Raw genomic sequence first — 121896 nt, 5'->3', positions numbered from 1 at the left:
GTTTTCCAGGCTGCTCCTCCAGTCACATGTCCAGGGCACAATGCGAAGGCAAAGTTTCCAGAGAGACGCCCACGGGACCTCAACATCTGCTGCCCTGTGCTTCTTTAAGTGTCTGCTCCCCACACCTTCGTGCAGCACTCCTCGGCTGTCCCAGCCATAGTTCAAGGCGGTGGGGGGGGGGGGGGCCGTGTGCTGAACAGGCTGCCGGTCTGGAAGGCTCAAGCAGTGGACCTTGGCGGCATCCAAATGGTGCTAATTCTGCAGGTGCACAGTGTTGACGAGCTGTGGGTCTGTGATGGCCTCCACCTAGATTTCGCAGAATGCTGCAGACAGCCTGAGGACCCATGTAGAGACCTGCCACAGGGGCAGAGCTGCCAGAGAGAGTCCCCACCAGGCCGGTACCTGGTGGGGCTGTGGGAACAAGTCAGTTGCAGAGAGTCCCAATTTGGGTAATGTCTAGTAGAGGTGTGGGAGCTGGACTGCTACTAAGATCCCAGAATTTCAGAGCTACTGGCATTTAATGTTACCCTGGGAGAGCTGGAGGAATAAGACTCCAACCTGTGAGAGCTGCTGGGTGGACTGAGCCTAGCAAAGCCATCGAGGCATGGCTGCCTGAGAATCTGGCGGCCCAATCCCTGCCTCAGTGTGCCCAGAAGGCAGAACTTGAACATTATTCTCAAGCCTCAAAATTTAATGTTGTTTGTTCTGACGGGTTTCGGACTTTCTTAGGATCAATTATGCCTTTTCTCTTGCCTCTCTCTCCCTCTTGGAATGAGAATGTCTATCCTACGCCTGTCCCACCATTTTATTTTGGGAATAGACGACTTGTTTTGATTTCACAGACTCACAGCTAGAGGAAATTTGCCTCAGTCTGGATCCTGCCTTGAGTCTCACCCATCTCTAATTTAGATGAGACTCTGGACTTTGGGTGCTGGAGTGAGTTAAGACTTTGGGGCTACTGGGATGGAATTAATGTATTTTGCATGTAAGAAGGACATAAATTTGGGGGGCCAGGGACAGAATGCAATGGTTGGTTTGAATGTGTCCCCAAAAGAGCATGTGTTGGAAACTTAGTCCCCAGTGCAACACCTAATGGGAGGTGTTTAGGTCATGAGGGTTGCACCTTCATGAATGGATTAATACCAATTATAAAAGCGCTTGAGTCTATGAGTTTGATCTCTTGCTTTCTCTCACTTGTGCACTCTAGCCCTCCCACCTTCTGCCATTGGATGACACAGAAAGAAGGCTCTCATCAGATGCAAGCCCCCCCACCTTGGACTTCCCAGCCTCCAGAACTGTAAGATATAAATTGCTGTTCTTTATAAATCACCCAGTGATACAGTTTGGCTCTGTGTCCCCACCCAAGTCTCATCTTGAATTGCAATCCTCACGTGTGGAGGGAGGGACCTGGTGGGAGGTGACTGGATCATGGGGGCGGTTTTCCCCATGCTGTTCTCATGATAGTGAAGGAGTTCTCACGAGAGCTGATGGTTTTAAAGTGCGGCACTTCCTTGCTCTCTCTCTTGCCTGTCACCATGTAAGACATGCCTTGCTTCCCCTTCGCCTTCTCCCATGATTGTAAGTTTCCTGAGGCCTCCCCAGCTATGCAGAACTGTGAGTCAATTGAACCTTTTCTGTTTATAAATTACCCAGTCTCAGGTAGTATTTTTATAGCAGTGTGAGAACAGACTAACATACCGTACAGTGTTGGGTGTTCTCTTATAGCAGCACAAAATGGACTAAGACAGGTATCCCAGGGTTCACTTTGCCCTCATCCTCAGGACAATGGAAAGCACTCAGCCTGGGCCCTTGCCACCTACTACCTCTAACTGAAAGTGAGTCTGCTGGGTGTCCTGTGGGTTGGAGTGGGAGAGGGGGCCCAGAACCCTTCATGCCCTGTGAGATCCTGAGGCCAAGGATTGGCACTGACCAATTCACCCATGGTGTGGCATGTGGGAAGTGACCTGTCACCACTGTCTTCACACGGTGTTTGTGAGGAGAATCTGTGAGATCTGGAGCTGGGGTTCAGAGAAAATTGAGGGGATCTGTCAAACAAGGCAAGAGTAGGCCTCAGACCATTTTGTCAGGGTCACATGAGCAAGGTGGAGTTTTCAAAATAAGTCATTTCCTGAAGGGCATAGTGAGGAGAGCCCTGGGAGCCAGAAGAGACTCTACTTCCTGTTCTTAGTGCCCCCTGAGTTTGCTACCAACACCCAGGGAGCTGTTTCCAATTGAGTCACCCCTGCAGAGCAAGCTAACTATAGTCAGGAGACCTGGAACCCAGGTACTTGTAGCTACGGACATGGGGGAACTCTGAGGGCCTGCTGCATGCCAGGTTCTGTGCTTGCTGCATTACATTACATTTTCTTCCTCCATGTACTCCTCATAACAGGATTCTGACAGGCAGAATTACCAGCTTCTTGGCCTGTCTTAGGTTGCTGAAACTTAATGAGTTGCAGAAGCTTGTCAGGGTTCAGTCAGATGCTACGTGAAATTGCCAGCATTAGAACTGAGCTCTATTGGATGGGCGTGATTTCACCATACATAGTTTTAATAAACTCTTGCTTATCACATATTCTTAAGGAAGGACAAAGTTACAAAAATATCTGAAAATAGCTGAATGACAGAAAAAAAAAAGTTCAGTCCATCTCAGAGAAGGCATATTAGAGACAGACATGGAAAGTATAAAGGACATAGGAAAGATAATTTAGTGGCCACTGGAATGAGAGTAGAAAAAAAGAATCACACCTTTTCCTTTTAAAGTACTGAATGTACACAGATGCTATCTGTTTGTCAGAATCAGACTTATAACCCCAAAAGTCTCCGGACAGATCAGTTTGCAAGGGGAAGGGAGTGATAAAAGGGACTGATATGCAGTGCATCAACCAGAAATTTCTATAATTGTCCATCCCTTAAGAGCAATCCCTTCTTGTGTCTCTATGCCCCGAGAGAGGACACCCAACCCCTGAGAGAGCAGAAGATAAGTCCGCACATGAGAGTTTTAACATTCTGAATGATGGAATTGTAATATACAAATCACACACCTACACAGGTAGGGGTAACTCCCAAGTCAAGAGTTATAATCTTTCTTTAAAAAAAAAAAAAAGCATAGCATGAACACTTCTTAAAACAAAAATATATGGGTTTTTTTGTTGTTAATTTGCTATTACGTATTTTCAAGTGTTTCTCTCAAGAAATTTTCCTAATTAAAAAATGCTAAACATTATAAATGTATATTTAGAAGATGAAATCATTCTACATCTTCCCATCACTGCGACCCATACATATTCAATGTAAAAAGATTGGTGTATATTTTTCAGATGTGTTTCTCTTTGGGTAAGATGTCTACCTACCTGTCGTAGTCTGTTTTCTACTGCTATAATCAGAACACACAGGCTAGGCAATTTATAAAGAAGACAATTTTATTTGGCTCACTGTTCTGGTGGCTGGGAGGTCTCAAGAGCGTGGCACCAGTATCTGGCAGGGGACACTGAAGGTGTCACACGGTGATAGAGTGTGTGAGACAAGAGAAAATGGGGTTCGGACTTAGCCTTTTATCAGGAGCCCACTGTCATGATAACTAATGCACTCTCACAATAACGACATTAATCCATTCATGAGGGCTCTGAACCTAATCTGTTCTGAAAGGTCCTACCTCTCAACATGGTTACAACAGCAATTAAGTTTCCAACACATGAACTTTGAAGGACATATTCAAAGCATAGCAGTACCTTAAATATATTTTTAAGTATTCGTTTGTAGGTTCTTTTTAAAATTTGCAATCACATAAATAATTTTCTTCAAATTGGCTTCATTACTTATTTGGACATCAGATTTTCATTTCTTCAATTAGTGTGGTTTTGTGGCAGGCCAAGTCTCACTAACACCGGCCTCCGTATCAACTGTTTCAGTTCTGACTCAGTGGTGAAGTTAAATATTAAAAGCTGAAAGAGCCAGTGCCCTCGTCCAAAGGCTGGAATGTAACAAAAGCCCACCAAGAGTTTTGCCTAGGCCTTTCCTGGGCCTTAAAGCATGACAAGATAATGAAGGAATTCTTAACAGGAACCATTCAGGATTAAATGACTTTCACTGGGGATCTGAAGAAACTCCCCAGGTCTCCACAAACAAGCTTTACTGGGGACTCCAGGAGACAAGATAAGGGTATTCACCCCAGCACAGGGACCCATTTAGATTAAGTAAATGTTCTGAGGCTCCAGAAGAAGGTCTTCAGGACTCAGATCTTAGTCATAGATTAGGAGAAGCTAATCACTTGTGTCTTTCGATGAATGCACACTTACACATAGACATAGAGCTTATAAGGTATATAAGCTCTGGAAAACTTTGTAATTCTGCGTTGGTCTGGCGATAATTTCCAGGCCTTCTCCCTGTAACCGGTCACAGAAATAAAAACTCCCTTCTCTCCTAGTTCATCGGCATCTTGTTATTGGGAATCAAGAAAAAGCAGCCCGACCCTCGGTTTGATTCAGGGACAGTCTGACATGTGTCCATAGGTTTACTGGAAAATCATTTTGCTTTTTAGGCAAAGTATCTGTTGACATCTTTTGCCCCATTCTCTACTGATTAGCAAAAGTCCTTTGTGGTCAAGCATATTAGGATCAAAGTCTGTAATATTGTTCACAAATATTTACTCACGGCTTTTCACACTTCTGGCGGTGCAAAAAATGTTTTAATTTATTCATTGATTTTTTAAATATAAAAATAATGCAACCCATGGTGGAAAACATAAAACTGAGCAATTGTGTTGTATCAACTACTCAACCACTGGAGATGCCAGCCTTCAAAGGCTTGAAGGCTTCAGAACACAATGGAAAAAAGCTTTAGACCTAATTCTATATTTGTGAGCAATGGGAATAATTGAATGCGTGTTTGGCTTAAAAGTGATACCATGTATAGTGCCTCTGGCTTAAAGTAATTCTGTAAATATTAATTTCCTTCCCTCCCTGGAGGTCTTTTTCCTGTGCTTCTGCCTGAACTCCACACACCACCAATCCATGCGTCCCTATATCCAAGCCTCTAGAACTGAGGGGCAGGATTTCATCTCCACCATCATCTTCGCCGTCAAGTGAGGGGGATGTTTGTGTACCTTGTGGGCATGACGTAGACACCAGGGTACTTAAAACTAGACCTGTGACCCTGGAAAAGCTTTTAGTTATATTACAAATTTATTTAGATAAATTAAGGCAAAATTTAAAAAGACATCCATCCACACCTCACCCCCCCCTCCCCCGAGAAAGTCACATATAAAAATGTGAATTATTGAAAAAAATATTTGGAGCATATTTTGTAAGCAAATGCTTGGTATGTAAATACATCTGACTGCCTGAAAAAGTATTGTTCAAGCTCTACAGTGAAATAATTCAGAGAAGAAGTATACATCATGATCAAATGTAAAGATAAAAGTAAAAAAAGCAATGAGATATATAAATATAAAGGCAAATTAAAGATTAGTGTGTGCATATATAGTGAACCAGACTTTGAAGAGTATATATGCCCCTATAAAACTAGCTTTACAATATTATACACATGGAAATATATCTAGAAAATAAAACCTAAATTACCAAGAGCAGACATCTTGTTGTGCAAAATGATTGTTAAAAGAAAAGCTTCAGGCAAATTACGTTTAACAAAGTTTGAGCAAAGAACAATTTACACATCAGGGATCAGTCAGTGCCAGAAGTGGTTCCGTGAGTTCTGCTCCCCAACTTGAGCAGTATTTACAGACAGAACATAGAAGCAAAGTACAGAAATAACTTGATTGGTTACAGCTAGGCATCTGCTTTATTTGGACGTGGTCTAATCAGTTGGCAGCCTGTGATGAGCTGAAGCTGAGCCTCCTGTGATTGGCTAAGATTCTGTTGTTCGTTATACTCCTAGTTCGGTTTTCAATTTGTTTACAAACTAAGTTAGGTTGCAGTTTGTTACCTAGGAAGTCAAAGTAGGAAAACAGACTCCGGCCAGTGAATACCTGCTTATTAAATTTAACAGGGTGAAAGGAAGATACAAGAAAATTTATCTAATAAGGACGTATTTTTCCATTTCATTTACGTTTAGAACAAATGTATTAATTTTGAAATCATCCAGAGTAACTGACATACAATTTTTGTAATTTTGTGATACATTCTGGGATACGAATTTCATCACAAAAATGTTGTGTAAATATATTTCTGGATATGAAAAGATAACACACACACAGAGTATTTATGTCCCACCACACACATATGTGTGTGTGTGTGTGTGTGTGTGTGTGTGTGTGTGTACGCATACACCACACCCCATGTAGCTTTCTTGACATCAGTGGTCAGTGACCTCCGATTTCTAAGTTTTCTTCAGTGAAAATTATTTGGAAAAATAAAACAATACTTACTAAATGTTTTTTTCATTCACAAATGCTGAAAGAAAGTAAAATGCAATCATGATGAAATCTCCTTACTCAGCAATTCTCTTCTTTATTGTGACACACACGACTATCATAGTGACCCTCCTCTGCACTCGCTGAAACTAAAGCCCCTGTCACTGCACTAAGACACTCAGTTTATGCCTCCCCTCCCTTACACACTCGGCTGAGGGAGCTAGTGGCTATTACAGGGTTGGGGTCACAGCAAAGATGGCAGAAATGTGATTTTTATTGAGATAGTGAAATATTTTCTGCAGTCTGGAAATAAATGAATTATACATAAGAAAAGAAAAGTCATGATCAACACCCTACTCAGCAATAATCACCACGTGGCTGGTTCCCGAGAAGCTGTAGTGTGCAGGGACAAGCCCAAGTTTGGGCTTGTGGAAGAGCCAAGAGACATATATAAAGTCACCAATCTGCTTCTTTGTGGATAAAACTTGTTACGTGATCTCCTTCAATCGTCGTGAAACCTTTCACAATAGGTATTACCACTGTCCTACCTACAAGGAGGGGAAAAGTTAGAGCTGATTAATAACTTGCCTGCTGGGGCTGCTCTTTAACACTGATCAATCCAGAGGCTGAAGTTCTAAGACCTCCAGGTATTCTTCATTAACTTTTTAAACACGAAACCCATATTACTTCTTTAATCATAAAAATCTATTATAATTAAAAAATAAACTACTTGCAAAAAAAGTAAAAGATATATGAAATAATTGGGAAGACAACTTGGCAAATATATCTCAGATGAGACATTAACATCCTTGATACAGAAATAACTTTATAGAGGAATAAGAAAATGATGTCAACCTAGAATTATCATGAAGAGCAACAAATATGCCAAATAAAATGCCATGAAAATGTTCCCAGTTACAGTAACTACAGAAGTTGTAATGCAAAACTTGAGATAATGTACTAAATGAAAAGACAAATTTTCAGAAGTGCGAAGGCTGGGACATCGAATAGACTTTCTTTTTTCCCGATGGGAAGGGTGTCAGGAAACAGGCTCTTCTTATGTACTGTGGGTTTTCATGTCAAAATTTTAAGTTTCACTTGGCAGAATCCATTGAAATTTAAGATGTTCATACTATTTGCATGAAATTTAAAATGTTTATGCCCTTGGTGTAGAGAGAGCCCCAGGGAGCTGATGAGGAGCCAGCATAACATGGGGCCCCTTTTGAATTTCTCCTTATGGTCAATATCCCTGCTCCCTATTGACCCTGCTGCTAAGGGTTAGGGGTTAAAAATTTTCCCAGTGTGCTGATGAGAAATTCTGTGTGGAAGGCCCCATAGAGAAGCTCATCCTCAGACATGCAGACACGGCTCCATACTTGTGTATTCCTTTACACCAGAGCCTCTAGCCTCACAAACCTCTTCCCTGGTGACGTTTCTGAATTTGCAGTTTACTCCATACTTAGGGCCCAGTGGAGTTTGTAGTCAGTAATGGCCACAGCTTTATCTCCTTGCGTGCAAACTGACCCTGCTCTGCACTCGCTGAAACTAAAGCTCCTGTCACTGCACGAAGATACTTAGTTTGTGCCTCCCCTGCAGACACACAAAGTCACAGATGGACAGGCAGACATGAGAGACAAGGGAGTTCATGCTCAGTGAAGGTGGAGGTGTATTCATAGGGGTCCAGATATGTGTTGGAGGGCCCTAGTTGTCATACATTTTACAGATCACAGCCTGCATGAGGTGGTGGGTACTACCACTCACCCTGTGCCACACGAAGCTGTAAATAAGAGTTTGGGGGCTCAGGAGAGAAGAGTGGGCTGGGAAATTAGACTAGTGCTGGCACTTTAGACTAGGGCCTGGCACTTAGATGATGAGGTTTGTTAAAGCTGTTAACATTTCCACATGCTCTACCTTGAATTCTGGAAAATGAGCCACTGGCTCTTCTGCCTGAAGATGCAGGTGCCATTTAATTGTGAAAAACTGAAGACGATTGTTGCTCTATAGGCCTCTTTAGCTGACGGAGTTATAATTAAACCTTTCAGGCAAAGATCTGTCTGAATATTTAGGGAATTGAAACAAACAACTAACAAACACTGTTCAGACTTGCTCTGACTTCGACATATGTGACCTATGTTCTTTGCCACGTAGGCCGCGCCAAAAACTGCTTGAATGTCCTCACAACACGGCAGCTAAAGCCTCCAGAAGAGGGGATGAGCGAGAGTGAGTGCGGCGGGCCGTGGCCAGTCTCTTAAGTTGCACCCTGTCATTTCTCCTCGTTTTTCTAGATTTATCCCCACTTCCTAAGAGCAATCCAATCCAGAGCAAATCTTGACTTCCTTAAGCCCCCGACAAAAGTCAATAAACACAAGCCCAAATCCTAAAATAAGTCATCCCTAACACCCTCTTATTGGGAGATCCCCCATGGGTCTCCCTGGTTCTCCCTCACTGCAATGAGTCAAAAGCCCACGTTTGTTTGGCTCCAGGTATGCTCCTGGTGATCTTTTGGCCAGAGAACACTGCCAGAGGCATGGTCCTGAATTGGCTAGCCACCCAGGGGTGGTGATGCAGAGTTTCTTAAGCCTCATCACTCCTTGTTTCCACAGTATCTGGGCTCCACGCTGGTCAAAACAATCTGTGGGGGACAGCGTCCACTGCAGATGCCTGTACCAAGCTGCGGGTAGATTATCTGTGGTATGGTGAGGAGTGTGAGGTATAAGTAAGGGCTGATTAGGATGGAGGGCAGCAAACGGCAGCCACAGCCAGGAGGGTCCAGCTACAGCTGCTCTGCTCGTGTCGCCGGGCCCTGGAGCACTCTGCTTAGGGATATGGTGGCAGGGAGGCCTGGATTATGGAGTTCATGAGGGCTTAGCTCTGAGAGGAGGCATTATTCCCCATATGTTGCTTCTCTTCCTGCCCATCACGTACGAAGGCATCAAGTTCCTAAACACCTCCAACAAGGGGTGCTTCTCACAGGGAGCCTCCGTGAGGAATGAGCCCAGAAGCAGCAGTAGAAACTCCTGAGGAGAGTAGCCTTCAGGCCCTTTTCCATCCCTTATCTCCAACTAACTTGTGTGCCTTCCCTCAGAATACCTCTGGCTCCTGTTATTACTCTGCACTCCTAAGAGTCTGTCCCAGAACTTGCCTCTGAACTGATATCCTTACCCTTGGAGTCCCTGCTTATAGCACCTGCCCTCAGCCCTAGTGCATAATTGCTGCTGATCTTTGCAAATATGGATTCCATTAGTCCTAGTTGTCTGCTCATGAGACTTTAATGGCATCATTCCCTTAATGATCTCAGAATTCCCCTCCATGCAGCACTTCTTGAGATCCCAACCTCCTGTAACCCCCCTGCTAAAGAAAGCCAGTGGTTGGATGTAAACCCTTCACCACTTCAATGGCCATATCCAAGAGCAGAAACCTCAAACCTAGATCACTGTTCCTCACCCACACCAAAATAAAATAAAATGGGGAGAAGCAGTGTCTGGGTGTTTCAGCACCCTAACCTGCATGAAGGAAAGCTGGTGATGTAGTGGTGAGAGGGCGCACTTTCTAGGGGTTGAGGAGGGAGGTGATATAGGCACGCCCTGAGGGAAACCAGTAGTCAGGGAATCCCAGGACACTGCTTGCCCCCCAGGAGAATGTCACTGTTGAGCAGGAGATCTGTAGGCTGGACTCATCAACAGCGCTCTGCCAGTACCTTCTTCGTACTTAGCAATTGCTTGATGTGTACATGAAGTCTTCGCTATCACTCAGTCTAATTCCTCTGTATTCAGTGGTGTATTAGTTTGCTAGGGGTACCATAACAAAATAGCACAGACTAGGTGGCTTAAACAACAGAAACTAATTATTTCACAGTTCCAGAAACCAGAAGTCCAAGATCAAGGTATTGGTAGGCTTGGTTTCTTCTGAGGCCTCCCACCTTCATTTGCAGATGGCTGCCGCTTTGCTGCCTCTTCGCATGGTAGTCCCTCTGTGTGAGTGCATCCCTAGTATCTCTAATACTATATGTCCTAACCGCCACATTTTACAAGGACACCCGTTAGATTGGATGAAAGCACACACCAGTGGCCTCGATTTAACAGAAATACCTTGTTAGAGGTCCTGCCTTCAAATACAATCACATCGTGAGGCACTGGGGGTTAAGCTTTCAACGTGTGATTTTTGGGGGACCATAATTCCGTACATAACAATTGGTGACATTAAAGCACAGAGGAAGGAAGGGGCTTGCCCAACACTTCAGTGACAGGTTCTCCTAGGTCAGGCAAGGTCTGCATTTTGCCCAGCCTTCCTCCTTTGTCGACATGGAGGCCCTATTTACCAAACCTTCGGTCTAATACTTTATGTGACATTCTCCCAATTTTCTTCTTTGGGGCGCCTATGCTCTCCTGGGCAACAGATTTTAAGATGAGGTCATACTGGCGTCCTTATAAAAGGGGGTAAATTTGTACAAGACATGCACAAAGTGAAAATAATGTGAACAGACATAGGGAGAACACAGCCATCTCTAAGTCAAGAAGAGAGGCCTGGAACAGATCCTTCCCTCTTAGCTCTCAGAAGGAACCACCGTCGCTGACACAGATGTCTAGCCTCCACAACTGTGAGAAAATGCATGTTTGTTGTTTAAGCCACCCAGTTTGTATACTTTATTATGGCAGCTCCAGCAAGCTAATCCACCTTTTACAGAGCTCCCTGTTGCCCTCTCAGTACCAGGGTGGATGTTGCTGTTAAGTGTCAAGAGAAAATGATGTTTTCCAAAATATGTGTGGCTCTGGATCCCAGACAACTCTTGGCACTCCCAACGTCATTGGAATCTTATGTGTGTCCCAAATCTTACCACCTGCCTGGTGGCAGTGGGGTGTTTAGGAGCAGAGGCTCTGGTAACAGACTGCCTCCGTTTGATTCTGGGCTCAGACACTCACTAGCTGTATGATCTTGTACAACTTTCACTGTGCCTAGTTCCTCAGCTGTAAAAACTGGGATATAGTGCAACCAATCTCAGAGGCTTCTTTTGAAGACTAAATGGGGCAACTTAGTTACAGACTGTGTAACTGTAGCTCACATTGCCAGTATAATAATCTCTCTGGTCCAGATTATGCCTGTGCTGGTGCTCTGCGTAGGGGCATGGTGACACAGGACAGGCATTAGAAAGAGAAGAAACAGCCCCTAAACCCCCAAATTATTTCGGTTGTAATCTGTTTCCTCCCAGGATCTCACACAGGAGACCATCCTGACTTTGGGGCGGGCATTTAAGGTGGCCGATCAGCTACCCTAAAGGCCCAGAAGTCCAGGCCGATGGAAGATTTTGCAGCTGGGAAACTGAAACAAAATCTTCCAAACCAGTCTTTAAGCTTCAAGTTGGCATAAGGAAATTGGAAATACATAGATTCCAGTCCCCAAGGCTCTCTACCTCCTCTCTAGCCTTGGGATTTGAGGTCTTTACATGGGACTGCATGCAGAGGGGGTCTTCCCATACTTCTAGAGACTTTGCCCCTCCAAAAAAAAAAAAACTTCCTTCTTAACTACTTTCTCTGCTGCCAAGGTCTTTGCCTTGGGGGGGCAGCCACCACTCTGGCACCAGGTAGACAGTGGTCAGCCACAGTGCATTGCTTTGCTCCCCTCCCTTGCTGGACTTATCCCAGGACTAAGCCACTGTGAGGCCACAAGGAATACCGCTCACAGAGGAGCCCCTGATAATGTAGATTAGTAACTACTGGGGGTTAGGGCAGGGATCTGCTAATAGGTACAGGATTTCTTTTTAGGATGATGGGAATGTTATCAAAATAGATTATGGGAATGATCGCACACAACACAGTGAGCACACTGAAAAAAAAAACTGAATTGTATCTTCTAAAATAGGAAACTTTTGTTGTGTGAATTATATCCCAATAAAGAATGTAGCACAAGGGAGTGACTCGTGCAGCAAAGAAAGCCTATATTGTCTTAGAGAATACCTAAATTATCACAGAACTGTTGGTAGAAATATGGATGATAAAAGGCACTGCTGTTGAGGGCTCAGAAAGAAGAAACATGTTTTTGGAAACTGGGAGACAGGGTATTCTTGTCACATCGGGGCAGAAAGCTCAGCTCAATTGTGCCTTACATTTGTGTGGAAAGCAGAACTTAAAAGGGATGAACCCGAATATTTATTTGAGTAGATTTCCCAGTAACATGTTGAAGCTGTGGTCTTGTTTCTTAGTGGTGCTTATAGCATAATACAAGAATAAAAGGAGAAATTGAGGGATGAGAGCTGTTAAGCAAAAAGGAACCAAGACTTTAAGATGTGGGAAATTCTCAGCCTATTCAGACTGCACAAAATGCTAAAATTGGGAGATTGACTCTCAGGAAAACATGCAGTAAGAAGAAAGCCAAGGATATGGCTGGAAAATCTTTTGCTAAAGCATTGAAAGGATGAAAAGATCAGAATATTCGCAGGGCTCAATTAAATCATGCATGTGACTCGTGGGTCCCCTCGATCTTCTCAGCAGAATCCAGGAATAGAGATAAGATTATCCAGGAAAGATCTGTCAAGTAACCTCTTGTCCAGTGGAGAGAATCCTCAACACATAGAGTAGACCCATGAGGTTTTCAAAGAATGCCATGCCAGCAGAAACACTGCCAACTTGAACTGAAAGTGACAGAGAGAGGATGAAATAAAAGAAGGCTGTTGGACTTCCAAAATTCTACAGGCAAGAAACAGGCAGATAAAAGTATTCTGCTGCAAACATGTATTACTCTTCAAAACAAAAACAAAAACAAAAACAAAAAAAGATGACTCTGAGGACAGAGCCTGGCTCTGTTCACTTAAAGGATGGAACCTCAGGCATAGAGGGCAGAACCTCGAAGAGACAAATGTGGGGGCGGAGCAAGATGGCCGAATAGGAGCAGCTCCAGTCTCCAACTCCCAGCGCGAGCGACACAGAAGACCGGTGATTTCTGCATTTTCAACTGAGGTACTGGGTTCATCTCACTGGGGAGTGCCAGACGATGGGTGCTGGTCAGCTGCTGCAGCCCGACCAGCGAGAGCTGAAGCAGGGCGAGGCATTGCCTCACCTGGGAAGCGCAAGGGGGAAGGGAGTCCCTTTTCCTAGCCAGGGGAACTGAGACACACAACACCTGGAAAATCGGGTAACTCCCACCCCAATACTGCGCTTTAAGCAAACAGGCACACCAGGAGATCATATCCCACACCTGGCCGGGAGGGTCCCACACCCACGGAGCCTCCCTCATTGCTAGCACAGCAGTCTGTGATCTACCGGCAAGGCAGCAGCGAGGCTGGGGGAGGGGCGCCCGCCATTGCTGAGGCTTAAGTAGGTAAACAAAGCTGCTGGGAAGCTCGAACTGGGTGGAGCTCACAGCAGCTCAAGGAAACCTGCCTGTCTCTGTAGACTCCACCTCTGGGGACAGGGCACAGTAAACTAAACAAACGCAGCAGACACCTCTGCAGACGCAAACGACTCTGTCTGACAGCTTTGAAGAGAGCAGTGGATCTCCCAACACGGAGGTTGAGATCTGAGAAGGGACAGACTCCCTGCTCAAGTGGGTCCCTGACCCCTGAGTAGCCTAACTGGGAGACATCCCCCACTAGGGGCAGTCTGACACCCCACACCTCACAGGGAGGAGTACACCCCTGAGAGGAAGCTTCCAAAGCAAGAAGCAGACAGGTACACTCGCTGTTCAGAAATATTCTATCTTCTGCAGCCTCTGCTGCTGATACCCAGGCAAACAGGGTCTGGAGTGGACCTCAAGCAATCTCCAACAGACCTACAGCTGAGGGTCCTGACTGTTAGAAGGAAAACTATCAAACAGGAAGGACACCTACACCAAAACCCCATCAGTACATCACCATCATCAAAGACCAGAGGCAGATAAAACCACAAAGATGGGGAAAAAGCAGGGCAGAAAAGCTGGAAATTCAAAAATAAGAGCACATCTCCCCCGGCAAAGGAGCGCAGCTCATCGCCAGCAACGGATCAAAGCTGGACGGAGAATGACTTTGACGAGATGAGAGAAGAAGGCTTCAGTCCATCAAATTTCTCAGAGCTAAAGGAGGAATTACGTACCCAGCGCAAAGAAACTAAAAATCTTGAAAAAAAAAGTGGAAGAATTGATGGCTAGAGTAATTAATGCAGAGAAGGTCCTAAACGAAATGAAAGAGATGAAAACCATGACACGAGAAATACGTGACAAATGCACAAGCTTCAGTAACCGACTCGATCAACTGGAAGAAAGAGTATCAGCGATTGAGGATCAAATGAATGAAATGAAGTGAGAAGAGAAACCAAAAGAAAAAAGAAGAAAAAGAAATGAACAAAGCCTGCAAGAAGTATGGGATTATGTAAAAAGACCAAATCTACGTCTGATTGGGGTGCCTGAAAGTGAGGGGGAAAATGGAACCAAGTTGGAAAACACTCTTCAGGATATCATCCAGGAGAACTTCCCCAACCTAGTAGGGCAGGCCAACATTCAAATCCAGGAAATACAGAGAACGCCACAAAGATACTCCTCGAGAAGAGCAACTCCAAGACACATAATTGCCAGATTCACCAAAGTTGAAATGAAGGAAAAAATCTTAAGGGCAGCCAGAGAGAAAGGTCGGGTTACCCACAAAGGGAAGCCCATCAGACTAACAGCAGATCTCTCAGCAGAAACTCTACAAGCCAGAAGAGAGTGGGGGCCAATATTCAACATTCTTAAAGAAAAGAATTTTAAACCCAGAATTTCATATCCAGCCAAACTAAGTTTCATAAGTGAAGGAGAAATAAAATCCTTTACAGATAAGCAAATGCTTAGAGATTTTGTCACCACTAGGCCTGCCTTACAAGAGACCCTGAAGGAAGCACTCAACATGGAAAGGAACAACCGGTACCAGCCATTGCAAAAATATGCCAAAATGTAAAGACCATTGAGGCTAGGAAGAAACTGCATCAACTAACGAGCAAAATAACCAGTTAATATCATAATGGCAGGATCAAGTTCACACATAACAATCTTAACCTTAAATGTAAATGGACTAAATGCTCCAATTAAAAGACACAGACTGGCAAACTGGATAAAGAGTCAAGACCCATCAGTCTGCTGTATTCAGGAGACCCATCTCACACGCAGAGACATACATAGGCTCAAAATAAAGGGATGGAGGAAGATTTACCAAGCAAATGGAGAACAAAAAAAAGCAGGGGTTGCAATACTAGTCTCTGATAAAACAGACTTTAAACCATCAAAGATCAAAAGAGACAAAGAAGGCCATTACATAATGGTAAAGGGATCAATTCAACAGGAAGAGCTAACTATCCTAAATATATATGCACCCAATACAGGAGCACCCAGATTCATAAAGCAAGTCCTTAGAGACTTACAAAGAGACTTAGACTCCCATACAATAATAATGGGAGACTTCAACACTCCACTGTCAACATTAGACAGATCAACGAGACAGAAAGTTAACAAGGATATCCAGGAATTGAACTCATCTCTGCAGCAAGCAGACCTAATAGACATCTATAGAACTCTCGACCCCAAATCAACAGAATATACATTCTTCTCAGCACCACATCATACTTACTCCAAAATTGACCACGTAATTGGAAGTAAAGCACTCCTCAGCAAATGTACAAGAACAGAAATTATAACAAACTGTCTCTCAGACCACAGTGCAATCAAACTAGAACTCAGGACTAAGAAACTCAATCAAAACCGCTCAACTACATGGAAACTGAACAACCTGCTCCTGAATGACTACTGGGTACATAACGAAATGAAGGCAGAAATAAAGATGTTCTTTGAAACCAATGAGAACAAAGATACAACATACCAGAATCTCTGGGACACATTTAAAGCAGTGTGTAGAGGGAAATTTATAGCACTAAATGCCCACAAGAGAAAGCAGGAAAGATCTAAAATTGACACTCTAACATCGCAATTAAAAGAACTAGAGAAGCAAGAGCAAACACATTCGAAAGCTAGCAGAAGGCAAGAAATAACTAAGATCAGAGCAGAACTGAAGGAGATAGAGACACAAAAAACCCTCCAAAAAATCAACGAATCCAGGAGTTGGTTTTTTGAAAAGATCAACAAAATTGACAGACCACTAGCAAGACTAATAAAGAAGAAAAGAGAGAAGAATCAAATCGACGCAATTAAAAATGATAAAGGGGATATCACCACCGACCCCACAGAAATACAAACTACCATCAGAGAATACTATAAACACCTCTACGCAAATAAACTGGAAAATCTAGAAGAAATGGATAATTTCCTGGACACTTACACTCTTCCAAGACTAAACCAGGAAGAAGTTGAATCCCTGAATAGACCAATAGCAGGCTCTGAAATTGAGGCAACAATTAATAGCCTACCAACCAAAAAAAGTCCAGGACCAGATGGATTCACAGCTGAATTCTACCAGAGGTACAAGGAGGAGTTGGTACCATTCCTTCTGAAACTATTCCAATCAATAGAAAAAGAGGGAATCCTCCCTAACTCATTTTATGAGGCCAACATCATCCTGATACCAAAGCCTGGCAGAGACACAACAAAAAAAGAGAATTTTAGACCAATATCCCTGATGAACATCGATGCAAAAATCTTCAATAAAGTACTGGCAAACCGGATTCAGCAACACATCAAAAAGCTTATCCACCATGATCAAGTGGGCTTCATCCCTGGGATGCAAGGCTGGTTCAACATTTGCAAATCAATAAACATAATCCAGCATATAAACAGAACCAAAGACAAGAACCACATGATTATCTCAATTGATGCAGAAAAGGCTTTTGACAAAATTCAACAGCCCTTCATGCTACAAACGCTCAATAAATTCGGTATTGATGGAACGTACCTCAAAATAATAAGAGCTATTTATGACAAACCCACAGCCAATATCATACTGAATGGGCAAAAACTGGAAAAATTCCCTTTGAAAACTGGCACAAGACAGGGATGCCCTCTCTCACCACTCCTATTCAACATAGTGTTGGAAGTTCTGGCTAGGGCAATCAGGCAAGAGAAAGAAATCAAAGGTATTCAGTTAGGAAAAGAAGAAGTCAAATTGTCCCTGTTTGCAGATGACATGATTGTATATTTAGAAAACCCCATTGTCTCAGCCCAAAATCTCCTTAAGCTGATAAGCAACTTCAGCAAAGTCTCAGGATACAAAATTAATGTGCAAGAATCACAAGCATTCTTATACACCAGTAACAGACAAACAGAGAGCCAAATCAGGAATGAACTTCCATTCACAATTGCTTCAAAGAGAATAAAATACCTAGGAATCCAACTGACAAGGGATGTAAAGGACCTCTTCAAGGAGAACTACAAACCACTGCTCAGTGAAATAAAAGAGGACACAAACAAATGGAAGAACATACCATGCTCACGGATAGGAAGAATCAATATCGTGAAAATGGCCATACTGCCCAAGGTAATTTATAGATTCAGTGCCATCCCCATCAAGCTACCAACGAGTTTCTTCACAGAATTGGAAAAAACTGCTTTAAAGTTCATATGGAACCAAAAAAGAGCCCGCATCTCCAAGACAATCCTAAGTCAAAAGAACAAAGCTGGAGGCATCACGCTACCTGACTTCAAACTATACTACAAGGCTACAGTAACCAAAACAGCATGGTACTGGTACCAAAACAGAGATATAGACCAATGGAACAGAACAGAGTCCTCAGAAATAATACCACACATCTACGGCCATTTGATTTTGACAAACCTGAGAGAAACAAGAAATGGGGAAAGGATTCCCTATTTAATAAATGGTGCTGGGAAAATTGGCTAGCCGTAAGTAGAAAGCTGAAACTGGATCCTTTCCTTACTCCTTATACGAAAATTAATTCAAGATGGATTAGAGACTTAAATGTTAGACCTAATACCATAAAAATCCTAGAGGAAAACCTAGGTAGTACCATTCAGGACATAGGCATGGTCAAAGACTTCATGTCTAAAACACCAAAAGCAACGACAGCAAAAGCCAAAATTGACAAATGGGATCTCATTAAACTAAAGAGCTTCTGCACAGCAAAAGAAACTACCATCAGAGTGAACAGGCAACCTACAGAATGGGAGAAAATTTTTGCAATCTACTCATCTGACAAAGGGCTAATATCCAGAACCTACAAAGAACTCAAACAAATTTACAAGAAAAAAACAAACAACCCCATCAAAAAGTGGGCAAAGGATATGAACAGACATTTCTCAAAAGAAGACATTCATACAGCCAACAGACACATGAAAAAATGCTCATCATCACTGGCCATCAGAGAAATGCAAATCAAAACCACAATGAGATACCATCTCACACCAGTTAGAATGGCAATCATTAAAAAGTCAGGAAACAACAGGTGCTGGAGAGGATGTGGAGAAATAGGAACACTTTTACACTGTTGGTGGGATTGTAAACTAGTTCAACCATTATGGAAAACAGTATGGCGATTCCTCAAGGATCTAGAACTAGATGTACCATATGACCCAGCCATCCCATTACTGGGTATATACCCAAAGGATTATAAATTATGCTGCTATAAAGACACATGCACACGTATGTTTATTGCAGCACTATTCACAATAGCAAAGACTTGGAATCAACCCAAATGTCCATCAGTGACAGATTGGATTAAGAAAATGTGGCACATATACACCATGGAATACTATGCAGCCATAAAAAAGGATGAGTTTGAGTCCTTTGTAGGGACTTGGATGCAGCTGGAATCCATCATTCTTAGCAAACTATCACAAGAACAGAAAACCAAACACCGCATGTTCTCACTCATAGGTGGGAACTGAACAATGAGATCACTCGGACTCAGGAAGGGGAACATCACACACCGGGGCCTATCATGGGGAGGGGGGAGGGGGGAGGGATTGCATTGGGAGTTATACCTGATGTAAATGACGAGTTGATGGGTGCAGCACAGCAACATGGCACAAGTATACATATGTAGCAAACCTGCACGTTATGCACATGTACCCTACAACTTAAAGTATAATAATAATAAATAAATTTAAAAAAAAAAAAAAAAAAAGAGGGCAGAACCTCTAGCCACGGAGGAATATTCCCAGGCCTTGAAACCTAAACGAGTTTACCTGATTGGATTTCAAGTTGGTTTGGAGCTCGTAACTTTTTGCTTGCTTTCATTTTTTTCCCGTTGGGAGGGGAAATGTCTATAACTATTATCCTATGTCCGTGTCACCACTGTAATAAAAAAGAGGTAACCTTTTTTCTAGCTCGCAGGGCCACTGATGAAAAGAAATTTTGCCTCAAGAAGGATCATGCCCAGAGTCTGTCTCATACCTGGTTTAGATGATTTACAGATGAGATTTTCAACTCTAGTTGGAGTCAAGACTTTTGGGGATATTGAGGTGAGGCAAATATATTTTGCATGTAGAATGAACATGAATTTTGGGAAGTTAGAGGGTAGGCTGTGGTAAGCTAAATAATGGCCTCCAAAGATATCCATGTTGTAGTCTCTGGAACCCTTGACTGTCACCTCATATGGCAAAAGGGACTTTACAAATGTGACTAAGGATCTTGAGGTGGGGAGATTATCCTGCCTGGCGCTAAATGTAAGAACGTTTCCTTATTAAGAAGGAAGGAGAGGGACATTTCACATAGAAGGACGCAATGTGGTGACTGACACAAGACGCTATGATGCTGGCTTGGATGGTAAAGGAATGGGAGCTCTGGAAGCTCCAGGGAAGAATCCATTGCCTTGCCAAGGAATAAAGAATACAGCTTCAGAAGCTAAAAATGGCAAGGCAATGGATTCTCCGTTAGAGCTACCAGAGGGAGCCTGGTCCTGCTGACTTCCTGATTTTGACCCACTGAAACTGATTTTGGTCTTCTGACACTCAGGATGATAAAAGAATAAATGTATGTTATTTTAAGCCACAAAGTTCAGGGGGTAGTTTGTTACAACAGCCATAAGAAAAGAAGAAAATAATACAGGAACCTCTACAGATGATCTAGTCCAGTGGTTTTGAAACAGTCCTCAAAACTCCTTCTTCCAGCTCTACTTCAACTCAAGCTGCCTAGCTTTGATCTCTCTTATTCGTGGTCTTTCTGGAAAGATTTCATTTTTCGACAAATAACTCTATAGAATTGAACAACAAAATCAGTAATTTAGTCAAGTATTGAATTTTATAGATGAAGACAAAGAAAAAGCCCAAGAAAGTGAAATGATTTTCCCTTACTCACTCAAAGAAGACCAGATAAATAAATAAATATATAAACAAACAAACACAGGTTCTCACCCTCAATTAGAGCTTTCTGTACCACATTGTTCTAAAATTGGAAAAGTAGATTGGAGATAAATTGTTAAAGAATAATTGAAATAATATATGTAGAGTGCTTAAAAGAGTGCCTGGCGCATACACACTCACAAATATTAGTTGTAATTATAATATATACTTGCATATGCACAGAATATCTTTAGAAGTATACACAAAAACCTGGAAATAGTTTTCTCTAAGTAGGACAAATGAGATACAGGGGTGGGAAAGAAACCAAATTTTCTCTGTACTGCATGTCATTTTTAACCATGTGCATGTTCCACCTATCTAACTGTGCATCCATCCATCCCTAAATGGTGAACAGAATTGAGTGGAGCTATCTTTCCTTGTTTAGGATCAGGATTCCCATTTCCTCCATGTGGAAGCACAAGAGAACCAATAAACTCAAAATCTCCAAGAAATCAAAATAAGTCAGATTTTAATTATAAAGTATAAAGCAAAGTTTCACTGCAGCCGAAAGTCAGTATCCATCAACTACTCAGTCATCTTCACAGGGATCGCTTCAGAACACACTTGTCTGTAAGATAATCTGGCTCCCAAAATTAATATATTTTTTAAAAATTGTACTAGTATTGTCTAATCAGATTAGATAATTTAACTAGGCCGGGCTCACTGCCTATTTATTAATTATAAAACATTCATCTGCCGTGGTCTCTGTCCTGAGATTATCTAGTCACAAGATTAGAACACTTGAGTGATCCATTCCACAGCTTTTCTGTGTGCCTTATCTCCAGCCAAAGTAAAAGTAGCACTCTGTTTACCCAGCTATGTCACCCATCTGGTATCCACCCTCTAGGGAAATCAATCAGGTGGTTCCCCTGGGACTAACGGAACTCCAATCTCATCTGTTACTTTTCTTGGGCTGAGTAAATTGTACTCAGCTCCTTCCATCTGCCAAAATAATGAGGATATGATTTTTTTTTTCACCCAGTTTGGGTCTATCCCACAAGTAAGTTTCTATTTTTCCCTGTCCCTTCTAAATCCAAACCTAGTCCAAATCCAAACCTAATTTTTTACCTAATTTTCTAGATTGCTGCTTGTCTGCTGCAGTTGGCCTGGGAATGATGGGATGAACCTCTGCAGTCTTTAAAAACAAGCCCAAGTCCTTGTGGACCAAGAACATTTATCATTTGTGTTGCCAAGTCAGCTCATATTCATAACTTGGCAGTTGGAGTCCCAGACTAGGAGTGGGAAAAAGCATGGCAGCGGCCCCACGCTTGAATACGCACATCGATTCTGTCAAGAAGAATGAGATGTTCTAAGCCTAGAGATGTGGAAAGATAAGATTAATTCAGCTATAGAAATAGGATCGGAGTGAACTTGATACGACACTCACTGACCTAATTGCTTCGGTTTACTGTCATTATCAGAGATTCCAAGCCTGACCCCTAGAATCACTTGAAAGAAACAGAAATCCCATGGAAGCTGAGACCTGTCCTTAGCTGAATGCTTGTTGGCACAAAGTTGATATTCACAATATCAACTTTCAACCAATCCCCAGTTTTCATACTGTTTAAAACCGGACATTGGAACAGGAGCTGGGAACTCTTACTATTGCTGTATCCTTGAAAATTATAAGGAAATGTGGTGCTAGAAATGGAGTTCTATGACTTCTCTTCATCTGCAATTCAGTGAATTTCTGACTTCCAGAAGCCCTTATATTCATTCTCTGGATAATCTCACAAAGAGTTTTCAAAGCCCTCAAGGAAATGAGCTTTCACTGGAGAAAATAATGCTAGTGACTGCAGGTTAATGAGTTTCCCCCTCCCCCACCAGATTACTTAAGGCTGTATGTCTGCTGCCTGAACCCTGAAGGCCAGGTGGTGATCCAAGGCCATGCATGGTGCCCAGCTTAGGAGCCGAGGTGTCCGTGAGAACCAAAACATCCCAGGGCGTACTGGGAAACATACCAAGAAAAAGAGTCTCATTGCATATGGAAGGCAAAGAGCCAGAAAATTAGCTTAAAATCAGCTTGCAGATGAGTGTCAGGGCAGATCCCCAGAGCTGTCCTGCTGCCACCCAGGAATGCCCCATACGTAAGTCCCAATAAATTCATCTACTTATCAAGTTGAACTTGTCCGGGTCATTCTTTGGTCTCTTAGCTCCTTCCCAGTTTTGAGGGGGCGTTATTCTATACAGTCCCAGGATTTTCCCTTACCAGTACCTGATGCCCAGATTCCAGCTCAGGCAAGCATACTGAAGAATGATCAGCCAGTGAAGGGAAAACGGAGGGCCCACTGGATTCTCACTCAGCTAGTTAGGGGATGAGGGTGCAGAACCTGACTTTAGCTAGAACACAGGAGGAACTGAAATTTTCTTGCAGCTCAGAAGTTTATTAGTGAAGGGGATTGGGCCATTTGGTGTTTACATGCTTGACCCCTGCATCCCTGTGTCCTGGCTGTAGCAAGGAAGAGGGCTGAGTGTTCGACTGACCACAGGTGATGTCCTCCCAGAAACATGCTGACCTCTCTCTCCTGGATCCCTGTTGCCATGGCTGGGGTCCAGCACTATCAGTTATGCTCCACATCTGTTTCTTGTGCTTGAGCTGGATGGATGATGTTTTTTAGGATCTCAGCATAGTATGGGCCAAATACCTGCTGATTATGATGCATCAGATTGAGAAACTTCCAGCCCAGTTCTGCCAACTCCCTTTCAATGAGAATGAGGCCTCCAGGAAAGTGTAGCAGAGACTCCTGCATGCCATGAAGCAAACAGCATTTGAGAAACAAACGGATCCGCTGATCTGGGAGCAGGGGAAAACAATGAAAAGAGGAACAAACAGGGTTCAGAAGAAATTCACAATGCCTTTGCTCTATCTGCTCACCAAAGTTTTGCGTTAACAGAGTTATTCACTGACCTCTCCGCTCATTCGGGTAAACTGTATACATGTGATTTTTGTTTGTTTGGGGGAGTGGAATGCCATCAAGCTCCCAAAGGACAGTGCATGATCAAAAGATGCTGAGGTAGTAAATTTCTAGGGAGTTCATAAGATTATGTAGCTGGACGTGAGATCCTAGTGCACATTTAACTTAATAAGAGGACTGTAGACCCGGTACCTGAAAGTAACAACACATGTTGCAACCAGTGCACCACGTTCAGGCCCATACACCCAATCCAGGCTACGATCCGATGCTAAAGTTCAAAGCAAGCTGGCCAAGTGTGCTGCTTCCATTCCAGCATGGAACATACCCTACAGCCTAACTCAACAGCACTTCCATGGAGAGGCATAGGGGCCCAAATGGTAGCTTAAAGCAGAGGATAGAGAAAGGGTTTCTCCATATATCTTGACCGACATTTAGAATATGCCCTGGAACGGGCTGGGTGCGGTGGCTCACGTATGTAATCCCAGCACTTTGGGAGTGCGAGGCAGGCGTATCACGAGGTCAGGAGTTCGAGACCAACCTGGCCAACATGGTGAACCCCCATCTCTACTAAAAATACAAAAAAATTAGCCAGGCATGGTGGCACCTGCCTGTAGTCCCAACTACTCGGGAGGCTGAGGCAGTAGAATCGCTTGAACTCGGAAGTTTGAGGTTACAGTGAGCCTAGATCGTGCCACTTCACTCCAGCTTGGGCAACAGAGTGAGATTTTGTCTCAAAAAAAAAAAAAAAAAAAAAAAAGAAAAGAAAAGAAAAGAAGAGAAAAAAGAAAATACCAGGAATGATTCGTAGGGTTACTGTGACAGTATCCAACACCTGTGAATGACATATCTTGGGTGCAGAGCTGCCTTCAAACCATACATGCATTCTCCAAATTGAAAAAGATCTATTTGAACCATGCACATTATAGAAGAGGAAACTAAAGCGAACAACTTTCCAAATGATCATGCCTTTTCATTTTTAAATGGTTAGGTAACTCACTTTCAGGGTAAGGTCTACCCACCCCCGCACCCCCCACATTCTTGCCACTTTTCTGCACGACGACCATGGGGATTCTTACCAACAATGCTCCGAATGCAGTTTTCTTTCTTGGTGATGTTCTGGAGTTGGCCTAGGAGAGATGCTGTGTTTTCACTGCTCAGAGTAGTGAGGCCCATGTCCTTAAGGCCTTGATGGATTTCCTGAGACACCTGTTCACTCACACTCAGCATAGTCTCTTCAGGCCTAGATAATGAGGGATAGAATGCAGAGTGGGCCTGGCAGAGGGACAAAGTCCGGAGAGCCTCATACCACAAACCAGGCCTATTCCAGGAAGAATTCCGGCTCTCTGCCACCAGAAGACAGCATTAGCCACCGGGCAGATGACATACACTCATTGTTACCCACAAGGCACCACTTGATCCAAACATACAGCACCATACGCCACTTCGATGAAAACAAAGTAAATTGGGCAAGGGCTCGGTTCCATCCTTGGATCTACTCAGCATTCTCCAGTCCCATCAACTGTATTTAAATATTGTTTTAAGACTCTATTGGATATTTTTCACGGTTTTTCTCCTACCCCACCAATTAAATTGCAAATAAATTAAGAGGCCTGGACTTCCAACTCCTCCTTTTACTTTGGTATAATATCCCTGCCCCCACATGCAGTGAATGGTCACTATCACTGACCAACTGATCAACTTCTGGATACACATAGCACAAATCCACTGTCATTCAATCAAGTATATAATGATGCATTTTTAGCAAGCACATAAGGCATATTTGCAGCAAACTGGCTTCCACACTCTCCTCTTTGGAAAATAAGTTTTATTTTCTGTATCCCAAACCTCAATACAACTTATCAAAGATACCAAAATCTTTGCAGATCGTTTCCAAGGGCCTTTGTGTGGTTTGTGATGAAGAATAAGCAATAATAGTATTGATATTACCTATGTCCCAAATACCACACATTTTCCCCTCTAACAGAGATCTACGAATCTTACCTGGAGATAAATTCCTCAGTTAGGGCCTTGGTGATGCATTTCAGTCTATCCACAAATTCAGATGAGCTGAATAAAATTTCACCAGAGAAGCTTCTGGCCACTAGCAAGACTGAGGCCAGGACAGTTAACTGGTGCAACTGGAACGCCATTTCCTGGAGCCGGGTTCTGTCCATCAGCAGAGTCTGGTGAGGGAGCGAAGGACAGCCCATCAGAAGAGGAGGGTTTCAATGGAGGCACTGAATAGCATAGAACAAGGCAATGCCCCAACACACATCCCTACCTCAGGGAATTCTTCGTTTTCAGGATCCCAGAGGAGGAGGTTCAGGTAGCCTTGGTATAGCACCATTGTTGGACTCGGGGGCTCTGAGTTGTTACCTGCCCCGTTTGGAAGTGAACACGCCACGCTGCGAGAGGAGCTAGGTGACTCAGGAGAACTCGGACATGGTGTAGTGATGTCTGTGGCTGCTTTGGTTAGCCATTTTGTGGTATAATCGAGGAGACCTATGACGAGAAGGAAATACGCATCGTAAAATTCCAAGGCTTAAAGAGGACAGCTTTGAGACATACTCCTGGTCTATAAAGAAGTGATTTTGTAGATCTTTCGATCTTAGAGAAACACTCCCTCTCCCTACCCCTTGCCCAAGGAAGAATCTTCCTTTTCAAGAAATAGAAAATAGCCTCTATTGCTATAAGAAGGCAGACCTGAGGTCGAATTTCCCCTCTCTTGCCCTTAAATTTTAAACATACTGGGCTGTTTATCAAGGAGTTCCTGGAATTTAGCTTGTTCATACTGGATGGAATGCTCCTGCAGATAGGGTCGAAAGCTCTGGATGGTATAGTTCACCATGTCCACTTTCATTAGGCCCAGAACACGGAAGATGCCCCTGCCATAGGGAGAAACAGAACATTTACACTATTAAAGGAAATCTAGTGTGGAAGGGTGGAATCCAAGCAAGGAGCCATAAAAGCAGAGTATCTGAGAGTTAGAAAAAGCCTTAAAAACAAATAGTCCTACTTCAACTTATGAATAACGGTATTGTGACCAGTGACCCAAGGCCATAGAGTGATTTGATGGCAAAACTAAGGACAGTTATACCTCCTGACACTTTAACTACCATATTAGAGGTCTTTCGCCTGTAATCATTTTGTCACCTTAAAAAAAAAAAGGGTAGTCAGTGAAAGGAAAATCACCAAGGTGTTAACAATTATATGTGGGTAGCTGGGATGTGGGTGACTGAATTTCTAACTCATTGAGCAGATCATTTTACTATTCCAGGTCCTGGTTCTTCTAGCTGTGAAACACGGATAATCCTCTTTCCTGTCCCCTCACAAGGTTTGAGTTGGGACAAACAGGACAACATCTGGGAAAAGGCAATTTGCAATCTATAGGAGAAAGAATTACTGTACCTTAATGTCTTAACAGTATCATGACATAAAGGAGACCCAACTGATCTAAAGATCATCAAAGGAACCCTGGGAGACTGTCCTTGGAAAATAAAAGCCAATAATCCAGAAAGGAGAAAAGGTGTGTTAGTCAGGTCGTCAGTACACAAGAGCTAGATAAGACAGGGGCTATATCACAGCATCTGGCTCAGAGTTCTCCAGCACAGTGTCAAGAGCTAGATAAGACAGGGGCTATATCACAGCATCTGGCTCAGAGTTCTCCAGCACAGGGTCTAAGGCAGATTTGGGGGACAGCACATCTAGACTCTCACCTCAGTAACTGTACTGGATCTGTTATGGCCTCTAGTTTCTGTATCGCTTCATCTCGAACTGGTGCACATAGCAGAGTCATCAAATTGAGAATGTAGTTAGAAAGATGAGGGACATCCAGGGCTCCATGTTCTGCTTCCTGCTTGAGGAGATCTGTGTCCAGAGCTTCTTCTATCTCATTTCTTAGGCGGTTCTGCCATGGTAATAGCAGTGATAGCAAGGTCTGCCCAACAAAGGAAATCAAAGGAGCCAAGTTCTGTTTAGAACCTCAAACTTTCTCCAATGAACTATACTCTTAGGCCAAAGGCATCCCAGATTATGTCTTCTGGGCGGGGGGGGGGTGGGGGGGTGGGCAGAAAACTGAGTGTCTAAGTTTCTTAGAGTGTATTGTTTCTTTCTGTTTAGAGGACAATTACCATTTAAGGTTTAATTGGGATCAGTTGTAGTAGTAGTCATTATTATTTTTTAGGTAGAATGAGGTAAAAATATGAATAAAAACAAGAATGTGATTTTAAATGTGTGGGATATAAGAAATATGATTACACACCACCACAAGGAGATGAGGTAGTCAGTGGCAAAAAGGGCAGTTAATGGAAGGAAAATAAGATTATTTATTTATTTACTTGCTTATTTTTTGATGGAGTCTCACTCTGTCACCAAGGCTGGAGTTCAGTGGCTATATCTCGGCTCACTGCACTCTCTGCCTCCTGGTTCACACCATTCTCCTGCTTCAGCCTCCCGAGTAGCTGGGACTACAGACGCCTGCCACCATGCCTGGCTAATTTTTTGTATTCTTTTTTTAGTAGAGATGGGGTTTTACTGTGTTGGCTAGGATGGTCTTGATCTCTGGACCTTGTGATCCACCTGTCTCGGCCTCCCAAAGTGCTGGGGTTACAAGCGTGAGCCACCGGCAATAAAGGAAATAAGATTATTTATTCTTAATAAAGGTTAAGGACATTTTTAGATAGTTTTACTCCAAAGTCTGAGGATAAAATAGCAAATTTGGAATCTTCATGGGTCACTTGAAATAGCCTTTTGACTCAAACATGTAAGTTCCTTGTGGGCAAGGGATGTCCTATTCATCTTTGGGCTTCTGAAACACACAGACCATAGTGGGGTTTCAGTAAGAATTAGTTTAATTGAATTATATATTTTTATAGTAATCACCCAACTGTCAAGTTTCATCTTACATAAATAAAATGGAAGCTGCCCCATTCTATCTATTTAAGTAGCAGGCCATGTTAAAAAAAAAAGTATGCTACATAAGATATTAATATCCATTGATGATCCAAGGTTCTGAGATGCCCAGGGACTTCCCATCCACAAATGGGAGGTTGGTTACTCACCTCCTTAACTTCTTTTAGAAGTTCAAGGGCACAAGTGAAGTCAGGAGGAGTACTCAATAGCTGTTCTTTCAGATGGTTCCCAAAAGCATTGTACATTGCCCCTGTGAAACTGCCTTCCACACTATAAAAAGGGTTAAATGAGGGCAGGCGCGGTGGCTCATGCCTGTAATCCCAGCACTTTGGCAGGCCGAGGTGGGTGGATCACGAGGTCAGGAGTTCAAGACCAGCCTGGCCAAGATGGTGAAACCCCGTCTCTACTAAAAATACAGAAATTGGCCAGGTATGGTGGCAGGTGCTTGTAATCCCAGCTACTCAGGAGGCTAAGGCAGAGAACTGATTGAACCCGGGAGGCAGAGGTTGCAGTGAGTAAAGATTGCACCACTGAACTCCAGCCTGGGTGACAGACTTGAGACTCCGTCAAAACATAAAAAATAAAATAAAAAAGGTTAAATGAGTAGATTGCTTTTTACCTAGATAATTGATACAGGATCATAATCTCCCAAACAGCATTTAAAATCATGAAAGACCATTACATTGACAGGCTAAGAGAACCTATGTTTAGACTTGAGAAGGGCTGAATAAACTGAAGTTAGTCTCAGATGAAAAAGCGTTGGCTAAATTCTCTTAGAAAGCTAACTCATGGTTCCAGAGATGCTCTCTTCTTGCAGCAGGAAGAACCATAAACTAGGAGTACAGCCCGACTTCTAACCCTAGTTCTGCATCTAGTCTGGATATGTGACTTAGTTTCCACTGCCATAGACTTAAACCTTTGAACCAGATGCTATTTTTCTTTTAGGCCTGAAATCTAGGAAAGGATTTTACCTCTTGGTAATACTTGAAGGTCTTTTGAGATGCTTTGAGTTCAGCAAGCTCAAAACTGTCTCCTTCAGACAGAACAGACTTTAAACCAATGAAGATAAAAACAAAACAAAACAAAACAAAGAAGCGTATTACATAATGACAAAGAGTTCAATTAAACAGGAAGATCTAACTACCCTAAATATATATACACGCAACATGGGAGCACACAGATTCATAAATCAAGTTCTTAGAGACCTTCAAAGGGCCTTAGATGCCTACACAATAATAGTTGGAGGCTTTAACACTACACTGACATCATTAGATAGAGTAGCGAATGAGAAAATTAGCAAGAGTATTCAGGACCTGAACTCAGCACTGGATCAAATGGACTTGATAGACATTACAGAACTCTCCATACAGAACCAACAGAATATACACTCTTCTCATCTCTACATGGCACATACTCTAAAATCAATCACATAATTGGAAGTAAAACACTTAGCAAATACAAAATAACTGAAATTATAACAAACAATCTCGTGAACCACAGTGCAATCAAAATAGAAATTAAGACTAAGAAATTCACTCAAAACCATACAATTACATGGAAATCGAATGACCTGCTCTTGAATGACTTTTGGGTAAATAACAAAATTAAGGTAGGCATCAGAAGTTCTTTGAAACTAGTGAGAACAAAGATATGACATACTAGAATCTCTGGGACACAGCTAAGGTAGTGTTAATTTATGGCACTAAATGTCCACCTCAAAAAGATAGAAACACCTCAAGTTAACAACCTAACATCATAACTAAGATAACTAGATACTCAAAAGCATACCAATCCCAAAGTTAACAGAAGAAAAAAAATAACCAGAATTAGAGCTGAACTGAAGGAGACTGAGACACAAAAATGCATTCAAGAGATCAACCAATCCAGGAGCTGTTTTTGAAAAACATTAATAAAATATATAGGCCACTAGCTAGACTAATAAAGAAGAAAAGAGAGAAGATTCAAATAAACACAATCAGAAACAACAAGGAGGATATTACTACTGACCCCACAGAAACATAAATAACCATTAGAGAATATTATGAACACCCCTGTGCACATTATGAACTAGAAAATCTGGAAGATATGAATAAATTCCCGGACACATACACATCCCAGGACTGAACCAGGAAGAAATTAAATTCCTGAACAGACCAATAACAAGCTCCAAAATTGAGTTAGTAAAAAAAATAGCCTACCAACCAAAAGAAGCCCAGGATCAGAGAGATTCATAGCTGAATTCTATCAGATATAAAAGAAGAGTTTGTACCTTTCCTGCTGAAACTATTTCAAAAAATAAAGGTGGAGGGACTCCTCCCTAGCTCATTCTATGAGGCCAGCATCATCCTGATACCAAAACCTGGCAGAAACACAATGACAACACAGAAAACCTTAGCCTTATATCCTTGATGAACATTGATGCAAAAATTCCCAACAAAATACTGGCAAATCAAATCCAGCAGCACATCAAAAAACTCATCTACCACGATCAAACAGGCTTCTTCCCGGGGATACAAGGTTGGTTCAACATACACAAGTCAATAATTGTGGTAAATCACATAAACAGAACTGAAGACAAAAACCACATGATCATCTCAATAGCTGCAGAAAAGACTTTCAATAAAATTCAACACCTCTTCATGTTAAAAACTTTCAATAAACTAGGCATTGAAGGAACATACCTCAAAATAATAAGTGCCATCTATGACAAACGCACAGCCTACATCATACTGAATGGGCAAAAGCTGGAAACATTCCCCTTGAAAACCAGCACAAGACAAGAATGCCCTCTCTCACCACTCATATTCAACATAGTATTGGAAGTCTTGGCCAGGCAATTAAGTAAGAGAAAGAAATAAAGAGCATCTAACTAGGAAGACAAGACGTCAAACTACCCTGTTTGCAGATGACATGATCCTATATCCAGAAAACCCCATAGTCTCAGTCCCAAAGTTCTTACACTGATATACAACTTCGGCAAATTCTCAGGATACAAAATCACTGTGCAGAAATCACTAACTTTCCTATACACAAACAACAGTCAAGCTGAAATCCAAATCAGGAATGCAATCCCATTCACAATTGTCAGAAAAAATTAAAGTACCTAGGAATAGAACTAAACAGGGAGGTGAAAGACCTCTACATGTAGAACTGCAAAACACTGTTCAAAGAAATCAGAGATGACACAAGCAAATGAAAAAAAAAATCCATGCTCACGGATAGGAAGAATCAGTGTCATTAAAATGGCCATACTGCTGAAAGCAATTTATAAAGTAAATGCTATTCCTATTAAAGTACCATTGACATTGTGCACAGAACTAGAAAAAACTAAGTTAAAATTCATATGGAACCAAAAAACAGCCCGAATAGCCAATGCAATCCTAAGCAAAAAGAACAAAGCTGGAGACATCACGGTACCCGATTTCAAATTGTACTGCAGGACTACAATAAACAAAACAGCATGGTACTGATACAAAAACAGACACACAGAACAATGGAACAGAATAGAGAACCCAGAAATAAGGCTACACACCTACAACTATCTGAACTTCTACAAAGCTGACAAGAACAAGCAATGTGAAAAGGATTTCCTGTTTAATAAATGATGCTGGGAAAACTGGCTAGTCACATGCAGAAGACTGAAACTGGATCCCTTATTTACATTGTATGCAAAAATCAACTCAAGATGGATTAAAGACTTAAATGTAAAACCCAAAATTATAAAAACCCTTGAAGATAACCTAGGCAATAGCATTCCGGATATAGGAACAGGCAAAGATTTCACCATGATGACACCAAAAGCAATTGCAACAAAAACAAAAATTGACAAATGAGATGTAATTAAACTAAAGAACTTCTGCACAACAAAGAAAACTATCAACAGAATGAACAGACAACCTACAGAATGGGAGAAAGTTTCTGCAAACTGTACATCTGACAGAGTTCTAATATCCAGCATCTACAAGGAACTTAAATTTACAAGAAAAAACAAACGACCTGTTAAAAAGTGGGCAAAGTGCATGAACAGACACTTTTCAAAAGAAGACATACATGCAGACCAACAATCATAAAAAAAAAATCTCAACATCACTGATCATTAGACAAGTGCACATCAAAACCACAATGAGATAGCATCTCACACTAGTCAGGATGGCCATTATTAAAAAACCGAAAAATAACAGATGGCAGTGAGGCTTGGGGGTGGGTGCAGGTAGGGGGGGAAGGAAAACTTACACACTGCTGCTGAGGAGTGTAAGTTACTTCAAGCATTGTGGAAGGCAGTGTGGTGATTCCTCAAAGACCTAAAAACAGAACTACCATTCGTCCCAGCAATCTCACTACTTGGTACACACCCAAAGGAATATAAATTGTTCTATCATAGAGACACATGCACACATATGTTTACTGCAGCACTATTCACAAAAGCAAAGGCATGGAATCAACCTAAATACTCATCAGTAATAGACTGGATAAAGAAAATGTACATATACACCATGGAATACTATGCAGCCATAAAAAGAACACAATCATGTCATTTGCAGAAACTTAGATGGAGCTGGAGGCCATTAGCTTTAGCCAAACTAATGCAGGAACAGAAAATCAAATACCACATGTTCTGACTTATAATTGGGAGCTAAATGATGAGAACACATGGACACATAGAGGGAAACAACACATACTGGGGCCTACTAGAGGGTGGAGGTTGGCAGGAGGGAGAGGATCAGGAAAATAATTAATAGACACTAGGTTTAATATCTAGGTGAGGAAATAATGTGTACCACAAACTCCCATGAAACAAGTTTAACTGTATAACAAACCTGCACATGTACCCCTGAACTTAGAATAAAACATAAATTAAAAAAGGAAAATGAAAAGAGAAAAAATTATTCAGTAACCGTGTTTTTTTTGTTTTTTTTTTTGTTTGTTTGTTTGTCTTTTCTGAGACAGGGTCTCACTCTGTTGCCCATTCTGGACTGCAGTGGCGTGTTATTTGTTCACTGCAGCCTTGACCTCCCAGGCTGAGGTGACCCTCCCACCTCAGTCTTCTGAGTAGCTGGGACTATAGGTACACACCACCATGCCAGGCTAATTTTTGTATTTTTTTGTAGAGACATGGTTTCACCATGCTGCCCAGGCTGGTCTTGAACTCCTGGGCTCAAGCAATTCGCCAGGTTTGGCCTCCTAAAGTGCTGGACTTACAGTCACAAGCAACTGTGCCTGGCCTACATTCAGTAAGCTTTTAAATAAAATAAACAACTCTAACTGCTTTATTTTTAATATAGCCATGATATTTGGTGGATTTTCTTTGGATGCTATGCTTCTCGATTTATAATCATGTGATTCGAAATAATACTTTTATTAGTACCTATGTTAGTTCAGGTTCCGTGAGAAGCAGACACCAAGATAAGATTCCTGTGAAAGAGATTAATTATGGGAAAAGGGGATAAAGGGGAGAGAGCAGAATAAATCAGGAAGAGCCTTTGGATCATAATGCAGAAATGATGTCTGTGAAAGGAGAAGGGGAAGCAAAATTAAAGATAGGTAGGAATACTTTCAGACTGCCTCACAGTTCTAAGGTTTCTGACAGGTTGATAGGGATACCATGAGTCAAAGTTGCCTGTTAGAGGTGTTCCTCATCTCTGAGGAATTGACCCGCACTACTATTTCCCACTCAGTGATTATCTAGGAGAAGTCTGGGGGAAGCATGGCTTTGGTGCAAATGCAATAGTTGGTCCTGAGGGGCAGCAGCTGGGGCCATCAAGTAAGTATGCTCCCTATAGCCAGCGATCTGAGCAGCACATTTTCATAGTCACCACAGTCCACCTTTGTACTCCACAGATCTATTTCTCCATGCAGCTTCATGGAACAGTTCCTTACTTATTCCTTTGGGCTTTTCTTTATGAAAGCAAACTTTGAAGAGGGAGGATAGTGGGACACACTACAGTCCCCCTTGCTGCATTTAGTTTCTGGGCCAGAACTGGTAATTATTATCTTCCTTTTCCACTACCTACTTGAAATTTCCCTCACACACAGTTATTATTTTGACAAGTCTTGAAAGCTTACTTAGTCACGTGAACCAAACTTTCATTGTGGAGGTGTCCAAACTCTTTTCAATTATCCATTCACAGTTAAACAAAGCAAGAGAATACCAGGAGGCACTCAAGTAGATCACCTGGATTCATATGTATTCCTTTCTGACTCATTTTACTAAAGCAGCCCTACTCCTCCTACAGATCATCGTCAATTACTCCTGCCACATGTGGATTCCCCTTCTTGCATGGCAGTTCCTGGATATCAGTAGTCCAATGCTTGTTCAAACCACTGCTGTGATCCTTGTGGGCCACTATGATGGGGAGTAGGCACACTCCTGCTTTCACCCCTTATTCCTAATCCCATTCTTCCAATTAGATCTAAAGCCTAACATATAGGTCTGTGATTTAATGTATATACTGCATCCTGGACGATGGCACCCAATTTTTTCAGGGTTTACTTTTATTGGTGCTTTATCTTTGCCTTTAGAAGTGCTCTATGAGGTCAGCTCCTTCTGGATGGTGCCGTATTTGATATGATAAGTGGATCCTCTTGTTCTGGACGCATTTGTGCCCCTTCTTTACTATGAAGTGACTATCCTGTTCAGATGCTGTGTTGTGTGGGATTCCAAGACTATCGATCAAGAACCTCCAAATCCCCCAGACGCTTATTGAGGCTGTGCAGGCAGAAAAGGCAAATCCACACCCAGAATAGGCACATATTTCTGTGAGCATGAACCAGTGACTGTTCCAGGATTAAAAAGCATCCAATATAATAAATTCACTGCTAAGTGGTCTTTATAAATAGTGTCGTATTTGAGATAGAACGTTGGTCGCTGTTGCTGCAGGTTGGATATTCACACAGGGAATCAGCTAAATTGTCTTGGTACACAGGAGTCTGTGATATTGGGCCCATGTATTACCTCCATTTCTTCTGCCACGGCTAGTTCTTTGAGATGCCCATTGGACCAGTCCTGAGAAGGCCAAAATGAATGCTGGTTAATGTCAGTGGTCAAAGTTGCTTTGTCTACTTAGTTCTTCAGTTACTCTTTCACAATTGATGCTTTCTTGTGAACATTAAAATAGGATTGATACAAAAATCTTCCTTTTTCATGTCACTCCCAATATGTCTATCCACATTCCTCTACTCCAGACTTCCCTTTCTCTGATCTTTTCCTTTCAAGCTCCTGACCAGCTCACCAGACCTTTGGCTACTGTCAAATAATGCATATATATTACCATCTTGAACCACTTCTTTTTCTACAAAAAGTGGATAATCAGGTGCACTGCTTGCAGTCCTACCCACTGGGAAAACATTTTCCCTCCCTGCTGCCTTTCAGAACCACCTCTAAATGTGACTGTAACACCACATATTTTGACTTACGTTCACATACCAAGCTGATCCTGTAAACCAAGCTTGAGCTTTCCTTCAACTGGTTATATGGGACCACATACTTTCATATGGCTATAGGTTTAAATGAAGGGAGAGGCACTGGTGCAACTGTGGTGGATAGCAGGGAGATCTGGGCTATCTGCTCGTATACCTAACCTGTGCCATCTGGTTTTCCTTGGACTTAATCTAGGATATTCTGTTTCCACCGTATTATGGGCTACTGCTGGGTTCATCTTACTTTATGACTTAGAGGGTATAAAATGTGTTGCTTCAAAAACCCAAAGAGGCCTGCCATATGCTGTGCTTCCTTCTTTGTGGGAGATGATGCAAGATGCAGTAACTTGTCTTTTACTTTGGAGGAGATATCCTGGCATTCTTACAACCACTGAACCTATTATAATTTCTGTAAAGTAATGGGCTTATCTTCCACAATATAGAGCCCATGTGTCTTACAAAGACCTCTAGTGTAATAACCACATCTTGCTCTTCCTGTCCAATCAGCATATCACGGATATAATGGGTCAATGTGAAGCCCTGTGGGAGTATATATTTTGTTTACCCTGAGGCAAAACTATAAATGAATGTTATCTCCATGTGAAAGTAAATGTTCTGATCCTTTTTTTAAGTAAATGCAAAAGAATACATTCACCACATCAAAAGCTACATACCACATACTTAGGTTTTGTTAATCTACTCTGGCAATGCTACCACATCAAGTACAGCAGCTTTTGTCAAGGATACTGCATGACTGGACTTGTGGTAGTATGCTATTATTCTCTAGGATTCAATTAGTTTCTGCAAAAGCAAGATTGGCAAAGCAAGTGAAAATATGATAGAGACCACAGCTCCTGTATCTATGAGGTCTTTAACAGTGACAGTGATTTCTTTCTCCACCTTGAGAATGCTGTATTATTTATGATTTACTGCCTTGCCCAGAAGTAAGGGTATCACCATAAGTTTCCACTTAACCTTTCCCACTATGAGAGTTCACAGGACAATGACTCAATACAGTAGTTTTCCAAATGCCATTTATATAAATCCTAATTGTAAAATCAGGATGTGAGGGAAAAGAATATAGAAGCTGTAGATCCATAGACAGCCAGACTTTACACAGAAATTTCTTTATTACCTGGCCCCTGTAAACTCCCACTATAATAGTGAGGCCATGATGATGCCTTTGGTATCTAGATATCAATGTCAGACTCAGGCACTGTGTTCAATAGTCGTTGAAATGTCTGGGTATTCTTATTCCCCTTGTATACTGTCATCTAATTAATGGCTATAATTCCCTTTGTGGAAGGACTGAAATAATTATTGTAATGCAAACTTATTGAGATGCAACAAGGTTATTTTTTCAAGAGATCTGGCTCCTACTTTAATAAATGTGTTCTAGATCTAAAAATTAGCTTGGATTCAGCAACTGAACAAGGGTCATGACTTCTTATTGAGGAAACCTCTTTCAGCCTCCTAGTCTTACACTCTTGTATTTTTCAGCTTGTAAATGTTGAGCAACACCCATGTTGGCTGACCATCAAGGGCTGGTGATTGCTTGTGAAGCACTATCCTTGGCTGGGTTTTCTGGTCTTGCATAATATAGTCATTCTAGCTTGCCCTGGAACTTTGTATTTCTTCCCCTCTGGGATGCCAGGATACCTCAGTCATTTCTACTTCACTCAGCAGGGGCCATTGCTTTCTCCAGGCTTTGAAGAACCACACTAGCAGAACGTTTACTTTACTTCCTAGGGTCCTTGCTAGAGTGTTAAATCCCATGTTCCCAGAAAGTGCTTTCAACTCAATGACTATTGCTTATCCAGTATATTCTGGTTACCTTGATCAAGGATCATTAAAACCCAGTATCAAGGCTTCCCCAACTCCTACCAGTACATGCTATGTAATTCTTGCATACAACAACTTCAATATATAATCTAATTCCTTCCTTATCAGGCTCAGAATGCCCTTGGCTGCATCATGCTGTCACTTAGCCCTAATTAATGGTCTGGTAACCTTTTCAAGGAAGTAGGGGCAGTTTCTGAGGATGGCACCTGTTGCATTGCTGGGTGAGGCCTCTGTAACATGAGGAAAGTGTTTATTCTTATGAGACAATCATGGGCCATCTCTGCAGCTTCTGAGGGTTCAGAGTAATCTGCAGAACCAACATTCTCAGGACCATCTATCCAGAATGTCCACACCTGCTATGGTTTGGATATTTTGTCCCCTTCAAATCTCAGGTTGAAATATTATCCCCAAAGTTGGAGTTGGGGTTTGGTGGGAGACGTTTGAATCATGGAGTGAATCTCTCATGAATGGCTTTGTGCCATCCTTGTGATAATGAGTGAATTCTCCTTCTATGAGTTAACATAAGATCTAGTTGTTTAAAAGAGCCTGGAACTCTCTCCTCTCTCTCTTCCTCCCACTTTCATCATGTTATATGCCTGCTTGCCCTTCACCTTCCACTATGATTGTAAGCTTCCTGAGGCCCTCACCAGAAGCAGATGCCAGCACCCTGCTTCCTGTACAGTCAGTGGAATTGTGAACCAAAGTAAACCTCTTTTTAAATAAATTACTCAGTTTCAGGTATTCCTTTACAGCAACATAAATGGCCCAATACAGAAAATCGGTACTGTGGAGTAGAGCATTGCTATAAAGATACCTGAAAATGTGGAAGTCGCCTTGGAAATATGTAACAGGCAGGGGTTGGAAGAGTTTGGAGGACTTAGAAGAAGATGGGAAGATGAGGGAAAGTTTGGAAATTCTTAGAGACTAGTTAACTGGTTGTGACCAAAATGCTGATAGAAATATGGACAGTGAAGGCCAGGCTGATAAGGTCTGAGATGAAAATGAGGAAGTTATTGAGTACTGGAGCAAAGATCACCCTTGTTACATGGTAGCAAAAACTTGGCTGCATTGTGCTTACGCCATAGGGATTGGAGGGAAGGTTGAACTTAAGAGTGATGACTTATGGTATCTGATGGAAGAAATTTCTAAGCAGCAAAGTGTTCAAGATGTGGCGTGGCTGCTTCTAACAGCCTGTGATTTGATTCTGGAGCAAATAAATGACTTAAAGTTGGAACTTATATTTAAAAGGAATGCAGAGTGTAAAAATTTGGAAAATTTGCAACCTGGATATGTGGTAGAGAAGAAAGAGTATACTCAGGAGAGGAATCCAAGCAGGCTGCTAAGGAGCAACCACTTTCTAGAGAGATTTACATGACTAAAAGGGAGCCAGGTGCTAATACTGGGGAAAAGGGCTAAAAGCCATTTCAGAAGTTTTTGGGACAGTCCCTCCAATCACAAACCCAGAGGCCTAGGATGAAAGAATGTTTTCAGGGGCCGAGCCCAGTGCGCAACTGCCCCACATAGCCTCAGGACATTGCTCCCTGCATCCAGACCCGTCTGGCTCCAGCCTTGGCTCAAAAGGCTCCAGGTACAGCTCAGCCCATTGCTCCAGAGGGCAAAAGTCATAAGCCTTGGTGATTCCTATGTGGTGTTTACCATACAGGTGCATAGAATGTGAGCGTGAAGGAGGCTTTGGAGCTTCTACCTAGATTTCAGAGGATGTATAGGAAAGCCTGAGTGCCCAGGCAGAAGTCTGCTGCAACAATGAAGCCCCTGCAGAGAGACTCTACTAGGGCAACGCAGAGGGGAAATGTGGGATTGGAGCTCCAACACAGAGTCTCCACCTAGGAATTGGCTACAGGAGCTTTAGGAAGGGGGCTGCCACCCTCCATACCTGAGAATGATAGAGCCACTGGCAGCATGCACCTTGAGCCTAGAAAAGCTATAGGCACTCAACTTCAAACCAAAAGAACAGCCATGGAGGCTACACCCTGCAAAGCCAGGGGAAGGGTTGCACAAGCCCTTGAGAGCTCACCCCTTGCACCAGTGTGCCCAGGATGTGGGACATGGAGTCAAGGATTATTTTTGGAAATCTGAGGTTAAATGTCCCCTGCTGGGTTTCAGACTTACATGGGACCTGTTGCTCCTTTCTTTTGGCCAATTTCTCCCTTTGGGAGTGGGAATGTCTACTCAATACCTGTACCACCATTGTACCTTGGGAATAAATAACTTCTATTGATTTCACAGGCTCATAGGCTAAAGGAACTTGCCTCAAGTTTCAGATGAGAGTTTGGACTTTGGACTTTGAGTTAATGCTAGAATGAGCTAAGACATTTGGGGATTATTGGAAAGGAGTGATTGTATTTTGCAATGTGAAAAGGACATGGTATTTGGGGGGCCAGGGGTGGAACGATATGGTTTGGATGTTTTCTCCCCTCCAAATCTCATGTTGAAATGTGATCCCAATATTAGAGTTTGGGAGATGTTTGAATAATGGGGATGGATCGCTCATGAATGACTTTGTACCATTCTTCCAGCAATGTGTGAGTTTTCAGTCTATTACTTAATGCAAGATTTAGTTTTTTAAAAGAGCCTGGAACTTCCTCCTCCTTCTCTTTCTCCTACTCTCATCATGTGATATGCCTGCTCCCCCTTTGCCTTCCACTATGCATGTAAGCTTCCTGAGGCCCTTGCCAGAAGCAGATGCCAGCACCATGTTTCCTGTACAAACTGCAGAATTGTGAGCCAAAATAAGCCTCTTTTCTTTATAAATTAAGGAGTCTCAGGTATTCCTTTATAGTAATGCAAATGGACTAACACACCATCTCATGTTTGTCCAGATCCCAGATTTTTTCAATCTAGGTCATAACATGAATATAACATACCTGTCTTGACTCAGTATTTAAATATCTCTGAAGCTCTGCAACTGTCCCAAGTCTGCTGTTCAACTGTTTCTGCTCTTCCACTGCAGGAAGTACGAACCTCTTTATAAGTTACCAGAAAGTCTCTTAGATTTTAATACTTAGCTTTAGTTGCTTGGTGATGAGCCTCAGTTTTTTGGTTTTCTTTTTGTTTGAGACAAAGTCTCACTGTGTTGTCCAGGCTGAAGTGCAGTTGTGCAATCTTGGATCACTGCAACCTCTGCCTCCCGGGTTCAAGTGATTCTCCTGCCTCAGCCTCCCAAGTAGCTGGGACTACTGGTGCCTGCCACCACAGCCGGCTTATTATTATTAATTAATTAATTTATTTATATTTTTAGTAGACACAGGTTTTCACTATGTTAGCCAGGTTGGTCTTCAACTCCTGACCTCGTGATCTGCCCACCTGAGCCTCCCGCAGTGCTGGGATTACAGACGTGAGCCACTGCACCAGCCTGACCCTCAGTTTTTCATTATATCTCTTCAGAGTAGCAATGAAAATTACCCAACTATTAGCTAGCTTACTTGGCTGCCTGACAGGCATCATTTCTCTCTTATTTTTCAAATGCCTGAATGCTAGCAAGGGTGTTCTCCATCTACAGGATATGTTTCCAGGTCAGGACTGGTGAAATTTTTAGCTATTTGATCACCATCTTGTGCCAGGAACTCTCTATGCTCGCATACCACTCAAGATGTTGTTTTATTTGCCCATTGGGTAGCAAGTGAGTCGGATCCCAAACTCCACTGTATCATAATTTTTCTTGGACAGCTCCTGTCACCACTTATGTTAGCTCTTGTCCTCTTAGAAGTAACAACCCAAATGGGAATAGATGAGCAAGAGGTTAATTGGGAACGACACCTGTGAAGGATAAAGGAGAAGGAGTGGGAGAAGGTGGAGTGTTCAGATGGTAATGAAGATCTGACATTGGTGAAGGAGCGCAGGGAAAGGAGGAAGATTTGACAGGAAGAGCCCTAGACTGTCACATAATCCTAAGGTTTCAGCTAGGCTGAAGGGGAGATATGGAGCCAAAGACTTCAATTAGAGAAGCCCTGTAACTTACAGAAATGCAACTGAATAGTGCCAGTTATTGGCAAGGATCGACCCATGGGATTCATGACCTCGGCATGAATGTGCTGGTGGATTCAGAGGGTCAGCAACTAGAAACATCAATCAACAATACTCCCCACAGCAGGAGATCGAAGTGGTGCATTTTCATGGCTGCCATATTATCTTATAAATTTTTAACTGAGTTAAAAATTTCTGTTATATGGCTGCTCCACCATTTGTGATTCCTTTAGTTTTTTCAGTTTATATTAATTAATGATATAATAATATGGAATCAATTGCACTAAATATTTTTAAATGATCATTTAGTCTTCAATTGAAATTTAAATGGTTCAGAAAAAAATAATAATGTGTTCTTCTATATGAAGGGAGAATGAGAAAGCAAATGTAGCAAAACTCTGAGAACTGGGAAATGCAGTGAAGGGCATGTGGGGTTTTTCTCAAAAGTATTTTATAAGTTTGAAATTATTTCATGATAATTTTTTTAAAAAATCACTTATATAATGATGGGAGACTTTTTTCCTTTGTTTCATTTTCGTTTTTGCCTGTAACAGGGTTTCCCAACTCTATCTGATATAAAAATTATGTCAAAGGAGCTTCTTAAATGCAGATTTTCACACCTGACTCCAAACTATTAAACTAGGATCTTTAGAGAAGGAGCCTAAAAATCTTAACCCCAAGTGCCTCTTATGATCTGTCAAGTTTAGAAAACATTACCTGGTGACCTTGAGAAGTGTATTTAAATAAAAAATAAAACAAAAGAAAAAATAAAATACAATAATAGTTAAAAAAAAAACACAGGTGATATAGTTTGGCTGTGTCCCACCCAAATCTCATCTTGAATTGTAACTCCCACAGTTCCCACGTGGAACCCAGTGGGAGGTGATTGAATTACGGGGTGGGTCTGCGCTGTTCTCATGATAGGGGATGAGACTCATGAGATCTGACGGTTTTAAAAACGAGAGTTCTCTGCACAAGCTCTCTCTTTGCTTGCCACCATCCATGTAAGACGTGACTTACTTCTCCTTGCCTTTCACCTTCCACCATGATTGCAAGGCCTCCCCAGTGCCATGAAACTGTAAGTCCAATAAATCTCTTTCTTTTGTAAATTGACCAGTTTCAGATATGTCTTTATCAGTACTGTGAAAATGATTAATACATCAGGCAATACTAAGCATTGGCAGACATGAGAAAGCAGGAATGCTCATACATTATAGATACCAAATTTGGACATTTTTCAGGAGTGACTTCTATGACAATGAAAAATATCCACACATATATAGAAACGACAGTTCTAGAAACTTCAAAATCTGATATTAGTATGAAAATTTTATGTACACAGAAGTTCAATCAACATCATCTATGATAATGATCACTACAAACAACCCAAACATCTATAAATGTGAAAATGAATGTGTATGTACAATAGCAAAGACTTGGGACCAACACAAATGACCATCAATGATAGACTGGATAAAGAAAATGTGGCACATATACACCATAGAAAACTATGCAGCCATATAAAAGAATGAGTTCATGTCCTTTGCAGGGACATGGATGAAGCTGGAAACCATCATTCTCAAACTAACATAGGAACAGAAAACCAAACACCGCATGTTCTCACTCATAAGTGGGAGTTGAACAATGAGAACATATGGGCACAGGGAGGGCCCATCACACACTGGGGCCTGTCTGGGGGTGGGCAGCAAGGGAAGGGATAGCATTAGGAGAAATACTTAATGTGGATGATGAGTTGATGGGTGCAGCAAACCACTCCATGGCACATGTATACCTATGTAACAAACCTGCATGTTCCACACATGTATCCCAGAACTTAAAGTGTAATAATCATAATAATAAGAAGAAAATGAATATGTGTGTATTATCTTTGCTTTTGAAGGGAGATATTTGGACAGATTTAGAGTAAAATGTGAATAGTATATTTCCTGGAGTGGGAATAAAACTGATATTATCCTTCTACCTTACCTGTGTTTTCTAATTCTGCTGAGGGCTTTTTCTGGTACCTTGGGAACCTGCTCAGCCCAGGTGTAGGACAACCTAGAAGTACCATAGATTTTAACATCCTCTGGGTGACATCCACCAATAAAGGGCCAAGTCTGTAGAAAAATATCCCAACTTCTCATCATTAGTTAGGATAATTCTGAGGAGCACTCTAAGTCATTTCTGAGACTCGGAGGGTTCCCAGCAGATTTGAGCCAATTGCCTTTTGGTCTTGTCAGTATCTGGTGCTATATTTTAAAATAACTTTTCCATCCTAAGATTATATAAAAAATAACATGCTAAGTTCTATTTTTAATGGTTTAATGTCTTTTTATGCAAACATTTAGTGTCTATTTTTAAGTGTATGAGAATGATAAGGAACTTCATTGTTTTTCAAAATAGTCAATTATCCCAGCACAATTTCTTCAATCTAACCTTTCCCCACTGATTCAAAGTATTTCAATGCATTTACTAGCATTTTTCCATATTTGGGTTTGATAATCGAATTTCTTTTCTGGTTCATTTGTTCTAAATTTATTCTGGTACACTATTATCTTAACATTGCAATTTCACAATACTTTTTAAACTTTTATTTTAAGTTCAGGAATACATGTGCAGCTTTGTTATATAGGTAAACTGATCCTCTCCCTACTCCCACCCTCCATCCTCCTGTAGGCCCCAGTGTTGTTCCCCTCTATGTGTCTATCACAATACATTTTCATCTGTCAGGGTAGCTTCCCCAAATTATTGCCCTGAATCGTCGGGGCCAGGTGCTATTCTAAATTGTGGTTACACTAATACAATTTAGAGGAGATCATCAGTTTGTCACAGGTTCTCAAAACATGAAAATCCACCAGGGAGGCTCTATTAGACTCAATGCATCACTTCATGGAAAGACATGAAGATAGAGCTCCTTCACAAGAAAACTCACCCTTTTTCCTTCCTTCCTTCCTTCCTTCCTTCCTTCCTTCCTTCCTTCCTTCCTTCCTTCCTTCCTTCCTTCCTTCCTTCTGTCTTTCTTCTTTCTTTTTCTGACGGAGTCTCACTCTATCACCCAGGCTTGGAGTGCAATGGCGCTATCTCCGCTCACTGCAACTTCTGCCACCCAGGTTCAAGCAATTCTCCTGCCTCAGCCTCCCGAGTAGCTGGGATTACAGGCGCCTGCCACCACGCCCAGCTAATTTTTGTATTTTTAGAAGAGTCGGGGTTTCACCATCTTGGCCAGGCTGATCTTGAACTCCTGAAAATAATTGTATTGTCTAGTTATGAAAACAACAACAAAATGAATGCATGCTGATGAAAAACAAAATAACAAACAAATAAGCAAACAAAAAGGAAAGTAGTTTAAGTGAAAAAAATTTTGAATACCACTTCCTGCCTATTTTCCAGACTTCCTAGCTTCTCGCTCCCCACCCCTACTCCAGGGTCCAATCTGGGACCAAGACTTACAATACTGTTAGGGCTTTACTTGCTGGACGTGAAGGGGAGAGAAGTGTGCGTTTAGGGGTATAGAAGAGGAAGAAGCGATTCTTTAAAACCTCCAGCAGAAACCACAGCAAGTCAAATACAAAGTATTATGACCCGTTTGGTCTTGGGGATCGCTACATTAAAAAAAATGGAGGGTTGGGTAGTAGCCTGCGGTAGTGGTGGAGAAAGCAGGAATGCAGAGAAAGGTGACCCCACCTACAGTCCCGCCCCCACCCTCCTGCCGTACTGCGGGTGTGAATGGTATTTGGAAATCTGAGCTCACAGTGACGTGGGCCTTAGGAGACCCAGAGCCAATGCGTGGATTAGTTTCTCCTAGTTGCAGTTTGGTAGTCATCGCTGGCCGTGCGACGGCTAGCTGTTGCCCTGAAGGCAAGCGAGCCAGCTGCCCTGGAAAGGAGGAAAGTGGTAGAAGCCGACCCCTGCGCCCTGACAGGTTGGTGGGCGCTGAACGGTGTGAGAGCTGCAGAAGGCAAAGACCAGAGCGGGTCTAGGACTGGATTATCTACCCCTTTCCAGATACACACCCGTTTAGTGTGAGAAATGGAGCGACTGGGGAGAGGATCTCCCGAGGGGGCCGGATTGAGAATGGGTACCATTTGAGATCTCCTAGGAGGCCGGCCATTGGGCAATGTCTGATGGAGTCCGGCCGGTGGAGGAGACTGAAAGGAAATAGCCTGCTTCCTGCTGGGCCGCGGGAGGGAGGTGCAGCCGGTGACCAAGTTGTGGGGAGGGCGGACCCTACCAAAGTTTTAGGCCTGCCTTCTAGATATCTTTTCTTCACCTTCTACCCATTTAGAGCTGGAAATGATAGGCTGCGGGGGCCGAGGAGAGGAATTGCTGCAGAGGAGGGGGACAGAGATCAGGTCTGGAAAGCAGGTCCCTATTGCGGCAGTTGAGCGGGCGAGCTTCTGACTGCGGGACAGAGGCGAGGAGCGAGAAACTGTTTTGGTCCCAGCAGGTGGGTCGGTGTAAGCCTGGGCGCTACTTGTAGATCCTGGAGTGAGAATGACAAAGCGCAGAGACCGCAGCAGGTCCTAGTTTGCAATGCCCACATACCTCTTCACTCATCGTCCATCTTGATGCATAAAATGGTGGGCATGGGAGTGGGGATCGGGTGGAGAGAAGGCCTGATGGATACCTAGATTGAAATTCTTTGTGAATAAACTACGTATCCATTCAGCAAGCTCTTCTAACTCCCCCGCCAGGCAAGTTGTCTGCAGTCCAGAAATGGTAACTAGATGACAGTAGGAGGAAACAGTAGAGATGGGAGCCTAAAGAAGAGGTTAAAACGTTTTGGAAATAATCATCTTTGATGCCTATTTCTGGAAGGTGGGATAGCCTGTCACAGGGTAGGAAAAGAAGTCGTGAGACAGGATGGAGGAGAAACAGAAGGTACTAATACTAGGAGAACCCTAAATCAACTCTCATTACTGGTCCTTTGATTAAAAGATCAGTCCTGGTAATTGTCACATTTGTCTGCAGGTCTTTAAGTGCGTTTTCAAGGCTAAGAGAGAAAGATTGCCTCTGATCCCTGAAGGCAGGAGGTTGCCTGGGGCCCTCTGGTGTAGGGGTATCAAGGATCAGAGCAGAATCTGGGTGACTCACAGCCCTTCCTGCCAGAGTTGAGTGCAGGAGAAACTTAGGAGAGTCTTCATAAAATGACAGCCCTGTGTCTGATGAGGGAAGAAGGGAGTAGAGGGGCGAGGTCTGGGGCGCTCCTGGAGAGCTTATTAGGATCCCAGGGAGGTGAAGTCTGGTCTCTCTATGATTGTCCCCCTCCCCCAACTCGTCCTGCATTTTGGTGGTAGGAGTGGCCTGGGGAAGGGATTTTCAGGGAAAATGGAGGGCCTTGCAGCAGCGTTGGGTCTGGGGCTTCCCCTACAGGGTTCACAGTTTCTCAGGTGGGAAAACCTTTGCCAAACAGAACTCTGAATCCTATCAAGCATCCACTCCCTCTTCTTGTTTTTTATCTTCTAGGAAGAAAAAAAAAAAAAAAAAAAAGGAAAAAAACTCAACATGGAAAATGTCCCCAAGGAAAACAAAGTTGTGGAGAAGGCCCCAGTGCAGAATGAAGCTCCCTCTTTAGGAGGTGGTGAAGACCAAGAGCCAGAAGGAAATGTTAGAGGGGTTTGGGCTCCACCTGCCCAGGATTTTGGAGAAGATGTGCCCAATAGGCTTGTCGATAACATTGATATGATAGATGGAGATGGAGATGATATGGAACGGTTCATGGAGGAGATGAGAGAGCTAAGGAGGAAAATTAGGGAACTTCAGTTGAGGTACAGTCTGCGCATTCTTATAGGGGACCCCCTCCCCATGATCATCATGATGAGTTTTGCCTTATGCCTTGAATCTGGAGGTTAATAATCATAAAATCCCTGCTTTCTAAATTCACATTTTTCCTGGTGTACCATTAATGTGGACCTTTTGGCATTCTTCTGCAATTTTCTGATTGGAGATTGCATTTTGACCTAGTCTGTAAGTTTTTCTGTCAGAAGAGGACTTTCATCAACTGTCGTGGAAAGATGTTTATTGCATACTGTAATGTTAACAAAGCAATTTAAAAGCAGTCTATAAATAGACTATTTCATTTAGATGTGTACGTATGCACACTATATATAAAATATATAATATATATGAAATACACACACACACACATATATATATATATATATATGAATGAGTGAAAACCAGAATGTGCTTTATCTATGTTGTATAGTTACTGGTACTTTTTAATTTCTTTATTTTTTTCTTGCTTATCTGTTTTTTCTCACTTTTCCAAAATGAATACATGTGTTTCATATGTTCCAGGAAAAAGAAAAGGTAACAAGCAAGGGACTTGCCAATCAGCTTATATAGGAAATGGGGGCAATTAATAAACACTTGAAACACAGTTTAAAGACATGTAAATCTTATATTATCTATGGATCTCTCATTTAGAAACATGTACCTGATAATTACAGATACATTACATTATAAATGCCTTGGAGGGCCGCTGTGGGAATCAAATGAGGTAATGACTGAGCTCTGTGTCTTGCTCTGTTTATACATGCAAGGCTCCAGCCCTCCAGGTGCCCTTCATTTTTAGGGAAGATTCCAAGGAGAGTGCCTATCAGCAAGTCCAATTGATTTCCAGGTGAGTACAGGTTCAAAATCCATTATCCAAAATGCTTGGGACTAGAAGTATTTCAGATTTCTGTTTTTTTTTTTTAAGTTTTTGGAATATTTGCATGTACATAATGAGCTATCTTGAGGATGAAACCCAACTCTAAACATGAAATTCATTTAATTTTATATACACCTCAAACACATAGCCTGAAGGTAATTTTTTTTTTTTTTTTTTGAGACGGAGTCTTGCTCTGTGGCCCAGGCTAGAGTGCAGTGGCGCCATCTCAGCTCACTGCAAACTCCGCCTCCCAGGTTCACTCCATTCTCCTGCCTCAACCTCACGAGTAGCTGGGACTACAGGCGCCTGCAACCACGTCCGGCTAATTTTTTTTTTCTTGTATTTTTAGTAGAGACGGGTTTCACCATGTTAGTCAGGATGGTCTCAATCTCCTGACCTCGTGATCCGCCTGCCTCAGCCTCCCAAAGTGCTGGGATTACAGGCGTGAGCCACTGCGCCAGGCCTGAAGGTAATTTTATACAATACTTTTAATAATTTTGCGTGTGAAACAAAGTTTGTGGATATGAAGTCAGGTGTGAAATTTTCCATTAGTAGCATCATGTCATGTTCAAAAAGCCTTGGATTTTGGAGCACTTCGATTTTGGATTTTTGGATTAGGGATGCTCAATTTTAAATGCTTTTCTATTCATCTGCTGCTCTGCCTTTCTTTTCTGCATAATGCCATAACTATTAGGCACATCTTCCTCTTCACTTGCATTTTGCTCCCTCCACTGGCTTCTACCACTGCAGATGTACTGGACTCCTGAACATGACAAAGACCCACTGATTTCTCTGGAACCTTCAGTAGTCTGATTCCCCATTTTGCCTTTTCAAAAATGTATAGAGTGTCCCTCCCTGCTTTAGAGTTATACTTAAACCAGGTGGATACTTCACCAACACTGCTTGTAAATGCAAACAGCCCTTTATGGTTTTCTCATACTTCTTTCCTCTTCCCCTTCTCCCAGACAAATTTGAGTGACGCTCATGATAGTGTGCTCGGAATTGGATTATCTCTTCCATCCTCTGATGAAAATAGCCAAGTCTCGTTGACTATCAATTTTCTGTGCAGACATTGCTACAGGTTTCATTCTGCACATACACAGGAGTTGTAGGGATAATTTTATGTTCCCAAGACTACTCTGGTTCACACCACCCTGACTTCAGGAGTCCCCAGTAGTCTACACTAACTTACACGGATCCAGATAAGTTTCCCTCTTCCTTTGCTTTGAGATTTGCTGTGCCAAATAAACCTCTAATTACAGATTGATGAGAAATAATGGCAGGAACTGGGGATCTGGTAGATGAATCCCAATTTTAAAACATTGTTCACAGTCATCACTGTTTCCTACTAAACTGTGCCCTTCTCACAGTAAATATTTTGTCTCATTTATGCTGGTATCCTTAGTGTTTAGTATAGGGCCTGATAAGTTGTAGGGCACAATGGTTAGTTATAACTGAGTTGAATCCTGCGATCTGGACCCGGGGTAGCTTCTGATGATTTATGGGCAAGGACTTCTTTTCCCTACAGACTGTAGCTTGCAATTTAAAAGGAACACAGAAGAAGAAGCATTATATGCCAATTTCCAAAAAAATGCACTTATCTTAACATATATGTCAGTGTTTATCAACATGTCCTATATAGACCAGTTGCATCAAAATTGCCTGAAGAACTGGCTAGAAATTCAGAAAAAAATGTGTTTCACTCCATACTCACTGTACCCTAGTTAATCAGACATCTCTGGACTTACATGAATTAAAGTGGAGGCCCCAGCTTTAGTCAATCCCAGACACCCCTCTCCCCACCTTATATTATACAGAAATGGATAGTTGGTTGATTGGTAGATCTGAGACCTGTGAAAACACTACGTAGAATTTAATTAATCTATATACATCAGGCATTATTTCCCTATTAGACGGTGCCCTTCTTAAAGAGACAACTACTTTTTATTTTTTTAATGCTATTGTCTTTAGTGCATAAGTTCTCAATCCTTGCTTCAGATTTGAAATACCTGAGGATACTTTAAAGTGGAGCTCAGGACCCAACTCCAACCAGTTGAGTCAGACTCATTAAAAGTGGGACCAACAGATCCTTAGTGTGAAAGATCCCATGGTGATTCCAATGTAGAGTTGAGAGGTGAGTGAAATTTGTGGCTAAAATATCTTTGGCTTATTTTCGCTGTACTACCCCTGATTGTGTTACCCTAACCAGGTTAATTTGTTTATAAAGAATTTATATCTTATGAAAGAAATACCCTAGGGGAGGAATTATACCCCCAAATCACAACAACATCTTTTTAAGAAAATATTTGCCAGTGTTCGTCCAACTTTGTTAGCCGATCAAATACTTCAGAGTTCCGCTTGGAGCGTGTTTAAAATACATAATTCTGGCCCCATCCAAAATCCACTCTTTGGTAATGGTGCTGAGATAGCTACATTGTCAACAGTCTTTAGGTGATTTTGATGCACATTAGAGTTTGCGGATCACTTGTGCATACATTTTTATCCAGATTATGTTAAAAACAAACCAATAAAATAACTAAAATAAAATATAAATGTTCGCCTAAATTCAGGGAAAGGAGCAGTAAGGAGAAGATGTATATGGACACAAAAAATAATTTTAAAAACTAAAATAAAAATTTTAAAACATTAAATCATAAAGGGAAAGACTGACATTCACCATGTAAAAAACAAATTAAATCTTCTGCAAAGTAAAGTAAGACTGTAAATAAAGTTCAAGGAACTTCAAGGAATTTCAGTTAGAAAGGAATATGTTCACTAATCAATTATACCATGGTGACTATAGTTAATAACATAATATTGTCTACTTGAAAATTGCTAGGACTTTAAGTGTTCTCACCACAAAAATTGATTGGTATGTGAGTTAATGTATGTGTTATATTGTTTGATTCAGTACTTCCACAATGTATAAAGATATCAAAACATAATTTTGTGCACCATAAATATATACAATTTTTAATTCTCAACTAAAAACATAAATTAAAATAGAATATGAGACTTGAAGAGCAAAGGCAGCCATCAGCAAGCCAAAAAGAAAGGCCTCAGGAGAAACCAAGCCTGCTGACACCATGATCTTGAACTTTCAGCCTCCAGAACTGTGAAAAATAAATTTATACTATTTAAACCACCCAGTCTGTGGCATTTTGTTATAGCAGTCCTAGTAGATTGATAGAAGATATAACACATACTGGTGGTTATCAAGGACTAAGGGAGACAGTAACGATCAAAAACTGCTTTGTGGGTGACGGATTTTACTTTGGGGTGATGGAAATGGTTTGGAACTAGACAGAGGTGGTAGTTGCACAATATTGTGAATGTACTAAATGTCATTGCATTGTTCACTTTAAAATAGTTAAGTTTTTGGATATTTTTAATTGTGGAAAAATGTACATAATATAAAGTTTACACCGTAGCCATTTGTAAATGTACAATTTATTTCTGTTTTAGAATCATCACCGGCATTCATCTCCAGGAATTTTGTGTCATTACAAACTGAAACTCTGTACGCATAAACAATAGCTTCCTAGTCCCCATTTTCCTCTCCCTATATCCCCTGGTAACCACTATTCTACTTTCTGTCTATATGAATTTGACTTTTCTAGGTATCTCACATAAGTGGAATCATACCGTATGCGCCCTTTGATGTCTGGCTTCTTTCACCTAGTATAATGTTTTTAAGGTTCACTAATTTTTTAGCATGTAGCAGAATTTTGTTCCTTTATAAAGCTGACTAATATTCTTTTGTATGTACATATAACATATTGGTAATCCATTCATCTCTTGATGTACATTTGACTTGCTTCCACCTTTTAGCTACTGTTGATAATACTGCTAGGAACACGGGTGTATAAATACCTGTTCCAGAGCCTGTTTTCAATTATTTTTGGCATATACCCAGAAATGAAATATAGTGATTTTATGTTAAGTTTTTGAAGAAAGGCCATAATGTTTTCCCTAGTGGCTGTATAATTTTAGATTCCCACCAGCAGTGTGCAAGCATTCTAATTTCTCCATATCCTACTTGCCTTAGTCCATTTTGTGTTGTTAAAACAGAATACCTGAAGATGGGTAATTTATAAAGAAAAGAGGTTTATTTAGCTCATGGTTCTGTGGGCTGGGAAATACAAGAAGCATGGCACCCAGATCTGCTTTTCCTCTATTGCAAGCCATGTATTAGGTCAAAACATTGCAGAGAAGTTCAAAGGGAAAGCAGAGATGTGCAAAGAGATAAAACATAAGGGGTGTCCTGGCTTTACAACAACCCACTTTCTGGGGAACTAACCCATTCCAGTGATAACTAATCCAGTCTCATCAGAGTGTGAACTCACTAACTACCTCCAGAGTACCACCAAGCCATTCATGAGTGATCCATCCCCATGATCCACACATCTACCACCAGACCTCATGTCCCAACACCACCACTAGGGGGATGAAATATCAACATATATTTTGGTGGGAACAAATTTAGACCATAGCACTCACCAACACTTATTATTTTTTTGATAACAATGATCCTAATGGGCATGAAGTGGTATCTCACTGTGCTTTTGATTTACATTTCCTTAATGATTAGTGATGTTGGGCATATTTTCATGTGCTTATTGGCCATTTGCATATCTTTGGAGAAATGTTGATTCAATTTATTTGCCCATTTTTAAATTGGGTTCTATGTGGATTTTTGGTGTTGTCACTGACTTATGAAAATTTTAAAATATGTTCTGGATTTTAATCCCTCATCAGATATAGACCTGCAAATATTTTCTTTTGTCCTGTAAGCTGCATTTTCATTCTCTTGACACTGTCCTGTGATGCACAAAAGTATTAAATATTGATCAATTTGTACCTTTTTGTTGCTGATACTTTGTGTGTCATATTGAAGAAGCAACAGCCAAGACCAATGTCATCAAGCTTTCTCCTATTTTTCTTCTAAGGTTTTCATAGTTTTATATTTTACATTAAGTATTTGATTAACTTTTAGTTAATTTTTATAAATGATATGAGATAATAGTACAACTTCTTTCTTTTGCATGAGAATATCCAACTTTTCCAGTACCATTTGTGGAAAAGACTACCTTTTCTCCATTGAATGGAAAATAACTGGAATGAAAAACTTGCTAGAGCAGCTCAGTAATGGGTTTGAAGTGAATGAAGAAAGAATCAGTGAACTTGAGGATAGGTAAATGAAGATCATGAGTATAAGGAACAAGAAAATAAAGAAAAATGGAGAAAAATATAGAGACATTAAAGAACCATGGTACACCATCAAGCATACAAGCATAGGCACAAAGGGAATTCCATAAAGAGAGGAAAAAGAAAAGGTGGAGGAAAATATATTTGAAGAAACAGTGACAAAATACTTTTTGAACTTGATGGAAAACACAAATATACAGCTGACTTTTTATCAGAAATCACGGAGGCCAGAAGACAGTAAGATGACATTTTCAGAAAGTTGAAGGAAAAAGACTTAACTAACACTTCTTTGGAAACTCTACTTAAAACTTTGAGGAAAAATTAAGGCACTCCCAAATAACAAACAGTGAGTAATTTTAACTAGCAGCACTGTCCAACAAGAAATATCAAGGAGTCCTTCATGCTGAAATTAGAAAACACTAGATAGTAACATTAATCCACGTGAAGAAATAAAGAACACTAGTAAGGTAACTAAATAGGTAAATATAAAAGACTGTGTGGTAGACAGAATAGTGGGTTTCCAAAAGTTATGCCTGTCCAAACCCCTGGAACCTATGAATGTTACCTTTTATGCCAAAAAGAGACTTTGAAGATGTTATTATGTATCTTGAGATGTTATTAAGTATCTTAATTATCCTGAATTATCTAGGTGGGCCCTAAATGCAATCACAAGTGTTCCTATACGGAGACACATGGAAATTTGACACAAAAGAGAAAGAAAGGTATGTGATGATGGAAGCAGATAGACATTTGAAGATATCATGCTGCTGGCTTTTAAGATGAATGAAGGGATATTGGTCTAAAATTCTCTTTTTTTGTTGTGTCTCTGCCAGGCTTTGGTATCAGGATGATGTTGGCCTCATAAAATGAGTTAGGGAGGATTCCCTCTTTTTCTATTGATTGGAATAGTTTCAGAAGGAATGGTACCAGCTCCTCCTTGTACCTCTGGTAGAATTCAGCTGTGAATCCATCTGGTCCTGGACGTTTTTTGGTTGGTAGGCTATTAATTATTGCCTCAATTTCAGAGCCTGCTATTGGTCTATTCAGGAATTCAGCTTCTTCCTGGTTTAGTCTTGGGAGAGTGTAAGTGTCCAGGAAATTATCCATTTCTTCATGTCTAAAACACCAAAAGCAACGGCAACAAAAGCCAATATTGACAAATGGGATCTAATTAAACTAAAGAGCTTGTGCACAGCAAAAGAAACTACCATCAGAGTGAACAGGCAACCTACAGAATGGGAGAAAATTTTTGCAATCTACTCATCTGACAAAGGGCTAATATCCAGAACCTACAAAGAACTCAAACAAATTTACAAGAAAAAACAAACAACCCCATCGAAAAGTGGGCAAAGGATATGACCAGACAGTTCTCAAAAGAAGACATTCATACAGCCAACAGAGACATGAAAAAATGCTCATCATCACTGGCCATCAGAGAAATGCAAATCAAAACCACAATGAGATACCATCTCACACCAGTTAGAATGGCAATCATTAAAAAGTCAGGACACAACAGATGCTGGAGAGGATGTGGAGAAATAGGAACACTTTTACACTGTTGGTGGGATTGTAAACTAGTTCAACCATTATGGAAAACAGTATGGCGATTCCTCAAGGATCTAGAACTAGAAGTACCATATGACCCAGCCATCCCATTACTGGGTATATACCCAAAGGATTATAAATCATGCTGCTATAAAGACACATGCACACGTATGTTTATTGCAGCACTATTCACAATAGCAAAGACTTGGAATCAACCCAAATGTCCATCAGTGACAGACTGCATTAAGAAAATGTGGCACATATACACCATGGAATACTATGCAGCCATAAAAAAGGATGAGTTTGTGTCCTTTGTAGGGACATGGATGCAGCTGGAAACCATCATTCTCAGCAAACTATCGCAAGAACAGAAAACCAAACACCACATGTTCTCACTCATAGGTGGGAACTGAACAATGAGATCACTTGGACTCGGGAAGGGGAACATCACACACCGGGGCCTATCAAGGGGAGAGGGGAGGGAGGAGGGATTGCATTGGGAGTTATACCTGATGTAAATGACGAGTTGATGGGTGCTGACGAGTTGATGGGTGCAGCACGCCAACATGGCACAGGTATACATATGTAACAAACCTGCACATTATCCACATGTACCCTAGAACTTAAAAAAAAAAAAAAAAAAAAGATGAATGAAGGGGACATAAGCCAAGGACTACAAGAAATTCAGCTCCAGAAGTTGAAAAAAACAAAGAAGTGGATATCTGCTGACTCTGGTCAAAACCCCATGAAGGCATTTTAATTTCTTACTTCTAGTATTGTAAGGGAATAAGTTTTTCCTATTTAAAACCACTAAGTTTGTGGTAATTGTTACAGCAACAATAGGAAATTAATACAAATAGTTATAAACGTATATTTGTCTGTAACTCATTTTTCTCTTATTAGATTAGAAAGAAAACTTTATAAAACAATAAATACAAAACAGATATAATGGCTAAGATGTAATTTCTATGACACTCCTCCTAGATCACAAAGGAGGAAAGAGGAAATGGAGATAAAGTTTTGCATCCCATTAAAATTAAGTTAGAATTGATACAAATTCAGTTGTTTTAAATTAATACACTAATTATAATCCCTAGGCCAACTACACTAAGAAAATTATTCAAAAACATTGTACAAGAAAAAGGAGAATTAAAATGGTACGTCAAAAATATCCTTTTAAAAGTAATTCAATAGTGGAGAAATAAAGGAACAAAAATACACAACAAATAGAAAACAAATAACAAAACAGCAGATGTAAATATTACCTTATTCATTATTGCATTAAATATAAGTTGATTAAGCATTTCATTCAAAAGGCAGAAAGTAGCAGAATGGGTAAAAAAAAAAAAAAAAGCATGATCCAACTATATACTATCTAAAAGAGAATATATTTAAATAAGCAAATAAAATTAATGTGAAAGGATGGAAAATATATAATATGAAAAGAATAGCCAAAAGAGCCAGATGAAAAAGACATTAAGACAAAAAATGTTATCATAGAATAAAAATGTGTTATATAACAAGTCTGATCCATCAGGACTATACAAAAATTATAAACATATATAAACATAAAACAGATTTCCAAAATACATAAAGCAAAAACTTACAAAATAGAAGGAAAAAATTAGGAGAAAATAAAGACAATTTAACAATCGTAATTGGAGACTTCAAAACCACACATTCAAAAATAAAAGAAACAAATAAGAATATCAACAAGGAAATAGAAGACTTAAACAAAACTACAAAACCAACTGGAATAACAGACATGTAAAGAACACTCCAAACAGCATAAGCATACACATTCTTGTCAAGCACCCATGGAACATTCTCCTGGAAAGACTACATAACAAATAATAAAATCCCATATACACTTAAAAGTATTGAAATTATAAAAATAATATTCCCTGATCATAATGGAATTAAATTTGTAATGAACAACATAAGGAAATTCAAAAATCCTGCAAATATGTGGAAATCAACCAATATACTTCAACCTGAAGGAATCATGAGAGAAATTGAAAAATACTTAAAAAAAAACACACATAAAAAGTTATCGGATATAGGTAAGCAGTATTTAGATGGAAATGTGTAACTGTAAATGTCTACTTTGAAAAAATAAAAATCCCATATCAGTAAACTTCCATCTTAAAAAGCAACAGAAAGAAGAGCAACTTAAATCAAAGAAATCAGAAGGAAGGGAATAGTAATCACTACAGTGGAAATAAATGAATTACAGAATAGAATATCAACGAAACTAAAAGTTTGTTCTTTGAAAATATAGATTAAAAAAAAACCTGACAAAACTTTAGTGACACTCACCAAGAAAAAAAAATGATGAAGACTGAAACTATTAAAATCAGGAATAAAAAAGGGGTCATCATTAGCAACTCTACAGATGTAAAAAAAAGATTATAAGGTAATACTATTAACAACTGCATGACAAAAAAATGAGACAAGGTAGATGAATGGGACGAATTCCAAAAAAGACACAGCCTACCCAATTGACTTAAAAAGAAATAGAAATACAAGTAACATCATTAAAAATGGTAGCGTATGGAACTCTGGAACTCCATAATGAGCAATTAGTGAGCTGGCAAAAACTGTTACCATCAACTTTCTCAGAACTCTGGAATCCAGTCAAAAAATTATAACAATGAAAGGGAAACGTGGTGAAGAATAAACGCTGCCAATTTGTGGTAAGAAAAAATTTTCAATTGCCTATCTACCACTCTCTATGCCCCAGATCAGCATTGATCTGTTGATGACAGCCCACTATCCTGGTTTAGATAGCTAGTACCAGTGGAAGGAATTTGGACCGTATTCTCGAAGAAGTGTGGTATGGCGATCAGCCTGCCTGGCAGCACTTTCATCACTAAGGCTTCCTTCATTACACCAGACTGGGAGGACTCCCAGGGCTTGGGCTGCATTGGCTCTCCAGTTGGCTTTTGCCAGAAGCATTTAAAATCACAGGTGTTGGCCAAAGAAGTCTGGAGCAAAGGACAACACTCAGAACAAGCAATGGACAGACCGAGAAGCCTGAGAAGGAAGAGTTTGGGAAACAAGATATGTGGAAGAACAAGCATTTTAAAAAAAACTTTTATATATACTGGAAAATCAAAAAGACCATGTGTATGCTGAGGGTGGGACACATATTCAGAAAAGACCAGAGAAAATGCAAGCATTCAACTTAGGTGAAGCTTCAGGCTCTGCATAAGGAAAATGTAAAGCATTAAAAAAGTACTCCAACTCAGAGTTCATTTGCAAAGACTGGGAAAGATTTTTTTTTTTTTTTTTTTTTTTTGAGATGGAGCCTCATTCTGTAGCCCAAGCTGTAGTACAGTGGCGCGATCTTGGCTCACTGCAATCTTTGCCTCTGGGGCTTAAGTGATTCTCCTGCCTCAGCCTCCCAAGTAGCTGGGACTAGAGGCATGCGCCACCACACCTGGTTAATTTTTTTGTATTTTTAGTAGAGACGGGGTTTCACCATGTTGCCCTGGGTGGTCTTGAACTCCTGAGCTCAGGTGATCCACCTGCCTTGGCCTCCCAAAGTGCTGGGATTACAGGCGTGAGCCACCGCGCCAGGCCAAGAAAATATTTTTTATTCATCAATTTTCTTTTGTTGACTTTAGGCACTTAAAGTAACAGCATCCACACACCAGCTGGTTAATAAGCAATAAAACACAGACTTTAGTGGCCACACAAGACAAAGAGTACATAATTTGCTAAAATGGTTTAAAAAGTCACTAAATAAGTAAACAATAACCCACAAGAGAGCAACAACAAAACCCAAGGAAGAGGGAGAATCTAATTTCCAGAGTTAACATATTAGAATCAAAATACACAGATTTCAACAAAACTTTGTGAGGCATATAAGGAAATAAGAAAGCATAGCCCATACACAGGAAAGAAATAATTAAATACTATCATGAAGAAGTCCATGTATTAGAATAACAAGAAAATATTTTTAATCAACTGTCTTATATATGCTCAAAGAACTAAAGGAAATCATAAACAAAGGACTGAAGAAAAAGAGAAGAATGTCTCAGCAAATACAGAATATCAGCAAAGATGTGAAAATAAAAAGAGATATAGAAATTATAAAATAAATAGAAATTCTGTATTTGAAAAGTACAATAACTATAATTCACTACAGGGGCACAACGGTAGATTTGAGCAGGCAAAAGAATCAGTGAACTTAAAATAGGTGAATTGAGATTATTCAGTTTGAGGAGCAGAAAAATAAAAATAATGTGAAAAATGAAGAGAGCACACCTATGCATGATGGGTGTTCAACAAGAAGAGAAATAGAATAGGGCAGAAAGAATTTTCAAAGGAAGAATGACTGCAAATTACTCAAACTTGAGGAAAGACACTAGTCTATGTACCCAAGAAGTTCAATACACTCCAAACAGGATAATCTGAAAGAGATCCAAACAAAAACATGTTATAAACATCTTGTCAAAACCCAAATATATGACAGGACACTGTAGTGACAAGAATATTAGCAATTTTCTAGTTCTTTGGGTTCAGTGGTGGTTTCACAAATGTGAAAGAGAAAGACAATGGAAGGAAAGTAAACAGTTATTAGCAATTTTCTAGTTCTTTGGGTTTAGTGGTGGTTTCACAAATGTGAAGGAGAAAAACAATGGAAGGAAAGTAAACAGTGGGGAGGAGAGGAGAGGGGAAAGGTGGGGAGGAGCAGTAGGCAGTGAGAAGAGCATGTTGTGAACCAAGGGCTGTGATGAATTTATGGATCTGAAGTTCATATTAAAAACGTTTGAATGCTTTCTTTTCTAGCTGTCTGACATTCTCTTTCTATGAAAACTGGTCAGCTGTTGGAAGGTAACTTTCAAGTGTGGAGAAAGGCCAATGGAGATGACAAGAAGGAAGTTGGTGAAATCAGTTTGGGGTACACAGGCTTTTGAAATCAATTTGTGTTACAGGGCTTTGACGCACCGTGTCCCTCAGAGGCGGTGATATCCAATAAACAACTGGAAAAACTGATATGAGACACGGAGAAGGGAATAGCCTGGAGATGTAGATCTGGGAGTCATCGGTGCTTTCTGGAAATGAATGAGATCACACAGGGAGAGACAACTTGAGGACTGAGAGAGGAGGCCCAGGACAGAACCCCAGGAACACCGCCACTCAAGGTGGCAGCTCAGCTTCCTGGCAGGCACCACTACCCCGGGCTCTGGAGTCAGGCAAAGCCGGTATTGAAAGTGAGCTGTGGAGTTCTCGGGCTGAGCGCTCTTGGCAAAGTCGAGTACCCTCTCTGATCAGCTGACACACCTGGCGATAATGGGCATCAGAGAGAGATGCCCTGTGAGGATGCTGTGAGCTGCGTCAGGTAAAGCACCTGGGGTCAGAGAGCCACCCCTCCTCTTCTTCCTGATGACTCCCATTCCTTTGTTACACACACACTCTCCCACCTTCTGCAACTTCCCAGTCCCTCGGGATGGATGGTGAGGTGGGCGGGAAGGGGGTGGTGGTGGCCTAGCTCTGGTGACGCGGTGCTCACGTGAGTGACCAGGCGCCTACGTGGGCACCAGCCCCCGCGCCCGCCCGCCCGCCCTGCGGTCCGGTCCAGGCGCCCGCGCAGAATCAGCTGTCTGAGCTGCCCAGGCGGCGGGGGAGCAGCGAGCGGGCTTCCGCGAGCCCGAGGAGGCACAAGCCTGTCCTGGGTACCCGCAGGTCAGTGTGAAGGCAGGCGCTGCCGGCGGACCCTGAGATAGGGGTGGAGGGAGCCGGTAGTAGGATTGGGGAGGGGGCGGAGAAGGGATCCTGTAGATTGGTGAGAAGGGGGATGAGGAGCGGGCCGGGGCGGGGGCAGGGAAGGGAGAACCCCCGAAGCGAGCCTGGCCCATCTTCTCGACGCCCCCTTGCACTGAGCCCTCCATCCATTTTAGTGCTGGAAAGGGGGGGGGGTAGCGACCCCGCAGTGCGACAGTGAAACGTAGACATATTCTGGAAATAACCCCCTCTCACAATCCTCTCCCATGTAAACATCTGACCTCGCAAAAACCGGGTGGCGCTGAGACAGGTTGCCTCCGGGGGAAGGGCACTAAGAGACAAACGCAGTTTGGAAAGCATCCTGGTTTGGTGCCCGAGGCCTGGAAAGAAATGGCGGTTGGGGTGCGGGGGAGGTAGGGGAGAAAAACATTGGGTGAGCAGGGCCTGGACTCAGGAAAGGGAACCGAGTCCCCTGTGAGCCCGCTGAGCGCGCAGTCCCTGCGCCTGTCTCCTGTCTGTCCGCAGGTCTGCGCGTCTGTTGTTCCCAGCGCTCTGAGAGGCCTGAAAAGGAGGAGCAACCTGTCCAGAATCCCCGCAGGTCGGTGAAAGCAGGGGGCTGCATGGACGGGGGCTCACAAGGGTTGAGAGTGTGGAGGGCCCGGCCAAGGCCGAATTGGGACCCCTGCCCATCCCCCTACCCACGTGAACACACACCTTTCCAGGCTGAATCCGTTCAGAGAAGGAGGCAAGGCGTGCCAGGGAATGACTGGCTCACGTGTGTGGGAGGAGTGATGGGCTACCTGGCGGGCAGAAGGCCCTCTTGGAGGCCCGGCCAGCTTAGGGGAACCCTCACCAGGGGTGAGATGCAATTACTATTCAGACCTGCATTCCACCCCAGGCCCTCAGTCTCCCGTGTCTCCTCTTTGTCTCCTCTTCCCTTCACTGTCATCCCCCAGGACAGGAAAAAGAGAAATCTCGACATGGAAAAACCCTACAATAAAAATGAAAGAAACCTGGAAAACGAGGGAAAGCCAGAAGATGAAGTAGAGCCTGATGATGAAGGAAAGTCAGACGAGGAAGAAAAGCCGGACATGGAGGGGAAGACAGAATGCGAGGGAAAGAGAGAGGATGAGGGAGAGCCAGGTGATGAGGGACAACCGGAAGATAAGGGAAGCCAGGAAAAGCAGGGCAAGTCCGAAGGTGAGGGCAAGCCACAAGGCGAGGACAAGCCAGCCTCCCAGGCAAAGACAGAGAGCCAGCCACGGGCCGCCGAAAAGCGCCCGGCTGGAGATTATGTGCCCCGGAAAGCAAAAAGAAAAACGGACAGGGGGACAGACGATTCCCCCAAGGACTTTCAGGAGGACTTACAGGAAAGGCATCTGAGCAGTGAGGAGATGATGAGAGAAAGTGGAGATGTGTCAAGGGCTCAGGAGGAGCTAAGGAAAAAACAGAAAATGGGTGGTTTTCATTGGATGCAAAGAGATGTACAGGATCCATTCTCCCCAAGGGGACAACGGGGTGTCAGGGGAGTGAGGGGTGGAGGTAGGGGCCAAAGAGGCTTACACGATATCCCATACCTTTAATGCCTTTGGCCTTCCACTCTGACTTCTCTGATGAGATTATTGCCAATCCTGCTTTCCCTGGTAGATATTTGCCAGGCCCAATGCTTTAACCTTAAGCTGATATTTTTGCTTTAGATGTCAATCTCATTACCAGCAGCCTTTTGACCCAACTACAGCGCTCTATATTTTAGTAGAGGATTTTCACCCATGTGCATGGAAAAGATGTTCATGACACATTGTAAAAAAATAAATAAATAAAGAACAGTTTGCAGAACCGCATATACAGTATCAGGCAATTTTTATAAAAATGTAAATGTTTGTATAATGCATTTCTGCACAAAGAAAACTTTTAAAGCGTGTACACTAAAAAGTAGGCAATGGTTATTCCTGAAGGGCAGCCAAGAATAGGTCTCACCTGTGTTCAAAAATGAGTCCTACCACCTCTTTTATGTACCTCCATGACATTCCTCTGCTGCTGTGCACATCCCTGTGTCTTCCCTAGGTGTAGCCAGGTCAGTGGGCACTGTTGCTGGGTCCTCTATCATGTTCCTGGGTCCTCTAACATGAGTGCTGGGTCTGCACACATGTTCCTGGGTCCTCTGTCATGCTATGGCACCCCAATGTGTGACTCTTTTACTTTGCTCACTCATCTCTATCTTTTCTTTACTAAAGGATATGGATTATATTTGTCATACTAAAAAATAAATAAAAGCTGAAAACATTACATAATAAGAAATTGAACTGTTTGGTGAACTTACAAAGGCAATAAAGACACAATTCCTGTTATCAGAACATAAGATGACAGGTAAAATTCATATTATGTCTGGGACTAAAAACTAAATGAATCAACCTGGAAATTCTAACAGATCTATTGCTGTAAGAGTCAATCTTGTCATTTGTAAAATAAGGATAATACTTGCCTCACAGGACTACCTGGTGGATAAGATGAGGTATTGAGGATGTGAGCCGTGTTGTGGCCTGGTTTCCACCAGGTACTCAGGGGAGAAATGGCTCCTAAACTATTCCCCTACAGTGGTAGGAAAGTCAATGGAATCAGACACATTGGAGGAGGGCTGAGGGAGTTCTCACCATGTCTAGGAATATTTCCAGGCAGCTAAGAAGTAGATGCCACTATCTCCTAGATACTGCCACGTCTGCTGGGCACTATGCCCTTTTTCCCAGGTCCTGCACCCTTTACTGATAGAGGATTTATGGTGTCAAAGCCCTGTCATTTTCTCTGGAATCACTGGTAAGCAACGTCCACCAACTCATGACCCCCATAGAAATGGGTAAAGCCCTCTCTCCACTTTATAGTTATAGTAACCAGGTACACATGGATATCACCTTGGTGCTGCTTGGGCCTCTCATTAATATCTTCCAAATTCTTTTTATGCCAAAACGATCATTTGTGTGTATTCCTGATTTGTTTGTTTTGCATACATAAATATTCTCCTCACAAAACTCAGATATTGCAGGCTAGGCCAGGAAAACATAACTGCATGATAGTGGTTGTGCTGTTCTCATGGGTTAATATCTTGTCTGCAGATGCTCTTTTCTCTGTTGAGTTCACTCTCAGGAAACTTGTCAGGTAACACTTTAGCAGTTGAGCAGACCCATCAATACATTTGAGTTTTAGATCCTTTGTAATGAACATGTTGTGGTCCATGAACCAGCTGCATAATCATCACCTGGGGAAGTAATTAAAAATGCAGAATCTCAGGTCTTGCCTCAGACCTACTGAGTTAGAATCTTCATTTTAACAATATCCCAAGAAGATTCCTATGCACACTGAAGTTTGAGAAGCACCGGCTTAGAAAGAGACCCTTCAGGTTCCCCACTCCCACCTTTACATAAAATATGTGCCTAAAAATATAAATATGTGTGCTATATAAGACACACATCACAGATTATTAAATAAGCCCATGTTTTTCAAATTGAAGTTGTCCTTCCCCCATGAGAAGTAGATCTTGAAATCAATTCAATGGGTCAAGATAGGTAATTTTTAAAAAATGAAATAGGATAGAATAGAATTGAATACAGCCAAACAGAAAATATCAAATATCAAATAGCATTCTAACTAGAGTGAATATTTTTTGTGAACTTTGTTTCAGTTATGTATGTATGTATGTGTGTGCACCATGAGTTATGACGAAAATCAGTTTCTGACTGTGGGCTGCAGTAAAAAAAAATGAGAAAGACTGCACTGGATTCTGCATCTCAAAACATGGCATGTCCATTTTATATTTGTATTTCTAGTGCCCAACACAAGTAACTGACAAGTAGTAAGCACTTAATAAAAATGTAAATAATAATGACTGAGTCTCCAAGTTTAGCCCCTGTCTACCTAAATAACTTTGGACAAATAAATTGTCTAACAGGGTTTACTTACACTCTCCAAAGTACTGAGGAGTAATGGGCTTTACAGGCTGTATAGGACGTACTATATATAGCAGAATATCAGCAGAGATATTAGTTCACTATATACAGTTAACAGTAAAAGCTTCCCTTACTAAAGAACACATATTCAGCAGCACCAAGGAGAGTTCCCGCACTGTAAGGGGTAAAACTTCTCAGTCCCTGGAAGACAGGCACTGCAAAGTGAAACTGAACAACTGTGGAATCTGTGTTATAAAAAGACCCAGGGTTGGGAAAGTGGCTCATGCCTGTAATCCCAGCACCTTCAAAGGCTGAGGTGGGTGGATCACCTGAGGTCAGGAGTTTGAGACCAGCTTGACCAACATGGTGAAACCCCGTCTCTATTAAAACTATGAAAAAAAAATTAGCTGGGCGTGGTGGTGGGTGCCTGTAATCTCAGCTACTTTGGAGACTGAGGCAGGAGAATTGCTTGAACCCTGGAGGTGGAGGTTGCAGTGAGCCGAGATCGTGCCATTAAAACAAAACAAAACAAAACAAAACAAACAAACAAACAAACAAAAAACCCAGTGGAGGGTTCTGTATATGCCACAGGAGCACAGCCTCACAAAGGAACAGAAGAAATGCCAGAGTGGGAAATCATGGGTGGTAAACTGCCCTAGATGGGTAGCAGTTAAGTACATACCTGCAGATGATCTTACTACACTTAGCTTGAAGGAATTAAGACCTTAGATTTTAGAGACAATATGTATTATACTGATTTTGTTCTTGGACTCCATATGGTTTCCTGTTTTAAGTGGTACCCAGAGCAAGAAAAAGATCTACAGTAGTTCCAGACTGTAGTGTGACCTTCTCTGATACTTCAACCTCATGACCCTGCAGATCCAATTGTATTGTGTCCATGCTAGAAAGTGAGGCTCCATGGAGTTTTAGAAAGCCCCAATAGTAGAATTCAAGTATATGCCTCTAGGGTTTTTTGAGCAAAATCATTCCCTCTTGGCAACTAGTCTACATTTGAGAATCTGCTCCTGGCGTGCTATCAAACCCAGTAGAGACATAACAGCTGACCATGAAGTATTAATTTTCCATACTAACAAGCTACTCTTAATGAACGCATTGCTGTCTACTCTGTTGAATAATAAAGTTTTGTGTGGACATCAGCTTTCAACCATTAATTGCAAATGGCTTTAAAAGATCAGACCAGAGTAAACCAAGAAGGCACAAGTAAATTTCATGTGCAGCTTGATCAGACTCATTGCCTCTCTCTCAACCAACATATATCATATATGGCATCTTGGTGAATTCTTCATCCTTGTGACCAGTTAGAAAAAGAGATATGGAACAATGTATCAATTCCTGGTTGTATCTTCTTGGTATATTGATAGTAGGTGCAAGTGGATGGCTGCCTCACTGTAGTCCCACTCGGGGATAACCCAGAATAGTAGAAAAAAGACCCTAGGATTTGACGTACGATTTTGGGTGAATCATATGGTTGTCCATTTTGTACAGAACGCTTAATGGTTGGAGGTATGAATCTACCCTGCCTCATGAGCAATGACTAAAAGATTGGTTGGTCAAGTACTTGAAGAGAATTAGTTGGACAATTAATGATGAGGAGGATTTTAGATGTCCTAGATATCTTGAGGAGGATTCAAAATTTCAGCCAGACTGAGTTCTCATTGGAAGTTCTGGGAGGAAATCTATGTCCAAGTTCTTTCATGTTGCTTTCAGAAGTTGCTTCCTTGCAACTGTAGGAATGTGGTCCCCAATTTTTTTTTCTGGCTGTCAGCCAAGCCATTTTCAGCTCCTAGAGGCCATTTGCATTCCTTATGATGTGAACCCCTCCAATCTTCACTGTGTACCTGCACATTGATTCTTTCTAAAGCTTCTAATCTCTGATTTTTCTGTCTCTGACTCTAGACCCTCATCTAAAGGGATGATGTGATTAGGTTAGGCTCACCCAGATTGTCTCTGGATGTTATGATCAACTGATCTGGGAACCTAATTATATCTGTGAAATCTGTTTACAGTAACACATAGATTAGTATTGGATTGAGTAACTGGAGGAAGATATATATAACACACTGTGGGCTGGTAACTTGTGGAAACCATCTTAGAATTCTGCCTACCATAGTCTGCCTTCAGGTCCCCAAAATTTATTTCCCTACCAAATGTAAAAATACAGTCAACTTCTCCCAAGATTCGCCAAAATCTCATCCCATTACAGCATGAGCTCAAAAGTAAACATGTCATCATCTAAATTATATAAACCAGATGTGGATGAGGATCTTGGGCATAATCCATTAAGTAAAGCTCCTGAAGACATTTCATCCCATCTGCGGGTCTGTAAAACTGAGGAGACAAATTATTTGCCCATAAAATTCCCAACCTATGATGATGTGACAAGCACAGGATAACAGTTATAGACAAAAGCGGGTAAAAAAATGGAAGATAAAAAGAGATCACTGGCTCAAAAACTTCTTTGTTAGGTTTTAAGGCCTGGAAAAATCCTTTGTGGCACTCAGCTTCACTCTCTGTTCACTTGGATGTGTCCTCTGGACTGTCAGGTCTGTGCTCTGAGCTCTTGGCTCTGCGATCTGAGTAATCCTTCCTTTTTCATTAGATGCAGCATGTGTTCTCAGCCGAGTAGTTTTATCAGATCATTTCTTATCAAGAGAAGTTTGGGGATCTCACAACCTTCTCCCATGTTGTACTCTATCACTTTCATTTAGAGTTGGCAGTGTTTATACTGATATAATTTTCTTTAAAATCTTGTGAGGTGAGCCTTGCATAAATTACACTAGGTTTTACTCCATTGAAGAAAATTCACATTGATAGATATTTTTGAGATCATCTTTCTCTATTTTTTTCTCTTGCTGAGGTAGCTGAGTGTGGCTGGTTTTAGGTCCTAAAGGCTATGCGCATTCCTTGCCACATTGTACCCTCCAGCTTTAAGGCAGCAGCAGCACATTGAAACCTTCTTAAGCTTTGAATCTCTGATTTCTCTGTCTCTGACCTCTAGACTCAGCCTCTCTAGTTTGATTGAGAGCATATTTGAGTCATACTTTCAATCTCTTGAAAATGATCTTTGTGTGACTAAGTGCTCTGACTTTCTTATTTTTCTAACGTTTCAGAGAAAGACTGTAACAACTACATCCTCAGCTTTTTCTCTGTGTCATATTATCAGAAGGAATCTCTTAATTTTGTGTATTTTTCCATTTGGATAGGATGGGTATTTCCCCGTCCTCAAGTTTTAGTTCCTTTTTGTTTAACAGCTATTCTCTCAATATATCTCTCTCGTCACCTTTTGCTATAAGCAGCAGGAAGAAACCAGACTACACTTCAAAACATTGCTTGGAAATCATCACAACTAAATGTCCCAATGCATCACTTGCAAGTTCGGCTTTCCACATAACTGTTGGAGACTATTTCTCTAATTTTCATGCCACTAAATATAAGGATATTTTCCCTCCAATTTCTAGTAACTTGCTCCTCGCATACTACCAGCCCCTCGCCAGCAGAATCTTTAAGGTATATATTTTTACTTACAGTTGGATAAACATCATCATGTTCCTCAAAATTCTCCCAGCCTCCATCAACTGCCAGTTTCCCCAGCCACTCTCATATATTTAGGCATTCACTACTTTCAGTACTAAAATTTTTATTAATATTCTGTTACTGTGTAACATATCACTTCAAATGTAGCAGCTTAAAACAATACCTACTTATTATCTGACAGTTCTATAGGTCAGAACTTTGGAATTCACGACTGAATTCCTTGATCAGGGTCTCACAAAGCTAAAATCAAGCTGTCAGCTAAACTGAGTTCATATTTGGGGGTCTTGACAAAAAATAAGGTACTACCAAGCTAATTCCTCCTGGCAAAGTTTAGTTTCTTGCACTTGTAAACTAAAAATAAAATCTCAATTCCCCCATTGACTGAACAGACCACTTCTTGGCCAAGGGGACTCCAGAGAAACCTTAAAAACTGAGTTCCTGGCTTTGAGAGGATGCTAGGTCAGACAAGTCTCATTATACCCCCTCCCTTTTACAGTTTAGACAAAACAACTGACCACCATTAATGTAAAAATATATATCATTAATGCTAATAGAACGGACTCTTTGTGGCAATAAGATACAAAATTATAAACAGGACCTAAGGCCATGGCAGGTAAGGGTTAAGTCATGCATTCCTGGACTTAAAGAATAAACTATGTTTTAACTGCTACAAAGTTTTTCTTTTTGTCTAACAGCTACACAAGCACTGACCTTGAGATAAGCAATATTAACACAATTGTAGCTCACTACCAGACACTGACTAACTGACAACCTGTTTCACAAGCCATAACTACAGCTTTAATTGGACAAGAGACTGATTTCAGTAACTTTCTCCTGTTAGGAAGACCACTGACCATGGACTGGTTCTGGGCCAGTTTACAGAGGCCAGAACTTGAGTGCCTTCATGTCCCTGCTTTACCTTTCGACTTATAGAGACTAATTGTAATACATTTACATGTTAAGTTTCCACCCCAACATGAATGGGGTTCATATATAACATGCATGTTTATTCAATAGGCATGCATTAGGACTCACTGAATTATATTCATATCTCCTATAACCTGTTGAATATGTATGCTTAGCCAACCTATCCAGCGTAAATTCCTGTCTTACCCCTTCCTCCCTCAAAGTGCCTGTTTCCAGGTTCTGCCAGAGGCTATGCTTCCCAGATTGTCAGAATGGCCACCTTGAAGACTGTAACTCTTTATAAAAAATAAAATCTCCTTTCCAAATTTACAAATTCTGTCATTTTTAAGTCAGCATACTGTAGGTCTGAGGTCCCCAGTTAAGACAGAAATGGATCATCTTAATTCAAGTTGGGACTGACCTTATTTAAAGCTAGGCTTTAGATATTGTGAAAATAAGTTTATTTTCCATTCATCTTTATTTCTAGAGCATAACGTTACCTGGTACCAATGGAAATTCAAGGATGTATACCAGGAACCTTCCTCCCTTGGAACCTGAACTTCAGTTTCTGTGTCCCAGCCTTTTAAAACTGCTGAAAACTTCACTGCTTCTCAGCCTAATATCCTCAACTTTCCTATCAACAAATGTCTCAAAGAAAAAAGTTATACCAAGTCTAGGTTTCATATATGTGGAATTATTTTGTCTTTAAAATTTTGGTCACACAAGTCTTCAATACTTTGTTAGCTCCCCAATGTCTTCAAACAGATTGTTTGAAACTGTTCAGCTTTCCTAGTAGATCTTCATGGGAGGGTTTGCTCTGAAACAAGGTGATCTACCATTGCTAAAAATGTTATTTTTCTTGTTCTCCTAATTATTAAGAACTTCTTCCATAGTAGATGCCCTCTGGTAATTATTTAATTGAGAAACAAATATTTTGGCACTCAGTCTACCTTGTGAACAGTTCACGCACATACCTCTCCCCTAAACCTCCTCATCACTAATTTTCCAAGTTTGTTCTTTCCAAGTCCCTGAAAAGCCAGCCAACTCACATGCTATTGCTCATGAATCAGGCTGTCTCTCTTTCCATGCCAAGTGAACAAGTTATATCATTGAAATTTCTGCCCATTAGTAAGATTTCCCGCTGCTGCTGTCTTTCCTGAGTGAGATTGTAGTACAGCAGCCTTTCTCTTCCAGTGGGTTCCAGCATGCCATGCACATTCATCTATAAAACAGACCCATACTTTTGTATTCTCTAGTTACAGGGAATGTTCCATTAGGCCACAAATGTAGGTTGATAGGGAGGTGGCCAAGCAGTAGGAGACAGTACCTTGCGAGTCTGAACTTCTTGCTTATGTAGTTTTCTTGTGCCTTTTAGTCATGTTTAAATTCAGTCAGTTACGTATAATTCTCATCTTAAAATAGAATTCTGCTGTGCATATCTAGTTATGTAGTTTGATGAACTAAACAGTGGTTAGTTCATGATAATATTTCTAGATGCATAGTTACTTGGAATAACATAGTCAGATGTTGGGTACCAGCCAGCACCCAGGAGTTACTTTCCAAATATAGAGCAGTTATTGGCTTATTTCCTCTACACAGCATCTCACAAGCTCCCCAATCTGATTATTTGTTATGATACAGTTTGAGGTCTCCAGAAATTAGCCTCAGTTCTGAGCCTTTAGCTAATAACTCCCAGAAGATTTTGGTATTTTATTTTCCTTAGTGCACAGTCACTCTGAAAAGTGTCTGTAGGTCCCACTGGGAAAGGTTTGATGTAAGATTCACAGTATACACCAGTGGCTGCAAGATCATTCCTTAGAGGTACCCTTTCTTCCCCTCAGTTGAGTAAGAAGTTTAGAAAACATACTACAGCATCTTGAGTTAGACTTTCTTGCAGACCTAGAGATTTTTTTCTGCCTGAATATGTCAAGCAGTATCCAATAGGTGGCCCAATTATTTCATTTTAAAGAATGCTCTGATTAGCTATCACCACAAATCCCTGTGGGCCAAAAATTCACTAATGACCATTCAAATCCTGTGGTTATTGTGGTAGGTCCACTCACCTTGTCTTAGATAATTAAGCCCTGTCACCTGACTTCCACTGCTCTGGGATTCCATAATTCACATTAAGATGAGGTAGGACAATTCTCTTGCAGCATTCTCCACCATCGTCTCCAGCCTACAAAGCACAGGCCCACAGAAATCTTCAAAGATGCTCTTGACCCTCTCACGAATGCATTTCTTAATGCCTCGGAGTATGTCTTCACAAATGCTGCTATCCCATATATCACAGTTCTATTCCTTCTCTACTAGTGTCCTTACTTTATTGTAAAAGCGACTGCATTTGGAGCATTTAATTGGCAGCAGAACTGCAACACCACGAAGACCTAGCCTTGGTTCACAGCTATATCTACCCTAAGATGAGGGATTCCTTCAACCCTGCCTTAGAGGCTTTCTGGTGCTGTATATATGTTCTCTGTTGTATTTTTGTAACTTCCAATGTCCTCTTTTTTCCATACATACTCTCTAGGGTTGTCAGATGAACACAGATGACTCCAGAAACATTTTGGTAATTATTTTTGTTTTAGTACTTAAGTAGCATAACCATTTGATTTCTCAAAGATTTGGATTTCACTTGCACTTCATTTCATGCCACCAGTGGTGTATGAGTTATCATCATACTACTACATACCACGTACTTGTGAACCTCTCCTATCGCCTTCTCCCTACTGTTCTCAACCCTGTTGTCAGTAGGTTATTTTTTTCCCTCAAATTTACAAGGAACCCAATTCCTGGGGTGACTTTCTGTATCTGTTACTGTACCTGAAAAGTACATTGCAGGAAACAGGGGGTATATTTGCAGTGGAAAATTTGAGGGCAGTTCTTAATAAAGGAGAATAGACAAAGGTATGGGAAGGGTATTAGAGAACAAAAGTGAGTAGTGCAATACACCATGGCTACTAAAGGTGAGATTACCAGAAGTAGGCCTGAGGCACAGAGGGAAAGAGGGGTAATTAAAAGTTGGAGGTGCAGAGCCTAGGAATATTGGGAGAAGGGACTCCACCAGCATCTGACAACACTGCAGGGAACAAGTTGGGAAACAAATTTCCTGACTGCACTCACCACTGCTGGCTCCCGGAGGATGAGGGAGCCCTTTGATGTGGTCCATATAGGTCAGAGTCCCTTGGGAGACAGAGCAGGGTAAAGAAGAATGGAGAGTGAATTGGGATAGGAAGATGAGGAGATATCCACAAATGAGTGAGGGCCATGTTAACAGCACTTATTAGGAATTGTGCCTGCAGCTTTATGCATATGGTAAGGAGGAGGATAAAAAGCATATTATTTTGTGAGGGTGAACTCCAGCAGGGCTGAGATTTGCCTGAGCTTTCTATCAAAATAAGAAATGTGCCTGCGTGGCATTGACCCATGGTAAAGGCATAAAACATATTGATTAAGAGTGCTGTTTGATAATCATGGGTCTGAGGAATTTGGGATGATTTTTACCAGCCTGTTAGTTTTATTTATGATAGTGAGATTGATCATTTAAATATAGTCTCAGTGAACCACATTGCCAAAGGCTCTGCCGTTGAGACTGGCTACATAGCAAGAATATGCTTACACAACCAGTAATGCACCAGAAACCTGGACTGAGACTCTATTTTGCGTTCTCTGGTTTCAAAGTATTTTATGCATACATTAATGGTTCATGATCTGAAAAGAGAAGTGCATCCTGCCAGGGCTATTATAAAGAGGGAAGATAATCAAAGCTCATACCTGGCCACTCCAGATCCCTTACTATTAGACAGCTTTTGACTATGATGTTTCCCCTTAATGCTGCTGCTATGTTGCATCCATTTTTTTTTTTTTTCTCCAACGAACTGTAGATTTGCAATCATCACCATTTGGGGTCCCAAGAGACTTCTTTAGCAGTGGAACTGTTCAGCTGCCACAGTTATCATGGCATCTGGAGGAGGAAATACACTATACTATGATATGCTTTGACTTTGCCTTTGTTTATAGGTGTGGTTTGCTCTAAAGATACTTTCAGGTTCTATGCAATAAATATATTAAACCTTGAGTTTATGGATTTTTACTCTTAACCTTTGTTTTAGAACTTAGAAAAGCCTTCACCTTCCCCACCAAAAAAGAGACACTGTAAAATCTTTTTTTCTGCTTAACTTATGGTTTACAGTTAATATGATCGAGATCATAATGAATATATAAATCAGTAGTGATTAGCCTTTATTATGAATCAGAATCACCTAGGCAGCCTGCTTAAGATGGAAATTATAGAGCTCCACCTAGTGGATCTGACGTGGGGATTATAAGTTCACATTTTTGGTGAAGTCTTAAGGTGATTCTGACATGTGACAAACTAGGATACTTTAAAAATGCATTAATAAATGAGATAAGGTTAAATTCGTGGTACAAACCCTTCTCCATGGTGTTCCTTTTAGAATTGCAAGTAAATGCTGCTAGAGATATAGAGTCCACAGTTATTTATGTAGACAGGGAATGATCTTGGACAAGAATTCTTGACTCAGGTATTATTATTTACAAATTTATCATGAACCTATTACTTGTCAGGCACTGTGCTAGGCATTAGGGATACCAGGATAAAGAACAGGTTGTGCTTTGACAAGCAGAGTCCAATGTTCCTCAATTTTAGAAAACCTCACCCCACAGTCAGAAACATATTGTTCAAATATACATAACTGAAATACAAATTTCAGAAAATAATATTAATCCTGCCTACCTGCCATATAATGTGATGTTTACTATCTGGTTCTGGTTGAATCTATTATATCCTATTTCATTTAAAAATATTGCAGGTCTTGACCTGCTGAATTTGTTTTAAACTCTGCAAATGTAGGAAGGTGAAACTTCAGTTTGACAAACACAGGTCCATTTAAAAGTATGTGATGTGCATCCTATGAAGCACATGTGTTTATCCTTCTAGGCACATGTATCATGAGAAGGTGGAATTGGGAAGACTGAGAGTTTCCTCATTAACCTTGCTTCTCAAACTTTAAGTTGTACAGGAATCACCTGCAGATCTTATTAAAACCAGAAAAGATTCTCATTCAGTAGGTCTGGGGTGAGGATCTGAGATTCTACATTTCTATCTTTCAGTTGATGCTGATGCAGCTAGTCCATGAACCACTATTTGAGTAGCATTGCTCTAAAAATTACAAATGTGGGTAGGGGTGTTAAACTGGTAAGGTGAGACCTGGAAGAACTTTCCTAGAAGAGAAATTCCTCTAAGGAAAGATGAGTCAAGCATACAAGTCACTGACAGATGAGAACAGATGAATGTGTGTCACTCAAATTTTACCCCAGCCTTCTATCCTTGAATCTGGTGGAAAGATGGCTGTATGCAAACACTTCCAAACCAACAAGCATAGAAACAATTGTTTTACTAAAAATCTGAAATCCCCCAGGGACTGAAGTATCACTGAGGTGTTACCCTATTGGGCGAGTATAACTCTAAAGTGAGGAAAGGGACTTTATCCACATTTTCGTAGGTGTCGTGGAATGGGGTCAGTAGGCTTGGCTCACTGGGGACTCCAGGGAAATCAACCGGACCTTGTTATCTTGAGAACTTCAGCCCATCAGCATCAATGGGAGCTTTAGGAGGGTGCAAGATTTATAAGAAGGAGCGCAGTGCCCAGTGGACATGACATTGTCTAAGAAAGGATGGCACCCACCTTTCAGTTTCCTAGACTTATTCCTGGATACAGGTAAGATTTACCCTAGTTCTCTTCCAAGTGTCTGAGGGGGTATTTTTTCTGCTAGAGCAGGGGAGAAGGTAGATGCCAACCCAACACATATATTCTCTACCTCATCCAACCCACTCAGCAGTTCTGAAAAGCGAAGTATTATCTCCATTTGACAAACAACAAGACTGTCCATTAGAGCAATGGATCTGTAATAACCCCAGGTTGACTTCTCCAGATGAGTCCCACAGGTAGGTAATGTGAATTTTACCTATCGTTTTAAGTTCTGACAACAAGAACTTTAAGTGTCTCTACTGAACTTCATAAGTTCACTGGACAGTTATTCTCTTTGTTTTTTACATACTGTGTTCTGATTTTTAAAAATATTTTATTATTTTTGTGAGAAAAGTAATTTGTGTTCTCTGGGAAAAGAAAGATTAGTAGAAAGAAAGAAAACAAAGAAATGAAATCACCTGCTAGCTCACAACTCAGAAAACCACTGTTAACCTTTCATGTATTTAACAAAAACAGACAGATTCTGCAGATGATATTACAAGCTGCTTTATTTTTCCATGAATCATGACGTCTCTGAAATGCACAGGTGTGAAAATCTGCTACTGAAACATAGAGCAAGCAAGCACTGGCAGGTGGGTCAAAAGGCTACTGGTAGCAGGAGGAACAACTAAAGCAAAGTATTACCATAAGGTTAAAACATATGGCCTGATAAATGCCTGCCAGGGACACTACACGTAAGGAATGTCTTCAGTGTCCCTTCGTGGGGCCCTGCAGCCACCCCTGAATTCCCTTGGACCCCTAGGATAGAAGGGGTCCTGTAAATTTCTTTGCATCCACAAAAACGCCCCCAATTTCTGTTTGCTTTTTCTCCTTTTATCCTCCACCCTAGCCATGTTGTCAAATTCTCTTATCATGTCCTCATTGCTGAAATTCATATCATGTATGGCTTCCTTATATTGCTTGAGGTACTGAGCCAGCCCCTTGTTTGTTTTTCTTTTGGCTTTCCTGGGTATATCATCCTCAGCTGGGCGCTTTCCTGCAGACCTCCTTTCACTTTCTGGCTCTCCCTCACTCTCTGGCTCTCTTTCACTGTCTGGCTCTCGTTCCCCCTCTGCCCTTCCCCCTCTCTCTGGCTTTCCCTCTCTCTCTGATCCTCCCTCCATCTCTGACTTTCCCTTCCTCTCTGACTTTCCTTCTCCTTTTGCCTTTCCTGCACTCTCTGGCTTTTCTTTATCCTTTAACGGTTCCTCATCTCCTGTCTTGCCCTTGTTTTCTGTCTTTCTCTCGTTTTCTAACGTCTTGTCTTCCAGAGTACAAGCTACTTCTGGCTTTCCCTCGTCCGGTGGCTGTTCTTCATTTTCTATCTTTCCTTGGTTCCAAAGCATTCCTTCATTTTCATTGAAGAATTTTTCCATGTCGAGATTTCCCCTCCTTTTCCTTTCCTGGGGGATGCGGGTTGAGGGAAGGGGAGACAAAGAGGAGACATGGGAGACTGAGGGCCTGGCGTGGAATGCAGGTCTGGATACTACTTGCATCTCACCCCTGGTGAGGGTTCCCCTAAGCTGACCGGACCTCCAAGAGGGCCTTCTGCCCACCACATAGCCTGCCACTCCTCCCACACACGTGAGCCAGCTGTTCCCTGACAGGCCCTGCCACCTTCTCTGCACTGGTTCAGCCTGGTAAAGTGTGTGTTCATGTGGGTGGGTGGAAGGGCAGGGGCCCCGATTCGGCCCTAGCTGGGTCCTTCACACTCTCAACCCTTGTGGGCCCCTGTCCATGCAGCCCCCTGCTTTCACGGACCTGCGGGGGATTCTGGACAGGTTGCTCCTCCTTTTCAGGCCTCTTAGAGCGCTGGGAACAACAGACGCGCAGACCTGCGGACAGATAGGAGACAGGGGCAGGGACTGCGCGCTCAGCGGGCTCACAGGGGACTCGGTTCCCTTTCCTGAGTCCAGGCCCTGTTCACCCAATGTTTTTCTCCCCTACATCCCCCGCACCCCAACCGCCATTTCTTTCCAGGCCTCGGGCACCAAACCAGGATGCTTTCCAAACTGCGTTTGTCTCTGTGTCCCCCTTCCCTGAGACAACCTGCCCCAGCGCCACCCCATTTTTGCGGAGATCAAGTGTTTCTATGGGCATAGATTGTGAGAAGGGATTATTTCTAGAATATGTCTACGTTTCACTGTCGCACTGCGGAGTCGCTACCCCCACCCCTCATTTCTAGCACTAAAAATGGATGGATGACTCAGTGCAAGGGGGCGTCGTGAAGGCGAGCCAGGCTCGCTTCGGGAGTTCTCCCTCCCCTGTCCCCACCCCGGTCCGCTCCGCAGGCATCCCCTTCCTCACCAATCTACAGGATTCCTTCTCCGCTCCCTCCCCAATCCTACTGCCAGCCCCCTCCACCCCTGTCCCAGGGGCCGCCGACAGCGCCCGCTTTCACACTGACCTGCGGGTACCCAGGACACGCCTGTGCTTCCTCCGGCTCGCGGAAGCCGGCTCGCTGCTCCCCAGCAGTCTGGGCAGCTCAGACAGCTTATTCTGCGCGGGCGCCGGGACCCGACCGCTGGGCTGGCTGGCGGGCTGGCGTGGGGGCTGGTGCCCACGTAGGCGTCCGACGGGTCACGTGAGCGCCGCGTCACTGGAGCTCGGCCCAGCTCTTGCCCGACACACCTCACCCTGGAGCTCGGCGCCCCCTCTTGCCTGACATACCTCATCTTCCATCCCTGAGGGACCGGAGGCTGGGGACTGTCGGAGTCTCGGTGCGTTTGTGTAGCAAAGTGGGGTCGCGGAGAAGAGGAGGAGGGGTGGCTTTCTGACCCCAGGTGCTTTACCTGACGCAGCTCACAGCATCCTCGCAAGGCATCTCTCTCTGATGCCCATTATCGCCAGGTGTGACAGCTGATCAAAGAGGGTACCCGACTTTGCCAAGAGCGCTCAGCCCCAGAACTCCACAGCCCACTTTCAATACTGGCTCTGCCTGACTCCAGAGCCCGGGGTAGTGACGCCTGCCAGGAAGCTGAGCTGCCACCTTGAGTGGCGGTGTTCCTGGGGTTCTGTCCTGGGCCTCCTCTCTCCTCAGTCCTCAAGTTGTCTCTCCCTGTGTGATCTCATTCATTTCCAGAAAGCACCGATGACTCCCAGATCTACATCTCCAGGCTATTCCCTTCTCCGTGTCTCATATCAACTTTGCCAACTCTCTATTGGACATCACCGCCCGAGAGTCCTTGAGGGACCTAAAAGCCCGTGTACCCCAAATTTATTTCACCAACTTCCTTCTTGCCATCTCCCATGGCCTCTCTGTGCACTTGAAACTTACCTTCCAACATTTGATCAGTTTTCATAGAGAGAGAATCTCAGACAGGTAGAAAAGAAAGCATTAAAACCTTTTAAATATGAATTTCAGATGCACAAATTCATCATAGTCCTTGGTTTACAAGACACCCTTATTATTGATCCCTGCTTGTCCCTCTTCCTTCCCTTTTCTTTCCTGTCCTGTTATGTCTTTCCCTGCCCATCCTTTGTCTTTTTTTCTTTCCTTTTCTTTCACATTTGTGAAGCTACCACCCACAAAAACTAAAAGTTACCAATATTTTAACTTCTACAGTGTAGTGACATGTATATGTATATATACACATATGTTTATTTATACACACATATATGTGTAGATGTATATTGTGTACATATATATGTGTATGTCGTGTGTTTTTTTGTGTGTGTAAATCTGGGCAACAACTATTTTGGTTTGCAAAATACCTTATCATGATTATATGATTATGAATTATGTATGTTACACAAACAATTCTGATATTTCTGCTACACATCTTCATTTAGTAAAACCTCGATCTTCCTACAATATTTTGCTCTATCAATATGTGTGTTTGTCATTATCACCACATAACCAACAGTACTGTCCTCAATGTTGAATTTTTTCCTGAATTATAGAGGCTAGGTGTTTCCATTTCCTCAGTATAAACTTTCATAAAATTATTATAATTATTCAAGAATTTGATGAAAATAATATCAAATCAGTTGAAAAGAACTGCTTTTCTGTTTTAATCATCTAATTATAGTGATTTTAAGCTATCTTTGGTAACTATTTGCTAAGTTATTTTGGTAATGGAGCCAAAGTATTAACAACTATTTCTCCTCTTTTAAAACATATACACAAAAATGTGGAATTCAAAATTAGTATCATTAAATTCAAAGAAATGTCATTTTATCTAAATTAAAAGATCTGTTCACAAAATGAGAAGTCAACACAACTTTTGCATTTGCGTGTAATAAATTGACACATTGTTCCTCAAGTAGTTACTACCTTTGGAAGAAGATATAATGACAGTTCTCTTGATGCATAATATATGTTGATTAAACATATTTTAAGTTAAATGTTTGTCATCCATTTTCTTAGAAAAGTAACCATTACTGAACATACCATTCACTAGAGACCTTTTGTTTCTTATTGCAGAATAAAAGTATCATTTCCTTTGCCGGGGGAGATGCGCTCTTATTTTTTGAATTTCCAGCTTTTCTGCCCTGCTTTTTCCCCATCTTTGTGGTTTTATCTGCCTCTGGTCTTTGATGATGGTGATGTACTGATGGGGTTTTGGTGTAGGTGTCCTTCCTGTTTGATAGTTTTCCTTCTAACAGTCAGGACCCTCAGCTGTAGGTCTGTTGGAGATTGCTTGAGGTCCACTCCAGACCCTGTTTGCCTGGGTATCAGCAGCAGAGGCTGCAGAAGATAGAATATTTCTGAACAGCGAGTGTACCTATCTGATTCTTGCTTTGGAAGCTTCCTCTCAGGGGTGTACTCCTCCCTGTGAGGTGTGGGGTGTCAGACTGCCCCTAGTGGGGGATGTCTCCCAGTTAGGCTACTCAGGGGTCAGGGACCCACTTGAGCAGGGAGTCTGTCCCTTCTCAGATCTCAACCTCCGTGTTGGGAGATCCACTGCTCTCTTCAAAGCTGTCAGACAGAGTCGTTTGCGTCTGCAGAAGTGTCTGCTGCGTTTGTTTAGTTTACTGTGCCCTGTCCCCAGAGGTGGAGTCTACAGAGACAGGCAGGTTTCCTTGAGCTGCTGTGAGCTCCACCCAGTTCGAGCTTCCCAGCAGCTTTGTTTACCTACTTAAGCCTCAGCAATGGCGGGCGCCCCTCCCCCAGCCTCGCTGCTGCCTTGCCGGTAGATCACAGACTGCTGCGCTAGCAATGAGGGAGGCTCCGTGGGTGTGGGACCCTCCCGGCCAGGTGTGGGATATGATCTCCTGGTGTGCCTGTTTGCTTAAAGCGCAGTATTGGGGTGGGAGTTACCCGATTTTCCAGGTGTTGTGTGTCTCAGTTCCCCTGGCTAGGAAAAGGGACTCCCTTCCCCCTTGCGCTTCCCAGGTGAGGCAATGCCTCGCCCTGCTTCAGCTCTCGCTGGTCGGGCTGCAGCAGCTGACCAGCACCCATCGTCCGGCACTCCCCAGTGAGATGAACCCAGTACCTCAGTTGAAAATGCAGAAATCACCGGTCTTCTGTGTCGCTCGCGCTGGGAGTTGGAGACTGGAGCTGCTCCTATTCGGCCATCTTGCTCCGCCCCCTCCATCCTTTCATCATTCTATAATGACCTTCTTTGTCCTTTTGTTGCTGGTTTTGATTTAAATTCTGTTTTATGTACTGTATCTGTTTGCATAAAATATTCCTCTCCCTTAACTTTCAGTCTACATGTCCTTACAAGTTAAATGAGTTTCTTCCGGGAAGCATAAGTTGGGTCATGTTTTTTTACACATTTCAACCAGTCTATACATTTTAAGTGGGGAATTTAATCTGTTTACATTCAAGATTATAATTGATAGGTGAGGAGTTATTGCTGTCATATATGCTAATTCTTTTCTGATTTTTAGTATGTTCTTTGTTCTTTTATTCTCTCTTAACGTTTAACATTGTAATTTGGTGGTTTTCTGCCGTGTAACATTTGATTTCTTTCTCATTTGTGTGTCTGCTCTATCAGTAAGTTTTTTTTCAATATGTATGGATTTCATTTCTTTCTTTTTCTTGCCCCATTGCAGTGTGTAGAACTTTCAGTACTATGTTGAATAAGAGGGATAAAAGTGGACATCTTTGCTTTGTTTCTGATCTTTTATTTTTATTTTACTTTAACTTCTGGGATGCAAGTGCAGAACGTGTAGGTTATATAGGTATATGTGTGTCATGGTGGTTTGCTGAACCTATCAACCCATCATCTAGGTTTTAAGCCCTGCATGCATTTGCTATTTGTTCTAATGCTCTCCCTCCCCTGGCCCCCCACACCCCGACTGGCCCTGGTGTTTGTTGTTCCCCTCCCTGTGTCCATGTGCTCTCATTGTTCAACTCCCACTTATAAGAGAATCCTTTCCCCATTGCTTGTTTTTGTCAGGTTTGTTGAAGATCAGATGAATGTAGATGTGAAGTGTTATTTTTGAGGTCTCTGTTATGTTACATTGGTCTGTATTTCTTTTTCTTTACCAGAACCATGCTGCTTTGGTTACTGTAGGCCTGCAGTATTTTTGAAGTCAGGTAGTATAGTGCCTCCTGCTTTGTTATCTTTGCTTAGGATTGTCTTGGCTATACAGGCTCTTATTTGGTTCCATATGAAATTTAAAGTAGTTTTTTTTCTAATTCTGTGAACAATTTCAATGGCAGTTTGATGGGAATAGCATTAAATCTATAAATTACTTTGGGCAGTATGGCCATTTTCATGGTGTTGATTCTTCCTATCAATGAGCATGGAATGTTTTTCCATTTTTTTATGTCCTCCCTTATTTCCTTGAGCAGTGGTTTGTAGTTCTCCTTGAAGAGATCCTTCACATCCCTCGTAAGTTGGATTCCTAGGTATTTTATTCTCTTTGTAGCAATTGTGAATGGGAGTTCACTCATGATTTGGCTCTCTGTCTGTTATTGGTGTATAGGAATGCTTGTGTGTTTTGCACATTGATTTTGTATCCTAAGTCTTTGCTGAAGTTGCTTATCAGATTAAGGAGTTTTGGGGCTGAGACAATGGGATTTTCTAAGTATAGAATCATGACTTCTGCAATCAGAGTCAATTTGACTTCCTCTCTTCCTATTTGAATACAGTTTATTTCTTTCTCTTGCCTGATTGCCCTGGACAGAACTACCAATACTATGTTGAATAAGAGTGGTGAGAGAGGGCATCCTTGTCTTGTGCCGATTTTCAAAGGGAATGCTTCCAGCTTTTTCCCATTCAATATAATATTGGCTGTGGGTTTGTCATAAATAGCTCTTATTATTTTGAGATACATTCCATCGATACCTAGTTTATTTAGAGTTTTTATCATGAAGCACTGTTAAATTCTATTGAGGGACTTTTCTGCATCTATTGAGATAATCCTGTGGGTTTGTCATTTGTTCTCGAATATGAACAGACATTTCTCAAAAGAAGACATTCATACAGCCAACAGACACATGAAAAAATGCTCATCATCACTGGCCATCAGAGAAATGCAAATCAAAACCACAATGAGATACCATCTCACACCAGTTAGAATGGCAATCATTAAAAAGTCAGGAAACAACAGGTGCTGGAGAGGATGTGGAGAAATAGTAACACTTTTACACTGTTGGTGGGATTGTAAACTAGTTCAACCATTATGGAAAACAGTATGGTGATTCCTCAAGGATCTAGAACTAGATGTACCATATGACCCAGCCATCCCATTACTGGGTATATACCCAAAGGATTATAAATCATGCTGCTATAAAGACACATGCACACGTATGTTTATTGCAGCACTATTCACAATAGCAAAGACTTGGAATCAACCCAAATGTCCATCAGCGACAGACTGGATTAAGAAATTGTGTCGTTTGTTCTCTTCATGTGATGGATTATGTTTATTGATTTGCATATGTTCAACCAGCCTTGCATCCCAGGGATGAAGCCGACTTGATCATGGTAGATAAGCTTTTTGATGTGCTACTGGATTTGATTTGCCAATATTCTATTGAGGATTTTCTCATCGATGTTTATTAGGTATATTGGCCTGAAGTTTTCTTTTTTTAGTTGTGTCTCTGTCAGATTTTGGTATCAGGATTATGCTGGCCTCATAAAATGAGTTAGGAAGAAATCTCTCCTTTTTAACTGTTTGGAATAGTTTCAGAAAAAAATAGTATCAACTCCTCTCTGTACCTGTAGTAGAATCTGGCTGTGAATTGGCTGGTCCTGGTGTTTTTATGGTTGGTAGGCTATTAATTATTGCCTCAATTTCAGAACTTGTTATTTAGGGATTTGACTTCTTCCTGGTTTAGTCTTGGGAAGGAGTATGTGTTTAGGAATGTATCCATTTCTTCTATATTTTCTAGTTTGTTTGCATAGATGTGTTTACAGTATTCTCTGATAGTAGTTTGTATTTCTGTGGGGTCAGTGGTGACATCCCCTTTATCATTTTTTATTTTGTTGATATGATTATTCTCTCTTTTCTTCTTTATTAGTCTAGCTAGTGGTCTATCTATTTTGTTAATTTTTTCAAAAAGACACCTCCTGTAGTCATTGATTTTTTTGGCACTTTGTGTCTCTATCCCCTTCAGTTCTGCTCTGATCTTAATTACTTCTTGTCTTCTGCTAGCTTTTGGATTTGTTTGCTCTTGCTTCTCTAGGTCTTTTTATTGTGATGTTAGGGTGTGAATTTGATATCTTTCTAGCTTTCTGCTGTGGGCATTTACTGCTACAAATTTCCCTCTTAACACTGCTTTAGCTGTGTCTCTGAGATTGTGGTAAGTTGTCTTTTTGTTCTCATTGGTTTCAAAGAACTTCTTGATTTCTGCCTTAATGTCATTGCTTATCCAGAGTCATTCAGGAGCAGGTTGTTCAATTTCCATGTAAGTGTGTGATTTTGAGTGAGTTTCTTAATCCTGAGTTCTAGTTCGATTGCACTGTGGTCTGAGGGGCTGTTATGATTTCAGTTCTTTTGCATTTGCTGAGGGGTGTTTTACTTCCAATTATGTGGCCGATTTTAGAATAAGTGCCATGTAGTAATGAGAAGAATGTAGATTCTGTTGATTTGGAATGGAGAGTTCTGTAGATGTCTATTAGGTCCACTTGATCCAGAGCTGAGTTCAAGTCCTGAATATGCTTTTTAATTTTCTGTCTTGTTGATCTGTCTAATATTGACATTGGGGTATTAAAGTCTCCCACTATTATTGTGTCAGAGTCTAAGTCTCCTTGTAGGTCTCTAAGAACTTGTTTTATGAATCTGCGCGTTCCTGTATTAGGTGCATATATATTTAGGATAGCTAGCTCTTCTTGTTAAATTGATTTCTTTACTGTTATGTAATGACCTTCTTTCTTTTTTGACCTTTGTTGGTTTAAAGTCTGTTTTGTCAGAGACTAGGATTGCAACCCCTGCTTTTTTTTTTCTTTCCATTTGCTTGATAAATTTTCCTCCATCTCTTTATTTTGAGCCTATGTGTGTCTTTGCATGTGAGATAGGTCTCCTGAATACAGCATATCGATGGGTCATGACTCTTTAACCAATTTGCCAGTCTGTGTCTTTTAATTGGGACATTTAGGCCATTTACATTTAAAGTTAATATTGTTATGTGTAAATTTAATCCTATCATAATGATGCTACCTGGTTATTTTGAACACTAGTTGATACAGTTTCTTCATAGTGTCATTGGCCTTTATATTTTGGTGTTTTTGCAGTGGCTGGTACTGTTTTTCCTTTCCATATTTAGTGCTTTCTTCAGGAGCTCTTGCAAGGCGGGCCCAGTGGTCACAAAATCCTTCAAGATTTGCTTGTCTGAAAAGGATTTTATTTCTCCTTTGCTCATGAAGCTCAGTTTGGCTGGATATGAAATTCTGGGTTGAATTTTTTTTTAATGTTGAATATTGGCCCCTAGTCTATTCTGACTTGTAGGGTTTCTGCTGAGAGGTACACTGTTAGTCTGATGGGTTTGCCTTTGTAGGTGACTTGGCCTTTCTCTCTGGCTGCCCTTAACATTTTTTCCTTCATTTTGACCTTGGAGAATGTAATGATCATGTGTCTTGGGGCTGCTCTTTTCGAGGAGTATCTTTGTGATGTTCTCTGTATTTCCTGAATTTGAATGTTGGTCTGTCTTGCTAGGTTGGGGAAGTTCTCCTGAATAATATCCTGAAGTGTGTTTTCCAACTTTGTTCCATTCTCCCTGTCTCCTTCAGATACTTCAATCAATCATAGTTTCAGTCTTTTTACATAGGCCCATATTTCTCAGAGGTTTTGTTTACTCCTTTTCATTCTTTTTTCTCTAATCTTGTCTGCATGCCTTATTTCAGCAAGGTGGCTTTCAAACTCTGATATCCTTTCTTCCACTTGGTTGATTTGGCTGTTGATACTTGTGTATGCTTCATGAAGTTCCTGTGCTGTTTTTCAGCTCCATCAGGCCATTTCTGTTCCTCTCTTAACTGGTTATTCTAGTTAGCAGCTCCTCTAACCTTTTATCAAGGTTCTTAGCTTCTTTGCATTGGATTAGAACATGCTCCTTTAGCTCAGTGGAGTTTGTTATTACCCACCTTCTCAAGTCTACTTCTGTCATTTCGTCCATCTCATCCTCTGTCCAGTTCTGCACCCTTGCTGGAGAGGTGTTGCAATCATTTGGAGGAGGAGAAGTACTCTGGCCTTTTAATTTTTCAGCATTTTTTCATTGATTCTTTCTCATCTTCGTGAGTTTTTCTACTTTTGATCTTTGAAGCTTCTGACCCTTGGATGGGGTTTTTGTGGGGACTTTTTTGTTGTTGTTAATTCTGTTGTTGTTGCTTTTTGTCTGTTTTCCTTGCAATGGTCAAATCCCTCTTCTATAGGGCTGCTGAGGTTTACTGGGGGTTAACTTCATGCCCTATTTATCTGGTTCTCTCCCACACCTGGAAATGCCACTCAACGAGATTGGAGAACAGCAAAGATGGGTGACTGCTCCTTCCTCTGTTATCTCTGACCTTGAGGGGCACCAAACTGATGCCAGTAGGAAAGCTCCTGTATAAGGTGTCTGACAACCCTTGTTGTAGGGTCTCACCCAGTTGGATGGCATGGGTAGCAGGACCTGTTTAACAAAGCAATTTGGCTGTCTTTGGTGGAGGTGGTGTGCTTCATTGGGGGGAAACCCACTTGTCTGGGCTGCCTGGATTCCTCAGAGCTAGCAGGAGGGAAGACTAAGTCTGCTGGTCTGCAGAGACTGTGGCCACCCCTCTTCCTAGGGACTCAGGCTCAGGGAGATCAGAGTTCTGTCCCTGAGCCTCTGGCTGGATTTGTTGGAGTTCCTGCAGGGAGCCCCCACCCAGTGAGTATGGATGGGTCAGGGTCAGGCCTGAAGAGACACTGTGGCTGCAGTCTGCACAGCCAGTGTCTTGGGCTGTGGGGGATACCTCTTGGGACCAAGACATTTAGCCTGCCTGGCTCCAGCAGCGGAAAACCATGGCCTGCAGCTATAGAGATGGCTGCGGCCCTTTCCCTGCCCTGGGAGTTTAGTGTGTTAGGCAGGTATCAGTCCCAGTGTTGGCTGCTGCTCCTCCCCCAAGGTGCTCAAATGGCTTAGACAGGAGGCAGCCACAGTTGTGATGCTGGTTGCCCTTTCCCTGGGAACTCAACAGGCTTAAGCAGATTCTAGCTGAGAGGCTGTTGAGAATCTGCATGGCTCCATGGTTGGGACTCTAGGCCTCAGTGGTGTAGGTTAATGAGTGGGATCTTCTGATCCATGGGTTGTACAATTCTGTGAAGAAACCACGGTTTCTGAGGTTGGGTAGCATACTCACTCACCACCTCTCTTGGTTAGGGTGTGGGGGTTCCCCTGCCTCATGTGGCTCTCAGGTGAGCCACTGCACCACACTGTTCTTTCTTCCTCTCCATAGGTCATGCCAGATGCCTAGTCAGTTCTGTTGAGAGAACCTGGATACCTTGATTTCTTTTACAGGATTCTCTACCAGTAAGTTTTATATGTTTTTGTAAAAATGTGTTGTTTTCATGATGATAGATATTGTTCTTTTGCTTTCAGGTGTAGTACTCCCTTATTCATTTCTTCTCAGGCAGACCTAGTGGTGAATTCCCTAGGTTTTTATTTATCTGGGAAAGACGTTATTCCTCCTTTATTTTTGAAGGGTAGCTTTGCTGAGTGTAGTATTCTTGGCAGCAGCTTTTTTCTTTTAACACTTTGAATATATTATCCCAATCTTTCTTGGGCTGTAAGGTTTCTGTTGAGAAATCCACTGTTGTTCTGATGGGGATTCTCTTATATGTGACCTAACTCTTGTCTTATGCTGTTTTTAGAATTTTCTTTGTCTTTGAATTGTAGCAGTTTGACTACAATATGCCTTGAAGAGGACCCTTTTGTGTTGAACATATTTGGCTATATTTGAGATTCCTATATCTTGCTGTGTATATTTCTTGTAAGACTTGGAACATTTTCAGCTATTATTTTATTAAATAGGTTTTCTATGTGACTGCCCATTTCTTCTTTTTCTGCAACTCCCAATATTTAAATATTTGGTCACCTCATGGTTTTTCCTATGTCACATAGGCTTTGCCCCTTTTTAAAATTATTTTTCTCGTTTGTCTGACTGGGTTATTTTTAAAGACTTATCTTCAAGTTCAGAAATTCTTTCTTCTGCTTGATCTAGTCTATTGTTGAAACTCTTTTGGATCTTTTTTTTCATTCATCAAATTCTTCATTTTCAGGATTCCTGATTTTTTGTAATATCTATTTGTTAAATTTCTCATTCAGATCATGAATTGTTTTCCTGATTTCCTTATATTGTTCACTGTGTTCTCTTGCATCTCACTGAGTTTCTTTAATATCATCACTTTGAGATTTTTGGGGCATTTCATAGATGTCTTTTTAATAGGAATCTGTTGCTGAGGAATTATTTTGTTCCTTTGAATGTGTTGTTTCCTTGTTTTTTCATATTTCTTGTGTCCTTATGTTGATATCTGGGCATTTGGTGAAACAGTCACTTCTTCCAATTTCATGGATTGACTTTTATAGGGAAAGACTTTTTCTATATTGTTGGTTGGGTGGGATTCTTTGGTTTTGATTCTGTGTGGGTGTGGTAGTGTGATCTACATATGATTTCTTTGGTTGTAATCAGAATCATTGGTGTCTGTGGACTCCTTCGTGGCTTAGGCTGCAGTTATTAGTGAAAACTGTGGTGATACTTTGCTGAAGACAGGGATGCCAGACAAGCCAGTCCTTGGGCACCAGTGGTGTCCTTGCAACCAGTGGTGGCAATGGCAGGCCAGGCATACTGGTCCTCAGGTCCCTAGAAGGTATTTTGAGCACTGATGGTGGCAGGTCCAGGCAGATAGGTTTTTGGGCCTCCAGGTGGCTTGCTTGGGTGCTGCAGTGATAGCAGCATGCCAACCATGTGGGCAGGTCCTCAAGTCCCTGAGTGGAGTGCATAGCACTTGCAATGTCAATAGTGGTGGCAGGCAAATACTTGGGCTCCCATGAGACACATGTGGGCACTAACAGCAGTGACAATAGGATAGACAGGCACCAATGACACCAATGATACCCCAGAGCCCCAGGTAGCACATGCAGATAAGTGCCAATGGTGGTAGTAGTAGGAGCGGTCTCAGCAAACTCATCCTCAGACCCTCAGAAGATGCACATGGGATCCAGCAGTGGTGGATGGAATGAGTCAATTCCTAGCCCCCCAGATTTCATGGTGCTGGTGGCTGCAGGCAGAGTGGACCTGTCTTCAGGCCCATCCCTCAATGTTGTACACAGGTGCCAGCAGTGGGCAGAGCAACTAGATCACTGGGCCCCTGGAAAGCACACATGGGCACTGATGCCTCCACTAGGCAGGGTGGGTCTGTCTTAAGGCCTCTGATGCTGCACATGGGTGCCAGCATTGGCAGGCAGGGAAGGCTGATCCCCAGACTTCTGATCAACACTCTTGGAGCCAGCAGCAGTGGTGATGGGTGGAGTAGGTTTTTCCTTGGGCCCATGGATTGTGCATGTGGGCACCGGCAGTGATGGGCAAGGTGAGCTTGTTGTCAGGTCTTTCTGTGGTTGTGTGGATACCAGTAATAGCAGGTGAGACAGGTTAATCCCCACATTCTTAGACAACACACTTGGGTTCTAGTGGTAGGTAGCATCTCTTCTCAGGCTCCTAGATGGCTTGTGTGTGTGCTGGTGGTGACAGGTAGGGCAGGCCTTTTCTTAGGCCTTGGGACATCCCCCAAACAGACCACTCCCCAAGTCCCCTGAAGGTGCATGCATGTACATGGCAGTCCTGCAACTGGAAGGTTTAGGGTTGCTGTCAATGTTAGCAGCCACAGGCAGATAGCTCTCAGGCTCTAGGAAGTGCATACTTAGCTTCCTTTGTCCCAGGGGAGCAGCCTCCTTTGTGTGTTGCACTGCTATTCCCTGGGGTATAAGACACTGCATAGTTTAGAGTCCTGGGGACCCAGCCACACCACCACCACTGGATCCAGCCAGTGTCACAATACTTAAGCTCTCTGGATGGACACAGGGAGATATCAGCAGGGCTTCAGGGATGTGGAGATGCAGGGGCTGTTGGACCCCAAGGAAGGATGTATCCTGGTGGGAGCTGGCCTCTCAAAAAGGTAGTGTTCTGCATCTGCTCAAGTTTTGGTGGGATCTGTGAGGCCCATTGTAAACTCTGTCTCTGGAACAATGCCATCATGTGGACTCCATGAACCACCCTATACTAATATGAAGGCCCATGAGGGTTGAGGGACTCTTTCATGGCTAGAATTGTGAGAATCTGTTGGTGGAAATATGAACCACTGGGGATCTCCTGCTTACCTTTTCCTTAAATTGGGTTGTTTTCTCTGTTTCTGAACTGATCCCACTCCTGCACGTCCCTTTCCTTCCATGCCTCAGAGGTTCCCTGCCACTTCCTTGTTGAATTCCAGTGTTCTCTCTTGGTTGCTCTATTTGATATGTGATTATCTATTCACTGTTTTGGCCCTTCTTTGGGGAGGAGGTAAGAGCTGGATGCCTCCAGTCATCCATCTTGAAACCCCTCATCGATAATATTAATTCTTCCAATCCCAAAACACAGAATATCTTTATATTTATTTGTGTCTTAAATTTCTTTCATGAATAACTTTTGCCTCCTTGGGGGAAATTTATTTCTAAATATTTTATTCTTTTGATGCTATTGTAAATAATTCATTGTTTGTTTATAGGAACACAATTGATTTTTGTGCATGGATTTTGTATCCTGCAAATGTATTGAATTTATGTATTAGTTCTAACATTTTATTGGTGGCATCTTTTGGGTGTTCTATATATAAGATCACAACATCTGCAAATAGAGACAATTTTACTACTTCCCTTCTGATTTGGATGACTTCCATTTATTTTTCTTGCTTGATTGCTCTGGCTAGTACTTTCAGTAATATATTGAATAGAAGTGGTGAGAATGGGCATTGTTGGCATCATTGTCTTATTCCTGAGCTTAGAGGAAAAGCTTTTAATTTTTCACCATTGAATATGATGTTAGCTGTGGGCTTCTGTTATATAACCTTTATTGTGTTGAGGCACATTCCCTCTATACTTAGTTGTTGATGGTTTTTATCAGGAAAGGACACTAAATATTGTCAAATGTTCTTTCCATATCTACTGAGATGATTGTGTGATTTTTGTTCTTCATTCTGTTAACGTGGTGTATCACATTTATTGACTTTTATTTATTGAAACATCTCTGCATCCCTGGCATAAATCCCACTTGATCATGATGTGTGATCATTTTAATGTGCTGTTAAAACCAGTTTGGTAGTATTCTGTTGAGTATTTTTGCATTCATGTCCATTAGGGATATTAGCCTGTAATTTTTTCTTGTAGCATCCTTCTTTGGCTTTGCTATGAGGGTAATTCTGACCTTGTAAAATGTGTTTGGAAGTGTTTCCTACTTTTCATTTTTTTTGGGAATGGTTTGAGAAGGATTGGTATTCATTCTTCTTTAAATGAAGAATTCACCAGTGAAGGCATCAGATTCTGGGCTTTATTTTTATTGGAGATTTTAAATTACTGATTCAGTTTCCTTATTTGTAATTGATATGTTCAAATTTTGTATTTATTAATGCTCCAGGTCTTGGTAGAGGTTGTATGTTTCTAAGACTTCATTCATTTCTTCTAGGTGATTCAATTTGTTGGTGTATAATTATTCACGACAATCTCTTACGATTCTTTTTCTTTCTGTAATATTAGTTCTAATATTTGCTCTTTTGTCTCTGATTTTATCTGTCTTCTCTCCTTTTTTAGTAAGTCAAGCAAAATTTTTGTCAATTTTATCTTTTCAAAACATTTCTTTGATCTTTACTCTTGTGGTTCTAGCCTATAATTAATTTATTTCTACTCTAATATTTGTTATTTCCTTCCTTCTACTAACTTTGGGTTTAGTTTGTTCTTTTTCTAGTTTCCTGAGGTGCTAAATGAGACTTTATTAATCTGAGATTTCTCTGTGTTCTTCAAGTGGGCTTTTATTACTATAAACTTTCCTCTTAGAACTGCTTTTGCTGGATTTTATGAGTTTTGGTATGCTGTGTTTCCATTTTTATTTGTCTCAAGATATTTTTAAATATTCCCTTTGATTTCTTTTTTAACCCATTGATTGTTCAGGAACATGTTCAATTTCTGTGTATTTCAGTGTCTTCCCTTCTCTTCCTTTTTTTAATTCTTAATTTTTGTGGGTACATAGTAGGTATATTTATTTATGTACTTCCATATTATTTTGGTTGGAAAAGATGATTGATATGTTTTCAATCATTTTAACACTTTAAGATTTTTTTTGTGGTCTGACATATAATCTGTTCCAGAGAATGTTTCATGTGCACTTGAGGAAAATATATTCTGTTTCTGTTGGGTGCTACATTTTGTGTATTTTTGTTTGGTCTATTTGGCCTAAAGTGCATTTCAAGCCCAGTGTTTCCTTACTGATTTTCTGTTTGGATGATCTATCCATTACTTGAAAATAAGGCATTGAAATACCCTACTATTATTGTATTACTGTTTATTACTCCCTTCAGATTTACTAATATTTTCTTTATATATTTTGGTGCTCCAATGTTGAGTGCATACATTTATAATAATTGTATCATTTTGATAAATAGTACCCTTTATCATTATATAATAACTTTTATGGTCTCTTGCGACCAATTTTGACTTAAAATTTATTTTGTCTGATATAAGTATAGCTACACTTGCTCTGTTTTGGTTACATTTCCATGGAATATATTATTCCATCTCTTCACTTTCGGTCTAGGTGTGTCCTTAAAGCTGAAGTGAACCTCTTTCAGGTAGCATAGAGTAGGTTCGGTTTTTTAATTCATTCAGCTACTCTATGATTTTTCACTGGTGAATTTAATACAATTACATTCAAGGTAATTAACAATAGGTGAACACTAACTTTTGCCATTTGGTTGTTTGCTGGTTGTTCTGTAGACCCTTTTTTCCTTTCTTTCTCTCTTGCTGACTTCTTTAGTGATTTGTTGTTTTTCTGTAGTGGTATATTTTGATTTTTTTCTCTTTATCTTTGGTGTGTCTATGACAGATTTTTACTTTATGGTTTCCATGAGGCTTACATAAAATATTTTGTAGTTTTACCAGTTTATTATAAGCTGATAAGAACTTAACCTCCATCACATACAGAGATCTACACTTTTACTCCTTCCTCACAAATTTTATGTTTGATTTTTGACAGTTTGATTATAATATATCTTGGCAAAGTGTTCTTGGGTTGAGCCTGATTGGCAAACTTGAGCTTTAGGTACCTGGATGTCTATATCTCTCCCCAGATTGGGGAGGTTTTCAGTTATTATTTCTTTAAATATTCATTTAACCTGTTCTCTCTCTCTTCTCCTTCTGTGATGTTGGCGATACAAAAGTTAGTGCTTTTAATGATGTCCCAAAATTACCATAGGCTTTCTTGCTTTCTTTTTATTGTCTTTTTTCCCATATCCCTGGATATTTTCAATTGACCTGTGTTCAGATTCTTCTGCTTGATCACATCTGCTTTTGATGCTCTCTATTGCATTTTTTATTACATTCACTGTATTCTTCATCTCCAGAATTTCTGTTTGGTCATCTTTCATGATTTCTGTATTTTTCTTAAATTTCTCATTTTATTCTTGTATTGTTTTTTGTAATTTTTGCTTGTGCTTTCTTGTAGCTTTCTGAGCTTCCTTAAAATCATTGTTTTGAATTATGTGTCAGCAAATTTGTAAATTACCATGTTTTGCAGGTCTTTTGCTGGAATATTGTTGTGTTTCTTTGGTGCTGTCATGTTTCCCTGATTTTTCATGTTTCTTAAAGTTTTGTATTGCTGCTTTCAGATTTGAAGAAATAGTCACTGTATTAGTCCATTCTCACACTGCTATAAAGAACGACTAGAGACTGGGTAATTTATGAAGAAAGGAGGTTTAAAAGAACCTCTTTTTTTGTGGAACTGTACAGGAAGCATGGCTGGGAAGGTGTCAGAAAACTTACAATCATGGTGGAAGGTAAAGGGGAAGCAAGCATGTCTTACACGGCTGGAAGGAAGAAGAGAGTGAAGAGGGGAGTGGTATGCAGTTTCAAACAACTAGAACTCCTGAGAAATCTATCATGAGAACAGCAAGGAGTAAGTCCGCCCCCATGATTCAACCATCTCCCACCACAACCCTCCTTTGACACTGGGAATTACAATTCAACATGAAATTTGGGTAAAGACACAGAGCCAAACCATATCAATCACTTTCTTCCATCTTCAGTGGCTGTTTCAGGAGAGAAGCACCTTCACCAAACAGCCTAGCTAGGGATTTTAAAGGTCTCTCAGATCTTTTCCATGGTTGTACCCACTCCACACCTCTTGTTTCTGCTCCAAGGAGGAGGTGATTCTTGAGATTGTATTTTCTCTCTTGACCCTGCAAAGCCAGCCTGAGTACTGAGAGAATTCCGTTTGTTTTTCCTACGGTGGTGTCCTAAAATCTTCAAATTTATGTGTCTTCCCCAATCACACCGAGTCAAGCCAGCTCTCTGTGTAAGACCATTGCACACATTGTCCTCAGGAATGAACTTAGGAGCTATCCTGGGGGTAGGGGTGAGACAAATAGAGTGTTTGGAATGCCTGTGGACTAGTAGGGAGAGAAGTCTACAGGCAAGATGTGTCAAGCAGCTTGTGTGCAGTCTTCCTGATGGATTCTACAGCATGGTTAGTAGGTTTTGTGGCCTCTCTTTCCTACTCTCAGCATCTCCCAACCACTCAGCCACACCAAAGACCTCAGTCTTCTGTGTGGGGCAAGAAAAAGTGAACCTCAATCAGTGTCCTGCATGGCTAGGGGAGCCAGGAACACACTCACTATGCTCTTATTTTCTCCTGTGAGAAAAGTTACAGTCCAAAGAAGCCTTTCTTGGCACCGAGTTATGCTCCCTTGAGGGATAATTGATGTGGATAAAGTGAAACTGTTCTTTTTACCCTTTTCAATGCATCTATTTTTAGATTTTATAAAGCAACAGTGTGCTGGAATTTGTCTACTGGACACCCAGACTTCCTCAAAGATGCCTTCATCCATGGATAATTGTCTAAATTGATATGTCTACAGGGAGATGATGGTAGAAATCTCCTATTCTGCCATCTTGCTGTTGTCACTTGGAACTTTTAAAAAATCTTTGACTTATTAAATGTTGAATTTTCTTTAATTTCTTGGAAATAATTACATTAAAACCATTGCCCAGTACCCCAACCACAAGAGAGGTGCAGATCAACAGATCACAAAAAACATTTTAAGAACCACTTCCTTTTCCAAAATAAATGTTATATTCAACTTAAGTAATGCTTTGTCTTTTTGTGATTTACTGCTGATGAATTGCCTAACAAACTGAAAACCATTGAGGTATCACACAGTACGCCTGTCATTTCTATTTCTGCACTTGTAGTTTGACATTTAAGTAAGTGTAAGCTTACTCCCTGATGAACCAGGTTTAATTTAAATTTCATCTATCTTCTAGAAGCTTACTGAGAGCTTACTTCATACTTGTTTACAGACTGGAATTAAACATGCACTTCTCCTCCAAGCTTTGCTTTATCAGTCTCTGAAGAAGCATTGCTGGAGCAATTGCATCATTTGTATTAAATCTTCTGGGGATTATCCTATAGATAAAAATTGGAAGTAGCCAAAGAGACAGTGTCTCAGTCTGTTTCTGCTGCTATAAAATACATCGGATTTGGTGATTTATAAAAAATAGAAATTTATTTTCTACAGCCCCGAAACCTGAGAAGTCCAAGATTAAGGCTGTTCAGTGTCTGCTGAAGGCCTTCTTGCTACATCCTCACATGGCAGATGTGTAAAAGGGCAAAATAAGGCCTAGCTAGTTTCCTCTAGTACTTTTATAAGGCATTAATGCCATCTATGGGACAGATAATTCATGGTCTAATCACTTCACTAAGACTCTTCCTCTGAATTGTGTTGCATTTGTGATTCAGCTTCAACATGAATTTTGGAAAAGACACGAACATTCAAATAATAATATTTGTCTATGGAAAGAATTAAACTCTGTAGAATATTTGAATAGATTTATTCTGAACCAAATATGAGTGACCATGGCCCATGAGACAGCCCTCAGAAGGTCCTGAGAACATGGAGAACATGTGTCCAAGGTGGTTGGGGTGCAGTTTGGTTTTATACATTTTAGGGAGACATGAGACTTCAATCAAACACATGTAAGAAATACATTTGTTTGGTCCAAAAAGGCACTTGAAGTGTGGGGGCTTCCAGATTACAGGTAGATTTAAATTTTTTCTGGTTGACCATTAGTTAAGTTTATCTAAAGACATGGGATCAATAGAAAGGAATGCCTGGATTAAGATAAAGGATTATGTAGTCCTGAGTTCTTGTTTGCTGAGGAAACTTTTAGGTATTAGGCTTTAGAGAGAATAGGTTGTAAAATGTTTCTTATCAAACTTAGTCTGTGTTGATGTTAATGTTGGAGAGGTATAATGAAGCATGTTCAATTCCCACTTCCCATCATGGCCTGAAGCAGTCTCTCAGATTAAACTTTAAAAGAGCCCTGACTGAGGAGGAATTCCTTTCAGATGGTTGGGGGGCCTTTGAATTTTATTTTGGGTTTCCATATTCCACACCTGGAATCCCAAAATTCATGCCTTCTTCACATACAAAATATATTTATTTCATCCGCGTAGCCTCAAGAGTCTTAAATTATCCCAGCATCAACTTTAAAGTCCAAGTTCAAAGTCTCATCTAAACATAATCTAAATCAGATATGCGTGAGATTCCAGGTATGATTCATTCTGAGGCAAATTCCATCTCTAGCAATGAGCCTGTGGAATCAAACAAGTTATGTGATTTCAAATACAATGGTGGGATGGGCATATGATTGAAATTCCTACTCCAAAAGGAGAAATAGAAAAAGAATAAAAGGATAGCAGATATCAAGTGAGTCCCAAATCCAACGAGTCAAAGAACATTACCTCTCAAGCCTTCATAAAGATCTTCTTTGACTCCATATTCTGCCTTCTTGACATATTGAGGCAGGGGTTGGGCCCAGAAGGCCCCAGGCAGCCCTGTCCCTGTGACTTTACCAAATGCAGCCCATGCAGCATCTTTCACAGGCTGAACTCAGGTGTCTGCAACTCACCCAGGCCAGTGTTACACTCTGGTGGCTCTACAGATCTGGGGTCTTCAGGGGCAGTCCTACCCCACAACTCCACTAGGCTTTGCCATTGTAGGAGCTCTTGGTGTTGGCCTCGACCCCATCACTTCTCTGGACATTGCCCTGGTGATAGTGACAGGAGGCAGTCAAATGCCTAGGCAGATAAAGGTGGGTCCCTGGTGAAACCTTGCCTCCAAACCAAAGACAGTTTAAAGCCTAAAAGCCAAGCTACGACTTAAATCCTTGAACCACATTGAGAATCTGTCTTCCTATATAGTGCACTTCCCTCTGATTGAGCTCTACCCTTTGCCTATTTTACATATACCTAGCCTTTCCTAATTGGTTTTCTACACTGTCGTGCTCACCTTTGAGTGGTATCTTTTTTGCATCCTCACAAAACCAATCAGCACGCACTCCCCATTCTGAATCCATAGAAAGCCCTGGACCCAGCCACACTGAGAAAAACACCCACCAGACTGCATGAGTGGGTGCCCAACACCCCTCATCACCACATCCTCTCTCTGCTGAGAGGTGTTCCACCGCTCAATAAAATTCTATGCCGATCCTCATCCTTCAACTGTCAGCATATCTTCATTCATCTTGGATGCAGGACAAGAGCTCAGGAACCACCAAATGCGGGTACCAGCTATTATACAGGGCTGGGGTGTTCCTGTCCCAGCTGCAGGCTGAACCAGTGTGTAAGCCAGACTTGGCCCAGGTGGGCTGAGTGGGTGGGGTGCCTCCAGCAGCAGGCCTGGGTTTGAGTAAGGCCAGGGTGGCGAGGGCATCATCCACAGGAGGTCCCAGCTGTCAAAGTGACCAAGAAAATTCCTGCATCACTAGTGGGGGTTCTCTGCAGCAGCTCTGCCCCGTGGCAGTTTTCCACCTGGTCCCCAAAGTTGTCAGGGACAGTCTTTGAAGTCTAGGTAGATGCCTCCATAGCTTGTGCACTTTGTGCACCTGCAAAATTAACACCATATGTACACTGCCAAAGTTTATGGCTTGTGCCCTCTGAAGCTGCAGCCAAAGCTGCATCTGTGCCCAATTGAGCTTCAGTTGGGATGGTGGTTAAAAAGGGATGTGCCCATGTGTGGAGCAGAAATTTAAGGTGGCCCTCATCAGCAATCCCCAAGGTCTCACAAGCACCCTAGACCCCTCATTTGAAACTATTTGCCCTCAAGACCTTGGCACTTTGGAGCTGTGATGGGAGTGGCAGCCCTGAAGATACACAAAATGCTTTTGGGGTTTTTCCTCCATTGTCTTGATGGATAACTTCTGCTTTCCTACTATCCATACTAATCTCATTAAGGGGTTACTTGGCCACATCCCTGGTGTTCTCTCCTGAACACGTTTTCTCATTTTTTACTGACTGAGAATTTTTCAACTCTAAGTTCTGCTTCCCTTTTGATATTAAATTCTGTCTTTACATTATTTCTCCCTTCTTTTTTTTTTTTTTTTTTTTTTTTTTTTGAGACGGAGTCTCGCTCTGTCGCCCAGGCTGGGGTGCAGTGGCCGGATCTCGGCTCACTGCAAGCTCCGCCTCCCGGGTTCACGCCATTCTCCTGCCTCAGCCTCCCGAGTAGCTGGGACTACAGGCGCCCGCCACCTCGCCCGGCTAGTTTTTTGTATTTTTTTAGTAGAGACGGGGTTTCACCGTGTTAGCCAGGATGGTCTCGATCTCCTGACCTCATGATCCGCCCGTCTCGGCCTCCCAAAGTGCTGGGATTACAGGCGTGAGCCACCGCGCCCGGCCTATTTCTCCCTTCTTACATTTTAGCATAAGTAGTCAAGAGAAGCCATCTAGTACCTTGAATACTTTGCTTAGAGATTTATTTCACCAAATATCCTAGTTCATCAAATTTAAGTTCTGCCTTCTACAAAGTACTAGGACATAGACACAATTCAGCCAAGTTCTTTGACCCTTTGTAATAAGAATGGCCTTTCCTCCAGTTTCCAATAAAATGCTCCTCATTCCTGTCTAAAGCCTCATCAGAATGGCTCTTGCTGTCCATATTTCTACCACTATTCTGATCAGGACCACTTAGATAATTTCTAAGAAAATTTAGCCTCCCTCTACAGCTCTCTTCTTCTGAGCCCTCTCCAGATTTAGCCTTAACACTCCACTCACAGCAATCTAGGCTTTTTCTAGCATGCACCTCCAAACTCCTACAGCCTCTCTTCATTACGAAGTTCCAAAGCTGCTTCCACATTTTCAGGTACTTATTATAGCAACATCTCACTTCTCAGTATCAAATTCTTTCTCAGTTTATTTCTGCAGCTATAACAAAATACTATAGACTTTCCTGCACATCACATGGGGAAGAAAAATAAAAATAAATAAATAAATAGCATAGTCTGAGTAATTTATAATGAACAGAAAGTTATTTACTACAGTCTGGAGGTTGGGAAGTCCAAGATCAAGGTACTAATGTTCAGTGTCTGGTAAGGGCCTTCTTGATGCACCCTTACATGGTTTTTCATGTGGAGACTCTCATTACCTCGCTCATACTCCAACATTCTGCTCCAGGTCATTTCTATTCACTCTCACAACCCATACAGCCTATCTATGACCTATTTACTCTCACTACCCGTATGGCCCATATCTACTCAGTTCCCTAATTCTTTTTTTTTATTATTATTTTTAAAGACTTTTGTTTTTATAGTCACACTCATTACTCTCTCTTCATACTGCCATCTTTAGCCCTTGACAACCATGAACATGTTCTCCATCTCAATTATTTTGCTTCTAGAGTGTTATATAAATGCAATAATAGAATATGGAACTTTTTAAATTGAGGTACATTTTACATACCTTAAAATGAACTATTTTAGAGTATACAGTTTAGTACCATTTCATATGTTAACAATGTTTGCTGAAGATGATGATATATAGACTGAATTAGCAAAAGATGGTAAGGTTTATCTAGGTTTACTGATTATAAAACAGGCTTCCCTAGAGAGCTATAAAGCATCAGCAAACCCTTTGAGTTTTAAACTGTTGCTTGTAGTACACTGGTGAATAACTTCATTTAATAAGTTATCTAGGTTTATGGCTAAGCATAGTAGCGTATCTAATCTGTTTGGGTCGTAACTATCATGTCCTCAGAACATTAAAGTCACTTTCATAGATTATTTTTATATTAGCTGTAGCTTTTTATGGCTTAAACTTTAGCTTCACTGAGGTAAGAATATTAAACATGCTTTATGCTGGGTTTTATTAATTTGGGTTAATCATATGACTATGGTGGCAGGCACAAAATTTACCAACCCTAAGGAAAATCAGTATAGTTTAATCAAACATTTATTTATTGCTTAATTTTGATCACTGCTGTTTCCCATGGAGGTGTAGTTGAGCACGGTGTTATGAGCTACAGTTAGCGTGCTTCATGCCTGCTCCTTTTGATCTTTGATGATCTAAAGAGGATTCTCACTATGATGTGGAAGCTTGAATATGCAGTTGTACTAAAAATTAATAAAAGGGCCAAGACCAACCCTGTGTGTTTATGGAGTTACATGAACTCATCTACACACTTTCAGTGCCTTGCTTTACCATATTAAGCTACACTAACTTAAATCTGGAGAAATCCCTCTTGGGGAAAAAATAGTAAACTGAAGTGCTATGCTAGTACTGAGGCTATTTTTAGTAACTTTGTAAAGAAAAAGGAAAATTTTTAGCCCAGGAAGCCTATATTTTATTCAAAAATTGCAGTTTTTGAAAATACTTTAATTGGGAGTTTGGCTAAAATTTAATTCTAGTCAAGGTTATGGTCGGATTTAAAATTAATTAAATTATAAATAGGTGTATGTGAGACCACGCTACAGATGATAAGTATAAGATTTCCTGCTTTTTTAAGAATAGAAGACTTGTACTTAATTATATTAACCTGGGGTTGGGGGGAGGTGGCGGAGTTAATCATGCATGTGTCTAGAAATAATTCCTGTGTGTATGTCTATGTGTGCCTGTTTGTATCTTATTTTTATTATGTCCATCAAGAATAAATAAATTAGCAACTTATGCTTACAATGTGAACATGTAATAGTCAATTTAAGCTCAGCTACAATGGAATTGACTAGGCCCAGGTTTTTTCAGCCATATTGAGTCATATCATCACCCAAAATTTAGAAATGTCAAATGCATGGGCAGTGCATTCATGAGTGATCACGAGGCAGCTAGTCACTAATACATCAGAATGTCTTATTTAAGAAGAACAACTGGGCAATCTTGATCTTATGGTCCTGAAGTAAGAACAAGATGCCAGATATAGTTTTAGTTTAGAAACCCCAAGTTTCATTGGCCTGGAGAGAGGAGACGGGCATTTCCAGAGTGGGTTGCTGGTTTCTCGAGGCTTGATAGGTAAGAAATTTTGTTGGAAGTGATAAGCATGTTGTCAAGACATGACTTGACTTATATGTACTATGTATGAGCAATAATAAAATGTCCTATGTGGTATCATGAGAAAACACTGTACTGGACAATATTCATATGGAAAAATCAGTAATTCTATATGGATTAATTTAATATATGATGGATTGTTATTTTTTGTACCTGCTTAATATTCATGGGGGATATAATTTAATGTACAATAAGACATAAGTGTATAATGTATGTTCAGGCATAAATAGTACTAGTACATAATTAATGGGGAAGGCACATAATGAGATGTTTGATGGTGTTGATGAATCAATAAATGATTAATAATCTTTTTAGTGGTGAATTGTTTGTACATTGGTCATTAGAGTCCTTATAATTGAAATACAACAATGATTTTTCATGACACTGGTCGTAGTTAGATGCCATGTGAGAATTATGACATCTACTGTATTTTTATTAAGTATTGTCTTTGTTGTAGGTTTTGTGGGCTTCTCTTCAAAACCTTCTCCTATTTATGGAAGATTGGGTTTAATTATTACTGAAGTGGTAGGTTATGGTATTGTGTTAAACTTTGGTGGTACATTTATGGGTTTAATTGTATTTTTAATTTATTTAGGAGGTATATTAGTGATATTTGTGTATAATACTATAGCAATGGCTACTGAGGGGAATCTCAATGCTGAGACTTGGGGGTCTAATGCTGTTACTCGAGGAGTTTTATTGAATGTATTATTAGAATTATTTATAATTATGTGGCTAGCAGGGCAAGGTGAAGTAGTAACTGTTATTGATTTTTAAAACTCAGAGGACTGAGTAATTTTTGAGGGTGAAGAAGTAAGACTACTTTGTGAAGTTTCTATAGGAGTAGCTGCATTATATAGTTATGGTAGCTGGCTAATGGTAGTGGCTAGTTGATCTTTAGCATTTTATTGTAATTGAGATTACTCGAGGGAATTAAATAAGAAGAAGCATGGCTAGAAAAAACGTGAGATAAAGGAAGAGAGGAAATGTTCCCTATTTGATGAGACACCATTCTCTTGCTTTGATTTAGTTATTTGTCCATGGTTTTCTTAACTCTTTGGCATATTTAAGATAGTTAATTTAAAGTTTCTATTTAGCAAGTCCAATGCCCAGGCTCACGAACAGTTTCTATTAATTTCTTTTTTCTTTTCAGTGGGCCATACTTTGCTTTGTTGTATGCCTCATAATTTTTGTTGAAAATCTGACATTTGAAATAAGCTACTGTGACAACTCTAGAAACAATATACCCCTGTCCCACCTGGGGTTTGTTGTTGCTGTTTTGGAGGTGGTGTAACTGTTGTTTGTTTAGTGATTTTTCTAAACTCTTTTTGTAAAGCCTGCCTTCCTTGTCATATGAGGCCACTGAAGTCTTTGTCTCATTAGCATAGTGGTCAACTAGTATTTTGAGAGAGGTTTTCTTAAATACTGGTATCAACAAAAAAGAAAAAAGAAAACAAAAAGAAAAATATTGTCTTAGTCTTTACTTATTGGCTTTCTATTAGGGCACTCCTTCAATGCTTAACCAGGATGTTTACAAATCAACCTTACCCTTCACTCTGCTTGTGTGGAGCCTGAAGATCAGCCAGAAGTGAAAATTAGATTATTTTCAAGCCTTTGCTAATCATGAGTCTTTCCTGGACATGCATATGGCTTTCTTATTCCCCCAGTATATACAGGGAGTTTTTAATGACTTACCAATTATAAATGTTATTCATTTAATTCTCACTACACCCTCCACTGTTAGTAGACATTTGAAAGTCTGCATCACTTTCTCCAGAAACAAAACCAAAAAAATCCCCTTTTAGTATGATTTTCTAATATATATGTATATGTACATATGCATATACACACTTATATATGCACACTTATGCGTATATAGTTAAATAAAAGTTGACTTTAGACTGAATACACCACTGATTAATTGGACTGGGAGGAACCTCAAAGCAATGTAATCCAGTACTTCTCAAAATGCGTGTACATGCAAGTCAACCAAGGATCTTGCTAAAATGCAGGTTCCGACTCAGAAGACCCAGGTGGAAACTAAGAATCTGCATTTCAGACAAGCTCCTTAGAGATGCCATACTTGGGTAGCAAGAAAATCCATTCTATTTTCATTATTCCTCTTGATCCCAACAAAATGATAAATTGCCTTGGATTACAATTCTCTGAGAGTTTTCTCATTTTGGGTGTAAATAACTTGGGATATGAAAGCTTCTTGACACTTCTAGGAACAAGCTCTGTGTTTGACAGGTGGTCTCCCTTATGGTTAGTGGAACCCACTTTTCTGGCACTTGCTGGCTTTCCTCTGTACTTGTATAACAGCATCCTCCCAAAAGCAGTCTTCACTTTCTTCATCAATTTTTTTTCTGAGTTTGCTGAAATCTCATGTCCCCATCCCTATCTGGATGATTTTAGGGGACCATTATATTTTGTTTCATGAAGCTTGTAGACACAGCTCTATGCCACCTTACAATCCCTTTCCTTTTGAATGAGCAATTTTTCTTTTTGAGTTGCTGCAATGTTTGGTACTGGCCAATTTTTTTGTAGGCAGCCTTAAAGTGTTCTGGTAGATATACCACATTTACTTTATCCAGTCTACTGTTGATAGGCATTTAGGTTGATTTCATTGCTGTCAACTTGATCTGTAGTACCCATTTAAGATTTCTTCAGCTCTTGAGTGTATGGACATCAATACAAAATCATCCAGTGACTGAGTTTACCGTAAAGGTCTGGGCTGGTTGGGGTAAAGTGTGTAGAAAATTTTTAGAGTCTTTTCCTTATTCCCTTTCAAGAGTTAGAGAAATCATTTGTGGTACCGGCTCTGTTTATTTATTTTTTTAACTTTTATTTTAGGTTCAGGGACACATGCGCAGGTTTGTTATATAGGCAAATTGTATGTCATTGGGGTTTGATGTGCAGATTATTTCATCACTCAGGTAATAAGCATAGTATCCAGTAGGGAATTCTTTGGTCCTCACACTGCTTTCACCCTCTATCCTCAAGTAGGCCCCAGTGTCTGTTGTGCCCTTCTTTGTGTCCCTGTGTACTCAATGCTTAGCTCCCACTTATAAGTGAGAACAGGTGGTATTTAGTTTTCTGTTCCTGCATTACTTTGCTTAGGATAATGTCCTTCAGCTCCATCCACACTGCTGCAAAGGACAGGATCTCATGCTCTTTAATGACTGTATAGTATTCCATTGTGTATATGTACCACATTTTCTTTATCTAGTCTACCATTGTTGGACATTTAGGTTGATTTCATTTCTTTGCTATTGTGAAGAGTGCTTCAATGAATATACACATGCATTAGTCTTTATGGTAGAATGATTAATATTACTTTGAGTATATACCCAATAATGAGATTGTTGGGTTGAATGATATATATTTTTTAATTCTTTAAGAAATTTCCAAACTGATTTCCACAATGGCTGAGCTAATTTACATGGCCACCATCAGTGTATAAGCATGACCTTTTCACCGCAATCTCACAAGCAGCTGTTATTTTTTGACTTTTTAATAATAGCGATTCTGACTAGTGTGAAATGCTATTTTATTGTGGTTTTGACTTGCATTTCTCTAATGATTGGTGATGTTGGACATTTTTTTCATAGGCTTGATGGCCGTATGTATGCCTTCCTTTGGGAAGTCTCTGCTCATATCCTTTGCCCACTTTTTAATGGGTTGTTTGGGTTTTGCTTGTTAATTTATTTCAGTTCCTTATAGATTCTGGATATTAGACCTTTGTTGGATGTGTAGTTTGCAAATATTTTCTCCCATTCTGTAAGTTGTCTGTTTACTCTGTAGGTTGTCTGTTCACTCTTTTGCTAGTTTCTTTTGCTTGCAGAAGTTCTTTAGTTTAGTTAGGTCCCATTTGTCAATTCTTGGCTTTTGTTGCAATTGCTTTTGACATCTTTGTCATGAAATCTTTCCAGAATCTATGTCCAGAATAGCATTTCCTAGGTTATTTTCCAGTGTTTTTTTTTTTTTTTAATTTTGATTTAGGTTTTACATTTAAGCCTTAAATACATCTTATATGGTATAAGGAATGGGTCTAGTTTCAACCCTCTGCATAACACTAGCCAGTTATCACAGCACCGTTTATTAAATAGAAAGAACTTTTCCCATTGCTTGTTTTTGTCAAATTTGTCAAATATCAGATGGTTGTAGTTGTGTGGCATGATTTCTGAGCTCTCTATTCTGTTTCATTGTGTCTATTTTTGTACCAGCACCATGCTGTTTTCATTACTGTAGCCTTGTGGTATAGTTTGAAGTCAGGTAATGTGATGCCTCTGACTGTTCTTTTTGCTTAAGATTGCCTTGGCTATTGGGGCTCTTTTTGATTCCATATGAATTTTAAAATATTTTTTTCTAATTCTGTGAAGAATGTCATTAGTAGTTTGATAGAAATAGTTGTTTAATTTTCATATAGTTCTATGGTTTTTTTAGTGATTTTCTTAGTATTTATTTATATAGTATTGCACTGTGATCTGTACATTGCTTTGGGCAATATGGCCATTTTAACAATATTGATTCTTCTTATCCATGAGTGTGGAATGTTTTCCCATTTGTTTGCATCATCTCTTATTTCTTTCAGAAGTATTTTGTAATTCTCAATGTAGATATCATTTACCTCCCTGGTTGGCTGTACTCTTAAGTATTTTATTCTTAATGTGACTACTGTGAATGGGATTGCTTTCTCGATTTGGCTCTCAGTTTGGAAGTTGTTGTTGTATATGAATGCTAGTGATTTTTGTGCATTGATTTTGTATCCTGAAACTCAGCTGAAGATGTTTATCAAAACTAGGAGCTTTGGGGCATAGACTATTGGGTTTTCTAAGTATAAAATCATATTTTTGTAAAGAGAGATAGTTTGACTATCTTTCTTCCAATTTGAATGCTTTTTATTTATTTCTCTTGCCTAATGGGTCTGGCCAGCATTTCCAGTACTATGTTGAATAGCAGTAGTGAGATGTGGCATTCTTGCCTTGTTCTCGTTCTCAAGGAGAATGTTTCCAGCTTTTGCCCATCCAGTATATTGTTGGCTGTGGGTTTGTCATAGATCATTCTTATTTTGAGGTATGTTCCTTTGATGCATAGTTTTTTCAGGGTTTTTAATATGAAAGGATGTTGAACTTTATCAAAAGCCTTTTCTGGGTCTATTGAGATGATCATATGATTTTTGTTTTTAGTTCTGTTTATGTGGTGATTCACATTTATTGATTTGCATATGTTGAACCAACCTTGCATTCCAGGGATAAAGCCTAGTTGGTCATGGTGGATTAGCTTCTTGATATGCTACTGGATGTGATTTCATAGTATGTTGTTCATCAAGGATATTGGCCTGAATTTTTTTTTTTTATTTTTGTGTCTATGCCAGGTTTTGGTATCAGAATGATGCTGGCCTCATAGAATGAATTAGAGAGGAGTCCTTCCTCCTCAATGTTTGGGAGTAGTTTCAGTAGGAATGGTACCAGCTCCTCTTTATACATATGGTAAAAATTCAGCTGTAAATTCAGCTCTAAATTCCTCTTGTCCTGGGCTTTTTCTCTGGTTGGTAGGCTTGTTATTACTGATTCAATTTTTGAAAGTATTATTGGTTTGCTCAGGGATTCAATTCTTCCTGGTTCAATCTTGGGAAGTTGCATCTTGCCAGGAATTTATCCTTTTCTTCTAGGTTTTCTAGTTTGTGTGTATAGGGGTGTTCTTGGTAGTCTTTGAGGGATTTTTGTATTTCTGTGGGGTCAGTGGTAATTTCCCCTTTTTTATTTCTGATTGCATTTATTTATATCTTCTCTCTTTTTTCTTTATTAGTTTAGCAAGCCTTCTATCAATCTTATACATTATTTCAAAAAAGATCTTTTTTTTTTTTTGAGTCTCGCTCTGTCACCAGGCTGGAGTGCAGTGGCAAGATCTTGGTTCACTACAACCTCTGCCCCCCGGGTTCAAGTGATTCTCCTGCCTCAGCCTCCTGGGCTCAAGTGATTCTCCTGCCTCAGCCTCCCGAGTAGCCAGGACCACAGGCACATGCCACCATGCCCAGTCAATATTTTTTTTTATTGTATTTATAGTAGAGGCAGGGTTTCACCATTTTGGCCAAGATGGTCTCAATTTCTTGACTTCATGATCCACCTGCCTCAGCCTCCCAGAGTGCTGGGATTACAGGCATGAGCCACTGTGCCCAGCCAGTTTAGTTGATCTTTTATATGGTTTTTCACTTCTCAATTTTGTTCAATTGAGCTACAATTTTGGTTATTTCTCTTCACCTGCCAGGATTGACATTGGCTTGTTATTGTTTCTTTAGTTCTTCCAGGTGTAATGTTAGGTGTTAATCTGAGATCTTTCTAATTTTTTTTGGTGAGCATTTAGTGCTATAAAATTCCCTCTTAACACTGCTTTAGCTGTATCCCAGAGATTCTGATATGTTGTATTTTTATTCTCACTGGTTTAAAAGAATTTCTTGATTTCTGCCTTAATTTTATTGTTTACCCAAAAGTCATTCAGGAGCAGGTTGTTTAATCTTCATATAATCCTATGGTTTCTGAGTGATTTTCTTTGTATTTATTTATACAATATTGCACTGTGATCTGAAAGCGTGGTTGGTATGATTTTGGTTTTTTTGAATTTGCTGAGATTTGTTTTATGGAGATTGTGTGGTCAATTTTACAGTATGTGCCATGTGCAGATGAGAAGAATGTTCTGCTTTTTTTGAGTGGGGAGTTCTGTAGGTGTCTGTTAGGTCCATTTGGTTAAGTGTTGAGTTCGGGTACCAAAACCTTTGCCAGATTTTTGCCCTGATGATCTGTCTAATACTGTCTGTGGTATGTTAAAGTCTCACACTACTATTATGTGGTTATTTAAGTCTTTCTGTAGATCTCTCAGATCTTGCTTTATGAATCTGTGTGCTCGTGTGTTGGGTGCATACATTTTTTGGATAGTTAGGTCTTCTCATGTAATTAAACCCTTTACCATTATGTAATGTCCTTCTTTGTCTTTTTTTATATTTGGTTTTTTAAGTTTGTTTTGTCTGAAATTATAATAGCAACCCCTGCTTTATCATTTTTTATTTGCTTGGTAAATTTTTTTCCATTCCTTCACTTTCAGGCTATGGATTTCATTGCACGTGAGATCAGTCTCTTGAAGACAGCATACAGGGAGTCTTCCTTCATTATCCAATTTGCCACTCTATGCCTCTTATTATAATTGGGGCATTTAGCCCCTTTACATTTAAGGTTAATATTAATATATGTGGATTTGATCCTGTCATCATGTTTTTAGCTGGTTACTATACAGACTTTATTTTATGGTGGCTTTACAGTGTCAATGGTCTATGTACTAAAGTGTATTTTTGTGGTGGCTAGTAACTGTCTTTCCTTTCCATATTTAACACCCCTTTAAGGACCTCTTGTAAGGTTCTTGCAAGTCTTGCTGGCCTGGTGACAATGAATTTCCTTAGCTTTTGCTTGTCTAAAAAGAAATGTATCTCTCCTTTGCTTATGAAGCTTAGTTTGTCTGGATATGAAATTCTTGGTTGAAATTTCTTACTTTAAGAATGCTGAATATTAGGAGATATACCTAATGTAAATGATGAGTTAATGGGTGCAGCACACCAACATGGCACATGTATACATATGTAACAAGCCTGCACATTGTGCACATGTATCCTAGAACTTAAAGTATTTAAAAAAAAAAAAAGAAAGAAAGAATGCTGAATATATGCCCGCAATCTCTCCTGGCTTGTAGGGTTTCTGCTGAAATGATCACTCTTAGTTTGATGGAGTTCCCTTTGTAGATGACTACCCCTTCTCCCTGGCTGCTTTTAGCATTTTTTCTTTCATTTTGACCTTGGAAATCAGATGACTATGTGTCTTAGAGATAGTCTTTTTTTTTTTTAGACTGAGTTTCACTCTTGTTGCTCAGGCTGGAGTGTGGTGGCGTGATGTCAGCTCACCACAGCCTCTGGCTCCCAGATTCGTGGATTCTCCTGGTTCAGCCTCCCAAGTAGCTGGGATTATAGGCATGCACCACCACACCCAGCTAATTTTGTATTTTTAGTAGAGATGGAGTTTCACCATGTTGGCCAGGCTGGTCTCAAACTCCTGACCTCAGGTGATCTGCCCTCCTCAGCCTCCCAAAGTGCTGGGATTACAGGCATGAACCACCACGCCCGGCCCTGGGATGGTCATCTTGTATAGTATATTGCAAAGGTTCTCTGCATTTTCTGGATTTGAATATTGGCCTCTTTCGTGAGGTTGAGGAAATGTTTGTAGCTGATACTCTTAAATATGTTTTCCAAGTTGCTTGCTTTCTCTCTCTTTCTTTCAGGGATGCCATTGAGTCATAGATTTGGTCTCTTTACAGAATCTCATATTTCTCAGAGGTTTTATTCATCCTTCTTTATTTTTTTTCTTTATGTTTGTCTGACCGAATTATTTCAGAGAATCCATCTTCCATCTCTGAGATGCTTTCTTCAGCTTGCTCAATTCTGCCATTAATACTCGTGATATTATACAGTTCTTGAAATGAGTATTTCATTTCCATCAGTTCAGTTTGGTTCTTCTTAAAAAGGTCATTTTCTCTTTTATCTCCTGTATCATTTTATCATGTTCCTTAAATTCCTTGGATTGCACTTCAACTGTCTTCTGAATGTCAGTGATCTTCATTCCTATTCATACTCTGAGTTCTATGTGTGTCATTTCAGCCATTTCAGCCTGGGTAAGGTCAATTACTGGGAAACTAGTGCAGTCATTTTGAGGTGAGAAGACACTCTGGCTTTTTGAGTTGCCAGAGTTCTTGCACTGGTTCTTTCTCATTTGTGTGGGCTGATGTTCCTTTGCTGTCTTTTAAATTTTATTTTATTTTTTGTTGTTGTTGTTTTTCTTTTTTCTTCTTTGGTGCCCTTGGGGTTTGATTTTGGTATAAGGTGGGGTCAGTCAGCTAGCTTTGTTTCTGGAAGATTTCCAAGGGCCAAGGTTTAGCTCAGCACTCCTGGTCTGCATGCTCTAACTCTAGGAGGCTGGTACAGGGCCTCTATCTTTCTTCTCTAGTCCCTCTAGGTTAGGTACGTGCTGTACTGAAGGGACCAAGGTATTTCTAGTCTGCTGGCTACAGCCCTCTGATGGGTGGTCCTGGGTAAAGCACTTCATCAGGGTGGTCACAGTTGAGTCTGTGCTCATTCATGTATGCCAGCAGTCTTGGCAGTGTGGCAGAGTGCGTGTGAGTTGGCTGGGGTGGGATACCAGCAGGAAGGGGGCTGCAGCATTCCTGCATACACTCCTGCTGGCAGTGTGGTAGGGGTGGGGCTCTGGTGGGGGCAGGTTTGTTGGTGTCTGTTCTTGCACTTCCACCATCAGCAGCAGCAGTGGTGGTGGCATGGGGAAGCAGAGTTGCCATGGGCACATTAGCAGCAACTGTGGTTGCAACACGGGGTTGTGGGCAGTCAGTGCTATTGGCACTCCTGCGTGTGTTTGTGCTGGCAATGGTAGTGTGGCTGTGTGCCCACATATCAGCAGGGGACATTGTGGCATGCACTCATGCTGGCAGCAGTGGCACAGCACAGTGCATGTGCACGTGCATGCTGATGAGAGAGGGAAAGCAAGGTCTGCCTGAATGCACACACTGTCAAAGTGGCTGGGGGGCAGGAATGGGCAAGCACATGTCAGCAAGGCCATGTCGGGGAGGCTGCAGCGGGAGAAGGGTGTAGGTGGACTGGTGCACATTAGTAGGGGCTGCTCTGCTGGAGATCTCCAAAGACCAGACACAGTCTGACAGTGAAGGAGCTATGATGAGGGGCCCCTGGGAAGCACCCTGGTTGAGCATCCAAGGCTGTGCTGCAAGTGGATATGTGTCAGACTGAGGACCCAGTAGAGTCCAGTTGTCGCAGGGGGTGGGCACTCAGATCAGATTGGGTCTGTCTTTCGTGCAAAACCACCCTTCTCTGTTGAGGTCCAACAGTCACCCCAAGGCTAAAGTCTCCTAGAAGGGCATGGCGAGCCTTGAGGGATGGGCATCCCCAGCCATGCTCCACAACAAATGTTACCACACCCAATCCTCTGGGCTCAGCATAGTCTGGAGTCCTGCCCTTATCACTTTTCTACGCTTCTCTCCCTGCCAGCTCAAGTGTCCTTGGGGGTCATTGGGTTTCCTGCTGCCAGGATTCCAGAGGTACATGGCAAGAGTGGGCCACTCCTCATCTGTTCAACTCACCCTTTCCCCAGGAGTCACTGAAGGCCAGAAATGAGTACCAGTGCTCGGTAGTCTCATGCAGGGTTCCCAACTTCTTCCCGCTTCGGCCCAGCATCTGCTTCTTCCCTCCATCTACTTTCAATGTCTTTCCTCCTAAGATCTGCCTGGAGTGTGCCAGTCTTCCCAATGTCCCAGTCTCTTGGAGGCAGATGTTCCTCTTGGCTACATCTAGTTTGCCATCTTAATGGCTTGTTCAGTAACTTTTAAAAGCTCTCTTTCCCCCGTGCATTTTCTCTGTCAGCTTGATTCTTCTCATGCTTCTTGGTCTGCCTATTGCTTGTTTTGAGCGTTGTCCCTTACTCTGCTGTTGTTGAGTGAAGTGGCCTCTATATGTCTTTTTTGTCTGGATGGTTTGTATTATTGTTCAAGCACACTATTATTTATTGATCTTCTGTGTACTTTTTGCATTCATTATTAAGACTGGTTTATGAAAGTCTCAAACGGCAGTCAATACATGTAAATTTAAATGTTTTTGTTGAAAGCTGACCTGGAAGCCTCCTTGGCCTGAGCAATGCTGTAAGTTGGGTGAAACTAAAGAATCTTTGTGCTAGTCCTTGAAGGGGCTACCACATACTCTGAGATCCACAACCACAATTCTTCGATAGTAAAGACGGCCCTACTCCTTCTGTCACTAGCAGTCTGCACCAAAAGTAAAGGCTGCTGTTTTCATGGTTGCTCCCAATATGGGAATGGGGAATGGTATAAAGGCAATTTAAAATTCCACAGTGCTCTGTTACCACAAAGCAGCAGCTTCTTTCTTCATCATATCTTCCCCTGGTTGTTGTAAGTTTTTGACTAGATTCCTTAGTTCTACAAAAGTGGATTCTGACAGCTATTACCAAATCGTTATCTGATTTTGGGGAGAGAAGTATCCTTAGAATTCTTTATTTCATCATTTTCAGTGATGTCATTCAACCCTCACAATTACTTTTGTACTGAATTTTTCAAGAGGACAGATAGAAAGAAGGAAAAAAGAAAACAAGCAAGCAAGAAAGCTGCAGTTTAATTAAGAGACAAATTTGGGACACAAGTTTTGTATTAACACATAGACTTATTGTCTCATTTTTTCTGGCCACTGGGAATATCAAGCATTTATTGAAATGGAGGTTCCACAAGGTCAAAGCAATCTTTATCCCTGAAGCTCACATGGAAGACAGAAGCCTTCTTTTGTGTATTCTCAGACTGGATTCCTGGTTATAGTTTTAGCTCCCAATCAAAGTAAAGACAGGTCTGCCATTACTATATTTAGGGAGAGTTTACATTTCCAGCATAAACCAGGCCAGAGAACAACATTACTCTTTGTCTCCTGAGATTGTGGATGCCTTTCTTTCTAATCTGCACACTTAATATTTATATATTCCATTAAGAAACCTGGACTAACACAGGGATCTCTTTCTAGTTTCCTTCTTTGCACAGGCTCCAATCCTTCTATTCATCACTGCAGAAGCATTATGATATGACAGGGTTATTATGATATGACAGGCAGAGTAGAACTTCTTTCTTCCCTCAACATTTGATCTATCTCCTTTTCTAAGGCAACCCATTTCAAATACGGAAGTATAAAAGCCAGGCACATGTGTTTGAGTCGTGGAAGTGGTGAATACCAAGCAAAGACCCACACCATACTCCTCCTCAATCTCCATGGGTGAATATTCTGAGAAGACTTGTTGGTTCAGCCCAAATCATCTTCCCACAGTTTGAGTCATTGGCTGTGGCTCAGGGATGTGAGTCCTTTACTGGCTGAGCTAGTGGGAAGAGGAAATGGATGGCTTTCATTGGATGTTACCATCATCCTCCATGGTCCTAGCATTTTTCCTAATTGCAAGTCATGATGACTTATGTATTTTAAATTAAAGAATGTAGACTGGAAATGATTACAGTCAAATAAATATGCATGAAATAAAATAGAAATATTAGAGTCCAGTGAGCTTAAAGAAGACATTATTTCTTGAAATTTTTTATTTAACTACTTATGTGCTGTTTGGGGGTCTTTGGTTATGTATTTATTTGAATCTATTAATTTAAGTCCTGTTGAAAAAATTAATTAATATTGTTTTATTATTATATTGTTTTCCTTGGGTTGACACTTAGAATATTTTATTTATTGCAGTAAAGGTGTTTTTCTTATTTCATCTTTTGTCATTTAGTCACAGCATTAGCACATAATTGCACACTTAGTTCCTATTCTCCCATTCACCCACTCCCAGTGCTCACTTAATGTCTTTTCCTATTCTTCCACTGGTTAACAATCAGAACTATTAATTTTCCCTTTTAATCTATAATATCAAACCTCAATGTTAATCTCTCTTCGCCAGGTTTCATCTATCTCAATCACCTCTGTCATCTCAGTCTTCATTCTGTAGTTCAGTAATGGTGCATTTTAAAACTTAATGTGCTAATCCTTTTATTTTCTTTATGAATTTGCAAATGGAAAATAGCCAAAACACAATACAACTGTCACAATGGATTCAGTATGTTAAAATGCTATCTCATATAATACAATAATATATGAGATCACTATATTAAAAAATGGGGAAAACATTGGTGCAGCATATTGACAGGTATTAGCACTTTCAACCAGTCAGAAATTAAATGACTCAGCAAAACACTATTTTTTGTTTTTTAGAACTTATCAACCGCTTTTCTCTGATTACAAACATGGCTCTGAAAAGAGTCTTTGGTTTTCCAAAATTTTGTTCCAGAAGTATAAGTCAGTCAAGTAGCACTACTCTGGACGCATTACTTGCAGATGATTTTGAGGCCATTTTTCTCAGTCCCCTTGAGCAGCAATATCCTTTTTCAAATTCTTTTAAATGATTTCTCCAATATTCTAGAATAATGATAAATAATTTCCTGATGAGATGGCTTACTCGTCCTGAATCCTGACTCTAATGATGATAATACTATTCTTTTACTTTCTTTCTTTCTTGAGAAAGGGTCTTGCTCTGTCGTCCAAGCTGGAGTGCAGTGGCACAAACATGGCTCACTGCAGCCTTGACCTCCTGGGTTCAAGTTATCCTTCCACCTCAGTTTCCTGAGAAGCTGGGACCACAAGTGTGCACCATTTTAGTTTTTGTGGAGATGGGTTCTTGTCATATTGCTCAGGCTGGTTTTGAACTCCTGAACTCAAGCAATCCTCCCTTCTCTACCTCCCAAAGTGCTGGTGCTGGGGTTACAGGTGTGAGCCACCATTCCCTGCTAATACGATTATTTCCACATGAAACAAACATTTTCTAACTCATTATATTAGCAATGGAATTTGAAGCATCTATTGAAATTATCCCAAGATGTTCTCTTTTATCTTAATGCCATAAAGTGAATCGTGTTTGCATTTTATTCAATACTGAACAATTTCTGTATTTTTTATGGATCCTGGTTTGTCCTTTAATGTTCATCTTTTAGTGAGAAATCAAATTTTATTGCTAATATATTCTGATGGATTGTGTCATCATTTATAAATATGATTTATAGAACATTTTAAACATGCTCTCTTCAGTAGGTTTTATCATCATATTTTATTTTCTTTAAATAAAAAATTGATTTTTTTCAAAGTTGGAACCATTTCATGAGCAGCAGAAATACGCATTCCTTAATGGTCTGACAGAAAACGTACCTGGAAGTTTGAACATTTCCACAAATTCATACATTTTGTCAATATTTTTTGAATGTATTATCATAGATTTTAGAGGGGTATCCCTTTAATTTTGACATAGTTTCTATTATATTAATCTTTTCTTTCTCCCTGAAGAGATTACTTAGAGGTATAATTTAATAATTTTTTCCTGCCAACAGTTTTCATGTTTCAGGTATTTTTCTGGGACCTAAGTATTGTCAAGAAAATAATCGTAAACTTGATAAATGTTTAAAGATTTATGTATGTACACACACACACACACACACACACACACACACACAGTCATGTGCCATAACGATGTTTCAGTCAATGACAGACCACGTGTATGACTGTGGTCTCGTAAGATTATAATGAAGCTGAAAAATTGCTATCACCTCATGACATCGTAGCTGATGGCAAACAGCTTTAATCTACCTGTGGATAAGAATAACATTGAGGAGATCCCAGAGGTGGTTTCTGATGAATTGACTAGTGAGCAGTTGTTGAAACTTGAATAAGGATGCATAAAGAGGCAAGAAATTACGGGAGAAGAAAAAGAAGAACTCCCAAGAAAATTTACAGTAAAGGGTTTAGAAAAAGATTTTACAGACCTCAGTGAGCTTCATAGAAAGTTTGAAAACATGGCCCCCAACACCAAAAGGTTTTCATTAATGAAGAAGAGTGTGCATGGTGCATTATCTGTCTACAAGCAAATCCATGATGACAAAAAGAAACAAACCAAGCAAACAACTTTGGACATATTCCTGAAAAGAGTCATATCTCCTCAAGAGCCTCAGGTTGATCCCTCAGGAGCTATTCCGGAAGAAGGCATTGTTATCATAGAAGACAGCTCCATCCATGTTATTGTCCCTGAAGACCTTCCAGTGGCACAAAATGTGGAGGCGAAAGACAATGATATTGATGACCCTGACCTTGTGTAGGCCTAGACTAATGTGTGTATTTGTGTCTTCATTTTTATCAAAAAAGTTTAAAAATTAAAAAATAATTAAAACTAGAAAAATGCTTATAAAATCAGGATAAAAAGTGAGAAAATATTTTTACAACTGTACAATGTGTTTGTGTTCAAGGTAAGTGTTATTATAAAAGTCAAAAAGTTTAAAATTTGTAAAGTAAAAAAGTTACAGTAAGCTAAGTTTTTATTGAAGAAAGACGTTTTAAAATAAATTCAGTGTAGCCTAAGTGTACAGTGTTTATAAAGTTTATGGTAGTGTACAGTAATGTCCTAAGCCTTCACGTTCACTTACTGCGCACTCATTGACTCACCCAGAGAAACTTTCAGGACTGTAAGCTCCATTCACGGTAAGTGCCCTGTACAAGTGTACCATTTTCTATCTTTTATACTGTATTTTGCTGTACCTTTTCTAGGTTTAGATACATTTAGATACACAAATACTTACCACTGTGCTACAACTGCCTACAATATTATGCACTCACTGACTCACTCAGAGTGACTTCCCATCCTGCAAGCTCCATTATGCTAACTGTCTCACACAAGTGTACCATGTTGTAATCTTTTATCCTGTTCCTGTATCTTTTGTGGGTTTAGATATATTTAAATAACTACCTATTATTTTATTACAATTGCCTACAGTATTCAGTACAGTAACATGCTGTGTAGGTTTGTAGCTTAGAAACAATAGGTTATATCATATAGCCTAAGTGTGTAGTAGGCTATACCATCTAGGTTTGTGTAACTACACTCTATGATGTTGGCACAACAAAGGCACCTAACAATGCATTTCTCAGAATATCCCCCTTCATTGAGCAATGTATGACTGTATGTATACACATATATATAGTGTATATATACACACACATATATATTGTATATATATACACACACACATATAGTGTGTATATATATACACATACATATATGTTATATATACACATATATGTTTTGTGTGTATGGAGTAGATAGATATAGACATAGATATAGATATAAATATAGATATATATCTCCATTTTTGTTTGTGTTGTCTGTTTTGAGACTGGATTTTGCCATTTCTCCTTTTACCAATCCGGTGAGGTTTTTGGTGAGAACCAGAGGCAGTGGTTGGTCAGCCAGGTCCTTTGCTTTCCTGAAGCACTACATTTCCCCAAGTCAGAGTATTCCTCCTTAAGTCAAGGTGGCTCGGGACCTAGACAACTGTGGATGGGGGTTGGAGGACAAATGGCCCAAATGCAGCCAGCATAATTCCTCTGGCATTATGGACATGAGTTATACAGAGGTAAGGATCTTTCAAGGGACTGAAGCTGACATCTCTACAATGTTGCTGCTGTAGGAGTATCATTGCAATGTGCTTTTAGTGAAGGTCCCAGGAAACTTCTAAACTTCTTGCCTTCTAATTGGCTTATCCCAAGTAGGATGAATATTCAATCACATCTAAAGTGGTGTGGTTTATTGGCAGGCTTTCCCACACTGTATTTTGTCTGATCAAATATTGAGTTTACCCAACACTTCATTTAAATACAGACCCTATAAATGGGCCCCACCTTGTCATTGGTGGCCATTCTCATTTTTCAAAGATACTAGAAAGGTACTTCTATCATGCCTGAACCTTCTACTAACTTTCCTATATTTAGTGAGAACTTAAAAAAAAAAAAGCCGCCTCTAAAACTCAGTAGGGAAAAAAGAAGTGAAACAGATATCTGGGACCACTGATAGAGTTACTCCACCAATGCTCACAACGTTCTGAAGCGGGTTCTTGCTGACCTGGGCATTTCATCAAGAGCCCATAAACATCTTGGATTATTTACTTGATGACATCCATGAGTGCATCCCAAACAAGGCCTGTTAGCTGGTCTGTTACAAAAGGTGCTCAGGCATCATCTCCAGAGAGGTTCAAACTGTTTTTCACCTGCTGCTTCCCATAAAGGTGGCTGTTCACACTGGTTCTGAGGGCATGAAGGCCATCATCAAGTACATCAGTCACAAATGAGCTGCCATCAGAAAGATTTGAGTAGCAAAATCCAAAGGCTTTTTTCCTTAGTCGTATATGAACTATAGCCCAGTTTTTTCCTTTTCTTTTCCTTTCTTTTCTTTTCTTTTTTTTTTAAGGCTACTCTTTGTTGAATACTTTCTATATGCCAGCCCTGTGTAAGAGTTCATATGTATGAAAATCATTAGGAGGTTAGCAGTAGCTCAGTAAAGTTTGTTCTATTTTAATTTTTGGACTTGTGGCATTCTGTCGATTTTAAGACGTCATTCCTATAATCAGCTAAATATTACAATTTTGTGTTTAATATATCTGTAGTTAAATTTGTTCAAGGGAAAATAGTGGACTATGTTCAAAATGTTCCATAAAACTACTTCACTAAAAGGATAGTTCTGGTAGTTATTTTTCTAGGAAAGCCTTCCGGGAGTTCTGTAAGGTCATAACTATTTTTGTAACATTATTCTTTCAAATTCTCATTCTCCCACAAGTGTACAGTGGAATTTTTCAGTGGTACTTTATGTATGAGATGTCAATAGATTCTGTTCAAAACTAAATATAAAATTACAGTGGACCTCTATTTGGCCAGATAGTAAAATATATATATATAGAGAGAGAGAGAGACAGGGTTTCATTCTGCTGCCCAGGCTGAAGTGCTGTGTCGTGATCACAGCTCACTGCAACCATGACCTCTTGAACTCAAGCGATCGTCGCATGTCAGTCTCCAGAGTAGCTAGGACCACAGATGAAAAATATTTTTAAATATGTAAAACAATGTTAATCTGTTAACTACTTTATTTTAGGAAATTACATTTTTCATATGAACTTGCATTTTATGCTATCATGTAATTAGTTTTGCCACATTTAACAATAAAAATGCAGAACACCCAGTGAAATTGGAACTTCAGATAAACAATGAATAAGTTTTTATATTACCAAGATGCATACAATAATAGGGACATGATTATACTAAAAGTTATTCATTGATTATTAGAAATCAAATTTAACTTGATGTATTTCATTTGGCAACTCTAGAATGATGATCTCCAGCAATTTCCAGAGGATGGATTTTCAGCAAATTGAGCCTGGATGACACCAAAGTGACTGTTCTTTCAATGAGCCATGGTTATGTACTCTCCAGCAAGGTCTGGATCTTAGCCTTGGGAGATGGACTCTTTTTTGGGTGTATATTATCGAATGTCATGCCATTTATTCATTCAATAAGCATTTAATATACTCATGTTAAGGGCCAGAACCTGCTAGTATGTATCTCTATGATCACTGGACATGTCTGTCCTGACTTCCAGACACTGTTGTCTTTGTGAATACCCTCTCACGTATACATGACCAGACAAGAATATCTGATCAATCTAATTTATTCCAACCAGTACATGAGACTTATTTTTCAACTTCTTAAAGCAGTGCCATGTAGAAAAATGGGAGAACGCAGAATGTGGAAGCAGTCAGAAGTGAGTTTGAATTCCTGCTTAGACATTCCCCAAGTTGTGTGTACTTGGAAAATACAAGTAACCTTTCTGATACCTATATCACAGGATTGTTATGTAGATTCCATGAAGATAACGCTGCAGTGATCCCAACTCCCTGTGACTCAGTCTTCCCCTCCATTCTACTTCTTCTCCCCAAACTTAATGACTTTAAATGAGTATTTTCAAATTCTTGTGCAAGTAATATAAGGGATAAGGCAGAGAAATGTAAGGATGTATTCCTTTCCTAGAGCTCCCATAACAAAGTACCACAAACCAGGTAGCTTAAACATCAGAAGTGTATTGTCTTATAGTTCTGAAGACTAGAAGTCCAAAATCAAGGTGACACACAGTTGTTTTTTCTGAGGGTGTTGAGGGAAGGATCTGCCCCAAGCCATTTTGTATGGCTTATAGATGACCTTCTTCTCTCTGTGTCTCTTCACACAGTCTTTTCTCTGTGTGCAAATTTCCTCGTTTTATAAAGATATTAGTGATATTGGATTAGACTTCACCCTAATGACCTCATTTTAACTTTATTACCTCTATAAAAACCCTATCTTCAAATAAGGTCACATTCTAAGATACTGGGGGCTAGGGCTCCAACACAACTTTTTAAAAAATTTTAGAGACAAGATCTCACTCTGTCACCCAAGCTGAAGTGCCATAACACTATCACAACTCACTGAAACCTTGATCTCCCAGGCTCAGGCAATCCTCTTGCCTCAGCCTCCCACGCAGCTAGGAGTACAGGTGTGTACCACCATGCACAGTTATTTATTTTATTTTTTTGTAGAGATATGGTCTTGCTTTGTTGCCCAGGTTTGTCTTGAACACCTGGCCTCATGTGATCCTCCAGTCTCAGCCACTCAAAGTGCTGGTGTTACCGGTGGAGAGTGTCCAGGTTATTGGCATCTTGAACAAACAATTGGACAAAACGCCCTAACAAAGCAAGGGAGGAATGAAGGAATTTATTGAAAATGAAAGTACACTCAACAGTGTGGGAGTAGGCCTTGCCATAGGGGCTCAAAGGCCCCGTTCCAGAATTTTTTGGGAGTTTAAATACCCTCTAGATAATTCCATTAGTTACTTGGGGTACGCCCTGTGTAAATGAAGAGGATGAAGTACAGCTACAAAGTCATTTCCTCAGCGTATGCCCTATGGAGAAGATATTTCCCATCATAGCTGAAGTGTGAATTAGCCTTATGTTTCCTGCCTCCAGACTCCATTTCCTGCTTCACTGGGATCACAGGCATGAGTCACTCCACCCAGTCCCCAACATATCTCTTTTGAGGGGACAAAACATAACCCATATCAAGAGGTGAGTATCAGACCTTAGATTATAAAGTGTGAATAGGTAAAATAACCTGATGACCTAAGCTCTCTCCATAATCTTTACATATGAGGAAAACAAAGCTCATTAGTGGGAGGTGAGGAACATAGATCTGGGTCTCTGGAACTGTAAATGAGTATTCTGGTGATACCATGCCATAGAACAGTAGGACAAAATGTCTTTTCTGTCTCTTAGACTTGTAATTGATAGTTAAGGAATAAGGAGTTAAAACAAGAACAGGGAATTTGGGAGCAATCTTGGTGCCAATCCCAGGTTTCCCACTGTAGGATCTTAGGACAACATATAGGAGCTTAGAAAACAGGCTTCATAGCTCTGACTCACAGAGAATGGAAATGATATTTCCACATCCCAGGGAACTCTAATAACATATCTGAGGGAACCTAGATGAGGCACACACTCAGAATTCCCAGATTCCTGACAAGGCAGATAACTGGTAAACAGCCCTTGATTTGGAGGCATACATCTATGAGTTTTATAAAGAGTCTTAATAATAATATTGGCCAGGGCAAGATAGTCTACTCCTTTAATCCCAGCACTTTGGGAGACCGAGGCGGGTGGATCACCTGAGGTCAGGAATTTGAGACCAGCCTGGCCAACATGGTGAAACACTGTCTCTGCTAAAAATACAAAAATTAGCCAGGCGTGGTGGTGGGCACCTGTAATCCCAGCTACTTGGGAGGCTGTGGCAGGGAGAACTGCTTGAACCTGTGAGTCAGAGGTTACAGTGAGCCGAGATTGTGTCACCACACTCTAGCCTGGGTAACAGAGCGAGATTCTGTCTCAAATAATAATGATAATAATAATAATAATGATAATTTTGTTCAAGTTTTAAGTTATTTCTAATTTATTTTTTATTTTTATGTTTTCCCAGGTATAAGTTAATTTTTAATTGAAACTTTTAAACAGTAATATCAGTATCAATTCATAGTCATTCTTCTCTAGTGAGCCTCCAATCTCTCAATTACAAGATTATTTTGTTGCTTATACATATGGTATCATATATAAGAATCCATTGCCAAATCCAAGGTTATTAAGATTTACCTCTATGTTTTTATAAGATATTTATAGTTTTATCTCTTATATTTAGGTTATTGATCCATTTTGAGTTGATTTTTGTATTTGGTGTGAGGTAAGAGTCCAACTTTTTTATTTTGCTTATAGATATCCAGTAGTTCTAAAACCATTTGTTGAAAAGAATACTCCTTCAATAGTCCTGCTAACTTTATGGATAATCCACTGACTATAGATGTATGAATTTATTTCTGGAATGTGTTTAATTCCATTGGTCT

General features: G+C 40.7%; 4 protein-coding genes and 1 long non-coding RNA gene across 8 annotated transcripts; 2 read left to right on the top strand and 3 right to left on the bottom strand.

The window, feature by feature from the left end:
- Positions 1–5776: 5776 nt before the first annotated feature.
- Positions 5777–28682, bottom strand: LOC704815 (T-complex protein 11-like X-linked protein 2). Of its 3 annotated transcripts, XM_077989223.1 has the most exons (8): positions 28587–28682; positions 27243–27463; positions 26275–26411; positions 25808–26028; positions 25528–25709; positions 24603–24766; positions 23257–23405; positions 5777–6918 (listed from the first exon to the last, which is right to left on the bottom strand). In XM_077989223.1, exons 1-8 carry the CDS (start codon positions 28680–28682, stop codon positions 6904–6906), a joined length of 1185 nt encoding a protein of 394 aa, XP_077845349.1. In that variant the 3' UTR covers positions 5777–6903. The 3 variants fall into 3 exon arrangements, with proteins under 3 accessions (XP_077845349.1, XP_077845347.1, XP_077845348.1); XM_077989221.1 differs by lacking the exon at positions 5777–6918 and having other exon boundaries at positions 23041–23405; XM_077989222.1 differs by lacking the exon at positions 5777–6918 and having other exon boundaries at positions 23041–23405; positions 27243–27433.
- Positions 28683–33336: 4654 nt separating this feature from the next.
- On the bottom strand, positions 33337–80528 carry LOC144338711 (uncharacterized). Its single transcript, XR_013413032.1, has 3 exons — positions 80429–80528; positions 44612–44920; positions 33337–35440 (listed from the first exon to the last, which is right to left on the bottom strand). It is a non-coding gene; the product is annotated as an uncharacterized LOC144338711 (long non-coding RNA).
- On the top strand, positions 45440–48026 carry BEX5 (brain expressed X-linked 5). The gene is given in 3 exon segments (XM_015127831.3): positions 45440–45601; positions 47146–47470; positions 47473–48026. Coding segments are annotated over 2 exon segments (333 nt in total). The 5' UTR covers positions 45440–45601; positions 47146–47184; the 3' UTR covers positions 47520–48026.
- On the top strand, positions 60686–62661 carry TCEAL6 (transcription elongation factor A like 6). The gene is made up of 3 exons (XM_015127840.3): positions 60686–60781; positions 61346–61418; positions 61777–62661. The coding sequence occupies exon 3, from the start codon at positions 61801–61803 to the stop codon at positions 62401–62403; it is 603 nt and encodes a 200-aa protein (XP_014983326.2). The 5' UTR covers positions 60686–60781; positions 61346–61418; positions 61777–61800; the 3' UTR covers positions 62404–62661.
- TCEAL2 (transcription elongation factor A like 2) lies at positions 75482–77548 on the bottom strand. Of its 2 annotated transcripts, none has more exons than XM_077989224.1 (3): positions 77398–77548; positions 76742–76825; positions 75482–76393 (listed from the first exon to the last, which is right to left on the bottom strand). In XM_077989224.1, exon 3 carries the CDS (start codon positions 76364–76366, stop codon positions 75680–75682), a length of 687 nt encoding a protein of 228 aa, XP_077845350.1. In that variant the 5' UTR covers positions 76367–76393; positions 76742–76825; positions 77398–77548; the 3' UTR covers positions 75482–75679. The 2 variants fall into 2 exon arrangements, with proteins under 2 accessions (XP_077845350.1, XP_002806372.4); XM_002806326.4 differs by having other exon boundaries at positions 76752–76825.
- Positions 80529–121896: the final 41368 nt, after the last annotated feature.

This window comes from Macaca mulatta, chromosome X (genome assembly GCF_049350105.2).
Source record: "Macaca mulatta isolate MMU2019108-1 chromosome X, T2T-MMU8v2.0, whole genome shotgun sequence".
Lineage (NCBI taxonomy): Eukaryota > Metazoa > Chordata > Mammalia > Primates > Cercopithecidae > Macaca > Macaca mulatta.
The sequence above is the reverse complement of the archived record's forward strand: the minus strand, read 5'-3'. Positions and strand labels throughout refer to the sequence as shown.

What these genes read in the sequence shown, in the direction of transcription:
- LOC704815 (XM_077989221.1), bottom strand. Translation starts at nt 28,682, where the DNA reads ATGTACAATGCTTTTGGGAACCATCTGAAAGAACAGCTATTGAGTACT. An exon ending in ACTGAGGAATTTATCTCCAG is followed by an intron (nt 24,767 to 25,527) that starts GTAAGATTCGTA and finishes CTCATTATCTAG; the next exon opens with GCCTGAAGAGACTATGCTGA. An exon ending in CTGCATTCGGAGCATTGTTG is followed by an intron (nt 23,406 to 24,602) that starts GTAAGAATCCCC and finishes CCCTGCTCCCAG; the next exon opens with ATCAGCGGATCCGTTTGTTT.
- TCEAL6 (XM_015127840.3), top strand. Translation starts at nt 61,801, where the DNA reads ATGGAAAAACCCTACAATAAAAATGAAAGAAACCTGGAAAACGAGGGA.
- TCEAL2 (XM_077989224.1), bottom strand. Translation starts at nt 76,366, where the DNA reads ATGGAAAAATTCTTCAATGAAAATGAAGGAATGCTTTGGAACCAAGGA.